At 38.7% G+C, this 144,179-nt stretch overlaps 9 protein-coding genes across 9 annotated transcripts in view; 5 read left to right on the top strand and 4 right to left on the bottom strand.

Moving 5' to 3' along the window:
• The window catches only part of phf10 (PHD finger protein 10), a 16,139-nt gene extending 12,356 nt beyond the window's left edge, over window positions 1–3,783 (top strand). The window contains exons 10-12 of the mRNA XM_058386359.1: window positions 2,326–2,434; window positions 2,938–3,126; window positions 3,503–3,783. Coding sequence (XP_058242342.1) covers window positions 2,326–2,434; window positions 2,938–3,126; window positions 3,503–3,588 — 384 coding nt within the window. The 3' untranslated portion in view covers window positions 3,589–3,783. The remainder of the gene's footprint in view (window positions 1–2,325; window positions 2,435–2,937; window positions 3,127–3,502) is intronic.
• A 34,941-nt stretch (window positions 3,784–38,724) lies between these two features.
• Window positions 38,725–43,845, bottom strand: dld (deltaD). The gene is made up of 11 exons (XM_058386355.1): window positions 43,399–43,845; window positions 42,994–43,293; window positions 42,538–42,598; window positions 42,189–42,446; window positions 41,475–41,535; window positions 41,257–41,387; window positions 40,972–41,141; window positions 40,628–40,844; window positions 39,718–40,522; window positions 39,510–39,612; window positions 38,725–39,406 (listed from the first exon to the last, which is right to left on the bottom strand). Exons 1-11 carry the CDS (start codon window positions 43,444–43,446, stop codon window positions 39,401–39,403), a joined length of 2,160 nt encoding a protein of 719 aa, XP_058242338.1. The 5' UTR covers window positions 43,447–43,845; the 3' UTR covers window positions 38,725–39,400.
• A 3,717-nt stretch (window positions 43,846–47,562) lies between these two features.
• fam120b (family with sequence similarity 120 member B) lies at window positions 47,563–65,610 on the top strand. Its single transcript, XM_058386356.1, has 11 exons — window positions 47,563–47,664; window positions 48,496–49,517; window positions 49,615–49,783; window positions 50,224–50,325; window positions 51,054–51,226; window positions 51,477–51,569; window positions 54,164–54,370; window positions 55,888–55,990; window positions 57,355–57,462; window positions 57,574–57,637; window positions 57,739–65,610. The coding sequence occupies exons 2-11, from the start codon at window positions 48,525–48,527 to the stop codon at window positions 57,749–57,751; spliced, it is 2,025 nt and encodes a 674-aa protein (XP_058242339.1). The 5' UTR covers window positions 47,563–47,664; window positions 48,496–48,524; the 3' UTR covers window positions 57,752–65,610.
• A 26,595-nt stretch (window positions 65,611–92,205) lies between these two features.
• On the top strand, window positions 92,206–95,508 carry LOC131351126 (uncharacterized). The gene is made up of 3 exons (XM_058386360.1): window positions 92,206–92,443; window positions 93,142–93,954; window positions 94,285–95,508. Exons 1-3 carry the CDS (start codon window positions 92,347–92,349, stop codon window positions 94,458–94,460), a joined length of 1,086 nt encoding a protein of 361 aa, XP_058242343.1. The 5' UTR covers window positions 92,206–92,346; the 3' UTR covers window positions 94,461–95,508.
• Window positions 95,509–100,413: 4,905 nt separating this feature from the next.
• Window positions 100,414–103,651, bottom strand: LOC131351127 (uncharacterized). The gene is made up of 3 exons (XM_058386361.1): window positions 103,414–103,651; window positions 101,924–102,715; window positions 100,414–101,593 (listed from the first exon to the last, which is right to left on the bottom strand). Exons 1-3 carry the CDS (start codon window positions 103,508–103,510, stop codon window positions 101,418–101,420), a joined length of 1,065 nt encoding a protein of 354 aa, XP_058242344.1. The 5' UTR covers window positions 103,511–103,651; the 3' UTR covers window positions 100,414–101,417.
• A 9,387-nt stretch (window positions 103,652–113,038) lies between these two features.
• Window positions 113,039–119,257, top strand: ppm1g (protein phosphatase, Mg2+/Mn2+ dependent, 1G). Its single transcript, XM_058386358.1, has 10 exons — window positions 113,039–113,630; window positions 113,930–113,999; window positions 114,119–114,204; window positions 114,975–115,104; window positions 115,196–115,656; window positions 115,865–116,002; window positions 116,817–117,051; window positions 117,151–117,280; window positions 117,748–117,844; window positions 118,163–119,257. Exons 1-10 carry the CDS (start codon window positions 113,520–113,522, stop codon window positions 118,349–118,351), a joined length of 1,647 nt encoding a protein of 548 aa, XP_058242341.1. The 5' UTR covers window positions 113,039–113,519; the 3' UTR covers window positions 118,352–119,257.
• Window positions 119,100–122,076, bottom strand: si:zfos-1056e6.1 (uncharacterized protein LOC107988029 homolog). Its single transcript, XM_058386362.1, has 9 exons — window positions 121,937–122,076; window positions 121,429–121,496; window positions 121,282–121,329; window positions 121,075–121,139; window positions 120,829–120,866; window positions 120,643–120,722; window positions 120,436–120,498; window positions 120,282–120,332; window positions 119,100–120,188 (listed from the first exon to the last, which is right to left on the bottom strand). The coding sequence occupies exons 1-9, from the start codon at window positions 122,013–122,015 to the stop codon at window positions 120,135–120,137; spliced, it is 546 nt and encodes a 181-aa protein (XP_058242345.1). The 5' UTR covers window positions 122,016–122,076; the 3' UTR covers window positions 119,100–120,134.
• Window positions 122,077–122,749: 673 nt separating this feature from the next.
• Window positions 122,750–133,318, top strand: apmap (adipocyte plasma membrane associated protein). Its single transcript, XM_058385924.1, has 9 exons — window positions 122,750–122,981; window positions 123,564–123,680; window positions 124,550–124,665; window positions 124,931–125,023; window positions 127,300–127,416; window positions 127,901–128,075; window positions 128,237–128,371; window positions 130,247–130,439; window positions 132,101–133,318. The coding sequence occupies exons 1-9, from the start codon at window positions 122,890–122,892 to the stop codon at window positions 132,308–132,310; spliced, it is 1,248 nt and encodes a 415-aa protein (XP_058241907.1). The 5' UTR covers window positions 122,750–122,889; the 3' UTR covers window positions 132,311–133,318.
• A 1,039-nt stretch (window positions 133,319–134,357) lies between these two features.
• LOC131350917 (cystatin-F) lies at window positions 134,358–137,718 on the bottom strand. The gene is made up of 4 exons (XM_058385925.1): window positions 137,351–137,718; window positions 134,938–135,113; window positions 134,712–134,831; window positions 134,358–134,494 (listed from the first exon to the last, which is right to left on the bottom strand). Exons 1-4 carry the CDS (start codon window positions 137,406–137,408, stop codon window positions 134,399–134,401), a joined length of 450 nt encoding a protein of 149 aa, XP_058241908.1. The 5' UTR covers window positions 137,409–137,718; the 3' UTR covers window positions 134,358–134,398.
• Between the last annotated feature and the right edge of the window lie 6,461 nt (window positions 137,719–144,179).

The following is a 144,179-nucleotide window of genomic DNA, read 5'->3' as shown; positions in this document are numbered from 1 at the left end:
AAGAAAGGAAACTTAAAACACCAAGCACATCTTGGCTGATCAGCATTTTTTTTTTTTTTATTGTTAAAGCACTTTGGATCAACAAAAGGTATACCTTCACAAGTAGAACTAAACTAGGACGAGCACTGTTAAAAAGAAAACAATATGTTTTCTGCTAGGAATTTATTGTATAAAAAAAGGTCATACTTTGCACGTCTCAGTAATAATAATCAGTATTTAGTAGCTCTTCTAATCCTCTCAACCTCTGTTGTTCTGTTGTTAACACTACATGTAAATCCAAATAATTCCTCTTATATTTTTTCAAGAAGAAACATTATCCATTACTTTTAATCGAACACATCTACCTCGCCCAGCAGACCCTATTACACAAACCTGAAGCAGGAAGAGCTGCATGATTCTGAATGAAATAAACAGAATACGCTTTTTGGACTGGATCACAATTTGACCAGTTATGTAAGGAGCAATGTGTACACGAGCAATGTGTACACATGCAATGTGTTTGTGAATGACCTGTGAATGATGTAATGACACAATTATACTGCAATCACTCAAATAACAAAAATACCTGTCATTTAGCATAAAATTGCAGTCATGTTAGGGTGCCAAGAGCACAGCATGCCCTTTCAAAATGAAAAAGAAACCAGCCTGATTACCAGCTGGTTACGTCATTAGTTGTCAGTGATTTAGTTCTTCTGTAAACAGTAACTCACAAGACACTATAATATGCACTACAGAATATCAAACACTTGTTCCTTCTCACTACAAGCTTGTGTTAAGTAAATAAATAAAATAAAATAAAAATCACTTACAGTTAGGGTCACAGTGGTGTTTCTAAACCAATACCCTAAAAAAAAACAAAAAAAACAATAAACGTATCGGAAGATACTGTACATCTTGTGGATCATGTTTTCCCCCTCCAAATTTTATTGATAAACTTCAGTTCGTTTTTATTCATTTACATGCGTAGAGAATAAACTGCAGTTATTATAAATTATAATTATTCTAATAATTATAAGTCATTTTGTGTAAGTGATACTAGGTACAGCTTCTGTTGATCCATTTCCTGTACAGGATGATGACCTTTTCATCTCTTCTACAAGTTCTTGTGTCCTGTTGAGTGTTCTAGTGTAACTGCTATGTCTTTTACAGTGATGTTTCCCCTCTTTTGTAATGCATTAAATTGCATTTGATCGTCTCTTACTGTGACAGAATGAAGGCTTCTATCCACATGTTGACTTAAATGTGAGCTTTATTATCAGCGAAAGTTTGTCTGCCCTGCAATTTGCCCACCTACTTTGCATTTGCTGATGTCCTGAGACTGCTGTTTCTAGCAGTTTTTATAGTGTGGGCTTTGACCTGTTAGACCTGCATATTAGTTAAGCATTTGAATAAAAACATTTTAAAGAAAGTAGATTGCAGAGATTTTTTAATGGTGTGAGCACTAAAAGGAAAATATTCAGCCTATTTTCCGATCAAGTGTTTCATGTGTGCTCTTAAAGCGTAAAATATGAAATGCTTTTTTTTTTCATGTTAGTTATGTCTTCTTCTTTTTATCCCAAAGGTATTGCTTTAGTAAAAGGAAGCTCATGAGCCCTAACTGACACTGAGCAAATAAACCATTTGTCTACATGGGTAAAAACTATCCATTGTGTTTGCACATATTAGGCTATTATTGTTTTTTTTGTTTGTTTGTTTTTTTTTTTTTTTTTAGATTTACTGAAATAAAAAATGTTGGTTTGAGAAAAAAAATGCAAACAAAACAGAATAGCTGTGGTTTATGAGATGTGTTTTAATAAAAGTACAAACACAACAGGCACTACTAAGGAACACTGATGATATTGCTATAGTATTAGAAAAGTGCTGTATGTCATTTTATTTTGATGTTGATATCATCTTGCCAAACCCTGCTAGCTCTGCTGCTCCTTTGCTTTACTGAGAATGTTACACCAGTGCTGTCCTATCATATCTGCTAAGAGCCAGTGTGGGTGAAGGTTTTCATTCCAAGCAAGCAGAAGCCATATCTGAGTCTACTGAAAATCAAATCAGCTGAGTAAACAGGTGGAATCAGGTATAACTCCTGCTTGACTGGAATGAAACCCTGCACCCATACCAGTCATTTGCAGATAAGTCTGGAAACCCCTGCATTTCACATATTCTGCTGTTTAGGTTGCTGTATGTTGTTTAAGACCCATTTGGCCTTAACTAAAGACTTGAAATTAAGTCATGTTGGTATGTAGGGGGTGTAAGACCCATGATCAGAGTTTTATGGGAATTGTAGGACCTTTTGGTTGCCATGGCTTTTATAGCATTGCTCTGCCCTTGCAGCCTAAGGTCATTCCCAATGCTATATGTGGCATATGCCAGAAGGGTAAGGAGTCCAACAAGAAGGGCAAACCAGAGGCACTCATCCACTGCTCTCAATGCCAGAACAGCGGTAAGTAAATACTTCAGATGTACCTTTTCCTTTCTCTCTGTTTATTTTTTTAAATATTAAAAAAACTTTTATTTAAATAATAATAAAAAACCCTAAAGTAGCACTGTACACCAGCTTGTTTACAGATTTACAAAAGAAGGGTTCTAAGAGACATGAACAGTTAAGCCAGGATTAGATTTTTATTTATTTTTTTTTTTTTTTTTTCCAATTTCATGGGCTTGAAATTTTTATTATTACAACAAAATAAAATGTAAAATAACTGTAATTCAGATTTATTTATAGTCTATATTTGAATCACAAAACTTGCCTATATTATTGATTGGTTTCAAAGCTTTGCCTCATTATTCTAATCATTTATTTGAAGACTCTTAAAAAAAAAAAAAAAAAAAAACACAACAGGTGGCTTGACCATCTGTTTACATCATGATCATCTCCATCCCCTGTCATTTATGTTGAGAGTACAGTTTGTGTGTGTGCTGAGGGAGACCTGTTTGTCTATTCAGGTCACCCTTCCTGCTTGGACATGAGTGCAGAGCTAGTAGCGTTAATAAAGACCTACCCATGGCAGTGTATGGAGTGTAAGACTTGCACAGTGTGTGAGCAGCCCCATCACGAAGAGGAAATGATGTTCTGTGATAAGTGTGACCGTGGTTTCCACACCTTCTGCGTGGGAATGGACTCCATTCCCTTGGGTAAGAGTCAGTGACTGAACTAACTGATTTGGTTTGTTGACTGGTTATCAGTGCACTTAGACACCCTGGAAACATACATAAGGTACTCTTACTTACTACACTAACAGATCAATATATTCTAGCAGAGTTTGTGCACACCACACATTTTTACAGATACTTTAAAATAAAAGAATAGTTAGTGAAGAACACAGTACAATGCACCTTAACCAGCGTAAATGCATTTTTTGCCTAACAATTTCTTAGCCAAAAGTGCTACCATCTAGCTGATTTAAATTAAATCATTGTACAATATCCTGTGAACTTCAGCTGCAGTATAGATTAATTGTAACTACATTACCTGTTGTCTAAAGTTAATTGTGCTGTGTTTTTATTCTAGGATGCTGGGTTTGTGATTGCTGCCACAAGGATAATTCAACACCTAAGAAAAAAGTCACTGGCAAAACACCAAAAAAATCAAAATAAGATTTAAGTGAAAAATATCAACTTGGTGCTAGTGTGTGTGTGAGTAAGAGTGTGTGAGTGACTGCAAGTAAATGTGTGTCTGTGTGTGTTTGTGTATTAGGCAGCTTTGGTATTTCTGTTTTTGTAATTGAAAGACTAAACATTCAGTCATTTGTGTGTGTTTCTTTTGCTTATTTGGTACAGTTGTTAACTTGTAGCTGTTTGTGTTGTTTTGTTTTTTTTTTACTCTTTGTAAAATAAAATGCAAAATGCCACTGTGGTGTGGATCTCCCTTTCCTCTGTAGTTAAGATTTACTGATCTGTTTACCGAATATTATTGATAATCACGAGTGAAAGATACTGAATATATGAATACAGGAAGCACTGAAAGATGATGGTTACCAACTTATCTGTGCTTTCAGAAAGTTGAACTTAGTAGCCTCTAGTGTAAAGGTCATGAAGCAGTAATGTAGCACATGACTGACTTTCTTTAACTAAAGGTATTTATGTATGATTTTCAGGTTTGGCTCTGTGAAATACCTACGAATGTGAATAAGAAGAAATGGAAGCCAGTGATTTTTTTTTTTTTTTGTCTTTCTAAACGGTGTGATTCTGGTTAACATGCACTAGATGGAGGCAGAGCACCAATCTAAACCTGGCTCTCCGGGGATGGTTTTTTATTTTTTAAAACAGGATTTATCTCCTGTTGCTTGACAATACTCTAATAATCATTTTGTCTAGAATTGTAAACTCTATATATACATTCCCTGTTCCATTTAATGCAAATTCACTTTTAAATTTCAAGGATCAACTGTTTGGATGGCTTTATATTTAATTGTAATAAGCAGAAATAAGATACAACATGCTATCAAGATGCCACAGTGACTGGTGTACAGAAATTTCATCATAATAGTTCATTCCTTAAAGAGCAACAGAATTACAGAACACAGCTGTGTGTAACTGTGCCATTTACCCCTTACTATTTATTTATTTATTTTTGCATTTTTCAAAAATAGAGTGCCTTTTCTTAATGGCAATCAGTAATATTTTGGGTTGGTTACTGTAAGTATTAGTTCCAGTTCTTTCCAGATATGCTTGTGTTTTTCAAGACATGATAAATGTCCAAAAGCTGTACAGCTGCATAGTAGATAAATTATTCCCCCTCCGGCCTCACAGAATTGAAATCCCCTTACAAGCATGAAATGAAAGCTTTTCTTTGTCTGAGTAGAGGATTTGTGTAACAGCAGTATTTCCCCATCCCTTTTTCTGATGTTTGATAAACTAAGTGGCAGTTAGGCTGTAATGATAGTCCTCATGTATAGTTAAACAGTATAGACTTTGAGCTCCAGCACCTGCCTCACACCTGTCACTGCTGCACAATGTGAATTCCTCTGCCTCTTTATAAGTGAACTAAGATCAAACACTCAAAATGTGGTATTGCTGTGCAAGAACAGCTTTAGGTTATCAAAAATTCTGAGAGCAGCTCGCTGTGGCCAATGTGAAGAACTGGCTAAAATGCTAGGAGGAAAAAAACGTTTGCCTTGTCTTCAGAGATTTCCCTTTGCAAGGCCATGGCTAAATACACCATGGTCATGTTCATACTCCATGACCCATTTGTACTAGTGAGAGGTGATGTTTTTATTGTGTAGGTCTCCCTTAAGCATCTGAAGCACCTCTGGCCCATTGAGGAAAGTTGTTAGCAACAGTTGTGAGAACTATTCTTGGAGCAGAGGAGCAGACTTGCATGTCCAGCACAACCCACAGATGCTTGTTTCGATTGAGCTCTGGGGAATTGGGAGGCCAAGTCAGCATTTTAAACTCTTGATCATGTTTGTCAAATAATGCCTGAACAGTGTGGCAGGATGCATTACCCTGCTGAAAGTACACCCCATGAAGGTGTGTACCTGGTCTGCAACAATATTTAAGTAGGTGGTACATGTTAAAATAACATCCATATGAAATCTAGGACACATAGTTTCCCAGCAGAACATTGCCCAGAGCATCACACTGACATCTGCTTACTTGCCTTCTTTCCATAGTGCATCCTGGTGCCATCTCTTCTCCAGGTAGGTGACACATACACAAGGCACCTTCTTTCATTGCTTCATGGTCTTATTTTGATGCTCACATGCCCAGTGTAGGCACTTTCAGCTGCGAACAGGGGTCAGCATGGGCACTGACCAGCCTGTGTCTATGCAAGCTGCAATGCACTGTGTGTTCTGAAACGTTTCTATCATTAACCTTTTCAGCAATTTGTGCTACAATAACTTTGCTGTGGGATGCCTAGGACTGTCACTATTCACTGGTTGTCTTTCCTTAGACCACTTTTGGTAGGTATCAGTCATCTAGCCATGACAATTTTTTAACCACAACTTAAAAACACAAATATAGAATATATAAAACCACAACCGACTCTTAAACCTTAGTAAACACAAATCCAATAAAAGTTACAATCCTTAGACCACTTTTTCTGGGTATTAACCATTGCATACTGGTAACATCCCACAAGACCTGCTGTTTTGGAGATGTCCTGACAAAGTAGTCTAGCCATCACAATTTGGTCCTTGGCAAAGGCACTCAGATCCTTGCACTTGCCCATTTTCCTGCTTCCAGCACACCAACTTTGAGAACTGACTGTTCACTTGCTTGCCATCTAATATATCCCTCACCCTGACAGGTGCCCTTGTAACAAGATAAGCTATAGCAGTGTTATTCATGTCACCTTTCAGTGGTGTTAATGTAATGGCTGATTGGTTTATACAATACTGTAAATATTGGTTGTTTATCATTAATTTTAAGCTTAGGATTTAACATTTTCACACCATTAACCTCTCAACTATATTAAAAAACACTATCACTAACAGGAAGCTTCAGTGACCCTGAAAGATGGACCTGATCTAGGTATGTGCTGGTCCACATTCACTCCCAAAGATGAGCAGTTGTTGCATGGCTCTATGCAGGTTTAATAAAGTGTTGATGTCAGACATCAAGCATTCAACTACTGCTTTTTTTTGCAGGTTTCTGGTGGCTTTCCTAGTGAAACCATCATAAAATCACCACACTCTTTTGAGTGATGACAACATATGGACAATGCCCTGGCTTCCTGTTTAAATGCAGTGTTGTTCAGGCTGGGTGGACTCCTGGGAAGAGGAGCACTACCTTTGACCTCTGGGAGAACTCATTTACTCTGGCCCACAGTGAGAAGATGATGGGATCTGCAGGAAGGGATGTAGCCAGCCAGCTGTCTTTGGAAACACACTGCAATGCTGTAGGATCCCAATGAAGTGAAAGCCACCCTTTAACACAGGGCAACAGAGCCTGCCAGTGTCATCCATTAGTCCACTAAGGTCACATTTATCTGAAGATTTTAAGCTTAAGGATTTCTTTAGGAAGCTCATTATTTGGATCATTAATTTTTTTATCCCCATAGGTCACAGGTGACAAACTCCTCAGCAGGTGGTAAATCATTTATCTTCTGCTTTCTAAATCGTTTTCTGATATGGAGTATTGTTTGTGGTTGGGTATGCATCACTTGTAACTACGTTTTTACAAAGAAGCATTTGATTTTACCAGGCTTGCCCCCTACTACCTCCATTCCTAATGCAGGACAGCTGTGGAACCTCATTCCTGGTCCTTTATGTGGCGCCGTGGACGTAATTCAAGCAGTCATTATTTACACACTCAGACACATCCTTCTTCAAAAAAGGAAGAGAGCCTGACAAAAATTGTCAGAAGCAATAAAATATCCCAGAATCCACCTGTTGATGTTCCATTCTGTGTCTAAGTGTGATGTAATGTGACAAACTATCGTCACGTTCAACCTGAGCTCAAGTGCAACCTATCATAAGTGAACACTGCCAAGAGCAAAATGTGTGAATACTACTATCAAATATCAGATAAATCCATAAATCCAAAGATGTGTGAAAGCTTCTTCTTTTAAGGAAATTAGAAATAGTCATAATAATCAGATTTATGTCAGAAATATTCATGTAATTATATATATATATATATATATATATATATATATATATACACACATTGTGCTATGTAGATGCTGTGCTTCTCTGAAAACAATTAAATTCAATATCCCTTCATTTAAATACGTTAAGATTAAAAGTAGTATAACAAAAGAAAAAACATGAAGAGCATGGGTATTCAGAGCCTTTTATTCGGGTAAACCTTAATTTATTCAAATGAATTCAATTAGCATTTAATTTATTGCATTAACAAGTTGATTGAGTAGTTTTTGCTTGTGTGCAGGATTAAATCAAGTGCCTGTGAGAATCCTCAGTAAAACAGTGAATAGATTCAAAGAAATATCATTAAAAAAGTAATACAATTATTGGAATCTGTTTTAGTCTGTATTTCAGCAAGGCAATGAACTAAATCCCATAGAAATATATCCTGCAGTGTCTTTAGAAAAAGAAAGGCAGTGTTTTCGTGGGGTTCGAAACCGTGAATATTAAATCACATTCATGTTTGTTCATATTAGATGGCTCAGGACCTGTAAGATATTATATTGTATTTTATAAATATACATTTATAATGAAGTCAAAATTTGAAATATTAAAAAATATAAAAGAATGATGGAAGTTCTTGACTATTGGTTCTTACATCTATATTGATCTTACTGTGGAGTTGTCATCATTAATCAAACCCTGCTGCCTGTTTTATTGATTACACTTACTAAGGACCCCACTTACTAAGTCACAATTTGGGTAGTGTTGCTGCCTCACAGCTCCAGATCCTTTAAGTTGAGGTGGGGTCCATGCAGATTTGTTTGTCCAGTGCTTCCCACACATGCTCGATTGGTTTGAGATCTAGGGAATGCATGCACTCAGTAATCCAACAACATATTTTATCAGACCAGGTCATCTTCTTCCATTGCTCCATGGTCCGCTTCTGATGCTCATGTGCCCATTGTAGGTGCTTTTGGCAGTGGACAGCATGGGCACTCTCACTAGTCTGTAGCTATGTGGCCACCATACACACCAAGCTACAATGCACTGTTTGTTCTGACACCTTTATATCATAGCCAGCATGAACTTTTTCAGCAATCTGTGCTACAGTAGCTCTTCTGTGGGATCAGACCAGATGGGATAGCCTTTGCTCCCCACACGCATCAGTGAGCCTTGGCCACCTGTGATCTTGTCACTGGTTCATTGGTTGTTGTTTCTTGGACCACTTTTGTTTAGTACAAACCACTGCATGCTATAAAAACCCCACAAGACCTAAAAGCTTTCAAGATGCTCAGACACAGTCACCTAGCCATCACAATTTGCCTTTGTTGAAGTCAATCAGATCCTTATGATTGGCCATTTTTCCAACATATCAAATTTGAGAACTGACTTTTTACTCACTGTCTAACAATATCACATTCCTTGATATGTGCCCTTGACAGGAACAAAATTTATTTCACCAAAATGATGTGTAAAAATGTGTATTTACTTGTTGAACTTGCCTTGACTATCTTCCTGCAGAGCTCATGTTAGGTTTGTAGCCAGTTTATCAGTCAGTCTGCTATAACTGCTAAATACTGTCAGTCAAAATGACTGTTGTGCTTCTGTGTTTCGGTCAGAAAGAAATCTTCTCCTTTTTCATTTTTGGGGGTAACCGCACTAAAAGAATATGCATATACAATAAAACCACATAACTCATAAGCCTTGGTAAACACAAGTCCAATACTTTTTCCTATTTTTGGACAAGCTACTTTTAAAAAAAAAAGTATAATTATTGATCATTTTTTATTTTATGTTGGTTACTTAAAGAAAACTCTTAAACATTGTTGTCAAACATTCATGTGCTTACATGTCCAGGGGTCTTGAAAATAATAATTATAATAAATTTTACAGTACCTGGCTTAATCTAAACTAGCTAACTAACTGACTAAAATTTCAAGTATGAATGTAAAGTATAAGTTCTGAAAACAAACAAGGATAACATTTTGACATGAAAACATTTAGATGACGTTTTATTCAGCAAATGAAAATATGTTCATGTAATGAAGAACCATAACTAACATGAAAGAAATTTCTATTTGACAATAAGCTTACATGGACATTTTAACAAGGACCATTAACCTGGCAGTAACCTAGTGTATGGCCTTATTAATGCTATACAGCCTGAACTGGAAAACTGAAAGCAGATGATTTTAACAGGTGTGTTAAGTAAGGGAGAAAGCTAAGCTCTGCAGTGCTGTGGCTCTTCAGGACTAGAGTCTGATCTAAGCCTAATAATAAGCTGATTAATTTGTCCAGCACTTGTGTCTCTCAACATAGCTGTTTCTTTAAAATATGCAGTTCTCTTTGACACTTTGTAAAATCTTGCTTTATTCAACTAAGCTTCCCCCAAACCCAAAACTCAGGGCTCAGCACTTGGCAAAGCAGTGACTTTAAAACCTCCAATTATCCAATTTTCTAAGAAAAGAGTAATCCATCTTCTTCAATCACAGCTGGCAGACATAGCTTTTACATGTCAGACACAGTCTTGATAAATTATGGCATGGCTTTAAGACCATACCAGACTTATAAGAGTAATTTTTTAATAACATTTTGAAAACCACAAAAAACTCTTTGGAATAGCTGTCATATATGGGATATAGTCATCAAATCACACATTTTAATATGTTGGCTATGAGAAAAACAAAATGTTGTCGCCTCTATTCTGTTACAGTCACTTAGTCCCTTCCTGTGTCAGAGGTCCTGTTCTAGGGGCTACAGCATTGTCTTTTTTTGCTCTGATTATTAGCTATGATTCAGCTTATTATTGAATTATAAGGCTCTTGAAGTGCGTTGCACAGATGAAAGAATGTCAATTCTTATTAATGTCTTTCAGCTTTCTAGTAATGGATCTCTGCATTCTCATAACCTCTACCTACATTTTGTCATATATAGAACTATGTAAATGATAGCTTCTAACCAATAATATTTAAGCAATATTGCACAGTCAAGATGACTTGTAATAAATATCAACACGGCTGTGATTTGGCTATAGGCACAAGGCCACAGGTAACCACAGGCATGCTGATATTGAAGGTTTATTGTTAAGGACACACGATTGTGAGTGTGATATTGCTATTGTTCTCATCATCTGAGATTTAAGACACAAGCTGGATAGAGTGTTGCTTGTTGCCATCAGTTTCAGTGTAACAAACTATTGGAAATTTATGTAGCGACCACACATGAATGAAATGATACACACTGTGAAATTTACCAGTGCTCTTTAATATGAAATATCAGCACTCTTGGACAGCTTTTTGTCCAATCAAATTAATGGGCTGGGATTAACTATTTTATTATTATTATTTCATTATTAAGATCAGATAAGGTACCAATATTTTTATAAATGTTACGAAAATTTATAATGAAAAAGCCAAATGATTCTTCCCATCTGAAAAGCTACACTGTGAGACACTGGAAGGGCAAGGTATTGTAAACAGCAGTCTTTTATTGTATCTGTGGTATAGCTCTGTTTGAGGAATTTTGAGTGTGTAACTATTTTATACCTTTAACCTGTGTATTTTACACACTCCATAACAACAATCAGAGTTTTACCTGCAAAAGTTTTCTCCTTCACATTCCAATTGTTTTAGCAATAATAATTTCATTTACTGAGCATAAATATTTACAGAACATAAACACATGCTTATGGAGCAGAATGTGACTCCCAGTATCTATGCAACAAAAATGTGCAATATTGTATAGCATATAAAACATGTAATATGTAACTGAGCTATGAACAATAAATAAACAATAAATCCTGTGTATTATTTTCATCTGAACCGGCTTAAGCAAGTTCATGGTGAACACAGGGACCCTGGCCATCTAATCTCCAGCAGAATTAGACAGCTTGACCAAAAGTGGCAGAGTCCCAGATCACTGCAGAGATTGTAAGGGACCACAGACAAGAGTTAGAGACCCACTGGGAAGAGAGAAAACATTCGCTGGCCCCGTCTGACACAGAGGGTCAAGAGGTCAACCCCAGCCACTGTAGGCAGCTTAGAAGAGAGGGTGTCCCTGCTCCCCCCAGCGCCATCATTCTGAAGGCCGGGCAGCTGGCAGGTGTCAGGAGTTACAAAGGGCCATCTGTGCGCAGAGAACTGTCCCCAGTGTTCCCTCGCTTCACTACTTCATTAAACTTTTCACTTTATAAACCCACTGAGCTGACCAGGGTGTGGGACACACTCCAAAGACTCCTATCCCAGAATGCCTCACTTAGCCAACTCGACTCATCTGTTTTTGTATGTTACTGTGTTTGTGCCAGTATTTGGAACGAGAAGATTGGGAAAGAAAATCACAGTAATAACAGTACAGTTTTGTTTAGTATGGCTCTTTGTCTCTCCTGAAGTCTTGAAGTATTCTTTCTTTCTGAAACCTGCACAAAGTCTGGGATGAAAACATAAATGCAGCTTTTAAATCCTGGCCAAATTTGCACTGGTGGAGAATAACTAGAGAAGCATTAAATTAATATATGATATTTAGTGCAAATTCATTGGAATTTCTTTTAGGTTCAACAACATTGCAGAAAGCTGAAATGAAAGATTTCTAGCTTAAATACCATGAGTTTTGTGCTATACACATTACACAAACAGCATCATGTTATATGCTTAGTTCTACATGTAACTCCTTTATATGTCCTTACATAGCTTACAATAACAGAACCTGGCATCCTAAAATCCCTGGGTAGCTATTAATTGTCTGAAAAGTTTCAAAAGCGATGACTAGACAGAATAGAGAAGTAGACAGAGACCACTGGGCCCCTAGGACTAGGCTGCTGTTTCCTTGTAACTTCCTTTTGGGTGTTTAAACAGTTAAGTTGGTAACAAACTTGTGTGGAAAGGGTGGACTCAGGATATGGGAGGGAAATGGCCAGAGTAAGGAAAGACTCATTCTTTGCACTGTCAAATAGGAAATGGGCACAGATTCCAAGGAAACTGTCTTGTTCCTGACTAATAATCTGGTCAGGACCTCCAACTGTGCTATGTATCTGTCCAATATATGTCTAGCTTAGAAGGCCAAGTGTGCATGCTTGGGTCATGCAAAAGAGAGCATTTGAGAAAGGCCACTTCTTGAAATCTGAATAGGACGGTACATAACCCCCAACATTCTACAGGAAGCCCCGCACTTTGATAAGAAGAGACAATCTCCTTGTTAGTGAAAGCATAAAAGTATTAAAGCCAGGCCTGTCGGATTCTTACACCACATAGATATACAATACTGCTGTCTCAACAGCAGTCCTGATTGGCTTTTGACTAATGTTGAATGAAATGAAAGAAATAACAGACACATGATTCGGATTTCTGTAAGAGCAGCCAAGCATCATAACTAACCTGCCTACTAATTTGATTTGAAATAATTTATAGGGAAAAGGACATATGGGCATATCTGTAAAAGACTCTTTATTCTGTGAAGGTATGGGTGAGTTGACAAGGTGGCCATCAAGTGAACAGATACTCGTGTGTATATATATGTATATAATTTTACATTTTATATTTTTGTGTGTGTTGTATCTTGTAACTGTCTGAGCTGCTGTAACACAAGAATTTTGTGTTGTCTTTGAGAGCTTTGTGACTAGAAAATTAGTCATTGAGGTAATGACTAGCTACCTGGAAGCAGCAGCAATTTGTAGCTAGCTATATTGTTCAAAATCATTTCAGTATACCCTTTCATGCATAAATTTTTTATAATCATATACAACTTCTTAAAATTACATGACTTCAATTCTGATCACATATTAAAAAGTAAATAGATTATGCATATGCAAAAATATTTAATTACTTATTTTTTTGGCATTTTTATTAGAATTTTGATTTCATGTAGAAAGTTGGATACAACAAGATCTGATGGATACCTTCACCGATAAAGACATAGTCTAGAGAGCAACAGAAATCAGAGCATTTGTTCAATTAAAGTAATTTTGGGTGAACATGTATTTTCCTAAAAAAACATTGACTGACCATAAGAGTGGACACTACGCATGAGAGAGAAATGATGAAATTTGCTGAAATGTGATGTTTCTATCATGGGATTCCTTCACTGCTCTGTGTTTGTTTCTGAAAATTATGCTATGCTAAAATTTTAAAATTTTGCACCAACAGCAACCAAGCCTGTATCTATGGATGTCTTGTGCTCCTAGTGAAGGTAAGTGACATTGTTTAGTTGACTTTTAGGGTAACTTAACTCACTTTTGTCAAGGTGCCAGTTGCACTGCTGTTGTAGCCCTGATAAAAGCCATGTAAAAAATTAACTAGTCACCCAGCTGTCATACACACCATGAGTTTTTTTTATGTATGTTATTGTTTTACTAAATCTATTTCATGTCCTTACTCTAATATAAGAAATAATTCATTTTGCACTATGAACTCATGATATCACCTAGGGTTTCTCAAACCCACAGATCAACCACAGTGGTTAGGATCACTGTATTTTAAATTACTATTTTCTTTAAAATGATAACTGTGTGAGCTGGTGGGATTAGTCAAGAGTGTCTGTGGGAGTGGGAAGGTTTGGTCAACATTTTGCAGGAGTCAATGGGAAAGAAATAAAAAAAAAGTCCATACACACCCCAGGTAAGCAAAGCAGTGCATCTGGCCATCCACATGATTTAAATGAAAACATAATTCCTCACCATGCCACCTTCTTTCATTACTTCATGGTCCAGTTCTGATTGTACATATGCCCCTTGTAGACACTTTTGTTGGTGGACAGGGGTCAGCATGGGCCTTGTCTTTCCTTGGAATTCTTTTGGTAGGTACTAATATGCCAGCAAGACCTGCTGTTTTGGAGATGCTCTGACCCAGTCGTTTAGCCATCACAATTTGGTCCTTGTCAAAAACACTCAGATCCTTACACTAGCCCATTGTCCTGCTTCCAACACATCAACTTTTAGAACTGACTATTCCCTGTCCTCTCACAAAAACTGGACATACTAGATTAGAAAAAAAAATCACCCCGTCTTTTTCCAGTCTTCACCTGTCCACCAACAGCAAAGCCATGGGTAAAGTCACAGAAATAACATTTTTGTCATTCTGATATTCAATGCGAACAGTAAATAAAATTCTTGACCAGTATTTGCATGATTTTTTTGCATTGTGCTAATAAAGTGAACAGTGAGTGTATAAATCATCATATTAGTATTAATTAAGTTTTAATTTTCAAGTTGTCTGTTGCTTTTGAATCACGTTATATTAGATTTAACAGTAAAGTAAAAAGCTACTTTCTTTTTGTTACACATTTCCTATCGATTGATTTTCAGGCTTAAAGGCAAGTATTTGTGGTCAAAGGTTGTGTTCTGGATACCTTTGAAAAACGCTGTTTTTAAAACACAAGGAAATGAGCTTTAGCATGCCCTTAAAACTGTACAGACACAGAATCTCAGCCAGATACTTTAAGCCAAGACCTTGATGTTATTTCAATATGATTAGATGATATATTGTTAGAACTAAAACACTAAGCAAAGGTGAGTAATGTTGTAGAAACGTGTAGAAACACAGTCCTGGCCTCAGCACTAACATTCAAATGTAAGAGATAGAACTGATACCCTGGTTATGAGCTAATGGGTGTTACTAGAGTTCTATCAATATGTATCAAATGATTCAACATACCAAAAACAGTCCTTTTAGAACCAATTTACAAAACATCTGTTATAGCTGTGTTGAGCTTAAGAAAGCTGAGCTCATCCATTTTTTGATATTTGACTCAGATTGTTAAAGATGGGAGTATGGCAGCTGAAGTGGAACTAACTTTAACAGAGCTGCAGATGAAACCTCATTCAGGTTTCACTATTCATTTCTTCCACTGTTAGGCTGTTTTATTTGTCCTGCATAGAGCCTTTTTGGTCATTCTTTTAGATAAGCTTGTTTAAGTTTAGCTTCTTTTAGGTAACAGCTATACACAGGCATATATGCTGCTTTAGGATACACTGTTAAAAGCAAAGTATAAATGTGTTAGTCATTTTATCTATTCAACCCAACACAGAAAGCAAAAAGTAGCTTACATAGTAGAATGTTCTTGTATAATTGCAGTTAATGCTCCATTGTCATATGGCAGCATGCTAGCACTTCAAGTCATGTTGATCCGTCACAGATCCAGGGTCTGGTATTTAATAATGTGCTCAGTTTACAGTGTCTTAGAGCTTTACATGTTTTTCATGTTTTTTTTACATGATCAATATATATATATATATATATATATATATATATATATATATATATATATATATATATATATATATATATATATATATATATATACGCTTGTAGCTACTCTGAGTCATGCTGTAATGGTAAATGAATTATTAACTTTTGATCTATCAGAATAAAGCACTCAACAATTTTTGATCTATCAGAATAAAGCACTCAACAGTACTGTGGTTTAAGCCCCGATATCTAGCAAGGGTAACAGTTATAGCTTGACAGTTGTAATGGTGAACACCTGAGTGTCACAGCAGATTAGAAACACACTAAAACATTTTTCTTATCTACACCAATCAGCCATAACATTATGAGCAGTGACAAGTGAAGTGAATAACACTGATTATCTCTTCATCATGACATTTGTTAGTGGGTAGGATATATTAGGCAGCAAGTGAATATTTTGTCCTCAAAGTTGATGTGTTAGAAGCAGGAAAAATGGACAAGCGTAAGGATTTGAGCAAGTTAGAGTCTGGGACTGGATCAGAGCATCTCCAAAACTGCAGCTCTTGTGGGGTATTCCTGGTCTGCAGTGGTCAGTATCTATCAAAAGTGGTCCAAGGAAGAAACAGTGGTGAACCGGTGACAGGGTCATGGGCAGCCAAGGCTCACTGATGCATGTGGGGAGTAAATGCTGGTCTGTGTGATCCGATCCAACAGACGAGCTACTGTTGCTCAGATTGCTGAAGAAGTTAATGCTGGTTCTGATAGAAAGGTGTCAGAATACACAGTGCATGACGGGTCAGGGCTGTTTTAGCAGCAAAATAGGGACCAACGCAATATTAGGCAGGTGGTCATAATGCTATGTATTTTCTTTCAATATTCATTTGATTATTCCCAGAAATCTTCAGTGGTGTGACTCATGGAAGCTCACATGCAATCTGAGAAAAGGGAAGTTCCTCTGGTATGTAAATAATGTAACATGCTACTGAATATGAGCTGCACAGAATAGTTGCTATCTTTACCCTAAACCATACAATTTTTTAAGACTTAAATTAAGTTCTGATCAAAGCTGGAAAACCTCTCACTGCATTCAGCAACAGTTGTTAACATGTTGACATGAACAGTCATTTTATAGTCAAGCTTATTGTCATATTGCATAAAGAGTGATTTAAGCATCTGTAAACATTGAAATTCTTGTGCTAACGTTGTACACTACTAAACATGATGATAAGTTAAATGATAAGTGAAATCTTATGGAGTGCAAAAAGTAGCAAACTATAATGCAGATAATAGACCATGCAAAATTATTTAATAATAATGTGCTCTTAGCAAGAAAAAAATAATAGTAAACTGTAAACAATGTATGCAGTCAAAAGTGACATAGTGGGAGATGTTGCACATACATTCGCATGGGAAACATATGAAAAAAATATGACATTAAATATATACAAAAATCGGATTTTTTGGTGTTACAAAATATGCTGTTTTAACCATGTGGATTCTTTTTCGTGTGTACTTGTTACCCTTTTATTTTTTTGTGTCCAGCAATTCTCATAAAATTGAGAGGAAAGAAATGTGCCAGACAAAAAACGTTTTTTTTTCTGCTAACACTCTTCTCACATGGCTGGAGCCCACCCTGCTGTGATGTGAGCTGGATTGCACAGTTCCAACAAAAAGAGGCAAAATGGCCAAATCATTTTATCTAGATCACATAATTATTCCTTTTTTTTTTACATTTCTATCACACTTTGAGAGTTAAGCAGACAATACAATACGATGTCTTCAGAGAAAATAACAATCCATCAGCGTACAGGGGCATAAATCCTCTACATTGTGTCAGCTTAAATCACTGGCTTTATGGCTGAGACTCTGTTTACTTTAGTGTTTCTTTTTCCCCTTCCCTTTGCAGTAGATAGAGGGCGGATACTGGCGACGGCTTCCTCTAGGTCCTGATACACTTCCTCACTAAAATGTTTGCCCAGAGCTCATCAGCACTTAGTAATATCAGAAGCAATCCCTGGAATGAGTGAGTACCCATGGTGACAGCTGAATTTTATATTAATTATTTTACATTGCTACTATGTTTGAATTCAATCATAGTCTGTTTATTTAACATATCTCACTTTCTAAATTCCATGTGCCAATGAATGTTCTCCCTCACCCTCAGTAATGGGCTGCTGAACAAATCATGGCCTCCTAGTTGTGAAACTACATGTGAAACTCTATTCAAACCCTGGTGGTGACAATGCAGCAGGCCGAGTGAAACGATCCACAAAATCAATGGTGCCTGCTGCAGTGTGAGAAAGAAAGTAGAGAGTGTGCAACGTGCGCTGATAAAGCATTTGTGTGATGTTTAGTGAATAGAGACCTCTGCCAGGCTGGCGCTGACCATTAGAGGAAATGTGAGTCCGAATGACCGGTGTTATTGATTCCAGTCAACAAAATGAGTCCATGTAATCCGTCTGCCTTTGTTCTGTCCACTTGGCCGAGCGCTCTCATTAGCCCCCTGTGAATGGTCAACCTGTCAGCAGGTCAGCTCTCCAACCGACTGACCTCTGACTCTCGCTTATTCTTGGACAAATTAAAGCTCATAAATGATAAATCCAGGCATGCTGTACCCCCTCCACAGCATGCTCGACCCAGATCTGGTGCCCATTATGCAGCCAGGCAGGCAGAAAGACCTTTCAGTGGCGCTTGTTAGACCTGCAACTGCTTTAACATTCATCCTTCTTGACAGCAGCCAGAGTAAAATTCTTGTATTAGGGAACACGGTTGCCTGATCTGCTCTGACACTTATATTTTGTATCAGGATGTATTCACTGAATTCACTGCAGAGAGGTTCACAGCATTCACAGCTATCTGTATGAGGGTTTTTTAAAGCCCAAACATTAATATGAAGGAACATATATATAATCTCTTCTATTTTACCTATTATGCTGCACTTTATTAGATTAACATGTGTTAATCCAAATCTATCTATCTTTTGTTTATATGTCTTTTTGGGACACAGGGGAGGAAGCGGCTCAGTTTCCTGCTGCAGTATTATTGGTTGTCTGCCGTCTCCTCAGCATAGTTATCTTAATCAGCAACTGTCTGTTATTCTACCACAAGAGGAAGCATTCTTGTTTGCTGTAAAAGTTGTTCCATCACCCACCAGGCTTCGGAATGCTTTGGTCCAAGCCAATTATGTGGTTTTAAAGGAGGTAGACTGGAAGGGTTTTTGCTATCCTGTTTTGCTATTTGAATCTGGATCATTTTAACAATTCAGATTCATTCAGATTCTCTCAGGAAAATATGAAAAGATCTATAAACAAATGCCATCCATAAAGTCAAAGTTGTTCTCAGACTTTTGTAAGATGGGGAAAAAATCAAGTAAAGTACAAATACATAACTAATAAAATAAAAGTCCACCTCTGATGCCCATAAATTCCATTACTTTTACCCATCCTTTCACTCTTACACATGCATAGTGTCTTAAAAGTCTTTTAAGATAAATATTTTAAAATCATTTGAAAGGGACGTTCATTCCACCACCTGATTCATGCTTTCCTTGGACTATCAGAAGGAGTGTGGTGCAGTGTGAGGAGTGATAAGTGCTTTAGGTAAACAGGTGCTGGTCCATTTTTGGCTTTGCAGGCAAGTATGTATTAAATCTGTTGCAGGAAGCTAGAGGAAGCCAATGGAAGGAGTGTAGCAATAGTATGGTGTGCAGATCACAAGATAATAAGCTCTCCAGCTCTCCAACTGACTGACCTCTGACTCTCGCTTATTCTTGGACAAATTAAAGCTCATAAATGACAAAGGTGACATGGTGATAAATGGGGATATCTCTGGGGATAAATAGCATTTTACTGGGAATTAAGTTTCAGCTGCCCTCAATGATTAGATGTCTTGTAGATATGCTGAGATCTGTGCAAAAACATGAGTGCCTTAAGGAAGAAAGGGGGGATAAGTAAAGTGTCATCTGCATAGTAGTGTTATGAAAACTCATACGAGGACATAACTTCACCAAGAGAGCAGGTATAGAGGGAGAAAAGAAGAGGATGAAGCACTGACCCTTATGGGACACCAGTGTAGAGTCTGCAGGGAGCAGATGTGGATTCCCTTCATGTCAAGTTGAGAAATTCATTACTATGCCATGTCATAACTTCCAACATTCATGAAGATGGAGATGAGTGTCATGTGGTTGACAAAATGGAGGCTGCTGAAAGGTCAGGGAGGATGAGGGATGAATACAGTTTGGCATCTTCTGTGGAGTGTGCTGTTTTGAAGCCAGACTAGTTAGGATCTCAAAAGATTTTCTGAGTGAAATAGAGAGTCATTTGACTGTAGGTGGTGTGTTTGAGAAAAGAGAAAAGATAGAAGTGATAAAGTTGATAGTTACTGATGTCTAAGGTATCCAGAGTGTTCTTTTTTTCCAAGTCAGAATAACCTTTGAATGCAGATGATACATAATCAGATGTTATAGTGATTGTTGTAGAGATGAAGAGGAGATGGTCTTGTGAGATTGTAGAAGGGATGGGATCCAATGGGCAGGTGGTGGGATTGCAGGACAAGTCTTCTGTTGATAGAGGATAAAAATGTATCAAATAGAAGAATCCTGAATGTTTAGTGCAGTCATTGAAGGAGTGATGGTCTGATAGATCTTCCCATCAAAAAAGGGGGTAAAATCTTTAGCAGACACAGAGGAGCACATAGATGGGCTCAGATGAGTACATAGACAGGCAAGAGTTGTAAGAGACGAGATCAGTTTTGAGTCATGATTTCCCCTACTTTCCCACTGTTGCTTTTAACCTCTTCTTGATTGCTTTGCATCATATTTAACAGCCAAGGAACAGGGAGAGAAATCTTCCTGGATTTAGAAGATAGAGGGCAGAGAAGGTCCATGCATGAGGAATATGAAGAGAGGAATGTGTTACTGGCTAACGCAAATGGATGATGGTCTGGAAGGGATGAAAAGGTACAGGAAGGTATGGAGGAAGGGCTGATAGAGTGGAGGTTTCTGTGAGTAGGAGAAAGGTATCAATAGTTTATGTTAGGTGGGACAGGATACTAGCTTCTCACGTGAGTTCCTTTTCTAGCTCTTCTCCTAATCTATAAAAACAGTAAAACACTCTATGAAACAATGCTTATCTTATCAGTACAATACTCTCTATCCTTTAAACTTTTTTCACTTAAAGTATATCTATTTATTTTATTACCAATGCTAAATGGTTGTTCAAATAAATAAACATTTTTTAAAAAATGTTAATGGTGAAATGTCTTTTATCCTACCATAATTATTTACAGTTTTATCAGTATTATTTATTTGTACACCAATCCATCAGAAGGCACCATGCACACACATAATCACACATCATTCACACACTGTGGCAATAGGATCATGGAACTGTGTATTAATGTTACCTGCTTTGCCACCATCCGCTGCATTATTTTCATAGACATCTAGCAGTCCCTGTCACAGAGAGAGAACCATGGCTTGTGGGTCAATTTATTAGTGGCAGAAGCATAAATATTAGCATTTTTCCAACATACTTAAAAAAGGTTGCATTTGTTTTTCATCATTTAAAAAAAAACATATAAGTATATAAGTATATAAGTATTTAAATGTGGCAGTAGAAACTCAGTAGCATTAGGCAGCAATCTGGATTAACCTCGGAAAAAAGTGCTTAAAACTCTCCCAAGTAGCAATTTATTTAAATTCCATCTAGCCATAATTTCCTTGTGGGAAATAATAATAATATAGTACAATAGAAACAGAGTACAGAACAGAGTAATATAATTCAATAATTTTGGGGGTTCTCAAATAAATATTAGGTAATCCTTTGGGAGTTGTTAGCTCTGTCTGCACTGCTTTGCAGAAAACACAAAGAGACACTAGCATGGTACAGACAATTTCTTCTATTATTTTAGTCATATCATCATTTTAATTCACAATGCCATTCCTTTGGATTGACAGGTGCAGGGTCCCCAGCCTCAGGAAAGAGTGAAAGCTTGATGCCTCATGTCTTTGTAGCATGTGACATCATCTCTCCTTAATGGTGCTTATCTTATTAATTGTTGCATGCTGCAGATCAGTAACCAAGGGATAAAATTGTGTCTCTTAGTTTTGTGTAAAGCTTCATTCATAAGCTTTGGATAAATATACTAATATTATAACGCTGAAGAAATTGTACTAATAATATGTTTAAACCTTACCCAAAAGAATCTGGGAATAGATGTGATAAATAATAAAATGTATTATGCTTGTAGTAAACACCGTTGTATTCATTAAAAAGTTGGCATGGGTGATGCTTGCTCATTCTATTCATATTCAGATGAAAGCAAGCCCTCTCTATCTGGTTATTTAAATACTGAAGAGGTGCTGGGTATGAGATGGCCATGTCTACTGAGGGATGAGAATGAGGATGCCAAAACAAACCAGCAGTTACCAAGACAAGGATGGAGCAATGCTAGTCACTGTGTTAATAGGTGGTGGTCACCATCTGTCCATTCATGTAGTGAAGCAGTCTGTAGACCGGCGGCTTCCACTGCAAAGCCTGCAGTCTTTAGTCAGGGCCAGGACCAGAGAGGTCCCCATCATTACATTCACTGCAGCGGGGGAAGGGGACAGAAGTTTGAAGACGAAGATGAGGCACCATCGCTCTATTCACTTATATTCAGTAGAACATGTATTATGAACTGTCTAAATATTTATTAAATATTGCATTCTGTTTTAGGGTTTGGAAACAGCTTCTAATTCATGCTATGAACAGTTATATAACTCATACATAGTTCAGCTGTTAGTTCTTCCAGAACTTAGTTTATATTACATTAACTATAATGAGATTACACTGTAAAACATGATAACCTGATTACATTTCTTATTTCTTCTCTTTAACTCTAATTGTTATGACAAGTTATGGATATTGAACTCAAGTTTATAAGTTTTGAAATATGAAACCTAAAGTTTTTTTTTATTGTCTTGACTACCTGTGAGATGAATCCAAGCTTACCTTCCTGTAGAGTTTACTCACGATTTTGAAATTAAAGTGGTAGAAATAGAGCTGCCCTTCTGTAAATATGAAACAATGATGGAGTTTTAGTCCCCGTTATATTCTCTCCGTCTATTATTAAAGTCCACACCTATTCCCATAGACATCCGCATCTTTTAAAATGTTGTGCATTTGATTTTATTTGAATGATTCAGCTAGAGGTGTTTTTAACATATTTTAATAGCTGTTATAACTGCTTTGGTATAAAATAAAAAAAGATAGCAAAGTAGGACACTACCTGCTAAAATGAGCTAAATTAAATTAATTAAGTTAATGGAGCAAGAGTAAGTGTAAGATAAGATTGAAGGAGTATTCATTCTTTCATCATTTGTTTCTTATTCCAACCATTCGTATTTATTCCATAACACAAATGAATTCAAACAAAGAAAATATAGAAATACATTTTGCAGTATTTGAGGAAAGAGGTTTAAAGCATTATGCTGAATTTCTATGAACATAAAATACTATAGCCTACAAATGCTTGCAGGAGGACATAAGCTTCTGTCTTTTGTCCTCAACACTGAAGGATTGCCACTCATTGTAGGAAAAGCAACGAAGGTCCAACTTTTCCCGTCTGCTATTGAAAATGATTATCATGTGAAGAGAATGGCGCATTCAGTGTTTGTGGTCATTAATCAGCCGTCAGTCCACTTGTCCATTCCCACACATCACACTTGATAATGTCTTAAAGGCACACACTCCTCTCTCTTCTCTACAGCCAGTTACAAGTCATGTGGCTTTCTCCTGTTTTTTCTGGATCAAATCAGTGGGCTCCAACTTTAGATATGTTCACATAAGCAAGCCATTTATAGAAAGTGTTGGTTCTTTTTGAGCAGTGTTTATTTGAGATTCAGCATGTTCTGTGCTGTGACCTTCACAGGTCACCAATGGTCCTTCATATTCAGCATATGACCTGCAACGACCACTAGCATTATGGCCAGCAGCTGCATTCAGTGCCCTGGGTGAGCTCAGTTCACACAGGCCACCAGAATACAAACACATAAAGAATAAGATGCATTTATCACTGCGTGACAGCTTCATTTTCTTACAGTGTTTTTTTGAAGTGTGTTCTCTTCTCATAGACTTTTGAGGGTGGATTAAGCCCATTGAATACACTGAAAACGAATGTTATGTCCACATATTGACATTTGGTGCACTGGTGGACTGATTGATGTAGTCCTCATTAACGTCATTGTTGCGTGGATTCCCCTGTATCTTTTTCTTAATCCGAGACAAATTATTTGTACAGAAATGTCACAGAGGCCAATTGAAACTGACCCAGGATTAGACAGTGTCACAAGCTGTGCATTTGTCTCTGTGTGAACTGATGAATCTTCATTTTTCACATTGTTTTTTAGTAAGTGGAACCAAAAGAAATGTACAAAAAAAAAAACCCCAGAGGCAATAGCATACAACTAATTCATTTAAGGACTAACATATTTAGAACTAACACTATAAACATATCTGCAGAAATGCTGTTCCAGTTTCCTATAGTGTAAAAATGTGTCAGTAGATTTCAGTTTTTGAAAGTTCCAACCATAAAGGACATTACCTCTGTGCCAACAGGAAATGTTTTAGAAAGTTCATCATCATGATATGTTCACAGAGAGACTACACAATAAGGCACAGTTGTAAGTACATAAACCTCAGTTTCCACACTATTTACTGCTTGCTTTCCTTTAAGTAGCAAGCCTTCAACTATTATTTGGGTGTGCTTTCATTCCTCCTCCACATTCGGTTTCTCTTTTATGCTGGACTTGGAGATGTGTGCTTGGCTCATACTGAATACTTGCTTTGGGGGCATCTGTTGCCTTATAGTCCTCCTAACATCTGCTGCTATTGCTCCCCATTCCCAGCATGCTGTGGGATATGGTTTCTCCCAAAGGTGGCCTTTGTATGCACCATTGTGAATTCGATCATTGTTTTCTACAGGCAGTTCCCACGATGCAGAGGAAGTTACTGCCATGCCTAGAGACACATAGCCACACTCCCCTAACTGTCTAAAGTGACCAACCTTCATAAAGAGTGACTCAGCTTTTGAAAAAGTCACATGCATAAGAGAGATCATAGGATTCCATAATCCATAGAATAGTAACAGAGAAGCAAAAAAAAAGGATACCAGTCCAGTTACAGGGTTTTTATTTTTGTGAGGCGGTGAACTTATATGGTCTAAATGGAACATGGTATCATGAGCAATGCAATGTAAGAAGTTATGAGGCTTGTGGAATTAAGAAATTCTGTAATTAGTTTGCATATCATAGGTATATTATATCTGATGAGCACAATATTCCAATGGTGGTTACTTATTTATTTGCTCGTGTAATTTCTGGGCTTCCCTATGAGAGATAGGAGAACTGGACCAAGAGTCACTTTTAAAGTCAAAATAGAACAGCAGACCACAGTCAAATGTTCATAATAATGTTTATAAACTGTTCTCTGCATTGCCACTAACTCTGGACCATAAAGAGCAACACAATATTATAATACTGCACCTAAAAGTAGGCTGCATTTGTGTTGCTGTTAGATTATGCTGTTCTAGAAAATGTAATAGCAATGAATAGACAGAAATCTAAGGAACTATCGAACATGTCTGCTGCTTAAAACTATTTGTTCAAAGGGAACTGTTGTACGATTTTGTTTATCTAGTGAAATGCTTTTCTGAATGATTGTTTATCTAGTGAAATGCTTTTCTTCGCATATTGCACCTTGTTAGGAAGTTGGGGTCTGAGCACAAGGTCAGCCATGGTACAGCACCCTGGAGCAGAGAGGATTAAGGGCCTGCTTAGGGGCCCAGAAGTGATAGCTTGGTGGTCTTGGGCCTTGAACCCTTAACCTTCTGATGAGTAACCCAGAGCCTTAACCATTGAGTCTCCACTGCCCTATGTTGAAAATAAAAGCATTAGAAAAATGTATTTCAATATATAAAAAGATTTGGTATTACAAAAGATGTATTACACTGTGTATCAAATTTTAAAATTATATATATTTATACATTTATATTTACTCATGATTGTGTGACTAATGTGTACCGAGCTCAATTAAATGCTGAAAATATATATCTATATCTATATATATATATATATATATATTTTTTTTTACATATTTTACCTATGATTTCCCAGTATCTGTACTGAATATGTAAACATAATAAAAGGTGAAAAAGCTTTTTAAAAATCCTAACAGCTAGCTATAATACATGAATGCTAAGGTTTTCTGATATGAAGATTTAGAAAGTGTTTTCACTCAGTTTTCAACACTAGACAATTTGGAAAGACAACTGGAGAGGCGTTTGACTTGAATTGTCTCACTGAATGGTTGTTACCTTTTTTATGAGTGGCAAGTGTCAGCCCTTACAAGTGTTTAGAAAACAAAGAGGAAACTGCCACTCTCACGGGTTTGAGGGTTTATTTTTGGAGAAGGACTTCCTTTAGTCCAGAGGTCTTTAGGTCACCCTTCAAGACTAAGAGAGTGATTGATGATCTCCAGGTCCTGAGGTGCACTGTCACCTTCTGTCTGGGTGGTCTGTCCTGAGTGGTGTCAAGGGACACAAAGTGAAAAGTCCTGTAACATCGTCTATACATGGCTTTTGCTTATTATTGAACATTCAACTGACACATGATATTGACATGTTCAGCTTAGCAAGTAGACCTTTTAACAGTTTTAACAGTTGCATTGCTACTGACTTGTCCAACACTAATAACAATCTGTGACCATTTGGCTGAGTAATGTGTAAGACATATGCTGTGGCCAGGAGTCTCACTGTGTGGTGAATTAGAGAGCCACATGTTTGGGATGGCGACATTCCTTTGTACATAAAAAGTAATTGTTTAGGTAGTGAAAAATGCAGTGCCTTTGTGATTTTCATGATTTCAACAAATATTAATGCAAAGTCAAGCAAATGCAGCAATATTCAGAGGGACCTAAAATGTTTCAAAATCACAGTAGATTTTCCACAGATTTGGGGTCAATTTGTGCCATCATCACAATACACAAAACCAAAGATCTATTCATGTGTGTCAAACATGAATACACTTATCATAGAAAATAATTACATATGTGTCTTCTCTGGTACTGTTATAGAAGAAGAATCCTTTGCTATTTTGCCAATTCAAAGCACACAGCACAACAAAGCACAAAAAAACACATTTTGAAAAAAGCCACAGCAAAATCAAGCATTTGGCCACAAAAATCACCCAAAAAATTTCAAATCCAGGAATTACTAAATCATGGCTTCCAATTCTGTAACAAAGCTTGCTGTAATTTCCCTAGGTATTTGTATCTGTTTGTATTTGTTTTTTGTTGAAAAAAAAAGTAAATGGTTATTCAAATATAATACCTTCAGTATTTAACGTGAGGCAGTTAGGTAATAAAATGATGAAATTAATACAATTTTGAGAATTATACATTGTTTTAAAAATAAAGCAAGCAAAAAATATATTTGATTATTTTACTGGTGCAAAAAAACATTTTTATTCGATTTTATCAGAACAGGTAACAATTTATGACAGAATGAAAATAGATTGCCCTCACAAATAAATAAGCTGTGAGGGAAGTCAGAGTGCTGTATATCTATTATATATACTGTAAATGGTAAACATACAACTACTGTTACAATGTACAGTATTTTTTGGCAAAATTTTGGTCTAATGCATTTTCCTTCATTGGGTGGTACTAGGGAGAATTCTTGGTTTTTGGAACCCAATGTGACAAACAGAGACTAGCCTGTTGTAAGGAGAGAGTGATGTATGCATGTATTTGTATGTAGACAACAGAATCTGCCAGTTGATTAAACTTGCAAATTAACTGTCAGTCAGCTGTATAGTTTGCTGTCTAAAATGATTTTATTATTTATTCTTAGAAACAAACACTTAACATTTGCTAATTAACTGCAGAAAGCACAAGCTATGAACTGCCACCAAATCAGTAAAATTACCCCCCCCTCTCTCTCACACACACACACACACTGCAGAATATTTTATTACTACAGTCTGATAATCCAACAACATTTAATGGAGTTATGAGTCAACATATTTGACCAATAATCTTTTGAGGCTATTTTATTGTTCTGTTATTGCTGTAGTCTATTTTAGGTTGTATTTTTCTTGTGTAATTGTGTGACTGTGTTTAGTCTACACAATTCTATACAAATATGATAACCTGTCAGTTTATAATAACAAAACTTTTTTGTTATTTTTAAATCCAGTATTTTGCTTAGCTCATAAATCAAAGGTATCTAATCATATTGACTTTCTAGGACAGAAATGCTAGTTGCACGTATAACTGTAGTTCTATATACATTGGGTCATAAGCAGGGACAATGTTTTAATACCTTAATAGGGTATATTTCTATTGTATATATCCAGTAATAATAAGTATAAGTATAGACTGGACCTGACTGGAGGTTGCTCTGATATTAAATTCAATTTATTTGTATAGCACTTTTAACAATGCACATTGTCTAAAAGCAGCTTTACAGAAGTTAAGAAACGTAGAGAAAAATATAAAGTTTAAAGTTAAGTTACTATTAATTGCTAACATTTATCCCTATATGATAAGACAGTCTCAATGATGGGAGGGCCATGATAATCTTCTAGAATCTAGAAAAGGTGCACAGTGATGGCAATGTTGCAGTGACTTCTTTGAGCAACATGGTTCTGTTAGGTAGTGGTCTTTGGCTTGCACTTCCACACAATTAGACACGCTTCTATCTAGACAACAATTTGTACTCTTCCAAACAGGAGTCAGCTCCCTATTTGGGATCACTTGATTTCAAATGGTGTCAAAAGAGAAACTCAATCTTTTTAACAATCTTTTGTGCTATTAATTTATTTTACAAATACTTGAATAGTGAATGTGTTTTCATTTTCAAGTCAAATTCAAACAGCCCACATTTAAAGGAGGCATGCACTGTATATGCTATTTCATTTCCAATATCCTGACACACTGCACTAAGTGTAGGAATGTAGCAATAGAAAAGGACAAAATTTCCCTTTTTATCTACAGAACTCTCGCCAAACAAAATAGAGTTGAGTCTCAAATTGCATACTTATGTACTATTCTAGAAAATTATTGAATACTCTACTACATGTAGTGTTTGAATATTTAAACCTCTCATGTAACCTTTAAACCTACTGAAAGGTCTGTTTTGTTTACCAGTCTATTACCAGACATTTTGTTCTATTAGAAAACCAGACAGACAGAGATTTTTGGCTCTGACGTGAGAAGCAGAGAAGCAATGCAAGCATAAGGGCATGCAGCCCAGGCCAGCCTGCGCACCATCAGTCATGTTGGCTAGGGTGCACAGATCCCAGGCACAGTGCTTCAGATAATGTAGAAACAAACTGCTTATTCTAGTCTTTTCATTGTGGCAGAATAAAAATACTCATTGGAGGGAAAACAGAGTATTTGTTCTGTGGACAATATGTTAGTATCCAATCGAATAAATGGAGCTGACATTTGGACATTGCCAAAGCTGATGATGACAACTGTCGTTCAGCCAGCTGTTTCCTGATAGACAGGAAGTGTCTCTCAGATGCTCTGTTCATATGAGGAGCAGGAAGAAGAATCTTCTTTCTCTCTACACTAAAGACTCAGCAGAATGGTACAAGGTTCAGTGAGTGTGGCTTTAGCTTGATCTAACATCACTGATTTCACATTAAAACCAAATCTGAATTTTAAACTCTTCCTCTGCTTTTTATTCTGCTGATCTTTCATCATAATCCATGAATGTTATCAAACTATGTTATCAAACTCTCAAGCTATCAAACTGTTTAGGCCATGGCACTTGAAATCCTGCTCAAAATGGAAGTTTAAGCCTGATAATTGAACATGCTGTGACAGTATCAGCATCACTGATCATTATACATATTAAACAGCTGGTCCAACAATTGCTTCTCTGAGCTTATAAATGATAAGGCATCATGAATGGATGCCACAGATTGATTCCTGGACCTGATGAGCTTGAATCCCATATTATAGCTTGTTAGTCAGTTGAGATTATTTATATGTTGTATTCTAGTTGTTTGATAGATTGCATAGGACATGGAACTTAAATGCATTGCAGATAAAAAAAAAACAAATACAAAAAAGGCTATGTGAAGGAAAAAAATATGAAGTGGAAAAAACCCTGTTTCAAGGAGTGAAACTGAACCTTGAAATTTGATTTGTGGTGCACAGTAATCTTATAATAAATCTTATAATCTTATAATAAATGTCAACTGAATAAAGATGGCCGTGGCAATGAAAGTGGCTACAGATGGATGTAGCAGGCATTGGGTTCTCACCTGTCTGTGTTTATGGCCAGTGTACTTATATGTGCATGGTTTGTCCTTGCAGTGAATGTTGAATAAGTTAGAGAGACATGTCATGAAACTTGAATGCAACAAGGCCACAAACTAGTTTGGACATTTAAGTTTATGAGCCATGTTTTCTAGGCCAATGTGTTTTCTGGGAGTTGAGAGGTCTCAGACAGAGTTGAAAATGCAGAATTACCCCCAAAGGGGTCAGCCTGGGAGCCCTATTCCTTATGGGCCTTTCCCTAGATCATGGACCTGGGTGTTCCATGGAATGGAACTCCTGGAACGGGTTAGAATCAAGGTATAGATTTTGAAAGGATGAATGTACCTGGGGCTTAAGCTTGTGGTTGACACAAGTCCTTAGTGGATAACCAGATCAGAGGTTGGTAGAACGGTTTCTGTCCTTTGTTTCAATCAGTGGTTTCTTTCTGGATTGGGCCACCCATTCCAAGCATTGAGGTACTTTCCCACACTTACTTTTTTGGATCAAGTCTGCTGGTTAATCAATTGAGTTTCCAATCCAGGGAAATAGTGGGTGTTGGTATCCAAGCACTCACTGAAAGGGTGTGAGCTGCATAGCAGAATGTGTTCTGTGTACATTCAGCCCAAGGCAGAAACTGGTGCCAATCCTCCCAGTTGTTGGCATAGAATGTTCTTAAGAAACAACCAATCTCTTGGTTGGCCCTCTCCACCTGTCCATTGGTGTGTTGGAGGTATCCAGAGGTTGACCTGATAGCTAACTCCAACTGTCAATGAAAATCATGAAGATGGACATGAACGGTGGATAGAGTGCCTCTGTCACTGACAATAATCTCTGGAATCCCAAAATTCCTGAATACATGATTAAAGAGTAGTCCTTTAGTAAAGGCAGTGGGTAAGCCAGGCCATGTGGGGAGGGAGGGTGACTTGAAAAACTGGTTGACAATAAGGATGGTGTCTCCGTGGCATTTCAAGATCAATAATAAAGTCTACAGCAATGTGTCACCAGGGACTTGTGGTACACACTTTGATCGGAGTAGGCGTGGTGGATCATAAATAGCAAAAGATCGCTCAGGTACTGTGGCGCAGGACCATTTAGTGCTTTATAGGTCAGTAATAGTATTTTACAATCAATGCGAAATTTGACTGGGAGCCAATGCAGTGTGGCTAAGATAGGAGTGATGTGTTAATATCTTCTGGATCTAATTAGGACTCTGCTGCTGCTTCTTGACTAACTGGAGCTTGTTTATGCTCCTACTGGAACATCCAGACAGTAAGGCATCACAATAATCCAACCTAGAGGTAACAAAAGCATGACGCATATGACATCATATTTCTTATTTTAGCAATATTTAAGAGATAAAAGAAGGCTACCCTAGTGATATTAACTATATGAGCCTCAAACGAAAGACCAGAGTCAATAATCACACCAAGATCTTTCACTGCTGGATAGGATGAAACAGAAAGACCATCCACAGCTACTCTGTAATCAGAAAGCTTACTTCTAGCTGCATATGGTCCTAGTACAAGCACCTCTGTTTTGTCAGAGTTAAGTAGGAGGAAGTAAGTGAACATCCACTGTCTAATGTCCTTTACACGTTCTTCAATCTTAATAAGTTGGTGTCTCTCATCTGACTTAACTGAAACATATAGCTGTGTGTCATCAGCATAACAGTGCAAGCTAATACCATGTTTACGAATAATTGCACCAAGGGGTAGCATACATAGGGAGAAAAGCAGTGGGCCTAAGACAAAACCTTGTGGAACACAGAACGTAACCTTCGTATGCATAGAGAAGTCACCATCTAGATCTACAAACTGATAACAATCAGTCAAATAAGACCTGAGCCAGGAGAGGGCTGTTCCTTAAACACCAACAACATGTTCTAGCCTATCAAGTAGAACAGTGTGGTCAATGGTGTCAAAAGCTGCACTAAGATTGATTAACACCAGTAAGGCAACACAACCCTGATCAGAAGTCAGTAACAGGTCATTTACCACTTTAACCTGTGCTGACTCTGTGCTATGATGAGGCCTAAATCCTGACTGATACATTTCATGAATGTTATTCCTATGTAGGTATGAATGTAACTGCTGTGCTACAGCCTTTTCTAGGATCTTGGAGATAAAGGACAGGTTTGATATTGGCCTATAGTTGGACATCTGACCGGGGTCGAGGTCCGGTTCTTTAATCAGGCATTTGATAACTGCTAGCTTAAAAGATTTAGGCACATGTGCTAAGTGAAGATGAAATTAGTGAAATTAGATCAGGCTCTTGAAGTGGAGTAAAGCATTCTAAGCTCTGATCAGACAGAGTTATATTATCTAAAGGATTGTCTATCAAATAGTTTGGTTTTAAATTCATAGTCTGAATTTTCTGCCTGATATTATCAATTTTTCCTTTGAAAAAATTCCTTACTCCTTTACCCTATTCCTTTACTCCTAGTTAGTTTTGCTACAGTACTAAATAAAAAATTAGGACTGTTTTTGTTATCTTTGATTAGGGCAGAGAGATACGCTGATCTAACAGTACTAAGAGAACTTTTGTAGCACAGAAGGCTTTTCTTCCATGCTAACTGAAATATTGCCAATTTAGTTTGACACCGTTTATGTTCTAGTTTCCTAGCTGATTCTTTTAAAGCTTGTGTGTGGTCATTGTACCAGGGTGCTAGTTTCTTCTATTTAATTGTTTTCCTTTTAAGTGGAGCTACATTGCATCGGACATCATGTTCACTAATTTACACAGCTCTACAGTATTACCCTTGGTAACCTCAGACTGACAAAGGCATATACCATAAGATCCTACATGGAAGACTATCTTCGAGAACCTGTGCTTGCCTAGGACCATACGATTACCTGCTATGTCCGGCACCCTGGCTCCCAGAATACACCTAACCTGTGCTTCTGGAGCTCCTAAAGGCCTAGGTAATTTCACATGCATTAAGAGTCTCCTATAACCAGAGCTCTTTCAGGTTTCTCAGCGGGTGCGTCACTGAGGAGAGCAAACCTGTTGGACAAGTGAAGCAGAGAGGAGTGGTGCTCCTGTGGTTGAGCCTTAGCATTAGCTTTGGCTTTGCGACTATGCAACAGAGTCATCACCCATTAGCCCAGCTGTGAGGGCTCTAATACCGGAGTTGGGGATTTACTGACTCCACCTAAGGCATCCAGACTTCCCCCTACATACACTACACTACTCTCGCTATCATTAACCCTCTCTAGTGTCTGGATGTGCACCTCTAAAGCTAATATCTTCTCCATCAGAGAACTAACTAGCATACACTTATCACAAGTAAAATTAACATTAATGACGGAGGAAGAATTACTAAACATCTTGCTGCTCACAAACTGTACAAGCTGAAAGTTTGCCATACTTTATGATTACATACCTTTAAGTGAATTTAGCTTGGATATTGAAGAGCTCCGAAGTGGGTTTCCTCTGACTGATTTATGAAGCTTCTCCTGAAACAAAAAAACAATTAACTGCGATATACGAGTAAAAATTTTGAAAACGAAAGGTGACAGCGTAAAATATTTAGGCAAAAGAGAAAATTAGATGGTATAAACTTGCTGTCTTACTTAAACAAATAAATTAAAATGCAGACACAGGCAAAAAACTTATGTCATAATTTTGTTCAGCTTGGGTAAGTTTCTTGGAGAAATAGGATACTGGGTGGGCTTTTTTCTGAATCATTGAGACAAGACAGCTCCCACTGCTGTATCTGAAGCATCCACTTCTACAATGAAATGTTTTGATGGGTCAGAGGGTTTTAAGATGGGAGCAATTTGTTCCTATTTGTTCCTGTTTTTTGTTGAGTTAGGTCAGGGGTTGCTCTTTGGTGCTAAAACTCCAACTGGGGTGCCTGTAGAAATTAGCAAAACCTGGGAAAACCTTCAAGTCTTTGAGGTTCTTGTGACGGCAGAGACCTTTGCTTGGTCCATGGTAACTATATATGGGCTAATGATGTAGCCCAAGAATAAAATTGTGCATTTGTGAAATTCATACTTCTTCCCTTTAACAAACAACTGATGCTGTGCAAGACACTGAAGAACCTGGCAAACATGGAACACATGAATTTCATAAGATGGGGAGTGGATAAGAATATCATCAATTTAACAGATGACATAGCAGCCCAAAATGGCAATAAAGAGAGCCCATATGGCATGAGGCAGTACTCGTAGTGACCACAGATGGCACTAAAGCCAGTCTTCAATTCATCTCCTTTCTGGATGTGTACTATATGATATGCACTGTGCAAGTCCAGCTTTGTGAATATCTGATTTCCTTAAGTATCTCTGGGTTAAATCCACGGCAAAATGTGTTAATGCAGCATCATTCTACAAACTGGCTGCTTCTGTTTTACAAATACATGTGTGAATTTTGGCCACCTGATGAAAAGCTTGATTGAAGGTTTTGAAGTTGTCCCCCTATTTCCTTACCCTCAGGGGAATGAGAGAGGCTAGACAGTTGGCCTTTCCTAGATTAAAAAACCCTCCAAGTCTGGCTAAATTTTGCCAACCCATGTGGCAAAATCCATTATGGTTTGATGAGACCATGAAAAAACTTTCGGCCTAATTAGGAAGATGCAAACACAAGACTGCTTATACCCCAAAGAACACCATTATGCTATGTGGCTGATGTATAACATTCTGGAATGACTCAGTCAGAGCCCAAATCTAAAAGAAACTGTTTAGCACAAAAACAAGACTGCTTATCACCCAAAGAACATCATACCCACAGTGAGGCATGGTGGTACCAACATCATGCCATGTGGTTGATGAATAAAATTTTTGGAATGACCCAATCAGAGCCCAGATCTAGCCCAGAGTGGAAAACTTGTTTTTTCAGTCGTCTATATTGGTAAAAGATTGAGTGCTGTATTAACAGCAAAGGGATGCACACAGACAGTTTTTTAGAGTGCTACTGGGGCAGTGGCAGCACAACCATAACCCTATTTTAGTGTTAAAGTCATTTGAGACAATAACATTTAATCAGAATTCAAAATAAGTATTGTAGTCACATAAAGGAGATTAAATCTATAACGTAAGATGATGCCAGCCCTGAGATCTATTACAAAACTATAAAAATATTAAAATCAACTACTTAAAAGAGAAAAGACAGTACAGAAAAAGTATGATCCTAATTTGTAAAGTCATGGGTCTATCTGCACCATTCTAAACTAGCTTCAGACAAACCAGGGATGCGTGACATACACAGGTGAACAATTAATTTACAATAATATAGCCTTGAGGAAATAAAGGCATGCACAACTTTTCCAGGTCTACAAAAGTCAGAAAGTCTTTACTTTGTTTATGGATATTGGCTGAAGATAATTCCTTTCAGCTGATTTTATATTCTTGTTGAGCAAAACTCTGTACTAAAATAATGTAATGGAAACAAAGGTTGTAAGAGACAATTTTTTCAAAGTTTCCAAAGTTTTTGGAAAAGTCTGTAATTATGTTTTAGAGAAGGTTGGGATTCATCAAGCAAATGCAATGTTGTGTTATTGATTTATATAAAACAGAAATATAATTATTTAATCTATATCTCTAATGATATTATTTATATTTACATTTATAGTTAAGAGAAATGGACCCACAAATAAAGACCATCATAAATAATGTGACCAACAAAGGAAGAAAGAATGACACTGAAATCCGGGAATAATACCGGAATCACTGCTTTTCCAGCCAACTAGAGCACTGCTGACAAATGATACCCTAATGATTACTGTACTCATTTCAACATTATTAGACTTTTCCTTAGATTACCAATAAATCCTAGACTGCAAACTGTAGAAATAGTGTCTCTCCACTGGAGGACTAACACAATAATCATTGTAGTCAACATTATTCAGCACTTTCAATGCTGTTATTTCCTCAGTGAACTTTATTTTGAAAAATCACAATACATTTTTAGTTATTAAGAACTAAACAGAAGCCTTAAAAAAGACAGGAAAAGTAGTCTAATTACCGTGTTAAACTATAGAGCATCAACACAAAATGTATAACGGTTGCAAGGTCTGGTAATAGAATATAATCAGAGTAAATGTCACTGCATTTCAAGGCAGTATAATACTGTGTAGAGATGATTAAATCATTATATCCCACAAGCCTCGTCTGCACCATGAAGACTATTCTTTATTAGAGATTTACATGTTTAAATCCAGTATAGCAACTTTAACTGGATGAAAAGAAAATTCAGTTTATATGGCTGCTAAAGGAAAATGGAAAGTAAATAATGTGGACCACCAATATACAATGATCCACTGGCCTATTAGTTCGAAAAACCTCTTCTTACAGTATTTAACTGTCTTAGCACAAAATTGTTATAGGGTTGGGACTTTAGAGAAGTTTAATTGTAAAGTAATTAATTTGAATAGCTTTAGCTAAAATGTCATTGATGTTGCTGAGTTAAACAGCTGCCCAATGTGGAATATTTCACATAAATCATTGTTCGGAGTGCATGTAATCTTATTCATATAAGAGTGACGAGTAGAAGATCACTAGGTGTTAGGGTGCATGATATTTAGTTATCCCTTATAGACTTCAAAATAGCCTTTCTGTTTTTCAGGTACTCATCAGCAATTGTTTTCACTGTGGATGAATTCTTCCTCAATTTTCATGAAGTTGTGGATAATCATTTTTATGTAAAGATTAAAGCATGGCTTTTCCCAAATCTTCATCTTCTTTATAAGCTATGTTTGACTTGTAAGTAGTAATTTGCTGGTTGAAATGACATCATCTTCACTGTGGAATATTTGACACCTCCATGTTTGTCTTTTGTTAACAACATGCTAGCCAGATAAGGAATTATCTGTTATCAGTATGTTATCAAGTTGAAGTGGCATTTTCTTTGGATTTTGCTTGATGGAGGTGGGGATTTACAAGTTGTAAGTATCAAGAGCATATGCCATTAGCTCAGTGTGGTAGGGGACCACCCCCATCATCCCTCTTTCTTTACTCCCTAAGGGAGGACCTCACAAAACCTCCCTGGTCTCCGGCTGCCGTGCAGGCATTTAAAACTTTGAAGGAATGCTTTACATCTGCCCATCTGCTCTTGATCCACATTTGAATTCAGTGCTAGCTGTTGAGATTGATGGAGTGGGAACAGTATTAAAAGCTAAAGTAGCCCTCCGAATATATATCTTGCTTAATGAATTTCTTTCTACTAACAGTCTAGCTAATGTTTTTTTCAAATTCAGGGTCATTGTAGACAGAGGTCAGGCACAGTTAATGGCAACATATAACATAGCCTCAAACTAAATTAAGTTGAGAGGCTTTCACAGTTGTGCTATAGGCTATCTTGTGAATTTTAGGTAGTAATTTTCAGTTGAGAGCCAAATAGACTTGAATGAACTTGAACAAATGATGTAGAGTAATTTTAATGAGAGAACAGAAAGATATTGTCTTTTGTTTTGTTATTGCTTTCAGTCATTTCTTTATAAGAGATAATATCATTAACGGTGTTGTCACCTGCCACGTATAAACAAAACATTCATATAGGAAAGACAGAGTGACAGGAGCAGAGTGATTTCTGACACAGTCGGCCTCTGTTAGGTGCAATTTTAGATGCAGTTGAGATTTTTAGATCTCTAGATGCAATAGTATCTATATAGAGCTAAACTGGGCACTAAACATGCTGCCCCACAATTGCACAACATCTTGACAAGTGACCAAATTAAAACTTTAAAGCAGATAAGTGAAGACATAGCTAGTATTGATATGTTTTTAAAGGTTATGGAATTAACCACAAAGATGGTGCAGATGACACTGGCAGGACAAAGCACAAATATAAATAAATGGCTGTACTGTCCACTTTAATAATATGTTATTTCTAATGTTACTGAGTTACATATTAATTTGGTAGGTTTGCACCAACAGATGAAACTAAGTTCTGTGGAAAAATTATCTAGCTATTACTTGACTTTTTTAACAGACTGCTTTGTAACAGTCATTTTGCTGGTGTGTAAGTCCTCTAACGAATAATATATTCTAAAGACATATAATTGTCTATTTGAGAATTTAACTTGAGTTTGTATGGATGAACATCAGACTGGTTTCAACATTAAACTATATGGTATATTCATACACTATATGGTCCAAAGTTTGTGAACACTAAATTATCACATTCGTGTAAACTTTTTTAACATCCTTTTCCGGATTTAGTCTCATTTTCTATTATTATAAGCTTTACTATTCTGTCTCTACTTTTACTTTCCACTAGATTTTGGAGTGGGGCTGTGGGGATTTGTGCTCATTCAGCCACAAGAGCATTTGTGAGGTCAGGCACTGATGTAGAGTGAGTCCTGAGGTCAGTGATCCAATTCATCACACAGGTGTTCAGTGGGTTTGAGGCCAGGGATCACTGAAGTTCTTTTGCAAATCATATGTTTATGGACGTTCCTTTGTACACAGGGGAGCGAATTTGAAGCTAACTTTCAGTCATGAACATAATATGTAAGTTAAAAGAATCAACTAAGTCGATTATAATAACAGTTTAGTTGGAAAGTGATATTATTTTAACCTCAGCCATTTTGAGCAAACTGAGCAGCCAGTAATGAATAAGGACTGAGACTATTTATTAATTTATTTATTACTATTTATTTACTAAATATTAGGGAAAAAATCCTAATTACCTCATTTGTTATGTACCCTGAATAATTCCTCACACCAGACTCAGTCATTTAGAAATATTTAATACAGGATTTATTTGGAAAAATATTAAGGTGATTTTCTTCATGAACAACACTTATAAAACAATTCCCGTAAGTTTTAACAACACAATTAAATACATCACTGTTGGAAAACAGTCACTATGACCCGAAGTGCCTTATATACAATATACAAATTTGCAAAATGTGAAAAAGATTAAATTATATCTGGGTTAACTTCACAAAAAAACCCAAAACAAATGAACCACAAATAGCATTTAAATAAAAAAAAATATTACAACTTACAAAAAATCATATCAGAAACTGAACAGTTTTGATGGCGGTGTTTTTCCCTCCTGACCTGTGTAACGGGTCAGAGATAGACACTGCAGTCAGTGCATACTTATATGCAGTAATTATGTTTGAATGTTAAATACATTTTTTTAAAAGCAACCCTCCATAGTGCAATGAGGTAAAAAATAATCCCTACAGGAAGTGCAACAAGTCCATCTGCCACATTCCTGGGAATAAACTTTGAGAGTGCGAGCCAGTATGGCTCAACATCCTTTTTCTGCAGTCACTGTGCTTACTTCAGTTGAGAACCAGCTCATTCTGAACTTCACCATGAACATAAGACCCACAGCAGCAGTCATAAGAAGGAAACCTTCCCTCTGGTTTGAGCAGCAAATACTGGAGTAAAACCTCCTGTAGAGCAAGACGAGCTACAGCTCTGGTGTGGCATTATACCTGCAAAATAGAAAAGACAATTTCAGTTTTCTTGAAGTTGCAAGAAGCAATGAAAACGTACATGTTTGTATGTGCCTTGTGGGTTTGTTAGAGATAAACTCACCTCAGTTGCAATAATACATTCATCCTTTTCATCTGATATTACAAAGACAGACTGGTACTTTGTGTCTTTGCATTCAGCTTCTGGACTCTTCTCTGATGTCTCACTAAAATTAAAAGATAATAAAAAGTTAGGTATTTAAAAATCCAATTGACAGAAAGACTCCAATTAAGTGCAACTGGCATCTCTGATAATGTTTAGGATTATTCACCTTTTTAAATGTTTTCTGTGTTTTTCTTCTGAGTCAGAGTCAAGACCCTCACATTTTACATCATTTTTCTCCAAGTCCTCTTTTCCAAAGTCCTCCTGCTTCAGCTCATGAACAAGATTGTAATCCACTAATGAATAGCGAGACCTGTAACCTTTCTTTTCTCCACCTGTGGCGTCACTCTGAAAGTCCACCTTCTTGTTGGTATTCTTCACCTGCGTAGTGCCAATAATGCTGACGGTCAGGTCCTTCTCTCGACTGCAGTTGTTGGTCAGGTTGTTCATGGTCTCACTTTCAATGTGATTATCAGCTTGCTGGCTTCTTTGCTGTAGTTTTATGCGGATATACACGACCAGAACAGCACACCCAAGCAGGAGCAGAAGAACCAAAATAATCCCAGCACAGACTGCCGTCCATGGAAATTCGTTATCCTCCTCATCGTCAGAGTACCTTTTGTCCGGTCCCTCTACAACAGGCTGTCCTTGAGGGTTTTCAGGGAGCAAGAACTGGCAGTTACGTCCTCCGTACCCAGGAATGCAGGCACACACATAGCGATTATCCCTTTCATGACATGTAGCTCCATTGTGGCAAGGGTTATGTGCACACTTATTGACAGGTAGGCTGCAGTTCTTGCCAGTGTATCCAGGTGGGCAGGTACAGGTGTAGTCGTTGACTCCGTCTTGGCATGTTCCTCCATTCTGACAGGGGTAGGCAGCACACTCATCAATATTGTCGTCACATTGTGTGCCCGTAAAACCCTCTGGACATTGGCAGAGATAGGAGTCCACAAGGTCTAGACACTGGGCACCTGAGAAAGATTTAAATAGTCAAGTATTAGATAAACTGATCACCAAATGTCTAAAACTGAAATCAATTCTTGAATAATTTCAAATCAAATGTAATATTAGTTTACCATTTGAGCATGGATTTGAACTACAATGATCAATCTTCTTTTCACAGTTAAAGCCGGCATAGCCCGTGGGGCACTGACAGAAGTATCCTCCATCAGGATTGTCAGCACACCGTCCACCATTAAAGCATGGGCCATCAGCACAAGTCATGGCACTCAGCTCACAGTTTCTTCCATAGAAGCCAGGAGGACAGGTGCAGCTATATGTATTCTCAAGATCCTGTGTAACAAAAAGAATTATAAGGAAAAGGTGTTTAGAGAAATAGGGTTCCAGGTTTGAAAAGCTTAGTGGCTTAGTGTTAAATTGTCTTTTTGTTCAATATCACTTTGAGTACAATAATACTTACAGTGCAGCTTCCTCCATTTCTGCAGGGGCTCCCAGAGCACTCATTAACCTCAATCTCACAGCTTGCCCCAGTGAAACCAGGCTTGCAGGTGCATGTGTAGCTGCCTTGACCAGTGTTAGTGCAAGTAGCCCCATTCTGGCACGGTTTGTGGTGTGTGCAGTAATTAAGATCTGAAACACAATGCCAAGTATTACTCCTCCAGTTCCATATTCAACAATAGTACCAGGTACCTTGTGTTGCTGATGCTTAAACGCAATGTTGAAAACATTTTTAAACAAGATTAACCTTGGTTGCAGAAGAGGCCACCCCAGCCCTCTTGACAGTTGCACTGCCATGGCTGCTGGCAGGTACCATGTAAGCAGCCAGGATAGCGGATACAGTCATCACAGTATTTTCCACTGAAGCCCACCCTGCATCTAAAACAACACAGAATATTAGGATTCATTGTCTTTTTTAAGAAAACAAATTCTTTTTTTCTTCTTCTATAAAACACTTATACTTACTTGCATTCACCAGGTTTGTCACAGAATCCATGCTCCTCATCACACCCTGGGAGACAGATTGCTATAGAGAGAAGACATTGGTAAATTAATTGTGGCAACAAGTAACATATTTGAAACAAACTATTATTCAGGCACATTTAGTGACCATTTTCCAAACAAATTCAGTAATTGTTTCTGATCTGGGATAGTTGCCTAATGTGTAGGTGTCTAGAAAAACATGCTCCTGTCATCACCCTGGGAAAAAGACCCTGCTTAACACACTCACACTCATACAAAAGATTTACAAACAAAAGCCTCCTTTTCTTCTACCGGTGGGTCAGAAGTTCCTTTTTTCACTTTGTTCATGCAGCCCCCTCCCCATAATGTCGCAGAGATAAGGGTGGACAGCTGGTGGACACGCTGCTACTGCAGGACAGCTGCTGTATTGTCTTCTCTCACTCAGCAGCTGCCTGCTTCTAACAATACATAGACACGCTGAGCCAATCAGCAGTGAGCGCTCTGCCAAACAGCCAATCAGGTGAAGACTTTAGTCTACGGGCACGCGTGCCATTATTTAGCTAACGGCTCTGTTTTGAATGATTTGAATGCGTGATGCGAGGAGCACTTCCGCACAGAGGTAAATCATTTTATGCAAGATTTTTATCATGCATTACCTTCAGAGGAATGCTCACGTAATTAATAGGTGCTCGAAGTTATAGTTCCCGAGATACTTACGCTCTGTGCAGTATTGGCCTTTCCATCCGGAATTACAGATGATCTCTCCGCGCTCTCCGCACGTGAAGTGACCGAAAGTGTCGTCTCGCGGACGGCAAAACACCGAGCATCCTTCTCCATAGTAATGCTCATCACACACAAATCTGTACGAGTACTTCAGCTCTGTTCTCCCGGCCACTTGTAGATCTTGAGACCATTCTTCACCGACTGTCAAGTGCCTCTGGGTGGTCACACGACTGATCAAACGTTCTGGGTTTTCTTTAACAGAAAAAGTTGTCATTAATTCTTCCATCCAGTTAGGAGAAGATGAACACTGTTATTGTTTTGAAACTTTTTCAGCTGGCCTTACCGGTTGATAAATCCTCAGCAGAGTCTGTATGCAGTGCCTCAATAATGAGTGAAAACGTCCCCTGTAAGGTGAGAAAGGAAAATGTAAGTCAGCTTCAATTAAAATCATGGTGTTTATGCTTAGGTTCTGGCTATGAACACATTCCTACAATAGGAATCCTGATATCTATAACGGAAGCGGAGGATAAATGGAGGTGTGATAACTCTGGGGTTCACGCTCTGCTTCCCCAGGTTCACACTTCCTTAACTGCAGTAAAATGAAAGCTTTCGGAATTTCACGCTGAGCTGGCTGTAACACGCCATCCCTAGGGATGTAAAAATTTCCATGCCTTTAGCACTTGTCCCCGTATTAAATTTACCTTGCATTAACAGACTAATGATGCTTAGGTGACCTTTGTGCTATTAAGCATCCAAAGCAGAATCCAAAGCAAATACTTAAAAATCCGAATCTACTCACCGGCCAGGTAAATCCAAAAGGGAAGCGAACTGGGTTGGTGAAGGTGCTGTCTGAAACAGTTTCAGGAACTTGAAATGAATTTGATCCGAGAACAGGAGTAGTAATTCCTCCATATGTGCACGGAGGCTCCGGGGACACATTAGCCTGATAATGCTTGAGGCAAATCCTAAAAAAGGTTTTGCATTCGCACTGTTGAATCCCTGGCGAGGATCCTCCTTTACAGCAATTAGTGTTGGCCGTTATTCCTTTCTTATTAAGAAACTCTTGTAACTTCAACTCAAAAACCCCAGAGCATAAAATCTGAAAAAGAAAAAAATGCAATTAATAATTAAAAGATATAAGGCTGTACTTTGGTCTCTTTAAGCCTGCGCGTGACCAAACGACATACACACAGTTTTTATTTACCTGGGTTAGCATGGCACAGAGGATGGCAGCTATCATAAGTCGCCCCATGGTGGTAAAGATCTTCAACGAGATGTTACACGTCCACGGGTCGGCTCGCTCAAGAAGTCATGTAAACTACAACTAACACCAGCGGAAAGGGGGAATTCTTCAGCCAAAGCGTTGATGCACTTTTTTTCTTTTTAAATCACTTTATCTTCTTTTGCAGGTCATGTCTTTCAAAAACAGACAAGTAAATCCCAAATGTCACAGAAACAAAATGAGCGATAACTCCAAATTGTCAGTGCGTCCTGTTCACTTGCACTTTCCACATAAAGATGCAGCGGAGACAGTAGGTTGCAACTGTGCTGTTTACTTTGCGCTGATTTGATTTGTACGGGTCCAATCGCTTTTACTCCGACGCTCTTGATTCCATTGGAGAGAGAGTGAGTGTGTGAATATCTGATGTCCCAGTCCGCCTGCTGCCCGTTATATACAGAGTGCGCCTTCTAGGGTAATGAGATGCAAATGAGAGCTACTCCCCAATCTGGCTCGAGTTGTCACAAAGGGACACTTTTCCACCCCATCCACCCCTTAACCACCCCCCACCCCCCCCACACACACACCCAAAGATCGCCAAATGGTCACTGAGCTGTAAAATGTGCAACCTTTCCCCACTGCAAAAGGGAGTGGGGGAAAAGTCTCATTTACATATAGGAAAAAATTCAACCCCAAGAATCCTACACATCCGGGCACAAACTTTCAAATGACATCACATGTCCATGTGGACATTGCTCAGCCTTTCAGACTTGAAAGATTTAAAATAAAAACAGGTATTAAATTGTATCCCTAATAGTACTATATTCTCTGAATATGAAATTTTACCATTGATCAGTGTATTAATCACATGTAATTCATTACTTTTCCTGACATAACATTAAGTAGATTTGGATTTGGTCAGTAGATTCTGAACCCACGATTCGTCTTGATTATTATATCATTGGTCATTTTAAGAGGATAGAGGATCATGCTCCTGTTTGCAAATCCCAATTTAGAACTTTTTTTAGAAAGTAGAAATTTTTAAGTATTTTTTCAAGTGTGGTTGTTTGTTTATTTATTTGTTTGTTTATTAATTCGTTCATTTGTGATGAAAAGTAATGGATCTGAACTAAATTCAAACTGAGCCAACAGATATTTAACCTAGGCTACAGAGGAAACTTTTTTTATACAATTTTATTTGTCTCAGGTGTTCACATAGTGAGCACGGGGTTGCTCTAAAGTTTATATTTTAACTTCTTGTATATCTAAGCTGGGCAGTAAAGCATAGCGGGTGTGTGTCGCTCGCGTGGCTGTCATTAAAGCACTTTGTTATTGTGTGAGGGAAGAATAAGTTTGTTCTTTGTGCTCTCAGCTGTATGGTAATGCGGCCAGCACCTGCTCCCATCACAATGTAGTGGAGAGAGAGAGAGAGAGAGAGCGAGCGTACGATTTTGCCCAAAAACATCGTCTAAATAACTGCCGCCTTTTATGTGAGTGTATTCTCAAAACAACAACAACAACAACAGCTAAAGAGAACACGTTAATTTCTCCGTGATTAGAAACTCAAATTACACCGTCGTCCTTGTGGTCTGTCGCAGTGCGCATGCCGAAGCGTGTATATGTGTGTGTGTGTGTGTGCGTGTGAGGGTGGTCTTCATTAGGGCGTTAATTGAAACGACTAGCCGTTTTTATACTGCAGGAATGCAGCTGCATTTGAATATTTTTTTTAATCGACCCGTCAGTGATGTAGCAGCTCAGAGGCTGTGTTTTCAAAGCAAACAGTTAGGTGTAGATACAGAAACCTCTTTGTAGAAAGTAGATTACTATGAAAGTGCTGGAACAGACAGTTTGCAGTTTATTATGAATGCAAATTCGTTCTTTTGAGGTTGACAAAATAGCATGGTTGTTAGAAACAATATAGCCTAATTAAGATTTAAGAGTTGAGAGTACGAGTTAGTATAAGAGTTTGGATTGATAAAATCTGATCTGATCTTTCTCATCAAACTGATATAGCCCACAGATGTCAAACCAAACGTCCTCAACCATGCTTTTAAAAATGACGATGCTTTTTATTCAGAATATATCCATCTATACACCTTCCAGCTGACCAGTGAAAACATCCCCAACCATCTCTCATCACATCACAGTGGACAATTCTTTATCCGGACGTAGCACACATTTCGCGATTACCACAGCAAAGCGTAACTGAAAGGCAAAGTGAAACCTCTTGGATTTATGCCCACTTCGTTTATTCTTTTCAAGAATAATTTATGCCACGCGATTCTGTCTTGGTTAAATCAAGCAGAAAGCCCCTCTTCTTTCTCCCCTTCTCCCTCCTTTCTGGAGCTGGACTATGGAGAGACTGTTTAACTTAAGTGTTTCTATAGGGGGCTGTTGTACTTTAACTCCTGCCCACCAGTAGCTGTGCTGAACAAAGCCCGGGACTCGAGGTTCGACTATTCATCTTTTCTCTGCGCTTTAATTTTCATTGATTTTGAATACAAGGGGAGCCCTTTGGGGATTCTCTCTGAAGGCCACGACACGCCTTTAGACGCGCTCAGCACCTCCCCCCCCCCCCCCCCCCCCCAAAGCCAACCATCTGCTCCCAACCAAATGGCGTGTTTTTTTCCCCTTCTTTTTTCCCCACATTTCAACTGCATGTCTCCACTGTTCCTGTGCACAGCACAGTCTTCCTCTAAACTGGACTGGAAGCATGGCAAAGAACCCGCAAGTGAATGGCAGGCCACTGGCCATATGGTAAGGGAAGCTGAAAGCGAGTAAAAATGGCCCGTGGGAAATCCAATGTACTATATCAAATAGGGATATGACTTCAAGGGTAAACATTATGCGTATAGAACAGTCCGGTTAAACAGGATGGAAAACGCAAAAATCATATTCATATTATCAATCACGTCCAAGATAATACTGTCGCCGAATGTTATTTATTACATTAATTGACGCATAGCGCACAATTCCTTTATCTAGGCCAAACACAGGATAAATGAGTTGTGTGGCCTATGGATGTTTTATTTGAGAGAAGAAACAAGCTGCAGCAACGTGACGCAGCAGAAGTCGCGCGCCGATTACAATGACAAAGGAGCAGTCGCGTGGCCCAAGCCTGCGCATATGATTGATAAGAAGCAACACCGAGGATGAAAACATCCAGTATCCAGGTCTAGCTAATGGCAAACGACCATCTGTGGGCTCTGCGTGTTTTCTCTTTGTAAACTAACAGTCCAGCGACGAGATTAACAGATTAGTACTGATTCCAGGCAGGTCTTTGTATTTTAAGTCCGATTAATTTTGCCAGCTGCTGCAAACTAGCAGGTAGTCCTCGCAGTGTGTGTGCGCGTGCGTGCGGCTTGAATTCTTCGGCTGAGGAGAGTCGCGTGCCGATGCCCCTTAGAGAACATCTGCCCCTTTTCCCCAGGGTGGTTTTGTTCATATGAGAATTTTAGAATGAAAGAGAAAAAAAATCAATAACTTACAGAGAAACAACCTGCTCGTTATATGTGGTTATAGACAGCCTATATAGACATGTACATTAGTTCATTCAGCTCACTTTATCAAAATAGGCTACTGTAAAGCTTTGGAAAGTTAATAGTGGTTAAAACAATCATATGTAGTCAGGTTTTTTTTACGTTAAGCAAAATGCAGTGGTTGCACTGATGGTGAAATAACAAGCCGAAGATTAAAGCCAAAAAAAGCAAACAGGCAAACACAACCAGCAAAGTTGATGATTACAGCGTTTCTTTTGGGATACTTTTTTGTTTGTTGTAGCTAGGCTTATGTTGTCACTTAGTCTGATTTGTGTGGATACGCTGTTACAACTAGGTTATTTTTAAAAGTATCCAAGTGACAGGTTTTAAAATTAGTAGAATTACACATTTCACAGATAAAATGGTCAGAAGTGACACTAGCACTTTCTCCATGTAGCTCTCATTGATTTATTCTGAACTAAAATCTTTTAGCATAAAATACTTTCACCTCGATTTTACTTGTGAAAACAGTTTATATTAATATTTTTTTCAACAAGACAGCACAACTGCTGTGTGTGTTTCAGAGAGAGAGAGAGAGAGAGAGAGAGAGAGAGAGAGAATCTTGCATGATGGTATGTACTGCGCCTTTAAGGCGTTGTGGACTGTGTGCGGTTTTCCGGAAGCGGAAGTATATGTAGATATTCACTGTAAACATTGTGCAAATCACTGCGTAGTATCTGACTGGCAGTTCATTGCCTCATCAAGTTTAATGGTATGCATTCTGAGCTTGTTTTGCAATCTTTCATGTTATCAGTTTGATATATTAATGCTGTAATTTTTTGATTGCATGAGAACTTTAGCATTAAATAGGACTCAAACCTCTACTGTCTTCTTATATACTGCTACGACTTTTTGTCCAGTGGAGTCTGTTTAGAAAGCGTTGCATGTAATTATTTAGGGGGGAATTAAATATCTAGCTGTGAAGACACTGTATAAATTCTTCCACGTTCTGTTGACTCATATTTATTTGCAGTGAAACTGTTGACCACATGACAGATAACCTGAATATCAGTTAAACAGTCTTAACGTGACACTTTTATAGTGCAGATTTAGTATAATCTGTGGGATTACTTAAACTATACTGCAACCTTGACAATATTTTGCCAAAATGACTTACATTAACTTAAAGCAGGGATTCACAAACAGCCAGGGATGCCCTTACTTGTAAAAGCAAACAAACAAGCAAAGTAATTAATTACTTAACTACTACTACTACTACTTATAATAATAACATAATTCACATAGGCTAATAACTATAAGAACTTAATTATAATAACTGTGATAATGGTGGGTTGTGATAACCGCCACTGAAACAAACGATCATATTCACAGTGCCACACTAAATACCACTTTAAAAGTAATGAAAGCTTTGCTATGCAAAAGTAAATAAAAACATCTCTAAATCAAACTGCACATATCAGTAAATAAAACGAATTTAGGAAATAACAAATTGATATGCACACATAGATATATTCTTAGAATATATTCATATTGTTCAATAATGTTAATCTAAATCATGCGTTGCTTTGTTTCTTTTCTTAAGTTCTGAACCTGCAAAAAAAGTGTGCAAATATGGGAGTAAAAGGCTTACAGTACTTTATGGAGACTTGTTATCCTGACACTTGTCTACATGTGGACTTGAGACAGTTGGCTGCAGCTCATGCCAAAGCTCATCCTGACATGATGCCTACCATGGTGGTGGATGGAATGGCCTGTTTGAGGTACTGGTATCGGTGTGAAGCCTGGGTCCATGGTGGTCAGTGGCAAGAGTACATGCATTTTCTACACAAATTCGTGGATGCATTTAAAGTGTCCGGCTTAAGGTTGGTCTTCTACTTTGATAGCACTATAGAGGAACAGAAGAGAGCAGAATGGGTGAAGAGACGCCTGAGAGTCAACCAGGATATAGCCAGGATATTTAACCACCTTAAGAATCGTCACCAACAACCAGATAGAAAAATGTTCTGCCTACCTTCAGGACTGGCCAGCTTCTCCACATTTGCATGCAAATCTCTTGGTCAAGAAACATACTGCTCTGTTCGTGAAGGAGACTACGAGATCGCTGAATATGCACTCTGTAACAACTGCATCGGTATTCTTAGTCAGGATACAGACTTTATCATTTATGACACAGTTCCTTATATGTCCATTGCTAAACTCAGATTAGAAGATATGACGACAGTCCAGTACTCAAGAGAAAAGCTGTGCCACATTCTGAAGCTTCAAAAATCTGATCTTCCTTTTCTGGCTTGCATCCTGGGTAATGATATTGTCCCAGAGCATCAACTGCAGAATCTCCGTAAAAGTGTTTTGAGCTTGTATGGGAAAAAGCACCCAGGTGATAAGGTCCAGGCTGCAGCAGAGTTCATAAACAGCCATTGTCCAAATAGTGATGAAACACGGATCTCCACTCTACATTTATCCAAAGTTGATATGGAGGTTGTTGAAAAGGGAATCCAGTCATATCTTCTCCCAGGACAAACATCACCTTGGTTAGATCGAAGCTTACCTTTGCCAAAGCAGGTGTGTGTGATGGAAAAGTACCTGAACAAAGATATATTGCAGGTATTGTATAACTGAATCTCTGCAATATTTTAAAAATCAGTGTAAAAAAACATTTGATTAATTTTCTAAAAAAAAAAGAAAATTTTCTGTCCTGCAGGCAGCAAAAGAGAGGCACATCCAAGCAGAGGGCTTTATGATCTATAATGTCCTGCAGTATGGGGTGGTGGAATGCAGCAATACACTGGAAGATGAAGAACTTGGTCTGCCACCACAGGCGATTTTATACCAACCACTTAGAGAACATATCTACAGTATTCTCCTGCCTAGTAAGTTTCTTTTCTAACTGTTTAATATATATAACTTGTCATGCTTTCAGAATGAATCATCTGTTGCAACTTCATACTCAACAAGTAGAGGCAATTCTCTTTTTACAGACATACTGCATAATTACATAATTAATCATGAAAGCACAAGAATTAAGAAAAACGACTTCTCTTAGTATCCTGCATGAGGAATTGAACAAAATTTCCAGGAACACTGTGTGTGATGTGGATATACACACTGGATGTGTCACCAGTCTATTGCAGGCCATGAAAAACACACACACACACAGTTTTTCATGTTTTTTGGAAGTAGGAGAAAACCACAGATCCTGGTTTAAACCCAAACAGACATACCATGTGAAATGCCACACAAACAGTAACCCGAGGTCAAAGAATTTCATACTAACTAACAGATTTATCTCACTTCTCCATCTCCTCTGTAGGTTCTTATGGTGAAACAGTGTCTGTGCAGGAATGGTTTGTTTTTCCTGGGAATCCACTTAAAGAACCCCAAAAGGTGTATCCAAAGCCTCTAAACCTTCCAGGTGCTATATATTTTATTAACCTAAAGTCTAAAAACAAGCATGTCTGACTGATACCACCACCACCACCACCAATTTGATAAAAAATTCCAGGACAGTGGTAGCTTACAGGTTAAGGAATTAGACTACTGCTAAGCTGTAAGTCACTTTAAAAAGTGGCAGTTAAAGTAATAGAGATATATGTAAAGTTCCATAAAAGCAAAAAAAAAAAAAAAAAATAGTAAACATTTTATGCTAAAGTGCTGCTCCCTCCACACTCTTCTGCTCTGTTTGTTTTTAAGAGGTTGCTTTGTGTTTGTGGTTATTGACATATCAACACTGAAAGGTTAACAGTGTTTCCAGTGACAGATTTCTAGTAGAGGATAAACAAAGCAGTGTATACAACAATGTCTAATGTCCTCAGTAAAGCTGCTTTATATTTTATCATGTTTTTTAAGCAGTTGACTAAACATTTAGATTTGTGGCCAGAAAAGCGTGTGCAGTTTTGTTTATTACAACAGTCTAAAATATCTGGTCTGGTAGATTATTTTTCTGATGGGATCATTTTTAGACAATGTGATAAATAGCTAATAAGAATCAGATATCATAGTGTAGTTTGGGTCAATAAGAGCTCATTAGATTATTAGGAGGAAGCCCACAATGCAAAAATAGCATACCATACATTTTTTCTGCTTGCCATGTTCTCCCTGCTGCCATTCTAATAATTGCTTACTGTATTGGTCAATTCACAGAAGGAACTCCTGACCTTACGACTCTGTGGTTCGGAAATGCTACAGAGGTGAAAAGCATCCGAGTGTCCGCTTTCCTGGCTGTTTTTGACCTACAGGACTTTACTGAAGATCTTAAATCTTTTGACACTACTTTGGTAGCTGTGATTTGTCTTGTAGCATACATAGCTACTCAGGTGCGTTTAACGTGCATGTCGCTGTATTCTGCTTGAATGTACTACATAATGTAATGTACTACATAATTGCAACCTAATCACACACTGACCTATTTATTTACTCTAGCTTGTTGATTTACATTACACTTCCCTAGTTACTTCAACTGAAAAGGCCTTTCTTTATATTCGATCCTCTAATTGTTTGTTTTGTACACTGGATTATAACTTTCACTGCTTGCAAACTAAAGAGAAATATTTGTTCTTATTTTAGGCTAAACACTTTTCCGTAGAAGACATAGATGCATATCTAAGCCAAGCCGTCTGTATCAGATATAAGTCTCACACAGAGCTGCAGCACATGAGGGTAAGCAGTTTGTGTATTTCTCCTCCTTTGGAACTTACAGGCAGCTTCATGAAGGGAGAGGAGTTTGCTTTCACTTGGTCTGAGCCATGAAAGTGTTAAAATGGGTCTAGATTTAGGTCTTTCCTTCATTATTAGCTTAAATATGTAATCTTTTCCAAAGGTGCCCTCCAGCTATGTGCAGTTTGTGTTTTTAACTCCACATAAGTCTCCACATAAACAGAAACAGTGCAGTGTTTTGGGTGCTGGTGAATGATTAAAGCACATTTGTATCCTGCATTCTCAAGGAGACTGCAGGCTGATTTCCTCAGTGCTGCAACTCCGGGTAAATACTTCTCTCTCTTGCCAAACCAGCACTTCATGAAACCATCGTTTTCTCCCAAAACAGCAAGTCGTCTTGAACGATGTGTTGGATTCTATCACTCTTCGGGAATAAAGAGAAAAGAAAGACTGGGGGGATCATTTTTGGTCGCTTTGTGACATTCCTCCCTGAAACTGCTCTAATTGTGGTCTGAACCTGAGAGCAACGCTCTGGTGACAGGCTCCGAGACGTCCCTGCTGTTGACCACAGGCCTATTTCAGCTCCCTCCCTAATTTAAACCTACTACACACACTATTTAAGACATTGCCTCCACGGGCGCCCATGGTTTTGGGGTGGCCATATTGAATGTTCTCTGTGCAGTGGAGTAATGTTTGACTAATAAGATCCTCACAGAAGATATCCAGGATGCCTCTGCATGAGTTACATGTTTTTCTGCTTTGTGCATGAACCGATTCCCCTCAGCTCCCAATGCGCACACAGTCTCTGTTTGCATGTTAAAAAAAGAAATCATGCATTTAACCCAAAAAGCTTAGGTAACTATAATCTCTTATGTCTAATCTTTGATAGATATCAGCTTACTCTGATATATCAAGTTGTTTAAGCATATTGATCTTTTTATTCATATCTCTTCAAATGTTTGAGGGATAACTTGAGGGAAATTCTACAGTAAGCAGATAGTTTACCTTTTTGAGCTTTGATGGTTGTTTGTTGTCAACATGTCTGCATTGTTTCTGTGTGTACATTTCAGTAAAGCTGAGGTGAGATAGGGGCGTTTATATTTCCAGTAATATGCAGGGTGGTGAATGATTGTGTTCAGGGTCTATGTGTTTTGGGGGCACCAAGCAGCAGGTGTTGAGCTGCTGAGCGACTCAGGCAAGCGTGTGTGTGTGTCAGTGTCTGTGTGTGTTTAAGTCACAGTGGCGACAGCTTGCCGCTGGCCAGATGAAAGTGTGTGAAGCTCTCCTGCCTCCCATGTGCCGGAGGGAGGCAGGAGCACCTGTTGCACACACTATTGTTGTGTCCCATCAGGAGCAACACTGTCACATCTGCCTGAAATGTGAAAGGGGGATCACAGGGGAGGAGGCGGGGGGAGAGACGAGGCAAGCTTTAAGAGCCAGACAGATGGCAGGAGAGTCTCCTGGGGCTGCTTGATACCCCCCTCAATCTCTCTCTCCTCCTTTGCTGCTTTGTGACAGTGAGGGAATGTGAATACACACACGGATGCCTCTGTGTGCCGAAAGCAACAACCACTACACACTCTTAACTGCTAACTACTAGCATTTTATGTTTTGGAGAAACTTTATGAAATTAAAAATTTTAACCCAGTAGTGAACCAATACTCACTGCTTCTTGTGCAATATCTATACATTTTGTTTCCCCTGTGTATACTGGACTCTATTGTTTAGTATTCTTCTCCATACATGAATGTTTCAGGACATGTAATGGCACAGATGCACCCTCACACAGGTGAATGATCTGCTCAGAAGGTTAAGAGTTACCATTAATGTTAATCTGTGCCCTGAGGCCCTGCCTTAGTTTCACAGACATCTGGCTGGAGCAGCTTTCATTGTTTCTGTGGTCAAATGCTGGAAGAACAGCTGCTGCTCTTGCTTTTAGAATAAAGCTCGGCACTCTATCTCTGCGCCTAACAGCAAGCTACCATTGCTAATCATTGTCTAAATGTTTGCTGGCAGGTCTTCAAGCATGAAATTTTTTTGAATCTGTTTTTAATCAGTACAACCCAAATAATGTCCAGCTTTCAATAGGTACAATAATGACTTAGCTAGGAAATGAATTGAGTTGCAGTCCATAAATAGAAATGACCTGAATTGCAGTCTTAGAAGAAAACCCAGCCCCTAATCATTGTAATGTTATAATTGATGATATAAAGGCTTGGGCCGTTAGCCACCGCTGAAGCTTTTGACATCATGTGCTTTTGTTTACTTTAGTGTAAGCTGTGTTTGAGACCAGAGCAGGTGGTTGGCAAGTCTTTCATTTTGGTGTCGCAGGCGCTAATCAGTCAGTCCTTCTCTTATCTCTCTCTGCTGGGGGGGGTGGCCAGGTGAGCAGTGGACAGTTGAGGGGGAATCTGCCTCCACCCCCACACACATCCCGTTATCTCTACTCTTTCTTCAGTTTACATTCCAAGTGCTGTAGCCTTAGTGTAGTCAAATATATAATGGACTTTAATTACTCACCTTTGTCTATCTGATTTGAGGTTTTAAACCTCAGTCTTGCAATATTAAATTTATCCTTTGTGTAACTGATTTTGCAGGTTCCTCAGGTGGACCCAAGGGCTGTTCATCTTGGTTCCCTCTTTGTACGGGGCCTAACCTATCTGATTGCTGCCAATAGTGCCTGTGGAGTTCCTTTTCCAATGAATGAGCTCATGCCTTGGAAAATGTTTGATGGCTTGCTGTTCCATTCTAAGTACCTACAGGCACATTCTGGTTGTGCTAAAGAGGAGCTGCTAGAGGGCAATGTAAGTAGAGTATGCTTGTTGAAGATGTTAAATGTGTTATAAGGTGTAAGGAAAAGATGTAATATATTACAGTGGACTATTGTTATCCATTTTTTATTTGGAAACACAAAAAAGGTTTTAGAAATTTGAAATATTTAAAACAAAAAAGTAAATGTTTAATATCCTGAGTATTTACTATTTAGGATTCTATTTCTAGCTCCCTATTTAAATGTAAGCAAGTGTTGCCCATGTTAACTGCTTTGTACAAAAAGGTCAGATTTTGTCTAATCTCTTCTGCTGAAGCATGTGTTCAGACGACATGCTGATGGATTTGATCTAAAATGGATCATAAGCTTTTGTACATGCCAGCTTGAGTGTACGTTTAAAGCAAACAGGGCATGTACCAAATAATAAGAAACTCTGAAATACATGTAAACAAGTTGTGCATAATTAGAATTTGTAATTAAATAGTTATATTGAATTAGAAAAGAATCAGAAGTAGAAGATTTTCACTAGTACTCTCAGACTTTTGGACCCCATTTTATGTATTCATCAATAACTGGCAAAAGGCTGTGGATGAGTAACATTGTTTATCCAGTGCCCACAGTATCTCCTTTGATGAGTCAGGCCAGTCCCAGCCAGTGGTCCATATGTCTGACACATGCTGCTCTAGCTTTGAACCAGACTAGCAACAGTTTTTCCGGCAAGCATCGGGTGCAGATCATATACTCTATATGCACACATGGAATCTGGCTTGATTTGCAGACAAAACATAAGTAGGCACAAGTACTTTATCTCTTGTATCTCTTTTCTATTTAATTCTATTATTGGTTTGTTAATTAGCTACCATTACACAATATTTTGCCTTAATATGAATCAATATATAGTCAAATAAGAGCTGGTCTCATGGGTTTCTACTGCAGCTGGCTTGACTGTGGTATAGATTGGCTAATGAAAAATAGCTGTGTAGTCACTAATATCCTGTACAGACAGCTCATTAAACAAGTAGTACTGCCTCTTCATTTTGTATATCAAGATAAGAAACTTAAAACTGGGAAATATCATTGTGGTACTCCTTCACCTGCCATTATGCATTAACTCTAAATAAGAACTTAATAGCTCATTGGATTAAGAGGCTGGCTTGTCTGCTCTTTCTCAGGAGTCCAATTTTTTTCTTAATTACTCAACCCAAAATTTTCACTCCTGTAATTTTTTTCTATCTGAATTTCCCACAGTTTGAAATTTTGTGTGATTTTTTTTTTTTACTTGTTTTTTTATGTGTAAATGTTTTTTTGTTTTTTTTTCAAAAACATCTACAAGCATTACAAATTTAAGTTCATACTGAGCATATCCACACAGGCTATAAATGTAGTTTGTGTAATAACAAGCACATTATGTCTGTGAAGAGTGACAATAAGAAACTGCACACAAGCCATCACACGTAGCTGAAAATAAAACACAAACAGTGATGTTGTCAAAGTAATCATATTACGTCTTTCTTTTTTTGAGTAATATGGAGTGTGTTGTTTACCTTGCAGCCTACATGGGTATCACTGTTTCTCACACTTCGCGATCTGGTGCTTAGAGTCTGCAGAAGACATGGCTCTACTGTCCGTAGTTTTCCATGCCGACTTCAGCATGGTGAGAGAGCAGCTTTTTTTTTTGTACAAGTTAATCCACATGGTAAATCTGAATTTCCAACCACAAAGAACTACAAAAAATGTTGCTTTAAAAGGTAAATTATTTGTGTGGTAAACACTTTTCTCTGAAGTGACTTCAGAAGTAGCTGAGCAGCAGACCTGAGACATGGCATTCACAAGCACAGAAGCTTAACCACTGACCTTACCCAGCCTCATGGAAAAAATAACTGAATACTGGGATGCTTATTATTATTATTATTATTATTATTCTCCTCATCCACTCTACCGCTGAGCTGCAAAGCAAAACTGGAGACATTGCTGTCTTTCGACTATGCAGGTTTGATCATGCTGTGATTATTTCCTTTTTCGAGAGCCTGATCATCAGTGCATGAAGAATACATGAACATAAGAATGGACTGATAGAGCAGAGCACACACTGTACTGCAGAGAATAATCCAGTGGTCCCTCTTGCAGACAAACAATATCCTTTCCCCTGCATAATACACACCATCTGCTCTGTTGCAATGACACACTCTGCAGCCAACTTTAGATACGGCCACTGCTTTGTCATAACAAGAATAGTTTTTTTTTTAAAAGGATGTGAGCTATATTAAGTAACATAACAAGACAACAAAATTATAACGTGGGGGCTGTTAAAAACTCCTGGAGCCCTGCTTCTTTTCACTGATATCCAGCATACTGTGGCTCCTTAGCATGATTAAAAGAGACCTTGTGGTGAAATCATCTCCATCTGTTTTTTCTATTGATGTTGAACAGTGTAAGAAACGCATGTTGTGTCTTGGTGGCAAGCTTTGTTTATGTTTACACTAACACTATATCATGTTTGCTGCATGTCTTCGTTTATTTGTAGTGTCATCTAGAGTCTACCACTAGATGCAATATTTATCTGGCTGTATTTATTATGTTTTTTTAATGAAGAAGCATTACAAATGTCACTGGAGTAATATTTCTTTTCTGGGTGAAAATACCACATTGACATGCATAATAATACAATTGCCTACATAACTGCAAGACAAAAGAGAACATTCACTGGTGTTTCTGGTTTGGTTTCATTTTTCTTGTTTTTCTTAGAAGGGGATTATTTTGCCCTTCAGATTGTGTATTCTGTCAGTAGAAATATGATATTCAAGTATATGTATAAAAAAGAGTCTGTCTCTAATTTATGTCTGCATTTGAGCTGGTAATCACTGCCTCAGGCTTGTGGGGAGGTGGTGGTGGAGTTCAGGCTTTGGAGAATTATATGGTTTATGTTTCCAGTGATTCGCAATTTCTCTATCCCTTAGTAAATTAGGGACCGAGCCCCATAATTAAAATCACGTTTCAATGATACTGTCATTTCCTCAGGGAGGCCTATGGATGGAGAGTTTCACAGAGAATGGGAACCCCAATTCTTTAGCACCCTAGATGGCTCCCATAGACAGCAGCCGAGAGGTCCAGATTTCCACATGCAAGGTAAACTGCACACAGCTTAGAAACACTCCAGTTCATTGGTGGTGTTGGCTGTTTGTCTGTAGGTAGACTCTAACGTTAGAAAGCATACACTATTTTTTTTTTAACCCATAGGACGTCATTATAGACCAAGATCAAGTACAAGACATCCTAACAGAAGGTATCACCTTGCCCCAAGGTACATCTGCTAACTGAAATTCTTTAGTCTGAATGGTCTTATTGTGAAATTTTATTGTCATAAATCATGTTTGTTGAACTCCATTACATACTCTGTTACAGATGGCCTCAGTAGCAAAGCTAAAGACCAGATTTCACTTGACCCAGAAATGTGCAAGAAAAGAGAACATGGAGCTATTTGACGGATCATTCATTCCAGTGAAATGACAGCATCATTGATCTTCATGGATTCTCGGGTTCTTTTGTGTCCCCTTACCATCCTTTAATGCAGCTGGTGGTATACAATGCATTGTCTTGTCTGCTGTGGGTTTTACTGTCTGGCTTTGATGACTGAATAGGCCTGTGGTAGCTTTATAGCACACTTTTCCACACACTGTTTTGCTATCAGTGAGGGGATGCTGCTGCCATAATGAAAACCAGTAACAATATTTTCCATAGCTACTTATGAAAACAAAACTGAGTAATAATAAAGCTTAGAGCACCTGCCCTTGCTATTGGCACATATGTCATTTGTTTGCACAGTATACATATCGTCAACAAAAGATGAATTAAGATGTATTCAGAGTCTGTTAGTGAAGACGGCTTCCAAAGAAGAGAGTGATACCAACATCATGCCGCTGTGCATTTTCTCTGTTTATGTCCTAAACTGCTTTAAGCATTAGTTATGGGCTTTTTCTTCTTCAGAATCAGAAAAAGTTTTATTGCCATGTACAGCAACAGGTCAGCAAAGAGCACTTTACAGTACTAGGAATTTGTCTTAGTGTCAGGTGCGAACATATACACAGGTATGAAATGTCTGTACAAATGTACACAATTTTAGAAAAGAGCTAGAATAAGTTAAATAAACACTGTATAAAGTGACTTGCATGAGAAGTAGTGCAATTTAGAATGTAAAAAATGAGTGACTGTCCAAACATATATACAGATGTCAATCTGGAATGAAATAAATATTGTGTACAAAAGTGTGAGTTTGAATGAACAGTAGTGCAATTTAGAATGTGGAAATGACTGTCCATATGTTTTTTAGGGGTTGGGAGGGGGTCATCTGGGGGTAAGTGAGGCACTGTTCAGCAGGCTGACTGCAGTGGGGAAGAAACTGTTCTTGTGGCATGAGGTCCTGGTCCTGATGGACTGGAGCCTCTTGCCAGAGGGGAGGGACTGAAAAAGTTTGTTTCTGGGATGAGAGGGGTTGGCTGCGATCTTGGCTGCACGTCTCCGGGTCCTGGAGATGTACAGGTCCAGGAGGGATGGGAGACTGCAGCCGGTTACCTTCTCAGCAGAGTGGATGACACGCTGCTACTTGGCCTTGTCCCTGGCTGTAGCTACAGCAAACCAGACCGTGATGGAGGATGTGAGAATAGGTTCGATGATTGCAGTGTAGAAGCTCACCAGCATCTTCTCAGGGAGGAGAAACTTTTTCAGCTGCCACAGGAAATACATCCTCTACTGAGCCTTCTTGGTGAGGGAGCTGATGTTCTGCTCCCACTTGAGCTCCTGGTTGATGGTGGTGCCCAGGAAGCGGAAGTACTTGACAGATGTCACTGAAGAGTCACAAAGGATGATGGGGGAGGGGGGCTGGGTCCTTCCTGAAATCCACTATCATCTCCTCTGTCTTGAGAGAGTTGAGCTCCAGGTTGTTCATGCTGCACCATGACACCAGATGGTCCATCTCACTCCTGTAGGCAGACTCATCCCCGTCACAGATGAGGCCGATGAGGGTGGTGTCATCAGCAAACTTCAGGAGTTTGACAGACTGGTGACCAGATGTGCAGCCATTGGTATATAGGGAGAATAGCAGAGGAGAAAGGACACAGCCTTGGGGGGATCCAGTGCTGATGTTCCGGGAGTCAGAGACATGCTTACCTAGCCTCACAAGCTGCCGTCTCTCTGTCAGGAAGTCTGTGATCCAACTGCACATGGAGTCAGGCACATTCAGCTAGGAGAGCTTGTCTCTAAGTAGAGCTGAGACAATCGTGTTAAACATATTGGGTAAAGACATATTTCTTCATCCTAATCCTGAAATAGGACTACCCAGCATATTTTGGAGTTTTCCTGGCTCTTATCTCTGAACCCTGGTTCAAATAATTAGAAGAAATTGTGCAGAAAAATGGTACTTAGGGCCCAAGATACAGAAACACTTTTGGTGTATCCCGAATTGCATACTTGTGTACTATTCTATGCCATTTTGTAGTATAAATAGTGTGAGTAGCATGTTTACACTGAAATAAAAAGAAGTACCTGGATGTGCTGTGGAATGTTGGACAATTCAGGACCTGAATGGTTGCAGCTTTGCTTATGTGTTGTGATTTATTTTTCAACAGTAAAAAAACTTCACTCTATTCTGTTAAAGCTAGCAATGTTGCCTTATATGCGTTTGACGTCTTTTGCAATCATTTGTGTTCCATTACAGATGATACTACCCTACTAAAATCCATACACTAGACTGTAGAGTAAATAGTGTACAAATAGAAATACTTCATTTGGGACACAGCTTTTGTAAATGATATGCATCACTAACAAACTGTCAAATATTTGCCAAGAAACCTACAATGATAAATATTCAGCTGTAGCACTAATTAGCCTAAGGTGATTTATTACTTTAAGTATATCTTATTCTAGGGGAAATTTTAATCAAACAGATGTTTGATAAGTGAGTGCAAGTCTTCCTTCTTGAATAGAGAAGAAAGAGAAGAGTGGAAGTTGTTTCTATATACCCACCCAACCATTACAAGTAATTTTTAGAGTTTTTATATAAAATAATTTAGTTACATTTAGGAAGAAACAAAAACACATTTACACACTAACATCTCATTTAAATAAAGAAGGATTCTTTAAAAAAAAAAAACCTTATAATCGTTGTTGAGGCCAATTTTAAAATCATTTTAAGATATAGCCAAAAATACAGTAAAATATTTTTTTCTCATTAATCTGCAAAATATTGGCACATCACATTAACAAGTATTTACCCTTTACCCAGTACCAACCTCCGTGTGAAATTACAACATATACAATTTAAGTGAACAACAATTAGTAACATTTTGTAGGAAAACGGGGAATATAAAAAAGTGTCTACAACCTGGTTGCATAAGTGCACACCCTTTTAAATTTGGGGATGTGACTGTGTTCAGAATGAACCAATCACATTCAATCACATGTTCCAAAGTATTTGTAATACAGCTATCATCAATTAAATTGTGATGAGCCCCAAATAAATATCTTCTGTGAAGTCATGGTTTACAAAGGCTTGCAAAGCATTCAGACTATCTTGACTTGTTGAAAGTCATTAATCAGGAGAAATTAAAAAAAAAAAAAAAAAAAAAGTTTTCAAAACATTGGATGTACCATGGAACACGGTAAAGGCCATCATCAACAAATAGAAAAAATGGAGCAGCACAGTGGCATCACTCAGAACAGGATGTCTCTCTAAAATATATACAAGGACAGGACTAAAATATACCAGGGAGGCTGCCAAGAGACTTACAGCAACTTTAAAGGAGCTGCAGGAATATCTAAGAAGTATCTCTGCATTTGACAGCAATGTCTGGGATATGGAGTAGACTAAAATTGTCTAAGCTCAACTAAATCCTTTCAAACCATGTGCCAAAATGTGTTATGGTCTGATTGGAACAATTCCAAAAGGTATGATTCCATAATTTCAAAAGGAATTTTGGTGCAAAGAAAAGCACATCAGCTAAAGATCACCATACACATGGTGCAGCATAGTGGTGGCAACATCATGCTTTAGGGCTTCTTCTTGGTCACCTCCCTGTGAGACCTGGTGCTTTCTCACATATTCCATTAAATAAAGAATGATGGAGCCTACCGGATCTTGCATGGTCTTTAAAACTGCAGGAATCTTTTGGTCCCATTCCCCACCTGTGCAGTAACACAAGCTATGGACATTTCCTTTGACCTTATGGCTCGCTCTGACATGCACTGTTAGCTATGGGGTTTTTAGAAACAGATGTGTCTATTTCATATCCATTCAACTGAATCAGGTGAACTTTGATTGGTAGAAAATGTCAATAGAAATAAGGTGCACCTCAACTCTGTGTTATAATGATAGAGTGTTTTCAGAGTTTCACAAAACTGTTCATATTTTTATGGGATTTTTTAAGTAATACAAAACAAAGTTATTTTTAACTACTTATTTACATGTATAAATCCATCCTGGCTTGTACATGTCCCATTTCTGTTATATTTTTTAAAGCTTTTTTCTTTCAGAAGATAGATGATAAACTGGTGGTGATGGATGTGTTAAATAATAATACACATTATAGAATTTTGAAAATAGATCACCTTTATGGTGGTTGTCATGCTTTGTGCTTTGTGTTTTGTTTTCAGTGCATCTGTCCTTTGACCAGGATACACAGAGTCAAACACTGCATGTAATACAATTAATTAGTAATGATGATCAAAGATTGTTCAACATAAGCAGACTATTTGCAGTCTATTGGCCAAAATATCATTACTAGAATGCAGTTTATTACTCAGTATATGAACATGTCTGGGCTGCTCTTCCCTCTGCCCATGAGGCCATGAAACAGTGGCACTGCTGGGATTTCTTAAACAGTCCAGAGAGGAAATAGGATATGGAGAAAGTTCCACAGTTCTTCCTCTCATCTACAGAAAATGAAGCCCCTGCTGGAATGAAAAACAGAGCTATACAAACACACTCCTTGACCTTGGCATGTGTGAAGCATGTAGAAATAGCAGGAAGTGGAATCAATGACAAAAAACTATCCATGACAAAAGAGTGGATTTTTGGATCTACTTTGAAAAGCTTAATAAAAATGTAGAAACTTAATAGAGAACAGAAAGTGATGCAGTTTGAGCTAATTTATGAAGAAACAACACTGGAATTGAGGTCTTTTGTTAATAAAGATGATAATGATGTGTATATAATAAAAATGATGTGATCCTCCTATTAGGGTCATGTATTTGTAGAACTAATCTAAGAGATCATTCTCTTGCAGTAGTGCGAGTTTTACATTTCACTACCAGGGCCAGTACTGTTCTATTTTCCAAACAAATCCTGATCATTTACTGTTTTGTTCTATTTAATCATTTCCTGGTGGCCTTGCATGCAGCTTAGGTCTTTTTTTGAGGCATAAGGCAAAATTAGCAATACAACAATGGAATGTCAGCTTAATTATAGTTTGTATGGGTCAAAATTAGCAACCCAGAACCATAATCTTCTTTTTATCGGTTCACTTTTAGCATGTGTATATGTGTGTGCACGCGTGTGTGCGTGTGTGTGTGCTCGTACGGTAAATATAGACTCTGTGCCCATGGCGCTGTGGTCATAGCCTAGTGGGTTGTGGCTGGAGTGGGCGTGAGTGGGGGATCTGGTGCAGGGGATCAGTGGTGAGAGGTAGTCATCACTATAGCTGTAGTGGGGATCTGAGCGTTTGTTGTGCAGCAGACTCTGTGCACTTGGGGTGGGGTGGGCTCTGCCACAGGAACCCAGACTTTGGCACATACTCATCTCTGTTTCCTTTATAAAGGGATAGAATTGTTGGCTCAAAGAAGCCACAAATGCAAGCTAGGCCTTTTTCTTTTATTTATCTATTTATTTTTTAATCAAGCTAAGTACCCTACATTGGTCAGTTGGCTGGTGCATCTCAGTAATGCAGTAGAGGGTGAATGGAAAAGATATTTGCCAACAACATAAGGATATAGAAGAGTTTACTTGATGTAATGAGGGTAATTATAGATAGTCTGATCTGTTTCTGTAATAATAACCTCCTTCCAAAGACTTGGTCTTATGAGCAAAACACAAAGTCATTCCATAGTTTAAAATTACACTCTGGTACTGTCTTGAAAGAACTGTAATCATTTCCTCATGCCAAGAAGAGCTTGTTTAAAATTAGTATCAGGTAGGGATGCAGCAGAATCCATTGTTCAGATTTTGAAGCAGTTTTGCATATTATCAGGGATATTTTTGTCACTTTACAAAACCTCTAAAAATACAGGACTGTTGTGACTACACAGAGCCCCTGATATTTATGGTTGCAGCTATAAATAGAGGACTGTTAAACCCAGGAACCGGGCCCATTTCTGCGTCTGCCATAATTGTATGTGGATTCTCAAAATTACACAAAACACAACCGAGGAAAACAGACAACTGAGGGCAAAAATAACTTCACTGTTGACTGTTTCAGTAGTGCCTGGTGCTCTAGCTGGCCAAAAACGCTTTATGTCTTTATGTAAGAATCACATTACTTAAACATTGCCACTTCATGTTTTCCTCTCAGCAGTTCAGTGATCATAAGCAGGGCCGGGCTTCAGCTCAGCCATTCCTCTGTTACTCTCTGCAGTTCTGTGAGTAATGGGGTTTGGTCAATATTACTTTACAGAGAATATACACTATTTTACACTGGTTATATTGAGATTTAAAAAGAAAAGAGATGAGGAAGCCCTACTTTATTAACAGATGCAAACATCTGGGAACGTACTAAAATGTATTAAAATATCTTCTGATATCATCTGAAGATATGGTGCAGTTTTTTTTTTTTTTGGTTGTTTTTTTTTGCACAAATTTGTTAGATGTGTTTTATTTATGACTTGTGCATTATTGAGTCTGTACATTTCCAAACATTACATTTCTTATAAAAAATAAATGTTACAGAAAAAGATGTTTGTATGTCTGTCAAGAAAGCAACATATCACCGCTTTTCAGACAAAAATATAAAGCAAGTGTGACAGGCAAAGTCTCCAGGAAAAGAAGATATGTCTCAAGGTGCTCAGTAAAACTTATTTTCCAGTTTCCTTATAGCTCCACAAATGGTACCTGGTACCTTTTTTGTTTGTTTGTTTGTTTGTTTGTTATTACTGTTCACTGCTCTTTATGCAATATTTTTCTTTATGCTCTTTATACTATACTTTAATGAATGCAGAAATATTTAATTTCATTGTTTTGAAGGTATCTATGAATTAGCATTTCTTTTGTATGATCTTAAGACTTTTGTACAATGCATCATACAGCAAAGCCTTTAAATGATCCTGTTGTTATAATGATCAAATGTTAAACCACCAGCCACTATTGGTTTGAGTATTTCAGAAAATGCTGATCTCCTGGGGTTTTTACATATGGCAATCTCTAGATTTCGTGAAAAAAAAAAGCAGTGTGCAGTGGCTCTGTGGCCAGAAAAGCTTGTGATGAGAGAGGGCAGAGGAGAATGGCCAGACTGGTTAAAGCTGACAGGAGGTCTACTGAAACTCAAATTAACCACACTTTAAAACCATGGTAAGCAGTAAAGCATCTCAAAATGCACATTGTGTTCTATTCCTGTCAGAAATCTCAGAACATGAATATGAAGTTGAAGATGAAAAACATCACCTGTTTTTTGTCCAGTTTCAGCTTCACATTCCTGACAGGAGTGATTTTCTGCTGTTGTAACCCCACTGTTCGGGGTGTTATCGGAATCAGAATCAGAAAAAGTTTTATTGCCAGGTCCAGCAAAGGGTCAGCAAAGAGCACTTTACAGTACTAGGAATTTGTCTTGGTGTCAGGTGCGAACATATACACAGATATGAAATGTGTATACAGTTTTAGAATAAAACTAGAATAAATTAAATAAATACTGTATACAGAAAGTGACTTTGCATGAGAAGTAGTACAGTTTAGAATGTAAAAGTGAAAGCGACTGTCCAAACATATATATACAGATATAAAGTATGTACACAATCTAGAATGAATATAATATTGTATACAGAAGTGTGAGTTTGCATGAACAGTAATGCAATAGTGCAATTATGTGTACTGATATGCGTTATTGTTAATATTATTAATATTATTGTATGTATTATTTAATACATTGTATGTTCTTGTTGTTGTTATTAACAGTGGTAGTCTCAATGGTTAAGGTTCTGGGTTACTGACCAGCACCTCCAAGCTGCCACTAACCCTCTCTGCTCCAGGACATCATGGCTGACACTGTGCTTTGATACCAGCTTCATGAGATATGTATAGAAAAGCATTTCACTGTGCTGTAATGTATATGTAACAAATAAACATTTTTTATATATCATTGTTGTTATTATTGTTGTTATAGTGTTTCATGCTATAGTCCTTTATGACTTTCCCCTAAAATTAGTTACTGCTTAACAATAACAAAAAAAAAAGTCTATAATTGAAATAAACTGACTTTAAATGCCATCTCCAGTGACCTTTTGCTGTGTGTGCAGCTATGTAACATTCAAAAATTGAGCCCCACCTCCTCAAGGATGTCATGGAACTATTCCTTCGGGAGCAAGACATATATCAGTCGGAGCAAGCAATCCACCTCTTTCCCAGCCTGTGGGATAAAATACAGCTTGCTCACACAGCCTGGCTGAGGCTAGTGGAAAAATTGCTAGGGGTTGTTAGTAATTTACCTTTAAAGAGATTTTTGCACAGCCATTCACTGATGCAGGATAATCTCTCTTTGTGATTCGTAACAATATAACTCCAAATGAGGAGGAAATGTCAGGTTATGTTTCAGAGGTGACCTCCTCCCCACCCTCCATCTGTAGGAATGGCCTGTGCTCATTGCAACATATGCTGCCTGTTGCACAGCCACCATCTGTTCCCTCCTAACTGATGAAGTGATCCTGTTGCCATGGAGATCAGACCATTCAGTGAACTGGCCTTGGAAACGTTTCCCGCAGGAGCTTCCCCCTTTTTTCTTTTTTTTCTTTTTCTTCCTTTTTTAACGTCTTTCTTTGTGTTGTACAGAAACTCTTCATACAATTCTGACCAACAGAGGAAGCTAAAAGAGGGCCACAACAATTTGCTGTTGACTCGTGTTATCGCCTTGATCCCAGTTAACCCTTTTTCAATTTCAAGTGATTCCGTACTGATATCTATTTCTTTAATTTAAAGTGTGCTTTGCATTGTATGAATGAATGCGTGAATGAAAGGCATGTGAGTTAAATAGAATTAAATAATAATATAAGCATAAAAAAAATAAAAGAACAAATAATCAAAAAATAGAACACAGCTACAAGATTTTTTGTATATGTTTAATTATAACTTTTATCTACTTCTAACAATCTAATATTAACAAATAAGCAGCAAATTGTTGCACATTTCTAGAGTTTATTCAGAAGTTTATAACATCATTGTTTACATCTGAACAATTCCCAGGAGTATCGACCAACGGCAGACCTCCCTGAGGACAGAGGCCTCAGCAGCCGGCTCTTTGTGTGGCTACTGTACATGGCTCTGAGGGTGATGGTGTCTGATGTCTTTGCTCATAACTGCCACTTTTCTGTTAAATCCAGGCCACAAATGAGGGGAAACAGCAGTGCCAAACAAAAGAACCAAGAGAGAAGCCAACGTCTGTGGAAATTCAATCCCAAAGACCATGCTTGCAACCTGTCTGCTTCTTTTCAACTCAACTCTATCTAACCAACTCTCGTTTGACAGACGAAAGATAATGATTGAAGGAGCCATACTTCTTTATTGGACCTGTTAGCCATATGTCAGTCTTTAAAGTGACATTGAAAAATGGCCTCATAAACTTGCTGACAGTGCTACAACACAATAGAATGTAAAACCTGTAAAGTTTTGACACTAGGTCTTGAGTAGGTCTAGTTTTAAATATGTACACTAACATCAGTACTTCTAACTGACATCAAAATGTGAAGACCGGTAAATACATGAATAATTTAAAACAGAAATGGGTGATGTGGTAAAATTGCAGGCTGCTCTGCAGTAGCTTTACTGTAATGATATGGGGGAAAGCAGTTATGATTTGCTAACATAATGTGCAAATCGTCCACATCAGGAAGGCACCCAGAGGACAAAAGGGGGACAGGGGGAGTGTGTGGAAGTGGAAGTCAGACGTGAAAGGATGTAGAGGGAAGGGAGTGCACTTCCTGCCTGCTCCACTCAGGCAGATAGAATGCTTGTTGGACATTTCTGGTTGGAATTTACTTCACTGATCCTTGCTTCTCAGCCCTGCCCAATGACTACAATATGTGTTATCAGTTTCAAAGCCATGTAGTAACGTAACTTTATAAGCACTGTAACAGTATTATGTCATAGGGCAGTCTTAGAGCTTTGTTTTACGTCATCACCATAAATATAAACTGTTTCAGCTTCTGACTTTTACATTTGGTGATATTAGATAACTAGTTAAAAGACTGAAGGTTCATGCTCCAATTTGTGTTGAAAAGAATAAGTCTTATAACATTGATATATTTCAAATAGCTGAGCAGACAAAGGTTAAGGGTCCACTGGGGCAATGCTGGGATTTAAACTCAGGACCTTCTGAAAATCATGAGACCAGCATTTAACTGTGCTACCACTGCCTGTTTCTACTGCTAGCTAATTTTGTTTGTTTTTGTTCTTTTAAATCTTTACATTTATTTGTACGTTTTCACTTAGATCTCCCATAAAATTCTACACAAGCCTGGTGTAATGTGATATTTCTTTGGATTATTTAGTTTGTGTAAACTGTGGTTGAAGCTGTCATAGTCTAAGTGTATGTGCACGTGGGCTAAGTGAAGCAGGAATTCCAGCTTGTTAATGCTAAAGACTGGTTGGTGGAATTTGATGCTTCCACTGCACTGAGGAATTTACACCACTCTTCTTCATTGTGGACCATAATGAGTGTTATTGTAAAACTGACAGAATACTGGACTGGATGCTCACAGCTCCAGGCTGTCTCCTAGTTCCCAATGTAGATTGTCCTGAACTTTGGGTGACTGAAACAAAAGCTGTGATTGACATCCACTGCCACAAGTGCATGTGGTCGACAACAATTTCCTCTAAAATGGGAAATTTTATGTGTATATATATATATATATGGCACAAGTACGCTCAAAGCATTGTGCTATGGATCTCTAATAATCTCAAATAACCGGTTAACAGTCCGCAGAATGATGATCCTCTGGGCTCTTTTTTACTTAATATCTAGCATTCACAGCAAAACTCACTGTGAACTATTTAAATGACACAAATCCTGTACAAAAATGTGCATATTTACTGAAAACAAACTTTTTTCCCCAGTTTATTCCTTTCAAAAATATTTAATCATTTTATGACTATATTTCCACTGACACACACACACACACACACATCTGTATATATTTAACTGACACAAGTAATCTAGACATGCTCAGTAGCTTCACTTTTATACTTTAATAATTCAGGGTTGTCTCGTGGGTGTCTTTTTCTAGTAGGAAAAATCCCACTCCCCTCTTCTAGAAATGATTTAAACACTGCCAAAATAGCAAACATGAATCCCCACACAAGCTTAGAATTAAATTTAGCTGAGTTGTGATTTACTGGAGCCTGTGAGTCCAGTCACAGCTGAAAAAGTGGTGTCTCAGAAAACAAAAGGAGAGAGAGAGAAACCTCACATATTGCATGCAGTGGCCAAACCACCCCCCCAAAACCCCCCCAACCCACCACCGCTACCACCACCGTCTACAACGCCCTACTAGAGCAGCAAATCAAAACCAGTTTTATTTTTTCCCACATTTGAGAGAGGCTGTTGCTGATGATCCAAATATATTTTAATGTGAGCCTCTAAAGGCAACCAACAGGACAATAAAAGACAATAAAAAAAGGACCAAGAAGGGAAAAATGGTGTTGAAACCTCGACAGCCTCTTATTATCGTCTCATTTCGGCACGCCCCTCTCGCATCAGTGCACTGACATTTGGGTTGCGTTATTCCTGACAACTCAGGCACAGTCTCAATTCCTGTTTTTAAAAATAAAGCATTACTATTTAAAGATTGACCTCTTGTAGAAAATTTGTTTTGGTATCCACTCTGAAATTGTAGCAGATGGCAAGAATTCATGTTGTTTTTCACTTGACATGCCACTGGTTGTCTTCAAGAGGCCTTAGACATGCTTGTTAGATTTCTTCAGTGTTAGTTTATCTGAAAATATATATTTTATTGATTTGGTGTTCTTAATCAAACATGTGTTCATTCATTTTTAACTGACAAACATTTGTTTGGTTATGTTTTCTAAGACTGAACTGCTACCCTGAACATACTTCTGAATTATCCTCAGCAAAGTAACTGTTAAAGTTTTTTGCTCTATAATGGCCTGACATAAAGTAGATCTCAACTATACAAACCTATTCTGTTTTATGGAAATCTTAGCAAAGATTTAGAATGTGACCTCTTTTACCTTTTTGAATCCCCAATTACCCGTGATAACATATGGCGACAGATAAAATTCAGGGGCTTTTATCTGTGAAAGATTTATGCTACTCTGAACTGGACTTGCTGAACCATTAGCTCTTGTTATGTTCTTTTTTCAGTATGATTTGGGAACTGACTTATTGCATGGACCTCAGTGGACATCTGGAACCTGCTGAAACTGTGGCGGGTCCAGCAGATCCTGTGATCATTTAGCACATTTTAAGCAGCTATGTAGAAGAGCTGTGAGACAGCATATGGCTTTGTAGTTAGCACAGGAGTCACCCCCTCCTGGACCAAGGAACAACCATCTCAGCAGTGTCCAATTACCACAAATTACATGTACATTTTAAAGACCAAGCCAGTGTGTAGGTCTTCTTCTGTACTCTGTATGGCTTTCCCACCCTCTGCAGGTGTCCCATGAGCCTCCTTTGGAAAGTTCAATTCCCTCCATGCTTGACTTGGCAGAAGTTTGCAGCAACGCACTAATGTCCCACAGATGGTACCTGGAAAAGCCATGCATTTCCTCTGATCTGATGTCAATCACATGCATGTTAAGGCTGGAGAGTGGGAGGGTAACGTTTCTGTTCTGCCTCTCCATGAGTTGCCTGGGCCTCACTCAGGTAACCCATTCCTGGGTCTTTTCACAATAAATCTTAAGGAAGCTGCTTTTTCAAAGCCCAACTCTTTGATCCTGTGCTCAGAAGCAGTAAATAGCTTTGATGCCACATTAGCGCTGTCCATGTTTCACAAAGCCAGGCTCTATGGGTCTGGACTGAATAGAGGTGTTACCTTGATCTTACAGCGACGCTGGAGAGAATGGTGAGAGGTGAGAATGGGAAGTGTGAGTGCAGGGATCAGCAAAAGCTGCTTAACTTTTTCTCTACTGTGATGCAAATTTTAGTAACAATTTTTTTGGACCAAGAACATCGTCTTTGCAAAAAGACAAAGGCAAACACCTCTTGTACTACAGCTGCAGAAAGCAGACAGACGTCTGTGTCGGCATCACTTCAAAAGAAATAACACTCCCATGCTTACACTACACAGTGTGTGCTGTATGGGATGAATACTTTTGATTATTTTAATTCCTTTCTGGCTTCATTGAATGAAAATAAATCACGTCATTTAGTTGCCATATGTCAAAGATGTATTGTTGCATTTTCCTTTCTGTAGAGAGAGTGTTATTCAGTTGCATCATAGTGAACCAGAATCATGGTGAAATATGGAAAATTTTGTGCTCGCTTGATTCAGGTTTTAACAGTAATTCTCAGTCTTGCCACTCAGAATGTCTACACAGGTATGAAATATTAGGCCCAGCTTACCTCCCGTTAACCAAAGCACAATTTTATGGAGAGCTCCTGTAATACAAGCACAAGGTGTATCCTGCTGATGAACCAGTTAACTGAGCAGTAAAATGGACTCCCTGCTCCGCAGGCAGGTAAGTGTCACATCACAGTTCTCTTTGATAAGTCCCAGGGCTTCCCTTTCACAGAACCGTGTCAAACAGCGGCCTGCCACTCTTCACTCTCCCCAAAGAGGAGCCGCCAGATTGCATGTTGTCCTGCAAGTTGCTCTAATAAAGACTCTAATTAAGCAGAAAGGTGATAATAGACCCACTGTAGCCAGAGCGGTGTGAGGGCAGCCACTTTATGTGGGTGATGGGGTTCTTTTATTTTGATCAAAAGTCCTTTTTCTGCTAATATTATGCAGATAAAGTAGGAATGGCAAAGAGGTACAAAGTGTTACTGGGTTTCAGCATTGTTGGGTTGTCATACCAGAGGCTGTGTCCTAACAGCAGTGTAAAGTCCCCTAAGCCCCTACTGCCAGCAAGGTGTGAATAACCTCTATTCTCACCATACTCAGTTCCTATGTGCAAATGGTCCTTTCACATTGGCTTGGGAAAGAGTTAGACGTAACAGAGACAAGGGACTTCATTTCATGTGCAATTATTACTGCTGTATCTGGGAATCAAACTATTTTGAGAGATTTTGAAATTGATATGACTTTTCGACATAATTAAATGCACAGTGACAAAAAAACATGAAATGAACCATTTCAAAAATAACAATATCTTGGGAAGAACTTCGATTTGGACTATTTGGCTACTCCAATACACAAGCCCGTGGATGAGGCTGTTAGTGGAAGTCTGGCAGACAGCAGCAGCCTGTGACAGTGTCAGAGAGGAAGCATTAGTAGGCTCTGGTATCTCCAGTCAGCTGATTAAAGGCTGCTTTTAGAAACTCCCCATCCTGCTTCTAGTCCCCCACCTATTTCAGTGCTGATAACTCGTTTGCTCTGCTCACTGTAAGATGCAGCGCCTAAGATGTTAAGCTAATAATGAGCAGTGTATGAAGCTTGGTGATGGCCTTGCGTATTTCACAGCTCCACCACACCCTATCTTGTCTCACTTATCTCTGTCTGTAACTGATTTACACACACTTAAATTCACATACAGCAATACTGGAGATGCCACACATAGCATTAGCTAAACTACATTGTCTCCATATATGAGAGAGAATACTTTAAACATTATAATGAATTTATGATATTTTTCTATTATTTTTTAAGCCATCAGAAAACAGCTAGAAGGCTTCACTCTTATCACTGATCTGTATTGTGTTCTTTCTTTCTGAACGTATCAGCTACTTTGAATTCCATGCAGCACCCCATGAGCGAACAAAACCAGCCTTGTCTATTTTGTAATGTGATTGAATTATATCTCTTTCCCACAAGCTGGTGTCTGCTTTCTCCCTGTGACACCCCTCCTCACGCCACTCTGTGGGAAAAGAAAGACATCCTGATTTCAGTGTATAGCATGCTTTGTAACAGGTAATTTAATTTTACACCGTGGATGTATGTTGTACAATAGAGAGTTCATGGGCATGTAAAGACATAGAAAGGGGTCCACTAAGCAGCCTTTCATGGCTCATGTGCCTTTTGGCATGTATATATATATAAAAAAAAAAAAAAGTTCAGCGAGTTGAGTGCATGAATGGGGTCAATTTGATGGAAAGGGGTTTGGTGGCGTTAAGCACAAGTGCGGCAGACAACAATACGCCACCTGATAATGAAAAAGATCATGGCCTCATCCAGATAGCAGTTCACATCCTAGGGCAAACAGCTTTGTCATTCAAAATGAGCTAAAAGAAATTTGTGTCAGCAAGTGCAATCCTTTACTTTTACATTCAAAGAGTCTGCCTAATAGGCAGAAATCTGCAAAAACAACAGAAAAAGTGATCACAAATATCCTATTGTTCTTTCTCTCATGTTTGCTTTGTGTGATATATATGGATTGGCACAGTGTGAACACAGTGTGAATGGCTTTCAGCTCACACACAGCACAAAGAAGTTCACTGAGTGAATTCGCCATAGCAGAGAAGACAACAAGCAGTTGTTGTGTGAAATGTTGTGAGAGCTTGTAAAGGTCTTCCCCACTCCCTAGAGTTCAGTGTGAGAACTCAGGCCTGTCATGGTGCAGAATCATAGTGATCAATCAATCTTTTGGAGTAATGTTTCTGCATTTGCACAGACCTTTGCGTATGTCTGCAGCTTGGAGCCCCATATGCTAATGGACAATGTCACCATGTGTCAATTACAAGGAATAGAGATGTGGGAGATGTAGGGCAGGACACCTAACAACCAGCACACTGCTGAGACATACCATGAGACATCATAGACTGGAACTGAACTGCAGTCTCACACCTCAATGGCAATGCTGCTTCACATGCCTCTTTCCATGTGTGTGTCTGTGTGTGTATCTACCCCCTTCTCTGCTACATCCTGTGTCTTTAATGGGGTTTGGTGTGAAAACTAGGATGAAAATTAAGATGTGACTCCGAAGCAGAGGAAATGTGTGTGTGTGTGTGTGTTTCATGCACAATTATTGTAGATCAAAGAGCACTCTTCAGGGGTTTGATTAGAATTAGCACCTACCCGTTAGTCTAGCTGAGGAGACGCTAAGGCCGGGGTTGCCTGAATGGATTATTCACAATGGCAAGGCCTTCATTATACTGAAAAGCTAAAACAAATATCAATTATTAGTTTCAGTAGCTTACAAAGATTGTTATCTTTATTTTCTGGTTTGTCTCACATAGGATGAAATGGTTGTTAATTGTTTATGAAGCTTTAGAAAATGTAGCACATTTTTAGATTCAGATTAACTTCTCTAGACCAGCTTACTGAATGTAGTGAACATTTCTGTTTAAACATTTCCTTTACAAATGACCTTTTTACACTGTGGTAAAAAACCTTGCATTGTTCTTAAATGAACAGTTTAAGTTAGACACACAACACATGTTCATCAGTTAGTCATTCATTATTGCTAAAAGTTTTCGAAAGATCCAAGTATATTTGTGCAGCATGACATCTTCAAGGACCGCTAAGGTCTTAAATGTAATTAACTTTACAAGTGAGGGTTAATGAAAAAGAAAAGTGCATTGAAGACAACAAGATTAATCAGAATTATATTTGTTTGTTCAACTCATGTTCCAAATATCAATCACTCTGTCCCATTGCTGTTATAAGAGCATTAATCCTTGTCACTCCCAAACCTTACCTTTGTAAATATTTGCTCTTCACTTGTGCACTAGCTTTAAAAGGGTGAAATCTGACAAATTTACCTCTGTGGTGAAACACAGTGCATTAAAACTTATAACCTTCAAAGCTTTTGTACACACAAATAAAACTAAGAATTATGCTAATTGCTAATCTGAAATCTCTGTTCTATTGAAAATGTAGTTATTTACATTTAAACAGAACTTTTAATAATGATGTTTAGAGTTTAATAATGTTTAAAGTTTAATAATGAATAAATTGGGGACCTCAAATGCACTATGTGACTTTATAAGATTGTAATTAATATAATGTCACTAGAAGGTTCACGTTTGAGTTTGTTTGTTTGTTTTCTCCTGAAGCGTCTCTCTCATCATGTTATCTCAGGGAGTTTTTCTTATCCACAGTCACCTTTTTTATTTCTTAGGGATATAAATCTACACCCTGATTTCTGTAAAGCTGCTTTTGTGGAAATAACTAAAACTTAAAAGTATTATACATATTAAATTGAACTACAGGTATACTGGGAATCCAGGTGCATATGATATACACATATGAAGCCATTTATTTTTTATCACATATACATTACAGCACAGTGAAAATCTTTATTCACATACATTTTGGATAAAAGTGCATGGTCAGCTACGAGGCAGAGCAGAGAGTTAAGAGCCTTGCTCAGGTGCCCAACAGTGGCAGCTTGGCATTGATGGGGGTTGAACACCAACCTTCTACCTTAAAAATATACAGTGCTTCACTGTGTGCATGTCAGGTTATAAAAATTAAAATCAAATGTTCAATGTTTTTATTTTTGTAGTATTTGGAAATCTTTACACGTTTTATATTTGTAAATGTCTAATTGTTGCTGTTTACTTTTTGGAGTAATAACCAAGAAAGAGAAAAAAAAACATCTAAACAAAATCATCAGGGGTGGAAATAAAAATAAATAGTTTTTATGGACGCTCATAAATTCTCTATGTGCATTTTCAGGTCCTTCCCCCTTTGTGCATTCCATGCTAAAGATGCTATACAACTCTTTCAGGATTGTTCTCATAATCATATAAGATTTCATTTGGTGATATTTGTGATGTTGACGGTATACATATTGTATATAGTAATGTAAAGGAAAGTAATGTCATGAATGTGGGAAAAGACTTTAATGCTGAATTTGAAGAAAGGAAAAGTCATGTGGAAATCTGTGGCAAATGGAGGAATTGGGCCACTGTTTGGACTGGAGGAAAACGCCTGACCTGCCACTTTTCACAACCAGCAACAACACCTAGAGGTGAAAAAACAAACTAATGCTTCAGAATCTGTCTCCCAGTCCAGTGATGGAATCTTGGTTCACATAAACTTTCTCCTCATCCCAAATGGTCTCACACCCCTTAGTAAAGTTTTCACAAAGTTAAAGGAATTCTCATTTGTCACGTTAGTCAAACAGCTACACCAGGTGAGAACAGAGCTGTGGACCGAGGAGTAATAGACACTATACTGCCAAACAAACATTATTATTTAGAACTCAGCTTTATGGGTAATAAAAAAAAATAGAAAAGGATGTTTGAAGACGAACTTCAGTTTGTTTTGAAAAAGGCCAATATCTGAGTATCTCTCTGTACTTATTTAATACCTATAGGCAGTCTGAGCAAGAGTTATGCAATTAGGTCCACTGGAATGGGATAACATTATATGGCAATTATGTTCTGATAGTGGACATTAAAATGGACACAGAGAGATCTTTCAAGGTTTTTAATGTTCAACAAATGTATTTATTCACCCTGCACTAATGCACAAAGACTTACACACAGCCTTAAACATAAATGGTTTTATGAATAAAATAATATAAAGCAAATGCAGTATATCTGACTAGATGCAACCACTGTCATCTATAGCTGTCAAAATTTAATCATAGATTTAACGTGATGCATGCTAGCAGAACAATGCATTATAATATTCAATCTGTATGCTATATTACACCCAACAGATCAAATCAAAAACACATCGAATCACATATTGCCAACTTTGCTCACATTATATAAAAGCAAAGGTTTGTTTTTTATATATTTACTCTGAAGAGTATCTTTCTGTCTCTCTCTTTTAGATCTTCAATTTAAGACTTATCTTCACATAGAAATAATTCACATATTAAAATTCCAGGCATACTGTATGCTCTACACATTAAGCATGGGGTCTTCCTACATGAGAACTTAACTAGTTATATATGTGTAAGTGAATGTGACTAACACTGAATACTCAACTTCCAACATATGTTTAAAGAGCAAAACTGAATGTTTCCCAAATGAATAGTTTTTAGCTTTTACCCAGTCAGCATCATGATAAATCTGAGTTTAGACCTAATTGTTGTGTAATGCCAACTACAGTGATCCCCGTGTATTTAGATTTATACTTAGAACTCATTATAATTAAACTCATTAGTCATAATCCAGACTTTGGGTAAAAAATTAGCTCATGTGAACAATATTATTGTGATTTTCCATCTTTGTATGTTTACTTTTATCTCTTTGATTCAATATGTTGATAAGACATTCTGTTGCTTAATGATCTGTTTAGCCATATGTGAGAAATGCCTTAATTAACCTTTCAGCATCCTTCCTGTATTGGATGATATTTGGATGTATGATTTGATATGGTGCTATAATGGCACTCTCCTGACTGCCCAGCTCCTGCCATGGTTACCACAGATCATCCACATCCACAGCACTGTTAGCATTGTACCAAATAAGCCCCCAAATAACCCCCCACCCCCCTCAGAATCCCAGTGCAGCCCCTCCGCCCATAGCTACACTGCCATATTGTGAAGTGGGAAGATCCATCATCGGCTTGGAAATGGGGATGCCTTAACATACGCCTCATTCTTCTGCATGGCCTGCTCCTTCACAGACAGTATTGCTTTAAAGGTGGCGCTGCTGGGGTCATACTGTCCTGGGAAAGTTAAGTTCTCCATTTAAATCAACAAACGATGCAGCCTTCTGCCGAGGATATGAATGTGCCCAGTGGCAGATGGCAGTGTCCCATACCCATAGACTCACGCACGCCTTAATCCCCGGGGGATCTTGCATTCCTGGGTCATCAGTTGTTCACATCAAGTACAAAAAAAGGGGAGAGAGTAGGACACAGAGAAGAGGCTGCATCCCTCCACCCATAATCCCCCTCCCTAAATTAAGCAAATACGTTTCATTTCAGTGCTGGAGAAAGAAGGCACACATACGCCTGGAAAAAGCCTAATTAAACATCTATCCCATCAGCATAAGGGCTTCTGGGAGGTGCCAATAATATTACCTACATTAATCAAGTTCTACTATAGAGATTATATTAGATTCCTAATTAATAAAAATAAAGATATATTTTTGTGCAGCCTGTATCATTCAGCATCATACAAGAGATAAGCTGTTCAAAGAGTGTTTCTCTTCAGGTAACTTTATTGCTCATGAGTAGCTTGTGCTTAGAAGTGCCATTATCTTTAATTTCATACATGACCGCTCATTTTGCTCATTGTTTGTTTAGGTGGGCGAGTGCCACAGTGATCCCACGCTCTTGCTGTGTGTGTGTTTGTACATATCAGCTGCTCCAGTCCAAACAAAGGGGACTCATGTGACTCAGCAGCTTCCCCCAATGCCCCCTTAGGCTCTATTGCTGAGAGAGACTTTCTCACACCTCTCCATCTGGATGGGCTCCTTTCGAAACGTCAATCACAGCAGGGACTCCCATTTTTCTGCCCGCACTGGGGGATGACCCTCTCTGGGCGATCTGGTGGAAAGTCAGTGATGGTTGATTTCTGCTCAGAGTCTTTCAGTGGATCACACTGCAGTCTGTTCTGCCATGTGCTTTCTGGAGGCTTGATGAAAGATTTAGAATCAGGCCTGGCCTGTCTGTGCTACTACATACATGCCACTACATTTCTTAATCTGTCACACTGCATTACAAGAGCTGGGGGGAAAAGAATAATTAAAAGCATCAGAATGCGGGCGATAATCTAGATATCCGTTCAGAATGAACACAAACTATTCCAGTAACATAAGTGCACATGTATTATGAAATTTGATTTGTAATTCAGAATAGAAAAACATTTATGATGAACTTATTAGCTTAAAGGTTTTTTTTTTTTCAGTCTGAAAATGCAGTCTGGTGACTATAGTTCATTTAATAAAAATACACGTCTAAATCTGTTGGTACTATTATTTGCGCGCCCCCTAGCGATTGCCACAGATATTTCTCATCCACCGACACAGTCAAGCAAGGAGAGTGTTATGGTTTAGTGCCCACTGCTGGATATATGAAGAAATGATAGAGCTTTTAAAATATTATGGTGGCCAGCAGGGGCTGTAAATACAGATAATTGATGCATAAAATCTAAAATGTTTTGAAGGGAAATATTATGAAACAATAATGATGCACATTCAAAAAGGTAAGCAAAACACAAAAGTTTACTTAAACTTTAACAGTAAAGTTACATTTTTCAAGTTTTATCTAAATGTGAACAGATATCTTGATCTTAGTGTATTCATATAGTGTTTGTGTGATTAAATTGTGTTACTTTTAAGGAGGCTAAAGTAAACACTTTGGTCAGACAAATGACTTAGTTAATGTGATTCAAACTTTTGTTTTCCTGTTGTGGTTTTAGCTTATTACAGTCTTTCTGATTTTGTGTTTCCTCCATTTGTAGCATGTTTCTACATGCAGCCTGTGAGTTCTCCAATTGTTGAATATGTCTACACATATTGTAGCTGTTTCTGAACTAGTCTGTGTGTGTTGCGGGTCTGATGCATCTGTTTTCTGTATTTGCAGCATGCTGTAAATAAAAAAAAAGTTCTGTGATGTCTTATATAGCTCTGTGTTTTTATGTGGCACCAGGGTCCTAGAGGAACCATAGTTTTATTTTACTGTCTACTGCATCAGTTATATATCATCAAAGTGACAACAAAAGCTTCTTGCTTGCCTTGTAATTCTCAGTGAAAGCACTTCCACAGTGTTTTAACACATCTGTATTCAGCAGTATGAGCAGCTCTTTTGTCATTCAATCAGTCACTGAATGATGACACTTTAGTATTTAATCATTTCTGAGGTATACATCACCTACATTGTGTCATCATTGGGAGTCTGTTAGAAGAAAGAGGGGAAAAAAAGAAGTTTGTGACAAATTTGGAAGCAAGTTTTAAATGTCTTTGTATGCTTGACCTTCACTGGATGTTTTAGCATGACAGTGAAGACATGGCTTGCCAAGGATGGTGTGGATGAACTTGAGTGACCTGCACAGAACCCTGACCTCAACCCCACTGAACACCTTTGGGATGAACTGGAACGCTGTTTGCCTGCCAGGGCTCATCATCCAACATTAGTGCCTGACCTCACTAATTGCTCTTGTAGGTGAATGAGAAAATCCCCACAGCCCTGCTCCAATATCTAGTGGATAGCTTTCCCCAAAGAGTGGAGGATGTAATGACAAAAAGGGAGAGTAAATTTGGAATTGGATGTTCAATAAGCACATAGGTGTTATGCTCATGTGTCCACAAACATTTTGGCCATGCAGTGTGTTTATATTATGATTGTAATTTTCCAGAAATATATCCACTAAACAACATTGTGATTATATCACTGTGTGTACAGCAAACATGAAACACAGGGGAAAAAACTCACTTAATTTATACTAGCCATTAAGCAAGAGGAAAATCTTTTAATTAAAGACATTTGTCTGAGAAACTGACAAAGAGGAATGTTTAAACCAAGATTTTTACAGCACTGTTTTTGTCACAAGCTGTTTTGAGGGTTTTAATGGGCTACACATTCACAAAGCAGTTTGAGAGCACAAGCACATTTATAAATGGCTGGATGCAGAGGGGAAAATGTGTGCACTTTATTGTTTAGCATGTTGTTGTTAACACTTGAAATTTGCTTTCAAGAGTATTATTGTGATTTAAACAAGATTAATGCAGACATAAACCAGACCTTAACTCTGAGCCCCTTGCTGAAATTGTGTATTAAAAACAAGGTTCATAAGTAAGTGTCCTTTTTACACAATGCATTATGTTTGTCTTCCAATTCAGTTGTGCTTCTCTGCACGTATTGTATATAAATACATGTTTAATTATGTAAATCACAACAACAGCCATATGGCCCTTGTGGACCTTGTCTCAGGGTTATTTCTGACTTCATTACTGTAACTTACTGTACAAGCTTCAGTTACTTCAGCTCTGAGGTGGCTTGAGACATGCAGAATATATTGTGCACTGGTGCATTAATTATAGCTAGAAACAACCCAATATACAGATTTACAGGGTTTTTATAAAAAAAAATGTCTCCTGCAGGTGTCAATTTGTAACATATGCATTATATGCCTATATAGAAAACTATTCTTTAGATGCAGAAGTTTAAGTAATGGAAAATTTATGTAGACTTTAATATAGATTGTTACATTTTGTAGTCAAAACGAAAGGCTAGATGTACAATGCCTGTACTATTTCTAGCTTTAGAAATGACAATCTAAGCATTGTCAAAATTTGTCAAACCATCTTTAGTCTTCTATGGAAGTACATCCATACTTGGCCGCTATAGAAGGATGACAGACAGAATCATGTAGCTAATGCTGAGGAAAGCCCTTACCTGCAGGCATACAGAACCTGGCCATACACCCCATTCTCAGAAAATATCTGCTTCTTGCATCCTTAATGTTACACTTGTCTTTCAGCTGTAATATTGTCCATTTGCATTGTCTCCATCATGTCAGCTTGTTCTAGAAATACAGTCAGTTTAGCAATAACTGAGCCTGCTAGTTACCCGTGTTTGCTGACTTAGATTGTAGCTTCAGACTACCTGACAAGCTTGCCATATTATTCAAAACTATTTTAACATGCCCCTGTCTCTAGGACCGAGCTAATTTGAGCCTGCATGCTGCGTCCTTCTCACAGTGAGTCGTTCACTGCTCTTCTGCGTTGCTTGTATGGAGCTAAAACTACATCCTCAAAGTTGCAGCCTCTCAGAAGTTCAACCCTGATCAGCACAACTCTGACAGAGAAACAACTACTATAGATGCTCCCTGAAGCTTATTTTGACTTATCCAGTTGACTCAGACATGTCTGTATCGACCCCTCTTCTCTTGACAATGAGTTTCTCTGCTCCAGAGGATAAGGAAAGACAAATGAATAGGGGTTCCTTATCCACCACACTGTGGAAAGATATAGTCACTCACAATGACTTCATCTTCTGTAATACACAAAAGACTGTCCAGGCCAATGGGCATTCAATGAGTCTGTTGTAGCCGAGTGTGAGAAGGTACAGGTACGCCTTTAGAGACAAGCCAGACTTTACACCGTCTATTACCTTTATACAGGAGCAATGTGATGACAGCATGATGTATGACAATGCATTTACCTTCTGTCTACTCAGAAAGGTTGCATGACATCCACTAGGTCCTCCACTACTATTGGTCAATGTGCCTCAAGCTCTGGCAGGCCCAAACGCCCTAACAAGCGCAATCCAAAAAAGGAGTCTGGCCCATTGTCCAAGCCTTAAAGTAATCTTGAAAGTGATAAATCTGAGAAACCTAATTAGGTCCAAAGTGAGATGTCTTATCTCCACTGTACCATAAAAATCCCTCAACTACACTTGCAATGACCCCAAAGGAAGGAGAAGGAGGTCTAATGTTCATCCCATGGAACATGTTTGAGGTTTACTTCCCCTACAAAAATAGTAAACTCTCAATCTCTAGGGCAGGGGTCTCCAACACGTCGCTTGCGACCCACTTCTGAGTAGCTCATCTGAAGCTTCCTAGAATATGTACAAAATTAATAAAATAAAATTAACTCAATAAACCTGTTTAAATTTCATCCCAATCAAACTCACAGACGTTCCCAGCCCTTCCCGGCGTTGTACCAAAATCTGACTCCGCAAGAAAAGCACACTCCTCCACACATCACGCAGTTTAATCATCAATCGATTTTACACACAGCTAGTACCAAGATCATACATGGAAGCATTATATAAACTACAATCTATAAGCAAAAATGGAAGTAGTTTGGATAAAGGATAAAGAAAACACAGCAGCTCTTCCTGCTGCTGACCAGCTGCTCACTCCAGGCTCTGAACCAATCAAAGAAAGGAAACAGTGGCAATGTGTTACTGATGCTGGCTCAGAAGTTTGACTGCATGTGTTTTTTATTTTGCTAAATCTTGATAAAAGATTTTTAAAATGACCATTTTGTATCAGGAACATTTCCATTTAGTGTGTTTTGACATACTTGATATTATAACATTATGTGGGGGCAGCAGCAACCCCACAATGATGACGATTATGATGATGATTTGTAGCATTTTTATAAAAAAAAAAAAAAGTAAAAAATAATTCCAAATAAAAAAAAAAAACAATGTTTTGTCTTGTCTGTAGTCTTCAAAACAAAACTTAAATACGAAGAGCTTTCAGAATGCTTATTTTTCATCATGTTAAGCATGTCCTAATGTGTCTCCTATAGGAGAAGGTGGAGAACAGCCGCTCAAAAGGATTTTTTAGGAATTTGTGTGCTTTGCATCTTCTGTGGATGCCATGAAGGCCAAACAGGAGATGGACGGCAGGATATGGGCCAGGAAACTGGGTCATATTGAAGTGGTTTAACGCAAGGAGAAACATCAGGCTTACCTTCCCCTTCAGACAAAAAGGAACCACTGCACCATCAACCCGTCAGGTGCAAGTTGCCGTTCCAGTGGTGGACAGTGTCCCTGCTACTGACACAGTACCATCGGTAAAAAGTGTCCTATTTGAACTTCCAGCTGCAGTTGAAGTTCCAGCTCCAACACCAGCTCCAGCTGCAGATGAAGCTCCTTCTACATCTGTGGCATCTTTGAGTCAAGTGCAGCACGAAAAGGAGACGATAGTAAGAACAAACAATATTTTGTATGATTAATATTACAAAAACATTGTCAACAACAACAAATAATAATAACAACAACAACAACAACAACAATAATAATATTATTAATGATGTTTTCTGTTCCCAGGATGTACCCACAAATGCACCAGCTGGGAAACATCTAACGATCTACATGCTGGAATCGTCTCCAGTAGATGTCCAGATAACACGTGAGTTTCACAATCATAAACACACAAACACACACATTAGCAAGGCTCAGGACAGGACTCAGAAGGCAGAGAGAGAATCCAAACGTGCTTTAATGAACTCAGTCAGGAGCAGGAAAAGCGTAACTAAAAAAGGCAAACGGGCAGGTAGGTAAAACGTAACTCAGATAAATCAGAAAAGGCAGGTTGGCTGACAAACGGCGCGTGCACTTACGGCACATGCACCTAAACAGTCTTAATACTCGCCGCTGACGTTAGCGAGAGGGGGCTTTAAATAGGCGCCGAGATGATTGCGTGCAGGTGACGTGATTAGTATTCCGGTGATTGAGAGCGGAAACGTGTAGCTGGGGCCGGCGTGCCCGTTACAGTACCCCCCGGACCTGGTAAACGGTGTCAAGCGCATCGATCTCAGGTGGCGGCGACACCTCGGGCTCTGTGGAAGGAGGGAGAACAGGATTAGCAAATGGTTTCAACAGAGAGACATGGAAGGATGGTGAGATCCGGTAGTGCTCCGGCAGGTTGAGCTCATAGGTCATTTCATTAATGGGCCGCCGGATGGTGAAGGGACCTATGTAGCGGGGACTGAGATTTTTGCTAGGGAGCTTAAGCCGGATGTCCCGTGTGGAGAGCCAGACTCGGTCGCCCGGATGGTATTGAGGTGTTTCTTTCCGGCGCGAGTCAGCCTGGCTCTTCTGCCGGCACAGTGCGCGGCGCAGGTGTACATGTGCCGATTCCCAGACCCTCTCACTCTCTCTGAACCAGTGGTTGACCGACGGTATTTCTGATGGTTCACCCGACCATGGGAACAGAGGTGGCTGGTAGCCGAGTACGCACTGAAATGGAGCGAGTCCGGTGGTTTCTTGGCGGAGAGAGTTCTGGGCATACTCAGCCCAAGGGAGGTATTGGCTCCAGTCGTGCTGGCGATTGTGGCAGTAAGCTCGGAGGTAACGTGCCACTTCTTGGACCTTCCGCTCGGTCTGACCATTAGTCTGAGGATGGTAGCCAGACGACAGACTTACGAACACTCCCAGCTGTTTAAAGAAGCTCCTCCATAATCTGGAGACAAATTGCGGTCCCCTGTCGGACACAATGTCTTCAGGGAGGCCAAAGTGCCGGAAGATGTGATGGAACAGAGCCTCCGCTGTCTCCCAAGCAGTGGGTAGGCCCTTGAGAGGTAGTAACTTGCACAACTTTGGAGAATCGATCCACCACAACGAGGACGGTGGTGAGGCCGTTGGACGGGGGTAAGTCTGTGGCGAAATCGATTCCCAGATGAGACCAGGGACGATGAGGAACAGGAAGGGGCACGAGCTTACCCTCCCGCAGATGGCATGGTGTAGATGTTATGGCACACACTGGGCATCCTCCCATGAAACGAACTACATCGTGAGCCATATGCGGCCACCAATACCTTCCCTTTAGGAGTGAGAGGGTTCGTCGTCTGCCTGGATGTCCAGAGCCCGGAGAGGAGTGTACTGAATCCAGAAGAGAGATACGAAGAGATGTTGGCACGTACGTCTTCCCTTCCGGAGCAGGTTCATTGGCGGTGGTGGCACGGATCTCCTCGTCGATGGCCCATATGAGAGGGCAGACAAAGAGATCAGGAGGGAGTATGGGCGTGTCTTCGTCCTGCTGCGGCTCGGGGGAGTGAATACGGGAGAGCGCATCGGCCTTTGTGTTACGGTTCCCTGGGCGATATGTGACTGTGAAATGAAACCTGGTGAAGAATAACTCCCAACGAGCTTGCCGTGGATTCAAGCGTTTCGCTTCTTTGAGGTACTGAAGGTTCTTGTGATCCGTGACAACCTCGAACGGGTGGTTAGCTCCCTCCAGCCAATGCCGCCACTCTTCTAGGGCCAGCTTAATGGTGAGTAGTTCCCTATTGCCGATGTCGTAATTTTGCTCTGCCGGGGATAACTTCTTGGAGAAGTACGCGCACGGGTGGAGCGCAGGCGGTTCATCTCCTCTTTGTAATAGCACCGCCCCTATGCCCGAGGCTGACACGTCCATCTCTTCTAACTTCTTGAAGGCCTCAACCGCTGGAGCCATCCAGCATAGTGACTTGGGGTTGCCGCGTAAGAGGCGCGGTGTGCATGCTGAAGTTGGCGATAAACCGACGGTAAAAGTTCGCAAACCCCAGGAAGCGCTGAAGTTCCTTGATTGACTGAGGTTGCGGCCAGTTCTTCACCGCTTCCACCTTGCATTGATCCATTTGAACACCTTCTGCAGAGATGATATAACCTAGGAACTGGATGCTGGGACGGTGGAACTCGCACTTTTCAACCATTAGATAGAGGCGGTGATGGCGGAGACGGTCGAGCACCTGCCGAACATGAACGATGTGCTCCGACCGGTTGGATGAATAAATAAGGATGTCATTGATATAAACAATCACAAACCAGTGGAGCATGTCCCGGGATATCTCGTTCATGAAACTTTGAAATAGCACGGGGGGCGTTGGTGAGACCATACGGCATGACTAGGTATTCATAGTGCCCGGATGGAGTGATGAATGCTGTCTTCCACTCATCGCCGCGCCGTATGCGGATCAAGTTGTAAGCACTTCTCAGATCAAGCTTGGTGAAATGGCGAGCTCCCCGTAGTTCCTCGAGCGCCGCAGGAACTAAAGGCAGGGGGTAGGTGAATTTTACCATCTGGGAATTGAGACTCCTGTAATCTATGCACGGCCGAAGCCCACCGTCTTTTTTGGCTACAAAAAAGAAGCTAGAAGCCGCTGGGGAGGTGGACGGGCGTATAAAGCCTTGGTGTAGTGCCTCCTGAATGTACTCCATGGCTTGTTGCTCCGGGATAGACAATGGATAGATGCGCCCTTTAGGCATCTTAGCTTTGGGCAGAAGGGTTATGGCACAGTCCCAAGGTCGGTGTGGTGGCAGTTTTGTCACAGCGGCCTTACTAAAGACATCCTGGTGGCTCGTATACTCAGCAGGAACATCCACATTGCTGTTTTGTTGGGGACTCTCTATGGTTGTTGCCCCCACAATGGCTGTCTCAGGGACCGGAATCGGGAGAGCTCGGAGGCAGGACTGTAAGCAGAAATCGCTCCACTGTTCGATATTCCTGGTGCTCCACCTGATGTAGGGTTGGTGGAGCGCTAACCAGGGGCGTCCCAGGATGATGTCTACCCGAGCTTCCTCCAACACCAGAAGGGAGTGTGTCTCTTCATGGAGACAGCCAATTCGGAGGGTCAACTCTGGGGAGATCCACTGCACCAGCCCACGACCCAGTGGTTTTCCCTGGATAGTTGTTATTTGATAACGTGTCGAGCTTCGGTGTCTGGGGAGGTGACAGGTGGACAGGGCACGCGAGGAGATGAAATTCCCAGACGCACCAGAGTCGAAGAGCACGGTAACTGGATAAGATCGAGAGTCATAAATTAAAATGGCTTCATGGTAACGTGGGTTGGTGATAATAGAACTTAGATGGAGGGTACTCACCGCTGGGCGTGGAGGACGGACTGGGCATGTATGGAGAAAGTGACCGAACTCACCGCAGTACCCACAGAGTCCCAGCTGGAGACGACGCTGATGTTCGACCGGAGATAAGGTGTATTCAGCCTTCCGCATGGCCGCGGGCGCGGGAGGATCAGCATGGGGTGAGGTATCGGATTTATGGTTCTCCTCAGCAGCGATCGCGGCGAGATGTTGAGATACTTCTTGCGCTTTTTGCATGAATGACTCCAGATCGGCCGGGTCAGTGTAGATTGTCATCTGCCGTCTGAGCTCGGGCTGTCAACCCCGCCGATAGACCGCGAGTAGTGCCGCCTCGTTCCAGCCACTAAAGGCCGCTAGCGTGCGGAAACGGAGCGTGTACTCGCGAATGGTGTTCCCGGCTTGCCGTAGGGTGAGCAGCTCGTCATGCACCGCGAGAGTGGAAGCGCTTCTGCCGAAGACCGCCTTGAAGTGGGCCAAGAAACTGTCCAGGGAGGCGAGTACTGGGCTCTTGGATGTCCACAACGCCTCAGCCCAGCGTCGAGCCTCACCAGACAGTAGCCACAACAGGAAGGCGATCTTAGCGCGATCGTTGGGAAACTGCTGGGGAACAACATCAAAGTGGAGTTGGCATTGCATAATAAAGCTCATACATTCCGATACCTCACCGGAGTATACAGCTGGTTTAGCCAAGGGACAGGTCGGTGAGGCCACCGCGGACAGTACTGCTTCCCGTAGCGAGGCTGCCAGGGCCGTGATCGGATCTGGTGCAGGAGGTGGTCCGGCGAGGATTTGCTGCGAGTCCAGCATGGGAGGCGCGTCGGAATGCAGGGCTTGCATGTTCAGGTGAGTCTTTTCTTTTTATAGCGGGGCGAGTATTTCTGTAAGGACAGGACTCAGAAGGCAGAGAGAGAATCCAAACGTGCTTTAATGAACTCAGTCAGGAGCAGGAAAAGCGTAACTAAAAAAGGCAAACGGGCAGGTAGGTAAAACGTAACTCAGATAAATCAGAAAAGGCAGGTTGGCTGATAAACGGCGCATGCACTTACGGCACATGCACCTAAACAGTCTTAATACTCGCCGCTGACGTTAGCGAGAGGGGGCTTTAAATAGGCGCCGAGATGATTGCGTGCAGGTGACGTGATTAGTATTCCGGGGATTGAGAGCGGAAACGTGTGTAGCTGGGGCCGGCGTGCCCGTTACACATATAGACTTCAGCTGTGCGGCTCAGGATTTTGATTCATTTATTTTAATTCTCCATTATGATTTGTCCAAATGTTTTATTGTGTAGACTGAAACCATCTACAAGCACCTGCTTTGAACTCCTCTTGCCTCAGTAATGGTGCATAGAAATAATCTGGCATCTGAGTCTCACTCATATTACTTGACTGAATGACCAGGACGATTCACTCCATTTCTATTCTCTGTCTGTCTGTCTGCAGATGATTACATGCTGCCACTCGTCGAGAAAATCCACCCAACACAGGCGAATAAGATCACCTGGAAGTTACAACATCATAAACATGATCAGTGATCCAGAGCTTCTGTGTGCCAGGGTGAGCAAAAATGAACAATATCCCACTCACCAATCCCTCATTTACACATATTCACAATTACAAGCAAGTATTAAAAATGACAATTAAATTATTTATAATAGGGGCTTAGAGGATTCATTATAAGTGTGATTGCCTAGCACCTACCGGTCGATTCACGCTTCCTCCCTTTTTGTGCTGAGTCTGCACGTTCTTGTTGTGTTTTGGAGGTTTCCTCTGGGTTATCTGGTTTCCTCCTTTGTCCGAATACATGCCTTGCAGGCTAATTGGCATCTCTAAATTGTCCTTAGTGTGAACATGTGTGTGTGTGTGTCATTGTGCCCTATTTTTGTTTGGTACCCCATCTATGGTGTTCCCCTCCTTGTGCCCTAGATTCCCTGGAATAGGCTCCAGGTTTCCCCACAACAATACTAGGTAAAGACAGAGCACAGAGAATATAAACAAGCTGATAAACATCTTACAGGGATTACCAGTCTTTAGTCCAGCATCTGAGTCCACTTTTACAATGTTGCAGAGTGTCTTTAGAGGTTTAGAAGTGTTGTGGAGGAACCTCTGATTGTCCTGACTGAGAGAGACAGCTGTCCCTGGTATTTTGAAACAATTTTAAAGACACATGAGTGAAGACAAGAGCATTCATTTCTTGTATTGTACTGACTTTAACAGTTCAACAAATGTGTTTAGGCCTGTACTGGCTCTAGAGCTCTACATGATTTAACTGAAATTCAGGTGCTGTATTTGCTGTTTGATACATGCTATGGATACATGTATGATCCTTTCAGTATTTATTCTGAAACCCTAACTCACTCATTCAGCTGCTGCAATCTCAATAGTAAATAAACAACTGCTATCTCAGAAAGTACTTGAAAGATTGTGACCTACCCAGAACCAGAGACATGTACATAGGGAACCCAGAGGCATAGGCAATAGAATAGAATCAATAGAGGCAATAGAATAGAGGAATAGAATAGAGGCAATAGAATCTTCAATCAGATTTACCAAATTGCACCAAACAACTCACAACCACAAGAGGGAGGCAAATATACCAAACCTTGTTAATTTTTTTTTTATGTTTTCCCACCTCACACCCAGTGTTCCCAGCATAGGCTCCAGATCCACCACAGCCCTGTCCAGAATAAATCATTTAATGAAGATGAGTTCCTCTAGTTTGCACATTTTCTGTTTGCACATTTTTTGGCACTATGTGTCCTGGACTGTTTCGAGTTGTTTTTTTGTATTCTCTGTTTCTGCACTTCTGTCTTGCACTGTTTGCACCTGGTTGCACATGTTGCACTTTATGTAGCTAGGACAATTACTTTCTCTCCTTAGTTGTGTGCTGTTTTTGTTTTGTAGCTATATGTTGTTATGTTGTCTTATGTAGCACCAGGGTCCTGAGAAATGTTGTCTCATTTCACTATGTACTGTGTCAGCTCTATGTGTTTGAAATGACAAATAAATGCTTCTTGACTTGATTTGACTTGAATTAATGCTGGTACAAATATGTTGTCTTATTTCATTAATGAAACATAAACTGTTTTATTACAATTTACATAGAAAGAGGAGAAGAGATGTTAGATCCTACACCACAGGTGGGTCATGTTATAAGATGTGAAGGGAATATTGTAACATAACATTATGACAGCTTAAACCCCCCTGTATCAATTTAATGTGATTTAATTAAAAATCCTACACAATATGTCAGTAGAACATTTATTAACTTACAAATCAAACAAATGGCATTGCAGATGCTGTTTAAGTAATCTTTAGGATAACCTGATCTTCTCTGATGACTGGAGTAACCAACAGTGGGGTTCTCCATCTTTTCTGCTCTTCACTTCAGTGTGATAAATCTATGGAGTGTCACATGACATCTATGCTACATCTATCTTATTGACTTACCCATCTTATTTAGCCCACCTGGTCCCACAGGTGAAACCTGCACTGGACCCACTCCAGTTTGCCTACCAGCCTCATATCAGTGTTGACGATGCTGTCATTTATCTGCTGCAGCATGCTCACTCCTACCTGGATGGCAGCGGTGGTACTGTGAGGTTAATGTTTTTTACATTTTTCTAGTGCCTTCAACACCATTCAACCATTCCTGTTAAGTGAGAAGCTGCTTATTTTATTTTAAATATTTGATGTGAAATAAAATAAAACTAAAATAAATTTAAAAAAAAAAAACCCAGAGTCTCTAGTACACTCTGAGAACCTCTATAATTCCTAATACTCAAAAGATTTGGTGTGAATACATGAAACTGCAGTGATGATTTAAAGCTACATGAACTAGGCATGATTCTTTATATCTGGGTGAAATGTATAAGAGTAACAGATATCTCAGTGATCTGGAGTAGTAGGGGAGGTGTAGGTTATTTCATGGATCACAGTTTGCAGGACCTTATGCCTAATAACACCTACTAAGAGAAAAACCTCACCACCATCAATAGTTCTGATTCTTCTTATTTGCAAAACATTTCAACAGCCTCTTTAAAAGATCTCCCACTGTGGGCTTTTTTGGAGACTTAGTATAGTTATCTTTTTTCTTTAGTCTTCAGTTTTCAGGTATTTTCTGTAGCTCCTTCCTTCCATCCAAGTGGTTGGAAAAGATGTGAATGAAGCAGTGTGGAGACGAACAAAATAACAACGTAACAACGACAACAACAATAATAATACAAATAATAATAATAATAATAATAATAATAATAATAAATAGAAGAAGAAGAAGAAGAAAGATGGGACTTTGGAGACAATTATGTATAACAGTATAACAGGAGACAGTATAGTTATCTTTTTTTCTTTAGTCTTCAGTTGTCAGGTATTTTCTGTAGCTACTTCCTGTAGACGGAGTGAGCAGGGAACCCACAGATGTCCAAGTTGTTGGATGACTCCATGAGTCACAGTAAGCCCCACCCATCTCATTAGAAAGGGAAGGTTTTCCACAAGGTTTAGGAGTGTCCTCTAGAAGTGCATCTGTGAGGTCAAGCACTGATGTTGAAGAAGAAGGCATGACTCGCAGTCTACGCTCTATTTCATCCCAAAGGTGTTCTATCGGGTTGAAATCAAGACTCTGTGCAGGCCAATCAAGTTTCTCCACTCCAGACCATCTCCAGATTTGAACCCTATTGAAAACCTCTGGAATGTCATCAAGAGGAAGATGGATGGTCACAAACCATCAAGTAAAGCTGAGCTGTTTGCTTTTTTGCAAAAAGGGTGGTATAAAGTTACCCAACAGCAATGTGAAAAACTGGTGGAGAGCATGGAGCCAAAACCCATGCAAATCGGGGTTATTCCACCAAATACCGATTTCTTAATGTTATTTAGCCAAAGCATTAACACAATTTGTTTACAAATTATTTGCATTTTGTTTTATTAGAGTTATTAAAGCTCTGCAAATACTGCATGATCTTGGGTCATTTCTTTAAATATACACTCTAAATAACAATAGTTATATTTTGAATTTAGGAGAAATATTGTCAGCAGTTTACAAAAAATGAAACAAAACTGTTCATCTCACCAATACATGCATCTGTAAGAAAAAAACATAAGAAACTGATTATTTTGCAGTGGTCTCTAATTTTTTTTCCAGAGCTGTATATATACAGTTTTGAAATATAAATGATATAAGAATATATGTAAAATAAAATAATAAATGAATAACGCAGATATAGACGTCCATCATTTTTTATTTTAATAATATAAGCATTGATGATAATGTATGTGAGGGTGAGAGAAGATTAGAGCGCATGCGCACTGACTGCAGCGTCACGTGACTTTGTTCTTTTTTGGAACGTTTACTTTCAAATTCGAAAGTGTTTTGAGTTGAAGGTCGCAAGATTTGGACTCTACTTTGCGATTACTGCTACACCTCTCCATCACTTTTATTCCTACAACACTTCTGGGATTGGACTCCTACACCGACTCTGCACCACCAGCGAGGATGAACTTCGGAGGAGAAGACGCGCTACAGCGGCAGGACGCGGACCTTCAGCCCGGATCGAGCGGACTACCTGACTACTACTACGACCCCTGGACCGGTGAGTTACTGAGTTTTTACCTTTTTATTAAAGTAACAAGTGCTTCAGTGAGTAAAACTGTGTTAAAAACAGCACTAAACAGGCGGAAACGCGATTAGGGATATCGTTTTGTATGGTTAGACAGTTTTGGGGAAAAGCGATCTGTTCGTTGTTATTTGGCTAATCGTTTTATTTACATGATCATTATCCTAAAGTTTGTGGGCATAAAGTGGTGTAAAATGGATAAGGTTGGACCTTTAAGCCAAAATAACTGGCAAAATTAGCACATTTACTAAAAGTTTACTAAAGTCAATCGGAGGAGGAGAAATATTAGCGAAGATCAGCTAGGCGGCTAGTTAGCATAGCTAATGTGGCTAAATAATTGTTTTTCCGTGTTCAGAGTTCATAAAAGCGATGAGAAACATCGGAGTAAACACTGATGAAGTAAAAACTAACCCTTAATAGACATTATCTGAAAGTTTTTTTCGGGACTGAGTTAGCAGTGAGATAAGTTGGTCATGTGACTGTCTACATTTGCAGCTAAAACGTAAATAGAGAGAATGTATGTAGAGTTATAGGAGGATTACTGTAATATAACTTGTACATACTGAGTGATGTTTTTCTGCTGTACAAAACAGATGCTGTACTATTAAACTAAAGGTTTCTGCTTCCTATTGTGAGTTGTGCAGATGTTTCTCACTGTTTGTCTTTTGACACAGGGAGACGACAGGAACAAACGCCTTTTGGTCGTTTTCCTCAAGACGGAGGTGATGAGAATGAGGTGGCTGTGAGGAGCTCATCCCCCTTTAGGAGCCCATCCCCACCCTTTAGGAGCCCATCCCCACCCTTTAGGAGCCCATCCCCACCCTTTAGGAACCCATCCCCACCTGCATGGAGCCCATCCCCACCCATGAGGAACCCATCCCCGCCCATGAGGATCCCATCCCCACCCTTTAGGAACCCATCCCCTCCCATGAGTATCCCATCCCCACCTGCATGGAGCCCATCCCCACCCATGAGGGTCCTTTTACGTATATGGGACCAGTCACCTGTAAGGAGCCCATTCCCACCCATGAGAAACCCATCCCCACCTGCATGGAGCCCATCCCCACCCATGGGGGTCCTTTTACCTATATGGGACCAGTCACCTGTAAGGAGCCCATCCCCACCTGTAAGGAGCCCATCCCCACCCATCAGAAACCTATCCCCACCTGTAAGGAGGCCATCCCCACCCATCAGAAACCTATCCCCACCTGTAAGGAGGCCATCCCCACCCATCAGAAACCTATCCCCACCTGTAAGGAGGCCATCCCCACCCATAAGGAACCCATTCCCATCAAGGATACCATCCCCTATAGGAAGTCCTTCCAGGATCCCACGCCAGGATCCCACGTTAGGATCCCATTCCATCGTTGTGTTGCGCGACATAGAGTCTGGTCAGCCTTACGTTCCAGCATCTGTTACCTTTAATGTTTGGCGCCAGCGAATAAGTAGGAGGGATGAAGAGGAAGACAATCAAGTAGTCCCTTCTGGTGAGAGCCATTAGAGTAAGAAATGATGAAGTAAAAATTAACCCTTAATAGACATGAATATAGTTTTCTTTGAAAGTTTTTTTCAGGGGGTGAGTTTGCAGTGATATAAGTGGGTTATGTGACCATCTACATTTGCAGCTAAAACGTAAATACAGAGAATGTATGTACTGTTGTAGGAAGATTACTGTAATATAACTTGTGTACATACTTTAGAGTGATGTTTTTCTGCTGTATGAAACAGATACTGTACTATTAAACTGAAGGTTTCTGCTTCCTTTTATGAGTTGTGCAGATGTTTCTCATTGTTTATATCTTTTTGATGCATTCCAGCTTATCCTGTTCTAGACCAGCAGAAAAGGTCGAGGGATGAAGAAGAAGAGGAAGACGATGAATTCTTTTCTGCTAGTAGACGACAGCGTGTGGATCCTGAATGGGAGATGCAGGTAGTCACAAGGTCCCTCCAATTACCCGTTGAAGCCATTCCTGAACTAAGCAGACATCTTTAAGCTATCCCCAAATATATCGCCTCATTTTCATCACCCCATATTCATCATGTGGTAAGTATCAGTGGTAGGTATCTCTGGTAGGTATTTGGCCTCTAGTCTACAGCTTTAGTCTGTTTTTAAATTTGTAGTGAATATTTCACCTCCAGACTCCAGCAGTAGTCCTTTATTTATGTAAATTATTAAGCTTTTAAACATGTGAGGTGGTAAGAATCAGCTTGATACCTTCTTTTCTGTTCTGTTGTCACGAGGTCATCGTTCAACCTTCTTCCTCTCGCCTTGTAGATGTCTGAGCCCAAGCACACTTTGTACAAACTAAAAACTAAATTTACACAAATGAAATGTTTACATACCCTTGATTCTTAATATTTTGTGTTATTACCTGGATGAATAACGACTGTTTTTATGTTGATCATCCAAGTAACGACACACAGTAGTAAGAATCAAGTGTATGTAAACTTTTGAACTGGTTCATTTGTGTAAATTCAGTTAAAATTTTGTCTTGTGGATAAATGTAAACATGTGTCATGTGAAATAAATTGTTCAGGGCAAAACGTAATAAAAAAACAATCTGCAATTTATAAGATCCTGCTCATTTCTCTAATTGATTAACATTTTGCAGATGTAGCAAGGGGTTGTAAACTCATAACTTCAACTATACATGTAACCTGCCCTCCAAAATTAGAGATAGACTCAAGAGTCCAGCGTGAGAGTTCACACCTGTTCTGTTGTTTTTTTTTTAGAGAACCCGCCTTATGAGCCGTTCCGATGATTTTATTACTTTAGGTCACTTTATGACTTTAAATTCTCTGCGTTTTTGAGCAGGTATCCAGGGGATTCTTACTACCATCACTGTGACTTTAACATAATTTTGGTAAAATAATAATAAAAGAAAAATAGGGTAAAGTAGTTCTAGCAATTATGTTAGTTTATATATGTCTGGTTAGTGTTAAATGTATAGGCTTGTTACTATAGTATGTCGTATATTTAGGACATATGAATTAGTGTTTATTATAGAATTGATAAGAAACCAGTTTTCTGTTTATAAATATGTAGGTTATATATATTACTGTAAATATTTATATTGTTGTAAATATGTATATATGAAGTATTTAAGATTAAGATTTTAAGATTATAAAATATTAGTAATGTACAGATTATAAGTCATGTTTGCTGTAAAATAGTTAATAAATTTTATTTTTCTTCAACACTTATGCATCAAGTGTCTTTTTTATAACACTTTAAGCATTTATTGTATATTAACCAGTCATACAGTAAAATACAGTACAGTAAAATAATAATAAAATAATAGTACTGAAACATATTAAAATAATGCATGTCTTCATCTAGATTCCAGCATTGTCATAAAAATATATCTTAAAAATAAAAATATATAAATGTACAGTTTGTAATAAGTTCATGTTTGCTCTTTAAATAATCAATAAAAGTTCTTTATTTTTCTTCAACACTCATGTGTCAAGTGTCTTTCTTATAACACACTATAAGCATTCCTCATTTCACATATAATTACAATGTAGAAATAAACTTTTCTCCCATAAGCAAATACATTCCTGCCAACAGTCTGAACATGTTAAATCTGTATAATTAATAATCTGCTGTTGCCATAATGCCTCATAAATTGATAACAGGTTCATCTTAAGGTGAAATTTTACTATTACATGTTTAAATTCAATCTCACAAGCGACTTTACTGTGTTTACTGATGAGACCCATAAACTAATGCAGTGTGAGGAAGAAACATCCACTCTGAATATGGAGGAAAAGATATCAGAGAGATAGACAGGAGGGTTTAATTCCTTTCTGTTTATACATTGTAAGAAAGTTTCCTTCATTTCTGGTATAAAAACTTGTACTGTTAAAAAGAACAATATTGCTTAATTCTATATCAGCATTTTTCTAGAACTACAGACACTTCACTGTGAAATACTGACAAAACCTGTAAAAGTATTTTCTTCTCATTAACAATCATTTAAAATAGCAACTTACTAAAGTGGCATTAAATATAGTTGTTGAGGCAGGGGTGTGCTAAACGCAGAGAGTGGAGAGAGAGAGAGAGAGAGAGAGAGAGACAGAGAGAGTAGCCTGTGGTCTGTGTGTGTGTGTGTGTGTGTGTAAGAGTGTCACCATAATAGTGTCACAATAAACAATAATCAAATAACCAATAATCAACTTATTTTAACTCATATACAAAAGGTAAGCCTGGAGAAGAATAATGCTCTTGGCAGTGGACAACTTTCTTTAGAAAAATGCCACTGAGTGGAAATTTTCTCCAAAATCCATAGAGGATGACCCCTGCTCCTGTTGCTGAGGTGACCATCATGAAGAGTATCAGAGTGTTTTAGGATGGGGCCAAGGTGAGGAGTTTAAATGCTATTTTTTTAGCTTTATAAACCTGATAATACAAAATGATCTCCAAACTAAGCTTAAATAAAGTTCCTCTGACATTTCTAAAGATCCCTCAAATTAAATAAAATAACAACTCGCACATGATTCCTAGTCATTCAACTGCTTCCAGACTCAAAAGCTGCTGTTGTCCAGACGGATGCTGAAAAGCTATATGAGAACATGAGTTACAAGAAGGTCAGAGAGTTTGTCATGCCAGAGTTGCTTGCCAAGATCACCAACTTCACTTTATTTGAGTACAGGCTTCCTCCTGCTTAACTCTGACAAGACAGAGGTGCTAATACTAGGACCACATGCAGCTAGAAGTAAGCTTTCTGATTACAGAGTAAATGTGGATGGTCTGTTTCATCTTGTCCAGCAGTAAAAGATCTTGGTGTGATTATTGACTCTGGTCTTTCATTTGAAGCTTATATAGATAATATCTCTAGGGTAGCCTTCTTTCATCTCAGAAATATTGCTAAGATAAATATGATGTCACTTCCTGATGCAGAAAAATTAGTTCATGCTTTTGTTACCTCTAGGTTGGATTATTGTAATGCCTTACTGTCTGGATGTTCCAGTAGGAGCATAAACAAGCTCCAGAACGCAGCAGCTAGAGTCCTAACTAGAATCAGAAGATATGAACACATCACTCCTATTTTAGCCACACTGCATTGGCTCCCAGTCAAATTTCGCATTGATTATAAAATCCTATTACTGACCTATAAATCACTAAATGGTCCTGTGCCACAGTACCTGAGCGATCTTTTGGTTATTTATGATCCGCCACGCCTACTCCGATCAAAGGGTGCAGGTTATTTGGTAGTGCCTCAAGTATACAGCAGGGGGCAGAGCTTTCTCTTTCAAAGCCCCACAGTTATGGAACAGGCTTCTAATTAGTGTTCAGGGTTCAGACACAGTCTCAGTGTTTTACAATGCTTTACAAAAGAAGATAATCAGAGAAAGGAGAGAAAAATAAATAAATTATCAAATTAAGTTATTAAACTATTTTATCCCTAATGAGCAAGCCTGCAGTGTCTGTCCATGGCTGTCTCCTGGTCACAGTCTGTCCCCATAGATCCATCCACAGCATCAGTGAGCACAACCAAGCAATGAGACTCCGACCAGGGGTAGAGGCAGTGGTCACACTGGAAACTCAGTACACTGGAAGCTCGGGAGTGGGACGTATAGCTCAACGGAGGAAGACAGAGAGAGAGTGAAAGATATTAAGTATGCGTGTGATCATGTTAAAAAACAGTGTAAGTTATGTGTAAAGTGCAAGCAGGTACTCCAGCAAGACTAGCTATGACAGCATAACTAAAAGGGAGAGCCAGAAGGTGACATGAAGGCTTCCCAGGACATAAAGCGTCCAACCACTTCACAGTCAGCAAACCTGAGCAACTTGTGAGGGTGGTAAGGCGACAGCATCCAAACATCCCAGTACACCAAACACTCTATGCCCATGAACCTTGACCCTTCACCTCTGACCTCTGCTCCTTTACCTAAGAAAAACTATACATTGAAAGCTTGACTAAACAAATGTGTCTTCAGCCTACTTAAACATTGAGACTGTGTCTGAACCCCGAACACTAATTAGAAGCCTGTTCCATAACTGTGGGGCTTTGAAAGAGAAAGCTCTGCCCCCTGCTGTATACTTGAGGCACTACCATATAACCTGCACCCTTTGATCGGAGTAGGCGTGGCGGATCATAAATAACCAAAAGATCGTTCATGTACTGTGGCGCGAGACCATTTAGTGCTTTATAGGTCAGTAATAGTATTTTATAATCAATGCACAATTTGACTGGGAGCCAATGCAGTGTGGCTAAGATAGGACTGATGTGTTCATATCTTCTGGTTCTAATTAAGACTCTAGCTGCTGCGTTCTGGACTAACTGTCCTTTACACATTCTTCAATCTTAATACATGAACAAATACATGAACAGAAGAAGTGAATGGCTCTTTTTTTTTTTCAGGTCACTGTAGGTCAAGCCTGTACTCAAATAAAGTGAAGTTGGTGATCTTGGCAAGCAACTCTGTCATGACAAACTCTCGGACCTTCTTGTAACTCATGTTCTCATATAGCTTTTCAGCATCTGTCTGGACAACAGCAGCTTTTGAGTCTGGAAGCAGTTGAATGACTAGGAATCATGTGCGAGTTGTTATTTTATTTAATTTGAGGGATCTTTAGAAATGTCAGAGGAACTTTATTTAAGCTTAGTTTGGAGATCATTTTGTATTATCAGGTTTATAAAGCTAAAAAATAGCATTTAAACTCCTCGCCTTGGCCCCATCCTAAAACACTCTGATACTCTTCATGATGGTCACCTCAGCAACAGGAGCAGGGGTCATCCTCTATGGATTTTGGAGAAAATTTCCACTCAGTGGCATTTTTCTAAAGAAAGTTGTCCACTGCCAAGAGCATTATTCTTCTCCAGGCTTACCTTTTGTATATGAGTTAAAATAAGTTGATTATTGGTTATTTGATTATTGTTTATTGTGACACTATTATGGTGACACTCTTACACACACACACACACACACACACACAGACCACAGGCTACTCTCTCTGTCAACAACTATATTTAATGCCACTTTAGTAAGTTGCTATTTTAAATGATTGTTAATGAGAAGAAAATACTTTTACAGGTTTTGTCAGTATTTCACAGTGAAGTGTCTGTAGTTCTAGAAAAATGCTGATATAGAATTAAGCAATATTGTTCTTTTTAACAGTACAAGTTTTTATACCAGAAATGAAGGAAACTTTCTTACAATGTATAAACAGAAAGGAATTAAACCCTCCTGTCTATCTCTCTGATATCTTTTCCTCCATATTCAGAGTGGATGTTTCTTCCTCACACTGCATTAGTTTATGGGTCTCATCAGTAAACACAGTAAAGTCGCTTGTGAGATTGAATTTAAACATGTAATAGTAAAATTTCACCTTAAGATGAACCTGTTATCAATTTATGAGGCATTATGGCAACAGCAGATTATTAATTATACAGATTTAACATGTTCAGACTGTTGGCAGGAATGTATTTGCTTATGGGAGAAAAGTTTATTTCTACATTGTAATTATATGTGAAATGAGGAATGCTTATAGTGTGTTATAAGAAAGACACTTGACACATGAGTGTTGAAGAAAAATAAAGAACTTTTATTGATTATTTAAAGAGCAAACATGAACTTATTACAAACTGTACATTTATATATTTTTATTTTTAAGATATATTTTTATGACAATGCTGGAATCTAGATGAAGACATGCATTATTTTAATATGTTTCAGTACTATTATTTTATTATTATTTTACTGTACTGTATTTTACTGTATGACTGGTTAATATACAATAAATGCTTAAAGTGTTATAAAAAAGACACTTGATGCATAAGTGTTGAAGAAAAATAAAATTTATTAACTATTTTACAGCAAACATGACTTATAATCTGTACATTACTAATATTTTATAATCTTAAAATCTTAATCTTAAATACTTCATATATACATATTTACAACAATATAAATATTTACAGTAATATATATAACCTACATATTTATAAACAGAAAACTGGTTTCTTATCAATTCTATAATAAACACTAATTCATATGTCCTAAATATACGACATACTATAGTAACAAGCCTATACATTTAACACTAACCAGACATATATAAACTAACATAATTGCTAGAACTACTTTACCCTATTTTTCTTTTATTATTATTTTACCAAAATTATGTTAAAGTCACAGTGATGGTAGTAAGAATCCCCTGGATACCTGCTCAAAAACGCAGAGAATTTAAAGTCATAAAGTGACCTAAAGTAATAAAATGGAATAAAATCATCGGAACGGCTCATAAGGCGGGTTCTCTAAAAAAAAAAAAGGTACAGGTTACATGTATAGTTGAAGTTATGAGTTTACAACCCCTTGCTACATCTGCAAAATGTTAATCAATTAGAGAAATGAGCAGGATCTTATAAATTGCAGATTGTTTTTTTATTACGTTTTGCCCTGAACAATTTATTTCACATGACACATGTTTACATTTATCCACAAGACAAAATTTTAACTGAATTTACACAAATGAACCAGTTCAAAAGTTTACATACACTTGATTCTTACTACTGTGTGTCGTTACTTGGATGATCAACATAAAAACAGTCGTTATTCATCCAGGTAATAACACAAAATATTAAGAATCAAGGGTATGTAAACATTTCATTTGTGTAAATTTAGTTTTTAGTTTGTACAAAGTGTGCTTGGGCTCAGACATCTACAAGGCGAGAGGAAGAAGGTTGAACGATGACCTCGTGACAACAGAACAGAAAAGAAGGTATCAAGCTGATTCTTACCACCTCACATGTTTAAAAGCTTAATAATTTACATAAATAAAGGACTACTGCTGGAGTCTGGAGGTGAAATATTCACTACAAATTTAAAAACAGACTAAAGCTGTAGACTAGAGGCCAAATACCTACCAGAGATACCTACCACTGATACTTACCACATGATGAATATGGGGTGATGAAAATGAGGCGATATATTTGGGGATAGCTTAAAGATGTCTGCTTAGTTCAGGAATGGCTTCAACGGGTAATTGGAGGGACCTTGTGACTACCTGCATCTCCCATTCAGGATCCACACGCTGTCGTCTACTAGCAGAAAAGAATTCATCGTCTTCCTCTTCTTCTTCATCCCTCGACCTTTTCTGCTGGTCTAGAACAGGATAAGCTGGAATGCATCAAAAAGATATAAACAATGAGAAACATCTGCACAACTCATAAAAGGAAGCAGAAACCTTCAGTTTAATAGTACAGTATCTGTTTCATACAGCAGAAAAACATCACTCTAAAGTATGTACACAAGTTATATTACAGTAATCTTCCTACAACAGTACATACATTCTCTGTATTTACGTTTTAGCTGCAAATGTAGATGGTCACATAACCTACTTATATCACTGCAAACTCACCCCCTGAAAAAAACTTTCAAAGAAAACTATATTCATGTCTATTAAGGGTTAATTTTTACTTCATCATTTCTTACTCTAATGGCTCTCACCAGAAGGGACTACTTGATTGTCTTCCTCTTCATCCCTCCTACTTATTCGCTGGCGCCAAACATTAAAGGTAACAGATGCTGGAACGTAAGGCTGACCAGACTCTATGTCGCGCAACACAACGATGGAATGGGATCCTAACGTGGGATCCTGGCGTGGGATCCTGGAAGGACTTCCTATAGGGGATGGTATCCTTGATGGGAATGGGTTCCTTATGGGTGGGGATGGCCTCCTTACAGGTGGGGATAGGTTTCTGATGGGTGGGGATGGCCTCCTTACAGGTGGGGATAGGTTTCTGATGGGTGGGGATGGCCTCCTTACAGGTGGGGATAGGTTTCTGATGGGTGGGGATGGGCTCCTTACAGGTGGGGATGGGCTCCTTACAGGTGACTGGTCCCATATAGGTAAAAGGACCCCCATGGGTGGGGATGGGCTCCATGCAGGTGGGGATGGGTTTCTCATGGGTGGGAATGGGCTCCTTACAGGTGACTGGTCCCATATACGTAAAAGGACCCTCATGGGTGGGGATGGGCTCCATGCAGGTGGGGATGGGATACTCATGGGAGGGGATGGGTTCCTAAAGGGTGGGGATGGGATCCTCATGGGCGGGGATGGGTTCCTCATGGGTGGGGATGGGCTCCATGCAGGTGGGGATGGGTTCCTAAAGGGTGGGGATGGGCTCCTAAAGGGTGGGGATGGGCTCCTAAAGGGGGATGAGCTCCTCACAGCCACCTCATTCTCATCACCTCCGTCTTGAGGAAAACGACCAAAAGGCGTTTGTTCCTGTCGTCTCCCTGTGTCAAAAGACAAACAGTGAGAAACATCTGCACAACTCACAATAGGAAGCAGAAACCTTTAGTTTAATAGTACAGCATCTGTTTTGTACAGCAGAAAAACATCACTCAGTATGTACAAGTTATATTACAGTAATCCTCCTATAACTCTACATACATTCTCTCTATTTACGTTTTAGCTGCAAATGTAGACAGTCACATGACCAACTTATCTCACTGCTAACTCAGTCCCGAAAAAAACTTTCAGATAATGTCTATTAAGGGTTAGTTTTTACTTCATCAGTGTTTACTCCGATGTTTCTCATCGCTTTTATGAACTCTGAACACGGAAAAACAATTATTTAGCCACATTAGCTATGCTAACTAGCCGCCAAGCTGATCTTCGCTAATATTTCTCCTCCTCCGATTGACTTTAGTAAACTTTTAGTAAATGTGCTAATTTTGCCAGTTATTTTGGCTTAAAGGTCCAACCTTATCCATTTTACACCACTTTATGCCCACAAACTTTAGGATAATGATCATGTAAATAAAACGATTAGCCAAATAACAACGAACAGATCGCTTTTCCCCAAAACTGTCTAACCATACAAAACGATATCCCTAATCGCGTTTCCGCCTGTTTAGTGCTGTTTTTAACACAGTTTTACTCACTAAAGCACTTGTTACTTTAATAAAAAGGTAAAAACTCAGTAACTCACCGGTCCAGGGGTCGTAGTAGTAGTCAGGTAGTCCGCTCGATCCGGGCTGAAGGTCCGCGTCCTGCCGCTGTAGCGCGTCTTCTCCTCCGAAGTTCATCCTCGCTGGTGGTGCAGAGTCGGTGTAGGAGTCCAATCCCAGAAGTGTTGTAGGAATAAAAGTGATGGAGAGGTGTAGCAGTAATCGCAAAGTAGAGTCCAAATCTTGCGACCTTCAACTCAAAACACTTTCGAATTTGAAAGTAAACGTTCCAAAAAAGAACAAAGTCACGTGACGCTGCAGTCAGTGCGCATGCGCTCTAATCTTCTCTCACCCTCACATACATTATCATCAATGCTTATATTATTAAAATAAAAAATGATGGACGTCTATATCTGCGTTATTCATTTATTATTTTATTTTACATATATTCTTATATCATTTATATTTCAAAACTGTATATATACAGCTCTGGAAAAAAAATTAGAGACCACTGCAAAATAATCAGTTTCTTATGTTTTTTTCTTACAGATGCATGTATTGGTGAGATGAACAGTTTTGTTTCATTTTTTGTAAACTGCTGACAATATTTCTCCTAAATTCAAAATATAACTATTGTTATTTAGAGTGTATATTTAAAGAAATGACCCAAGATCATGCAGTATTTGCAGAGCTTTAATAACTCTAATAAAACAAAATGCAAATAATTTGTAAACAAATTGTGTTAATGCTTTGGCTAAATAACATTAAGAAATCGGTATTTGGTGGAATAACCCCGATTTGCATGGGTTTTGGCTCCATGCTCTCCACCAGTTTTTCACATTGCTGTTGGGTAACTTTATACCACCCTTTTAGCAAAAAAGCAAACAGCTCAGCTTTACTTGATGGTTTGTGACCATCCATCTTCCTCTTGATGACATTCCAGAGGTTTTTAATAGGGTTCAAATCTGGAGCTTGGCCAGTGGTCTTATTTTTTTCCAGAGCTATATATATATATATATATATATATATATATATATATTACTTTATTTAATTTCATTTAATTTTCATTTCATTAGATATGTTATTTTTCTTCGCTATGTGTCCTGTTTTTGTGTTGTTTTTTGTACTTATTGTTTCTGCACTGTCGTGTCTTTGCTCTGTTTGCACCTTGTTGCACACTTTGCACTTCATGTGGCTTGGACAAACTTCTACTACTAGCTCTGTGTTGGTGTTTTTTTGTGTTTGAACATTATGTTGCATGTTTATGTAGCACCAGGGTCCTGTAGAAACGTTGTTTCATTTCACTATGCACTGCGTCAGCTATATGTGGTTGAAATGACAATAAAAGCTTCTTGAATCTTGAATCTTGTATTTGTGCGGCAGTCACAGGTAAACACATTACAAAAACTATGCACCTTTTATTCTATCCTTTTTTCCTTACCTTCTATCCTTTTATTCTAATGTAGATCCAGTTGGTAGAGGATGGAGCAGATACAACATCGCCTGATACTCCTGAATCTGCCATGACTAAATTGCCTAAGCGAGGTGAGCTTCTCATCCTGGCCATTTATATGTATACACATACACTATATTGCCAAAAGTTTTAGGATACCTCTCCAAATCATTGAATCCAGGTGTTCCAATCATGTCCATGACCACAGATGTATAAAATCAAGCACCTAGGCATACAGAAAGCTTCTACAAACATTTGTGAAAGAATGGGTCACTCTCAGGAGCTCACTGATTTCAAGCGTGGTACTGTGATTGGTTGCCACCTGTGCAATAACGCATCCATTCATGAAATTTCCTCACTACTAAATATTACACGGTCAACTGTTAGTGGTATTATAACAAAATGGAAGCAGTTAGGAACAACAGAAACTCATCTATGAAGTGGTATGTAAAATGGCCATGTAAAATGACAGAGTGTGGTCAGCGGATGCTGAGCATATGCTGTGCAGAAGCGACCACATTTCTGCAGAGTCAATACCTACAGACCTTCAAACTTTGTATGGCCTTGAAATTAGCTCAAGAGCAATACGTAGAGAGCTTCATGGAATGGGTTTTCATGGCTGAGCAGCTGCATCCAAGCCTTACATCATCAAGTGGTGTAAAACATGCCACCACTGGACTCTAGAGCAGTGGAGACGTGTTCTCTGGAGTGACCAATCACGCTTCTCTAACAAACAAGACCTGCAGTACAAGTCTGGAAAAGCCTCACAAGCTCATTTTGATGTGTTTTTGCAACAGCAGATAAAACTAAATATTAAGTGTTAGGAGTATAGCAAAAAACAAACAATTGGCTTTTGAAGGAGACTTTTGAAGGAGACTGTATGTGTGCTGTGACCCAGTGCTTCCTGATCATCCTTTTTGGTTTCAATTTAATGGGCTAAAGTGTCTATGGGCTACACAGAAAGTGGACATTGTTACCTTTTGTATCCACCAGAAGGGGTTATTGTTACAGACTGTGTTGGAAATATTCCTCATCTCTCAGACAGCTGTCATCCAATTATCAATTATTTAGTCAGGGGTGTAATTTCCACTGGGGACAGGGGGACATGTCCCCCACTTTTCAAAATCCCGTTTGAGTCCCCCAGCTTTAAAATTTGTTTGTTATGATTTTTAACCACACGCAGTCATCGCCACAGAGAAGCAGGACCGAGCAGGATACAGAGAGTCTGCCTGTGTCAATGCCCATGTCCGCGTCCAGGAACGTCGTGTGCACACTCTAAAAATAGCTCACTGACAGGTGTAATGAACAGGTATCGCGGTTGAGATGAAACACTAGAAGCAGCAACAGTTGACTTTGTCATCATGGATAAATAGAAAGAAAGGAGATGTGAGTTGGTTGACTTTCTGCCAGCATTGTATGACAAGCAGACTCTGGATGCTAGTTTACTGTTTTATATTTATTATAAGAATATGATCATAACTCAGTCGTTTTCATATCAGAGGACAGATGAGGTGGAGCTGCTTCAGAACAGAGAGGGTGAGACAGGGAGAAGCAGTAGCAGCACATTACAGGTAGGTTGTATGTGCTGTTTGAAAGCCCATGATTTTTATCTTGATTTTATTTTTATCTTGGTGATAAAAGGGAAGAAGTGTACATGATAAGTAGTGAATACAGTTTGAATATTATCAAATTTAATGCTCTTCTTGTAGGAGCCAAAGTGTGTGTTTAGATGTTTAGAATATTTTAACATGGTCACATCATCACATGGGTGTGGTTTCATATTATTTACCTGCTCACTTGTGTGGTGGGAGCGAAACAAAGAGTCGGGCCTTGATAGTTTTTTGCTGACCGTTTCCATATAGTTTCAATAAACTTTTGTTTATTTTTATTTGTGTCATGCTTTCATATCAGAGGACAGATGAGGTGGAGAGGCTTCAAGACAGGGAGGGTGAGACAGGGAAGTAGCTCAGAGGTGCAGGTATGTGCTGTGTAAAGAGTCATGTAATTTATTTTAATTATGTCTCATCTCAGGAACAGGCTAGCACATTTTCATATTTCATAGGAGAGATCTGAGAGGACAGATGCAAGCGAAGATGTGCAGGCAGACAAGCAGGAAGCTGAACCCAACCATGATAACCTAAAGCTCATTGCAGGGCAGCAGCTGACCAACAAAACACTACGGTTCCAAGAAAAGTGGTACCGTAAAGTTCCTTGGCTACAATCCAGGAATCAATGGAATCCTATGTTTTTTTCTGTGCTTAAGCTTTTTCTCTATTCTAAACCCCTGCGGTTTGGTGGATGTGTCTCTGACAAATGTCCTCTGCAACAAGTGATTTATTTTACATTATCAGGTGCAGCAGTTAGTTTGAAATAAATGTTTGTTTAACAGTGGAAATTGAGTGTCACATTATTTAAATTTTATTCACACATAAAACATTAATGGTAATTTAATGTGATTAATTAATTTTTGAATTTATAAAAATGATTTTCTCAAGTCTTGGCGATCGGCCCCGAGTAAACAATAAAAGAAAGTAGAACATCTTTTTATATACATAGTTTAGTAGCCTGCTATTCTTTTTGGCAGAAGTTATCATTATAATTAATTATTAATTATTTCCTGGATTTTGTATCACCATAATCCCTAAATGTATGTAAATGCAAAAACATTTTCCCTCATTTCCCCCCATTTTGTGCCCCCCTCCCCCCTTCAAAATGTTGTAATGGTTACATTAAACATGAGGTAATGAAGTCTATGGGAATAACTCACATCAACAGCTTATTTTCTGTTTAATAACAACCATGGCCTGTTTAGAATTAAAGCCATTCTTAGAATAAATATTAAAATAAAATGTACATGATGAAGATCTGATATGCAACAGAAATTTGTCTCATGCATTACATCATGTACGTATCTTTGATGGAGAACTGGGCATGTTTAGGCTTACATACTGCTTCTTGTTAGGGTTTAAAATAAATAGCCATGTTGAGAACCATGGCCAAATTGAGTTATAGAGATTTGTGTTGTTTAACAGGAGGCAGTTTGTGTGCCGCTGGCCTATGAGGCTCTCATCCGATTCTTGAGAACGCCATCCAACCAGTAATCCAATGCAGTCAAGCTTTTTGGGGCCAATATAAGCTTACAGATGCCTCTGTAAAATTACATGTTTAAATGTAGAAGATTTTAATTACATAGTAATTATAATACAATATGTAAACATACACATAATGTAAATTTCTTTTTAAATCTCTTTTGTGCAGCTCCACCATTACAACTTTGTGTTTTATGAGCTGCTCATCTTCGGATTCTTTACCAGCGGCTCAGCACCTGAGACAGTAAGTGTCTCATCCTGAGATTTATTGATTTAAGTTATGCTTGAATGTTGAATGCTTTCCAATATTGTTCACCCTGATAAGACGTGGCATTAATGGGGCTTGTTGTCTTTCTTTTGTGAAAGTTTGAGGGAGGATTTTTGGATGTGGGACGTAGACATGTGGGAGCCTGCAGTGGCGCTTTATTTCACAGAGCTTATCGTAAGTGTTGAATATCTTCTATAGTTTTATCTTTTAATGTAAGGGCTTATAGAGTTCATTTTTTAACTTCATTTAGTTCAATAAATTTTTTCATTTTCATCTATTGAAGCCTCATTCTGATCATTTCTGTTCATCAGTATATAATATATTCTGAATTTATCTTGGTTGTGGCCCTTGGCTCACAGTGTGATACTATTTGTTTATGACCTCATCTTATGATTGTGAAATACTTTGTTTTGTCCTAGAAATGCTTTCTGTTCTGTTGATGAACATGTGCCAAACACAGAAACTCACTGGCAGCTTCTTCTTCTGTAATTCAATCACCATTTTTATAATAAACTTGCCAAACCGCCAATGAACACGTCAACCACCACATCAGATAACATTGAATATTACACATTACTTCTGTATAAAAATTACTGTGCATCTCAGTAAATTCGAAGAGATGATGGTGATATCTATTGTATATTTAACATTATTTTCAAGAGATACGCATGAGCATGTCTGAATACAGTTTAACGATGGATGTTCCCTTATGTTCAAATCAGAATTTGTTTTTTGCTGATAATGAAAATGTTAGAGAAGTTCTTTATTACTTTCATGAATGAATTCACTCATCTTCATTAAATGATTTATCCTGGACATGACTGTGGTGGATCTGGAGCCTACGCTGGGAACACTGGGTGTGAGGTGGGAATACATTAGTTACATTATATCATTGGTAACAAGGTTTGGTATATTTGCCTCCCTCTTGTGGTTGTGAGTTGTTTGGTGCAATTTGGTAAATCTGACTGAAGATAGCCTATGCCTCTGGGTTCCCTATGTACAAATCAGAGGTTCCTCCACAACACTTCTAAACCTCTAAAGACACTCTGCAACATTGTAAAAGTGGACTCAGATGCTGGACTAAAGACTGGTAATCCCTGTAAGATGTTTATCAGCTTGTTTATATTCTCTGTGCTCTGTCTTTACTTAGTATTGTTGTGGGGAAACCTGGAGCATATTCCAGGGGAACTAAGGCCATGTCCACACGTAGCTGGGTATTTTTAAAAATGGAGATTTTTCTACTTGTTTTTTTTTTGTTTTTTGTTTTTTAATTCTGTCCACACGCCCTACATGTTAAAAAATATCTTTGTCCACATGAAAACGCAAAACGCCCTGTTAGGTGCTGTCAGGAGCCTGTCTAGCCAATCAGAAGCCTAGATAAAACGTCATTACAGGTTCCGGTAGTTTAACAACAATGGGGTGTCGCAGGAAAGCGATGTCCTTGACATGCGAAAATTTTATTGTAGAATGTAGAAGTCCGACCGGGTCTCGTCTAAAACTGCCATCGCCAGCAGCAGTGAGCTTCGTATTACATTTCGGCACCTCTGTTCATTAACGTAATGTCGTAATGTCCGAGTAACTGCGCGTGTATGTGCACGCATGTAAAAAGTCCAGTAAGCAACGTTAACACATTCACTAGTTTACGTAAGTCTGCTATTGCACAAAATATCTTCATAAACAAAGCTCATAAAATCAAGCTCATAAAATCAAGGAGACCAGCACAGACAATGACATGCCTACAAGACATGTCTCTGGACTGGGGAGGAAACCAGAGAACCCAGAGGAAACCTCCAAAACATGATGAGAACATGCAGACTCAGCACAAAAAGGGAGGAAGCGTGAATCGACCTGTAGGTTCTAGGCAATCACACTTATAATGAATCCTCTAAGCCCCTATTATAAATAATTTAATTGTCATTTTAATACTTGCTTGTATATCCACTTTAGTTAAGGATCCTCTTTCAAGGTTTTTATGCTCAGCTCTTTTGAAATCTCCTCTTCTCCCTTCCTGCTTTTCCTCTCTATCCATGACTACATATTATTCTGTAAGTTAATTAGCATTTCTAGTCAGAGAGAAAATGCTCTTGAATTTTAGCTGTGTTGAAGCAGTCTGCTGCCATCATCAGGTGGAAGAAGATATTGCAATGTGTTTCTCACCAAGAAACCACAAGCTCATTGACGTCTGTCCAGTCAGACTGGCTTAGAAAGAAAAAAACATTCGTCCAGGTAAACAATAATGGACTATTTAAATTAAAATTCATGTAAACATTTAAAACACTTTTGGTTTTCAGGTACAAATTCCTCACAGACATTCAGTCTACTATATAATTTTTTTTTCTCAGGTAATACCATTTAAACTCGGACCAAAGCCATTCGCTCCAGGAGCATAAACATAAACACGTGTGAGACACAATCGAAGGCCTTCTTTTGGTCCAGACTCAGCAGCGCCAACGGTACCTGACATTGATCAGCCCACGCCATTGCGTCTCTAATCAGCGCCAGGTTCATGCCACAAATCCGTTCGGGAACCCCACAGGTCTGATTGGGGTGAACAATCTGAGCCATCATTTCTCTCAGACCCAAAATCATGTTTGGCCAAGATCTTGTATTCAACCATCAACAACGTGATCGGTCTCCAATTTGCCAACTCGGTCCTGTCGCCCTTCTTGTGCAGGATACCATTCTGCTGGCAGGCTGTCCCCACCATGAGCAACATCCGTCTTCAGGGAGAGCATGGCCCTCCTCTAGGGAGATCTCTCTCTCCAGATCTGGTACGCTCTCACTCGGCACCCTACCAGACACGGCGTCCAGTAAAGCTGCCGTGCAGTTGTCCTTCTTTTGTCTTACCCCAAAGAGATCACGATAGAAGAAGCTATCCACTTTTAACATGTCTCCGGGTGAAGTTACCAAACAAGGGCCCCTCCTCCGATGTTCCGGAAAAGTAACTTGTCAGGCGCTCATCCTGTTCGAGTGCCTCTTTTCTGGCCTGGACAAAGTAGCTCTGAGCCTCAGCCTCGTAGTGGGCTCGTAAAGCCTCACTGGTGTCCCTGAGCCACCCATGATCGCAGTCTTTCCAGGCCTCATACAGCCTCCTAGACCACACCTCGGGCCTTTCCCCCCCTTCTCGTCGTCCTTTCCTGCCCCCACCAATGGCACAGGATGGTGATCCATCTCTTGAGGTCCTCCCACCACTCTACCTGAGTAATGTAGAGACCTCTCATATGCTGCCACCTGGCATAAAGGTGGCAAAACACACAAGAGGGGTCCTGAAGCACGTTCATGTTTAACCGCCTCCTCTCTGTCCCACCTCCACCTCAATGTGCCCAACCACCATGCAGTGATCGGAGCTCTAAATTTTGAGCACCTGAAAGAGCTGTCCACGCACAGGACTCTCTCTGGCACTACCGTAACTGCGACCTCAACAGCCCATCAAAAAAACAGTTCAGACACTGCAGGACATCTCAGTGCTCAGCTGAACGACATGGTAAGAACAGTATTCCCGAGAAGAAACCTGTTTGGAGTCTCCAAAATTTTGATCATCAAAGGTTCCTAATTATTTACATTCTACATAACCACTGTGTGACACCATGGAGGCTCCACTGAATTCAAAGACTCAGAAAAAAGACTAGAAGCTTCTTATGGTTTTTGTGACAAAAACAACATTGCACTCTTTTATTTTACGTTGTATTTCTCAGGCCATGCAAGCATTTTATTTGTCATAAAACATACAAGCACAAAGCAGCACAAATGAACAGGAAAATGTTACTATTTGATCATATTTAGTTTAATTCAAGTTCTCAAATTTTGTAGAAATCTTTTTTGGGGCTATGATTATTTAGTGGTTACGGCATTGGACTACTGATTGTACTGTATGAGTCTGAATCCCAGCTCCACCACAGCTGGGCCCCTGAGCAAGGCCCTTAACCCTCAGTTGCTCAGTTGTATAAAATGAGATAAATTGTAAGTCACTCTTGATAAGGGCGTCTGCCCAAATGCCAGAAATGTCAATTTTTGAAACAGATTTATTTGGCTTTGGGAGTTATAGGGTTTTTTAAAATTCATTTTGTATAATCGAGTTCCTGTAAGCTACTATAGGGTACGGAGATGCTATCAAACATATTCAGTGTTAATTGTCCACTTAAGGGTTGTGGGAGAAATGGGGTGTTGAATTAAGGACAGAATAGGAATAGAATTTGTATTTGGGAATGATTTTACTTTAGGATTTGAATGTGTTTGTACTCATATGATATAATACAACCACTATACTCAACTGAACCGGACACCGACTCAATACTTTTCTCTACCCAGTGTTGTGTTGTTTTTGTTTTGTTTAGCATACAAGTAGGTATCCTGTCGGTTCTCACAGTCTGCTCGCTTCTCGCTTCCTGCGCAAATGTGACGCAGCCAGTGTTCTCACGAATGCGAGTCACCCCTGAGCATATTGCTGCATCCCAATTCGCCTACTTATTCTGAGCGCGTGTGTAAATAAAAAGTACATACTTTTGAGTGTGCACACTTGTGTAAGTACAGGGCCATATTAACACGTCGTGTCATGGAAGAAAACGTAATGCGCACATTGCCATTGAAAACTATAAACACTGTAAACGTCTCGTTGCGTTTCTTTGCTTCATTCATTCAAAACTCCTCCGCAACACAAGGAGCAGTGTGAAGTAAAAAAAATACAGTATACAATAAAGTGTGCACGGATCCACACGAAAATCTCCCGGATATAACAGACCATCCGGGTACCTTTCGACAGTCATTTGAACATACTACGATTTGGGACACGCTAAATTCTGATCTCGGATACTATTTAGGAAAAGGAATTAGCATGCAGAGCATGTGTCATGCGCGAAAGCTCGTACTTCCGCTTCCGGGTAGAGTCTCAGTCAGCCCTCTCTAAAATGGATCTGATGGGCTGTTGATTATGTTAGCTCTCACACGTGTTAGATTACTTGCGTATTTTTGCGAGAGAGCTCATTTGCATCGGCGTTTGAACTGAAGCGCGGTTTGAGTTCTGCTCGGTTTTGGAGGGCTAATTTCTGACTGGTTACGGGTCAGGGAACGCATGCCTTAAAGTCCCGCAGCATCTCTTGTGTTAGCAATCGGTCAGCTAGCCGGCTAAAAGTACCGGGTAGCCAAATAGCGCGGCTTTAGCCAGGTTTGGTCGCTTTCACTTTGCTAGCAGTAGAGATCAGAGGGAAATGTGTGAAAGATCCGTTCTACACGGACACACAACACGCCTTTGAGACTTTTTAATACTCTCTTTCGTCACCCTCTAAAGGGTTCTCTTATTATTATTTTTAACATTATCCCGATTGGCGGCTACAGGACAGCATGGGGGCGTACCTATCGAAGCCCAACACGGAAAAAAACACAGCCGACGGAGGGAACCAGAAACTGAGCTACGGACTGGCGGCCATGCAGGGATGGCGTGTTTCAATGGAGGTAAAAATGTAGCTTAGCCATCTGCTATTGGCTCTCCAGAAAGGGTTACTGAAGGCTGGGTAACTTCAGCACACAGACCTTTATTTGCCACGTGTGTGTGTGGAGCGATTCATTATGTGCTTAAGATGGAAAAGTGCTTTAGTTTTAATCCCCCAGCAGTTTCTATGGTCTCGCGCAGGCTGCGGCGCCAGTGTGCAGGTTTTCGCGCCATTAGCGCCGTGCTTCGCGTCAGGGTTCATATGGCGCTGTTCTGTGGCCTTTAACTGGACACCACCTCATTTTCTTCTTTATGTTTTCAGGACGCTCACAATTGTATCCCAGAGCTGGATGAAGAGACGGCAATGTTCGCCGTTTATGACGGACATGGAGGTAAACACCACAGTTAAGCAGAGCTAGCGAACCGTTTGTACGAGTGAAGATTTTCCTCCATGTAAATACAGAGAAGTGTCCACTGAAACAACGGAGTGTGAATTTCTCTTTTCTGCCAGGTGAAGAAGTTGCTTTGTACTGCTCCAAATATTTACCAGACATCATAAAACAGCAGAAAGCATATAAAGATGGCAAACTGCAAAAGGTAAGATGGATTAAGATAAGCACGGGTATGCAGTTAAGCAAAAGATAATAAACACACTTTCTGTTTGCTAATAATCCTGACCAGGGATACAGCTGGCAATTCTGTACCACCTAAGATGTCTTTGGACCCCAAAACTCTTCAATGTCATAAGCTTTAGAGATATTCATTATAGAATGACCCAGGGTTAACATGAAAAGATTCCATGTATTTAAACAATGCTGCTTTCTCTCTTGTTCTGTTTGCTAGGCAGAAAACTGTAGTTGCTTGGCTATTGCTGTAGGTTGAACCTCAGGTCATCTGACATCTCAATGTAATTTGTAAAATTCAATTATTCGTCAGTCATTTCATGTACCGTGGTTATTGGTGAATGTAGTATGAGCTCTTGTGGCATTGTATCATTCTGGTCATTAGGAGCATGATGCTTGTGTGGAAAAATTTCACTTCTGTTCAAACATGCTTCTTTTACACAAGACAGGTGCAGTGCAGTTGGGCAATTTATCTTTGTTTGGGGGTACTTACAACCATTATTGCAGAGTATAGACTATATCACTAACCCCCCCATAACCTCTGGAGTATGCTTTCTTTTACAGCCCTGGTAGCATTACATAAGTAGACTGCACTGCTCGATTAAGGAACAGATCGTTCTGCACACAGATTTGTGATTGTCTGATGCGAAAGTGCTATGAGAGAGAAGACCACATCCGGGAGATCATCAGATTAAAAATACTTTACCTGTCTAATTTCTGTACTCCTGGATTGCATGTTTGCAGGCTCTGGAAGATGCTTTCCTGGCTATAGACAGCCAAATCACCTCAGAGGAGGTTATCAAAGAGCTTATTCAGATAGCTGGCCGCCCACAAGAGGAGGCAGCACCAGAAAAAGTTGCAGATGAAGATGATGGTGAGAATAATGTTTTAGAAATCACTTTAGTGAATGCAACATTAGAGCTTGAGCTATAACTCCTTGCTCTTTGTATCGTGTCTCCCCTTAGTGGATAATGAGGAAACAGCTCTTCTGCATGAAGAGGCCACAATGACAATTGAGGAGCTGCTTGTCCGCTATGGACAGAACCTGAATAAATCAGGCAAAAAGCTTGGACAGGATGCCACCAAAGAGCCGGAAGACCGAGATAACGTCCATACAGATAATAAAGGGATCAACGGTGAGACAGAATGTGGGGCATCTGAAACGGACAGCAATGGAAAAGCAAAGCTGGAAGAGACAGCTGGAGGCTCCAAAATGAGGGCATGCAGGAGAGCTACAGCCTCCTGTGGGGGGAGCTCTGCAGCTGGAGGCTCCTCTGATGGGGAGAAAGCTGGAGCCACAGCAGACGCAGGACCTTCTTGTTCCTCCTCCGCAGCACCCACACCAGGAAGTGCCAAATCCAAGTTCTTTGAGGACAGTGACGAGTCAGACGAAGGGGAGGATGAAGAAGAGGGCAGTGATGAAGAGGTAAGGAGGAGAGTATGTTTGACTGGATGCATAAACAAAACTAGATTTAATCTGAGTGTGATTTTGCTGGACCAAATGCAATTTTGTCTGCCTGTTTTGTTTTTAAATGGGGGGAGTACTTACTATATGCCAAAACAGAGCAAAAAAGGCATGGACATGTTATCAGTAAAAACTTTTATTTTGTGTTTCTCTTTGGTTGATTTCTTAGGATGGCAGTGAGCAGGAGGCTGGGGACAGCAGTGAAAATGAAGAGGATGACACAGAAGAGGAAGAAGAGGAGGAGGAAGAGGACACTGATGAAGAAGAAGAAGAAATGTGTTTGCCAGGGATGGATGGGAAAGAAGAGGCAAGTGTAGCAGTGTTAGGGTGGAGCTAATAAATGTTGATTTATAGATGGAAATAAAAAAAATTTCGTGAATTTAAGAAGTTATTTTTCTGTCTGCACGTGTGAAGCTACATTCAAATGTTTTACTTTCAACCTTGGTATAGGGACATAAAGACATGGGGTAACTTGACATTTTTGATTGTTTTTTGGTCATATCTATTGGTCTCAATTCAACAATTCTAATTTGTAGAAGGCAGTGCTGTCATTTTTAATCTGATTAAACTCAACTGCTAATCAAAGCATGTAGGAGTTAATGGACTAACTTTATTTAACCAGCACAACTATCATTTTATAACCCATTATGAGAAGTCCATTACTATCAGTGAAAAAATAACACTAATGTAGCATTATCCTAATGTGGGAGGATATGTTGCTAGCAAGCTACAAAAGTGTTGGCAGTAATATATGCTAACTTGTACAGATTTTGTGAACTTGATGCCTGTTCCCTGGAAGTTGGAATGCAAATCTGATAGAATGTTGGCAAATGGTGTAGTCATGATTTGCATGATGTAGAGACTGAAGTATTTGCAGAAATTGGCAAAATCAATCTTCAGCAGATCATGGCTATTTTAGGAATGAAACAGAATGATTTGATTTATTGATGCAGTTGTTTATATTGATGTATAATTGTAACAGGGATGCACCAGATGAATGAGGATTAGGTTTCCTAATCTGATTCACTGACCTTTAATGGTGTGTGTGTGTGTGTATGTTGTACATAGAGTATATGGACAGGCTCATTAAGTTTTTAAATTTTCTTGTGGTTGTTTTTCAGCCTGGCTCAGACAGTGGGACTACAGCTGTAGTGGCTCTCATTCGCGGTAAACAGCTAATAGTAGCCAATGCTGGAGACTCTCGCTGTGTCATCTCGGAGAGAGGCAAAGCAGTGGACATGTCCTATGATCACAAACCAGAAGATGAACTGGAGCTGGCCAGAATAAAGAACGCAGGAGGCAAAGTAACCATGGACGGCCGTGTCAATGGAGGACTAAACCTTTCCAGGGCTATTGGTGTGTACAAATTCTACTGCTTCTCTCCCTCTCTCTCTCTCTCCTTTTCTTTTAAACATTTTGTATGTTTGTATAAAATAAATGTTTTCTTGGGTTTAGGGGACCACTTTTACAAGAGGAATAAGAACCTTCCACCTGAAGAGCAGATGATTTCTGCTTTACCAGATGTCAAAGTACTGACTCTCAATGAAGAGCATGAATTCATGGTGGTTGCTTGTGATGGAATCTGGTGAGGATAACACATTAAACTTTATAGACCTTAAAATGGTCACATTCTGCAAAAAAGTCTTTCCTTGGTTGAAATGTTTTTGATATTGGGTTCTCATGGGAGTAAGTAATGTACCCTGGTATGTAAGTGATCTTAAAGTGAGTTACAGCAGCCATGGTAACTTTTCAGGATTCTGGAATTTGATTGAATGCCTGTTATTATTGCAACCTGATTAAACTGCTCCAAGACCTTTCAAATCCTGTAAATGGTCAACGGCTTCCATTTCATTCTTTCCCTTATTAAAACAAGCCTTTTTACTATTATTACGCATGGGGTTAAATTCAAGGTCAGCACTTGTTGGCATCCACAGGGAATGTCAGGTGTCCTGGCAGTGATGTTAGATTAATGGGCCATTATGCAAGCAAGGTAAATCCTCTTGTAAATAATCAACATGGTGTTTGTACTAATAATATATCTCTTGATCACAGGAATGTGATGAGCAGCCAGGAGGTTGTGGACTTTGTAAATGAGAGAATGAAAGCAGAAGGAAGTGAGACAAAGCCACTGTCTGCTGTTATTCAAGAGGTGGGTATGATTGAGACTGATTTTACTCAGTCAGTTTATATTGGTTATATTAAGTATTATTTTATTTTTTATTTTTTTTAGTTCACTCATTTGCAACTTTACCTTTTTATCACTTGAGTGATAGAATTATCCAGCCTTACTCCTACTCTTCAGCTCTTACCATTAAAAATAAATACATAAATTATTTGATTTCCTGACTCTTTTTTTCATTAATACAACCTGGAAACTTTGTGTTCAGGCAGCCATAATTGGTTGAAACAGTTTGAAAAGTTTTTCCACTGCAACTTATTAACTGATGGAACTGTGTGTGTATTCCAGCTGCTTGACCACTGCTTGGCACCAGACACATCTGGGGATGGCACAGGCTGTGACAACATGACTTGTATGATTGTCAGTTTCAGACCCTTCACTGGTAAAAGCGAGGATGAGAACACAAAGAAACGCAAGGCCGAGGAGCAGGTGTCTGAGGAGAATGGCAACGACAGCAAAAAATCCAAAACGGAATAGAGCCACCATCAGTGGTCCCTATATTCTCTTACTGCTCTTCTGATGAAGTCCAATCAGACACTGTTTTTCTCGCAACACAACTCTACTAGACTTTTTTTTATGGATGACACCCCAAGAAAATGTTTTAGTTTGAAATAATTTGAAGGTGCAAGAAAATTGAACTGTACACCAGCCATCTGTCCTCATTTTTTGTAAAGAATTTGTTTAGAGGCCCTCAGCAACCTGACCACACGAATGAGTGCAGCTGTCCCTCAAAAGACCGTACTCGCATCAAGTAAAATTTGTGAACTTTTATGTGCTGATATCCTTGTACATAATTTTTCCAGGAACTTGCCATAATTTTGTTTTGCATTGTATCTGTGTCGCTCTGAACACCCATGTAACTGTATTCAAATACATTTTTTTGTAAATTGTGATTGATGCAATTGTTTTAAATTTTTGGAGGTAAAAACAGATTTTCAAGCCATTTAACTTTCCTGATAAGAAGGGATATCATCAAAGAAATCTAAATTTGAAATGTTACTATCATTCCTTTATTTTCAGTATGTTAACAAGTAATGACTATTTTGTCTGTCCTCTTGAGGCTCCAATTGTATTGAGTGTTTTGTTTTTTTGTTTTTGTTTTTTTAAGTTGCTGAGCAGAAGTGCAACCAACATGAAATGAACGAGTGTCTTGATGTCTGCAGAGGTTCAGTAGTGCAACTGTAAAGTTGGAGCCCTCAGTGAGAGCTAGTCATCTGTACATATGTACTCTGTATCCGTCATGCAGCTCAAATAAGGTTTCTATACAAGGTATTTTGGAAAATATATTTTGGTACTTTTTAGCATCTTTGGGAATTCTCTGAGACAGCGAACATTGCTTAGGATGACATTTTCCTGAAACAATAAACAAGTGGAGGCAAACTAGTCACATGCATTTCTTTACTCTATAAGAAAGCCCGAGCAGATATACTGTACTCAACACTGTGTGAGACTAGTGATCTGTGTTTTGTCTGAAACCTGAGCAAAACTCGGGGGACTCACAAAATTCTTCCCTGTAAAATAACAAATGAAAAATGAATGACTGGGTTAAAAGTCACTGTGTGTGTTTGGACATGATACAAAATTCTTCCTCTAGAAAGCCTGCTTCGACTCCACTATCATAATATATAAATAATTTGCAAAGTGAAACTTGTGGCTTGTTGTGAAGGTCATTTTGCTGACATGGTTTGGGTTCACATTTGACCCTTAGCTGGACGGGTCACTACAAAGTGATTGGGCCTATAATTAAAATTCCTATATGTGGGAATTGTCTCTTCTAAGGGCACATTAACTCACTCACTGGTTTGGTGGGTATTCCATGGTGTAAATCCAATGTGGTCTGGAGGCCCACCACCTAGGATGCTGTTGTTTTTTTTAACTTTAATATTAGTATCTGTCTTAAGAAATAGTAATGCATTTCTGAAAAGTGCACACAGAGTGCCCAGTGTTGAAAAGCCTTAAACAGTGAACCATTTTTACTACAGCTGAAAGAAAATCCTTATTACTTCATTTTATCAGCGTCATTATTAATACTTGTCAACTTGAATGGCTTATTTTTGAAAGTATAGAGAGGTTGTATTATATGCAATAACACAATGAATAAATGTGTGGAACTGATAAATGGTCAGTGGTACAATGCTTTGGTAAGTGTGTATTAAGCTTTACTATTTGTACTATGGTAAACAAAATGAGCACATAGTTAAAATATTTAAATTCCCTGCTGTTTACAGAGGAGACTGGTGTGGAGTAGATTATAAAATGATCACCAGAGTGGTGCTCGCTTAAACATCCCCTCCCAGCAATATGACTCTGCCATCTGTTGAAACATGTAAGCATACAAGACATGCTAATTCAAACGTGAAATGCTAAAATTAAGTATGGTATGTCGGTACAGGAAACTATTAGTCACCTGCATTCTTTTGTGTAGGAAAATCAGTTTCTGATTCAACAGTTCAATATCCTGCAAAGAAAAGTATTAGACTGGTATTAGAGTTATTGAACTCGAGAAGTTCAGGTTAATTTAGACATATCCCGTGGTGAGCTTCTTTAAATTTATCTTTTACCTTGACCATCTTCTCATTCTGCTTTTGCTTGATTTGAGGAAGGAGTTCTTCCAGCCTTTCAATCTAAAATGAAAGCAAACTTGATATAACCAGGCTGCAAAATATCTGTACTGCACCATTTGCACTTCTATAGACTGAATGGAGATGATAAAGTTGATGTAATTTCTTTCATTATGTATTAAGTAAATTTGAAAACAGCAGTTTTACCCTTCTTGCAATACTCTGTAGTCTTGACTTCAAGCTTCTGTTTATCACCGTCATGGCAATGTTTCTGGGTTTTGCATTAACTTTATTTAGACACAGACAAACAAAACAGGTTTTAGAAGAAACAATAAATATATAGGAATTAACTTATCATAACTGGCATGCAACAAAATCTTTGAGAAATCATACCATGCTGAAAATATCTGGCCACCTCCAAGACATAAGGCCTAAGAAACAAAATCTTCATAAATAAAAATGATGAATGACCATGTACATTACTGGTCATATAATACAGCAGTTTAAAAAGTCATTGTCTTTATCTTGCACTGTTAGTGCAGTGGTGTGTACCTGAATGACAAATTCTACATTCTTGAAGACTACAATGTTAAATCCTAATAGATGCAATGCAAATAAAAATACAATGCATTGACTTACATTTGTTTGGTGTTCACTGGTATGCAGCCATTCAAAGGGATTAAAAAGCCTTGACTGTTTCGTATCTGTGATGAGATTTAATTCTTTTCAGCAGAATTTCTTACACTATGCCTTGATGTGAGCTAATTACAATATAAATAAACATATGATGCTTTTCTTAAAATGTTTATATTAATCAGTGCTCATCAGACACATTTCTGTAAATACCTTGAAGGTGACCTGAGCAATGTCCAGTCTGAAAGAATGAGCTACAATCTGTGAAGAAACGGGAATAACGGACTCAGACACGTAGAAGAAGCAGACACAGACACAGAAGAAGAAGGGGGGGAAAAAAAAGAAGAAGAAGCAGCATACCTGCCTCACTGTTGTCATTTTTGTCCCTCTTGGAATGTGAACTTCTTTCAGAGCTATAACTCTGTCATCTACAAAACAACCAACCATCACTCACTAATGCAGAAAACTCATTATATAACTTAATTGCACTGATTCATGCATAGCATTAGTTCAATGCCATTAACTAAATAATAACCAACTCAAGCTGCACAGCTCACTTGTACTGTTGCCTCTTTGTCAGCTGCACCTGTTAATATTTGAGTGCTCCTTAAGGACTCTTTCAGACACTGCTATAGTTCAACATCGAGGAAAAAAAGTATATAGATTTTATACTTTAACCGCTTATTGATTCGTTACAAGACTGGGATATAAATAAAAGATAGATTTTGAACCTATGTACTATGCGTAGACTGGTGGTTGCTATGGTAACCAAGATGCTCAGGCACAATCATCCTCTCTTATAAATCTGATTAAGATAAATGTTTTTAAAATAACAACAACAACAACAACAACAAGAATAATCACAAACCATCAAGGTCAAGCCTCTTCAACGCAAACCATACTGCTACATGTGCATTTTCGGCATGAGCGACTGGACCACTCTCCATCTCTGCAGCCTGCTCTCAGTGACTGAAACAGCAGTGTGTGAATCCAGCAACCTGCAGCGATTACAGGGTGAGCGGAAGTACACTGTCTCACAAAATACACCGCAAAAAGTACAAACAAACAAACAAACAAACAAAGCAGTGAAAACAGAAAGGGAATTAGTTATAGCGGTCCGAAAATTCTGCAAAAGGGGGTGTGGAAGTCTAAGGCACTCATTTACAGACTGCCAGAAAATATAGAAATTCAGAAAACGTTTTTTTAAAAAAACAAAAAAAAAAACCTAAATTGTCAAAGATAGACTTATAAATAATAAACTTACAGCATCCAGAATCTTACATCATTATATATCACACAATGCTCTTAAATAAATAAATAAATAAATAAATAAATAAATAAAACAAACCCTGCGAAATTTACTTTAAAAAGAAAAACTAAAATAAATTTAGATTATTGGGAAGGTTTTTTTTTTTTTTTAAAAAATGTAGATAGATAGGAAGATTAAACAAACAAACAAATAAATAAATAAATAAATGACAACAATTGACCAGTACGTTACGCTACAGTAATGTTACGCTATATATTTTATTGTAGGTTGTGCAAAAAATATTAATATGTCCAAACTAGAACGTTTAGCAACCAAAACCTCACTCAGAAAATATTTCATAACTGTTTGAGGTTTTGATAAACGACCGAATGCAGTGTTGTTGCTGACTTCACTCTCCTTTACACACACTCGCACACACACACACACATACACACATACACACACACACCGCTGTACACCGCAGTAGTACCGCTAATGTGAAAGGACCTCTCGGCTACACTGCACTTATTGTGATTAATACTAGTAGGAGCTGAAAGGTCAGACGTTTCAGTATGAATGAGCCGGAAGGACTGCGCTTCAGGAAGCTGAATAGACCTCAGATTTTAACAGATGAAACGCATGAACCCCAATACAAAAGCACGAGGTGAGCCGGTTGCTAACTCTACTGTTAAACCAGTTAGATTGTTTTACTTCTCTTTTAAGTTAGACCTAAAAGATGATTGCATATACATCTCTGTATGTTAGATGTGTACATGTACACCTTGGTCATATTTTCATATCATACGTTATACGTCCAAGCTGAGAAAGTTCAACGTCTACCTGTATATGTGTATTATTGCACAAGTGCACACACTGCAGTTACACCCTGCATTTATTTACACAGAGTAGAGAAAGCTTTCACATCATCTAGCGTATTGGCTTCACAGTTGTGTGACTGTTTTTGCACAAAACGTCCTGCTTCTTTTACAACTTTAATAGTTACACTCTTCCTAGAATTTTCTTCAGATGATTTTCTGTAAGAGATTTTATAGCAACACACACACACACGCAAATGAAGGAATACACTGATAAGCTCTGCCAGAGGCACACTGAAGCTGTTCAGGCAGCTCAATATCAGTTCAGAAGTCTTTGCTCAGAAATCTGATTGTGGTTCTTTCAATCTGGGTCATATATCACATTACTTATGATTCTAATTGTTTAAGTGCATTCATCATCTGAATTTCAGCACGTACAGCGGGAAGGTGTTCCGGGTCACTCTGATGTCTCTGGCTGCGTTCCTGATTCTCCCAGTCCTGGTGGTCATTTTTCTCCTGGAGTCCCCCATTCAGCCAGAAGCATTCAGGTATGCTATGGATCTCTCTGTCTGTGTAACTTCACATGGTTTAGCTGTCATATGCTAGATGGGAGATTATAGTCAAATGAGCAAATTGAGGAGGGTTTGGGTTTAAATTAAAGTAGGGAAATCATTCAATTGTACTGTACATTTAGGGCCCTGTTTATAATATTGTCCTTAGATTCTGTTATATGATTCAACCTGACAGTCTTATTCTGAAATATCACATAAGCAGCAACTTAACATTTTTTCCTTGATTTTCTTTTTGGTTCTTTGTGGGTGTTTAGCAAAGGGATTCGGAGCTTTTCTCATTTTCAGTAGACTGAGTCAATCATTTGAAGTCTTCATGAGAGCATTGACACATCATAGATGTTTCCAAATGTTAATCGGTGTATTTTCATACTACTTCCTCCATTTAATTTTCCGGCACTGCTAAACTTGTCAGACTGGATTTCTATTTGATTACTGTAGTACTTGCTTGCATTTAAGAGCTTCTGTAATGTATAGTTCTGTTTTTTTTAATGGACGAAGTTATGTAATAAAAGAGTCTGTTTCTTTTTTCTGCAATAGTGTAGAGCTCCCTGCATTCCCTGCCTCATCTGGCTTTTTTTTTTCTGGGTAACTCCAGAAGCACTGCTGCATATTTAAGTACCCTTGGCACTAATGTCAAACTGATCTGCAAACAAGTCTCATTTATATTCATCTCTCAGTTCTGTGTCGATGCTTAATGATTGATCTTGTTGCTGCTCCTGTTGGACACTGCAGTATGCCTCCACCAATGTTATTGCCTGGGCTGGGAATTGTTTTCCCCAAGAACTCAAGCATGAATTGATGTTATCACCTTTTTATGCATTTTAAGTTTTGTTGTTGTTTTATAGTCTCAATGAACCACCGCTCATGACTGGTTGCTTTGAGCCCAACCAAAAGCTTAGACAGGCAGAAAGACTGTTTGAGGACCACCTCACTGGGCCTGAATCTATCGCTAATATTGGAGGTCAGTATGTGCAGCCAGTGTGATCTCTGACATTCATTGTCTTTCTTTGTTTTTTTTCTCTTGTGTAAGGAGCAGCACAGCATTAGTAGTAACAGTAAGTGGGGCAAAGGTCACCTGTCTGTGATGACCGTCTGGTTAAACTATAATGTCTTTTGTCTTTATTTTTACTGCCATTATATTACATTACATTACAATTATATTATGTTATATTTCTTCCTGATAAGACCTTTTTAGTCTTTTATTTTACTCTCTTTTCCCCTTGCAGATATTCTTTACACTGGTACTGCAGATGGAAAGATTGTGAAAATTGACGGTAGAAAAATCAATGTTGTGGCAACTCTGGGAAAGCCTCCATGTGGTAAGTGAAAAGGACAAACTGTTTCCTCACTGGCTGTGTTGCAACATTTTACAATGGTGTAAGACTTTGTCAATAGATCCGAGGACATTAAATGAACAATATACAAATGATAAAGCACTGAGAAATGAGTTGTCATTCTCTGTCATAATTAGGTTTCTCTCACGACTCTCCTTAAATGGATCACTGAATAGCTGTTGAGTGAATAGATTCTGTAAGTTCAACTGTTGGTTGTTAGGTTTCTCCTGAAAGTTGGAAACCTGATGATGCATGACTGTTTTCTCATATACTTATATTAAGTCATGTCTGTCATGTCGTGGCATGAGAGCTATTATAAAATATTATAAATATTGTAAACTATTGTGATCACTGTGATTCTTACCACTACACAACAACCAAACGTAAATATTTAGATACAGATAATGTCTTTTTTAGACAGAAACAAATGCTGATATGAATAGGGTCCGTGTACTTTTTGGTATTTTAAGTTTCTTTTTATAAACAGAAACAAAAAAACGAAAATGAAATCGTTTTTTAATTATGTGATGAAAATGTCACACACCTTTTTAAAATTAGACTTGATTTTCTTTCCTCATTTATACTTTAAATAAAGAAAGTTGTATAGCATAGAAACGGAAAAACAGCTGCATTTTCTGTCTTAAAACGGGTGTATCTCCTTTTCTGTCATTTGTGGCAACGTGCAGTCTTCTACCGTGCTTTCTTTCTTTCTTTCTTTCTTTCTTTCTTTCTTTCTTTCTTTCTTTCTTTCTTTCTTTCTTTCTTTCGCCTTTTCTTTCTTTCTTTCTTTCTTTCTTTCTTTCTTTCTTTCTTTCTTTCTTTCTTTCTTTCTTTCTTTCTTTCTTTCTTTCGCCTATTCTTTCTTTCTTTCTTTCTTTCTTTCTTTCTTTCTTTCTTTCTTTCTTTCTTTCTTTTTTCTTTTTTTCTTCCTTTCTTTCTTTCTTTCTTTCTTTCTTTCTTTCTTTCTTTCTTTCTTTCGCCTATTCTTTCTTTCTTTCTTTCGCCTATTCTTTCTTTCTTTCTTTCGCCTATTCTTTCTTTCTTTCTTTCTTCCTTCCTTCCTTCCTTCCTTCCTTCCTTCCTTCCTTCCTCCCTCCCTCTCTCTCTCTCTCTCTCCCTTCCTTCCTTCCTTCCTTCCTCTCTGTATTATTGCACAAGTGCACACACTGCAGTTACACCTTGCATTTATTTACACAGAGTAGAGAAAGCTTTTACATCATCTAGCGTATTGGCTTCACAGTTGTGTGACTGTTTTTGCACAAAACGTCCTGCTTCTTTTACAACTTTAATAGTTACACTCTTCCTAGAATTTTCTTCAGATGATTTTCTGTAAGAGATTTTATAGCAACACACACACACACACACACACACGCAAATGAAGGAATACACTGATAAGCTCTGCCAGAGGCACACTGAAGCTGTTCAGGCAGCTCAATATCAGTTCAGAAGTCTTTGCTCAGAAATCTGATTGTGGTTCTTTCAATCTGGGTCATATATCACATTACTTATGATTCTAATTGTTTAAGTGCATTCATCATCTGAATTTCAGCACGTACAGCGGGAAGGTGTTCCGGGTCACTCTGATGTCTCTGGCTGCGTTCCTCTTTCTTTCTTTCTCATTTTCTTTTTTTTCCCTCACTTTCAGTTTTTCTTTGAAAAACAGAACACATGGGGTCAAACAATCACCATAACATCATCATACCATGTTCAGTGGGGTTGAGGTCAGAGCTCTGTACAGGTCACTCGATTTCTTACATGCCTTTATGGACCTTGCCTGAAACACAGGAACAGGTTTAGAGACAGGAAAGTGTAATGGGTGTTATGGTATAAATTCATTTGAGCTGTTTGCATGAGGCTCAGATTAAAACTTTGCAGTCCATGCTATCTGCCAGGTCAGGGTTATATTGAGCTACTAGCATGTTTATGTTTTGGGAAATAGAAATCTATTAAAAAACATTGTGGGCAGATACAAACAAAATATTAACTATAACAAGGGTATCCAGTCTTATCGGGAAAGGGCATTATGAAACACCTCTGAACTATAATAATAACGATTCCACACACCTCTAATTATGAACTCAAGTGATGAAGTGAGGAGAGCCAAGTGAGGAGAATTCACAGTCCATGCTGTCAGTGCTGCCATTACACCCCTAACGTCATCTTCAGTAATGCAGCTTGTTTAATGACCCGTTGTTTTTAGAATGTGATATACTGTAAACATGGAGCCAACAGTTGTTTCACTCTTTTTTATTTCTGTAAAGGGTATCCCGAGCAAGAACACGTTTGTGGCCGGCCGCTTGGAATCAGAGTGGGTCCGAATGGCACCTTGTTTGTGGCTGATGCCTACCTGGGCCTGTTTGAGGTTAATCCTGTCACAGGTTAGATAAAGAAAAACATTTCTCCATGTAGTTTTTCTCTTGTTCTTTCCCTTTTCTCTAGAGCTTTAATCAAGCTTAATATTGTACTTTATCCTGACCACTGCCAACTAGGCCAAAAAAAGACATTTCTATTGATGTTTTTCATGGGAAAATAATAGCCATGGTCTGATCCGCATTAACATTTGCCAAACCCATCTAAATAGACATCCAACATTCTGATTATATTCCATACTTACAGTACTATATTATATATTTATATATATATTTATTAAGCAGTACCTTGATTTAGTCTAGTAACCTAGACTTAATAGCCAATCACAAACTAGAAACACATTATTTTAATATGAGCTCATCCACATTCTTATGTTATCTGAGCCTCACTTTATTCTGAAGAATATAGAGTATCTACTCTCCTGTCAAAGTGCCATACTGTTGCCCATGCATTAGTGTCTCAGTGACCCACTCCTCTGACTTTGGCCTTCAGGTGAGACAACACAACTAGTGAGCACCAAGAAGCTGATCGGGGGTCGACGGCTCTCATTTGTCAATGACCTGGATGTGACACAGGATGGGAAGAAGGTGTATTTCACTGATTCCAGCAGCAGGTGGCAGCGTAGGGACTTCATGAAACTTATCATGGAGGCCACAGCAGATGGCAGGTAATTGACTCTTTAGTCAATGGCTTTCTTTGTGGCTTTGTTTTTACTGTAGTTTCGGGTAATATTGTTTTTAATGTAGGTTACTGCTACAATTAATAATGTATATGTATTAAGGCAGTTTGTTTAACACCATTGCTGCTGATACTGATTTGGTATTTTAGGGTTCTGGAGTATGATACTGAGACTAAAGAGGTTGCAGTCATGATGGAGAACTTGCGCTTCCCTAACGGCATCCAACTCCTTCCCGACGAAGAGTCTGTTCTTGTTGCTGAAACTACGATGGCAAGAATACGGAGGTAAGTTTCCTTCTTCCTGTTTGCTGGGTATCTGGGCTATATTGTAAAAATGGACTTTACTCTCTTTTTTGGTGTGTTTTTAAGATTAGATGTTGCAGTAAGACTGAGAAAATATGAACACTACTTAAAACCATTTTTTCATTTCAACAATGATCGATACCATGTCATGGTAATGACAATACCATGTTAGTTAAATCACTGACTTTTATCTAGATCACATGAGGGATTCATTTCAATAACCATGATTAGCATATAGTTTAAATTAACGAACAAGCAAATATTTCACATGATGCTTGTGAATAATTCACTGTAATTGATCCCTGTCCAACATGCAGCGCAACCAACGAACAAATAGATTGAACTCAATAGTAAATAGGTAGCTTAGCTACTACCAGGTAATACATATACAAATATATATTTTAATATGTATGAAATATTTAGTATGCTAGCATGTGATTTGGGAAAATACACCCAGCTCTATGTTTAGTGTGTGCAATAACACTCCAAATGACGAGTGAAACGAGCCTGAAGAAAGGCACCAAGCAGCATGGTTATCTTCCCAAATGTAAACTTTGGTAAAAATTACCAATGGATTAAATCAATTTTTAGTTAATTTCCAAATGCTCTTCCAACTCCTTACATTCACAACACGGTTCAATTCACTCAGGACAGCTTACAGGTCAGTATGAGTACACACAGCTGAATTAGCCTAAGGTTTATTGACCTTGAAACAGGTTCTGCTTTATGAACATTAATGATTAATGGGGAGTGTTGTCTTTCAACTGAAATTGTACAAAAAAGACAGTGATGTCACTTAAGCCACTTATGTGTTTCATGATTTTAATACACTACCCTGAAGCGCTGATAAACTAGAGGGAATTCTCACATTCTTACTGAATTTGACAGATTAAATTAGCTTTGCCTTTCGCTTTCCCCTTCCCACATCTCCACACACTTGCATGTTATTCACACACTAATTTCAGAGGCTCCCTTTTTGGACCGCAGTCGATTTAATGTCATGTCTAAAATTCGACCCTGTTGACCTTCCTACTTTATCACTTCTCACAGACGAGTTCTGTACGGAAATGTGCTCCACCCCCTTGCTGTTCTCATACTGCTCACGTCTGCTGGAGCTAGTGCAAGTCTCCACACACACACACACACACACACACACACACACACACGCTTTACCTGGATGAATGATGCAAGCTTGCTGTTGCCTAGGTAACAGAATTCTTCATTAAGCTTCCAGCGTTGAGAGACAAATGCCACATTCATTCTATTAGTGAAGCTCGTGTGGGCACAACAAGGGGGAGTGTAGAAAATGTTCTTGTGTAGGCTCGTTGTTTCTAAGCTTTGTTACATGGGGAACTAGAACGATTCATGTTATTCAGCATTTAATTCAAATAACGATGAAGAAACCCAGTCACACACTACATTATGGAAGGATACCAAAAATCGCCCAGTTGCAGTTAATACACACCAGTAGGAACTTGCTAATGAGTCACCCATGGCTTTTTATTGATTGTTAACCACATTACTGGGGAAATGTTTCACATTCTTTGTGAATTAAGCATACTGAATTAGATCCCTGTAAATGTCCCCAGGGAGATCATACAGAGATTCAGGATTCTGGTCAGCTACACAGGATTAATTAAGGGACATGAGTGAAACAGGTACTGCTTAAGTGAAAATAGACTGCCATTTCAAACCATGTAATATCAAGGTTACATTAAACAGCACTTTCCTTTTTTATTGATAAAGAATAACATGCCCCAGACCTGACTATAGCGGTTTTATTAATCTCATTCATTACTTTCTAAGGTTATTGGTGATAATGTGATTTCGTTTTCTGTATTGTTTAATTGCCCAAAGGATTCACGTAGCTGGTCTCAATAAGGGAGGCATGGACACCTTTATAGAAAACCTGCCTGGCTTTCCTGACAACCTCCGCCGCAGCTCCTCTGGTGGGTACTGGGTGGCCATGTCTGCCATCCGGCCAAACCCTGGCTTCTCCATGCTCGACTTCTTGTCACAAAGACCCTGGATTAAGAATCTCATATTTAAGGTTTGTATTTCTAAAGCTCGTTTGTCTGTCTAAGGATCATTTTGTTTGTGTTTTTGAAACTGTAACTGATTGTTGTCCTACAGGAAGAGCTAACTATGACCCAGCTTTAGTGTCCTGGCAGAGACTGAGATTTTAATTTAAAATCTTCTGGGGCGTCATTTCAATAAATTTGCCAGGGTAAGATTTAGGTCCCCTGAAAAGTGTCACTATTAATAATTATTTATAAGTAGAAATATACTGTTGAAGTATTTTTGTAACTGTTTATACAAAAGCTGGTCAAATCAAAGTCTCATTTCAGAACATGAATAATGTAATGCATCAGTGTTAAATAAAATATATTGACCCAGGCAATTAAGCAATTAGGTTTATACAAACTATTCACTCATCAGATCAAGTGAATGTTTGTGGAACTATGGTAGCTTCTCTTAACTTTCTCTAGTAACGCTGGCATTTATTAAACATGGGTATATTCAGTTATGCTTCAAAATCAGAAACTGCTGCCAGTTGCATTTTGATGTTAGCCTGTTTGATGCATGTGGGTGAGAAACTATTTATGCCATGCTATGTGGCTGGCAAGACATGGTTCAGAGATGAGTCATCAGCAATGCCAGACCTCATCAGCCCTTGCTGAAAAGTACCAGCTGCAAATATCGCAAAATTGTCAATGCCGTGTAAGATAGGTCCACAGGGATTACATGATTGTAGTATAATGGTCTCTCCAGCGCTGTTTGCAATTCTGAACAGTATTCCAAGCGGGACATCCCTCAGGATTTAAAGGTGGTCCGTAATCCAGTCATTATTTTAAGCCAAAAAAAAAATCAGTTAAAAAAAAAAAAGTTTTTCTCATTAGTCTCCTGTTCTGAAAAACCTCCAGCATGTCCATTGTCAGTTGTCCTGCAACACAAATTCACAACTTTTAATAGCCCAAAGGGCACTCATTACTTTTTTTTGGATGGGGCTGTGTGCATAAATGTGACAAGGGATGCCAGTTAAATCATTGTAGGGTATGTAACACTCTACTTGAGTCCTCAAAGCTTCAGTCATTAATTGCCCTTTTAGTGGAAATAGTTATATAAGGTATGAAGCTATTGTTATAGAAATGGGCTCATTTAATTCTCATTTTGAGAATTTTCAGATTTTTGCCAAGTTGAAGGATAACAAAAAATGTCTCGCCTTTTTGTCATCTCATATTTATACTCTGATGAAATAAGATGTCCGGAAGACAAAAGTGTTTCTTATGGTTCAGTTTAGCTTCAAATATTTAAATATGACTTGTTTAATTTTTGTGTATCAAAACAATTTTCAATAAACTGAAATATTTTACGTCGTTGAAAAGATTTATTGCTCTCATATTTTCAGTTTATAAACAACAATGGCTTTTTTTTTTTTTTTTTATTTGCCCTGACATCCTGTTTTGAGCATCTCTACCAAGGGTGCTAATAATCCTTTTGGGAACTGCAGCAGATTTATTAAATCAGTGATTCTTGGTTCTCTTGTTCTAGCATTCAAGTTGCTGACGGTCAAATTATTCTAAATCTGAAAGTCATATATGAGGCACTGTACTCAACTCGTTTTATATAATGTGGTGGGATCTTTGTAAGACAGTAACAGAGTTCTCTGTGCCAGATTGCTCATTTTTAGTTTGTCTGTGTGTTTTTTAGCTCTTCAGCCAGGAAACATTAATGAAGTTTGTGCCACGCTACAGTCTGGTGGTGGAGCTGCAGGATGGAGGTACTTGTGTACGCAGTTTCCACGACCCACACGGCACTGTGGCAGCCTACATCAGTGAGGCCCATGAGCACAATGGTTACCTTTACTTGGGCTCCTTCCGCTCTCCTTATCTGTGTAAACTGGACTTGAGCAAAGTGTAAAACAGTCCTACATGAACATGGGACTGTAAGTCACTGGGGCTTGATTATCAGTCATGTAACATTTCCTCAAGATGCAACAAACCGTTTTTTTTTACCTTCTCCCATAATCCACTGCTGAACTGAGAAAACAGAATCCTTCACATTCATTCCTGCATTGAATAGAGATGCTGTCATTCAGCTTTGACTTGCACTCACTGAGCACTTTATTAGGAAAACAGCCCCAATTCTTCGTGGCATGGATTTCACACAATGTGGGAAACTTTGAGATTCTGGTCCATGTTGACATGATTGTATCACACAATTTCTACAGATTTTTCAGGTGAACGTCCATGCTGAATCTCCTGTTCTACCACATCCCAGAGGTGTTCTATAGGATTCCAATCTGGTGACTGGGAAGACCAGTGAAGAACACTGAACTCACTGCCATGTTCATGAATCCAGTTTGACTTTTTGTGACAGGGTGCGTTATCAGACTGGTAGTAGCCATTAGTTGCGTAAATTGTGACCGCGAAGCAATGCACACAGTTGTCAACGAATAGGCTGTAGCATTCAAACAATAACTTATCCTGACCCTACCTTCAGTGTGAATCAGACCAGTCTACGTTTTTCCAGTCTTTTACCTGTCCAGTTGTGGTGAGCAGTTGTCCATTGCAGCCACAGCTTTCTTTTCTAAGGCTGACAGAAGTGGAACCTGACATGGTTCCTGACATTCTGGACATGGAACCTGACATTCTGCTGTTATAATCCATCCATCTCAAGGTCTGAAGTATTGTGCATTCTGAGATGCTTTTCTGCTCACCACAACAGTGTAGAGTGGTTATCTGAGTTACTGTAGCCCTTTCTGTCAGCTCAAACCAGTCAGGCGATTCTCTGATGACCTTTCTCAGTAAGAAGGTGTTTCTGTCTGCAGAACGGCTGCTCACTGGATATTTTTTCACAATTGAACCATTTTGAGTAAACTCTAGACACTGTTGTCTATGAAAATCTCAGGAGATCAGCGATTATAGAAATACTCAAACCAGCTCATCTGGCAACAACAGTCATTAACAATCTGATAGTTAATGTGAACACTGCCTGAAGCTGCTGGCCTGTATCTGCATGATTTTTTATACTGCAATGCTGCCACACTTGGCTGATTAGATAATTGCACGAGTGATTAGTTCTATAGGTGTTCCTAATAAAGTGCTCAGTGAATGTATGTTAAGTTTTTTGTTTTGTTTTTTTTGTTCTGAGCCATGTGACTCAGTATTTTAATTCTCCTTTTCTCGTGTTGAATGGTGTATATATAGGCATGCCTGCAGATGTCAGCTTGCTTTATTTAAATAGATGACATTTCTATATTTGTTTTGCTCCTATGACAGGAGGTGCACAGTGTTTGCAATGTGATTCGTTTTATTTGCACTGAACCATCATCTGGCCCTTAAAATAGAGCTGCTGATTTACTCGAAAACAACAGAAATATCAGTACAGATGACAACTTGTGAAATGTATAACTTCTAGTTGCAGGACTGAAATGTAACACTGGAATGCCAAAGCAGTATTTTACAAATCAATTGCTTTACCTGAAAACGCTGACATTAGTTATGTTTCTAAGTTTCCATTTGCAAAGATCATTTTAGCTATAAAGAGGGAACTGGCTATTAGCAATAATTTCCTGTTGATTAATTTTGGCCAATTTGTGAAATTAACTCATGACATTTTGTGAGCATTCATAGCAGCTACTGCAAAGTGTATACAATAAATAAATAAACAAAATAAAGGAACCTGTTTGTACAGCATGTCCGTATCTTGCATTGAACAGTACTGTGAGGCTAAAGCTAAAGACTACACAATATCAGGCTTCATATAAAAGATACAATACAGCTTTAAAAACAGCTACTCTACTGAACCTTAAAGAAACCTCTGTACTACCCAACATATCAGTCATAGTGCTAATGTATTTTTTTTACTGTATGATCAAGATAAACAGTATCTAAGTATTCTGTATGATCCCTGAAGGCACATTTCAATTGTGCATGCCAACTGAGTATTTTATTCTTAAACATATAACTCAAATTCAATGCACATGCTGTTTCAGATGCATAGTTATTAATAATACTTTTCTGAAGGAAGGCAAAAGAAATGTGTGGTCTTCATTATCTTCAGCCATGGTGTAGCCCATACCTCAAAGTTACAGAGAAAAGTCTGAAAAATAAAGACACATGACATTTGACTAAGTATGTTTCTAAAGGCAGTATTTGATACTAATGATAAAAGATTGACTATTGAATAAAAATTAATGAAATGACTATCCAAAGATGATCTACGGATCTCATGGCAGTTAAAATTTTCACCCTCTTTCATTCTCGATTTCCACACACTCTTCAAAGTAAAAAAAACAAAACAAAAACAAACATTTCACCTGTTGTAAGTCAGGTTTTAGCTGGAAGCCACAGGTTGCAAGGTCAGCATTAATCTCTCTCTTCATACACACAGTCCGAGACATCTCGATTTTGAGAAAGTACTTTATACCTTTAACTATCTGTGATTTAAAAGAAAAGAGAGAACAAAAGGAATAGGGTAGTATGGACGGTATGTTTTTAATTTTAGTACATTTCACACATTAAGAGGTAGACTTCAGATCTTACTTGTCTTTGTGCTTCATCAATAGCCGAAGCCTTAAAAAAGAAGGCATCATTGGACATGTTGTTGAAGGTGTAGGTTGCAGTTAGGACAGCCTGTTTAACATCTGTATCATTTTTACTGACATTTTGTGGTTTGCCCGGAGCAGGCCCTTTGACAAAGATACGAACTGGAGATTTCCCTGGAAGAATAAAAAAAAAAGAAAAAAGATATGATTACAATTATGTACACAATATTGGCAAACGTTTTGGGACACCCATCCAAATCATTGAATTCAGGGGTTGGGATTGGCCCCTTTGTTCCAGTGAAAGGAACTCTTAATGTTTCAGCATACCAAGACATTTTGGACAATTTCATGCCCAACTTTGTGGGAACAGTTTGGGGATGGCCACTTCCTGTTTCCACATGACTGCACACCAGTGCACAAACCCAGGTCCACCTTTGGGATGAATTCCATTGAGATGAGCCATTCCAAAACTGGGACATCTACCTTTACATGCACATGAATTTGATATGGAATTGGCCCGCCCTTTGCAGCTATAACAGCTTTAACTCTCCTGGGAAGGCTTTCCACAAGGTTTAGGAGTGTGTTAATGAAGTTTTTTGACCATTCCACTAGAAGCACATTTGTGAGGTTAGGCACTGATGTTGGACAAGAAAACTTGGGTTGCAGTCTTCACTCTAATTCATCCCAAAGGTGTTCTATTGGGTTGAGGTGCAGGCCTCCTCCACACCAAACTCGTTCATCCATGTCTTTATGGACCTTGCTTTGTTAACTGGTGTGTAGTCATGTTGGAACAGGAAGGGGTCATCACCAAACTGTTCCCACAAAGTTGGGAGCATGAAATTGTCCAAAATGTCTTGGTATGCTGAAACATTAAGAGTTCCTTTCACTGGAACTAAGGGGCCAAGCCTAACCACTGAAAAACAACACCTGAATTCAATGATTTGGAGGGTTGTCCTAAAACCTTTGGTAATATAGTGTGGGTAATTGGTTTTAGTAACCATGTGACCTTTGTAGATAACTATTTCAGGCTGTATCACATGAGTGAACACTGTTCTGGAAACAGACCGAGCAACAAAAGAAGGCGTAAATCTAACATTTCAGTGCAAAATGAGAAAAAGAATATGCTTTTACAATGGTGACAGAAAAGGTGAGGACAATTCACCAGGTTTAAACATTTTTGAAAAGGGGGGCTCCATCACCGCAATTTCTGAAATTCAAGGATTCATACCGAAGAGCGAAAAACAAGAGGAAATATTTCAAGGCTTAAAATTGGTTTTAAAAGAGCCCAACAATCACTCTTCACAAAACTCATCGAGACAGCTACAGCTGCTACGAGGCTCCAGTCCATCTTAGCTATCTCCCGTCCAAGCACAACGAGCCTCCTCACTGATTAAAGAAGTGATGTCTCTCACCTCTGACACGTTATTCACATACTTTAAAAACAAAAATAAGTAACGGTGTGCTGCTTCATTCAGCAACCCAAGTGAGAAGAGTAGAGTTGCTATTTGAGGACATTTCTGATCTAATTCTAAAGGATTTAAACATTGTTTTTCTAGCACATGTGTATACACGTGCTATGTGTACACATCTGACACCTGAGCAACCGCATTAGACTGAGAGTCTGAAGCTATACTCCACATTACAGAGCAATGACTTCGAGAGAGTGCAGGTAACACAACACTGTTAAAATATTAACCGTGTGGCCTGTATAATTTAAACTGTTAATATTGTGTTAAGAAAACGGATTGTAAGCACTCTTTCACCACTTTTCAGTTCCTTCACTCATTCATTCTCTCTCTCTCTCTGTCCACATGATTTTTAAAAGTTCAATAGAATAACAGCAACAGGATGGAAAAGGCCCAATTAAAAAAAATAAATTAATAAAGGACATAGTGGTTTGTTTTATTACCCAAATATTTTACTGTATTCATTTTTACAGTGTTGCTGTTAGTGTGCGGTTGGTGGATGTGTTTCACTGGTTATTCTTTTGTGATCACAGGTTATTTAAACCTGGCTGTCAGCTTTGAAATTGCAGAGGTCTCTCTTTCACACATACACACAAAAAGCACAACCTGCCATTTTACAGGGAAAATGAAAAGTGACTGATGTAGAGTGTCAACCTTTTTACAGTAGATAGTTACTCTTGGTGGGATTTTTTGTTACTTTTGGCAAAATATTGCAAGAAAGCTTCACATTTTGACCCCCAAGGTATGCTCAAAATGGTTGAAGACCGCTGGTGTACAGGATCAACTACACAATCTTTGAAAGTCATAGACAAGTTCTAGATGCTTACTAGTTATACTGAAAAGCAGACACCACAGTTTTCAAGGGCAAAACTTTGCTGTTTTAATATTAAAGGCTCTTAATATTTAAAACTCACAAAGGTAGTGGTATATTTTTGTATTTCTTACCAGATGAACAAAATCCAGCAAGTAGGAAGACTAGAAGTAGATGATAACAAGCGTCCATGGCTGTGCAAGTTCTTTCAGCTTTGCTACTTCCTGTGTAGCAACACTTCAACCAACTCAGCTTAACTGAGACAGTCCCCCCAACTGTACTAACCCACACCACTGCTAGAAAGTTCCACAGACTAAACTAATCTCCAATTGCAACAACAAACCTAGCTGACTTTAATTAAGCAATATCCTGTCAGTGTTTGAGCTCTCACAGGATATTGATTTGTTTCAGTGCTCACTACAGCTCACTACACTACAAAAAACAAAACCAAACAAAAACTCAATGGCGCTATTTATTAATTAATGACACCTTTAATGTGTTTCAATTTCTATACTAATAACTTCCTTTTATTGTCGTTTGTTCAATCTTCACAGAGACCATCAATTAGAGAAGTGACTCATACCAAAGAGTTTCATGTGTAGAGGTGACTCTGAACAGTACCAACGACCCTAGTGGTTTCCCCACACATCCTGTATGCGCACACACACACACACACACACACACACACACACACACACACACACACACACACACACACACACACAGAGCCTAAGCCTTCACTAAACATCTTGTGCAACCAACAAGCAAAATTTTAAATTATTCTTTATTAAATTATACCATTTGCTTCATTCAAAGAGTGAAGTGAAGTGCTAGTGAAGTAACTATGGGGGAAAAAAACAAGTTAGCTCCAGAAAAGCAACTTTCCAAAAAGCTGGCTGCTACAAACTTGTTGTATCAAACCTCTCTTCCTGTTTCTGGATGGAATCATCACCAGTCATACAGTGAAATCAAACAGGTTCGCAGGTTTACGTGCAGATTTTTCCAGCCATTTCTTTTCATTTACTTTTTTAATGAGAATAATTGTAAGATTTGCCTGTCACTGATGTTGCTATTTTATTTAGGTCAACATGGTTTGTTAATTCGCCTACAGCCCTAACCCATGTATGTTGTGGAGTTTATATGTGTGTCCAGCAGGTGGCGCTGTGTGGACGCTGTAATTTTCTGTCTTCTGCCGCATGGGAAATAACGTGTTCCAGCTCTCCTGTATCAATAAGGTGACTATTATTAGTGGCAGATTTTGGATACAAAAAATATTCATTATTTAGCAGTCAGAATGAAGCCTGGGAAAACTATAGATTCAGATTCATAATTTCCATCTATTGGCTTAATGTCATGAAAAATGCTCACACTTTATATTTCTTTACTTACACAATTTAACTTGTTTTGAGCCTACCATATATTTTGTATTATATTATCTTGTTTTAATCTATTTTAATTATGCATTCTTTCCTGAGTGTTTAAATGTAATGAAGGCTCAATAGGATTGTAGTCTGTTGACTGAAAAAAAGAAAAAATCTTTTCTATAATTTCTATTTTACCTTTCAAGATTACTTTTTAATCTCCCAGCATCTTAGTTGTGAAGCTGTTGTACCTGTCAAAGGTGTCTTCATGCTTTCCAGAAGGTTGGAACTGTGTCCAGCCGTGGCCAATTCCTCGTGTGCACACTACTCTTGCATGTTTTTTTGGCATGTGTTGCCTGGTCATAATTGAACCTCTGCCTGTCCACTTCAGCATAAATTGGATTACCGTTGCTGAAGAGCGTGCAGCCTTGTCCTCATACGAGAGAAGACAAAGCTCACTAGAGCATTCGTACTGAACCCCCCGCCACCAAAATCCCTCTCCATCTGTTGTTTCTTAGCTGCTCCATCAGTACCTATTCAGGGCTTTTACTCATTTTTAATGCTGGTCCTGGCACAGTGTTCCAAATCAAAATACTGTCAGCGGCAGATTTTAGGTCATAGGTCATACTGTAGTGTAGCTCTTACCATTATCACTCATTGTTAGTTCAATATTTCACATAGAACAGACATTGCAAATGTGTTTTCATCTTTCAGGAAGACAGAGCTCAATAAATAAATAAATAAATAAATATATATATATATATATATATATATATATATATATATATATAAATAAATAAATATATATATATATATATATATATATATTGTATAGGAAAGATTTTTAGCTTTAATTGTACTATTCTATATTTCTTGACTATAAAGTGTGGATATTATTCTATGTGATTCTATTTTAAAGGTTTTGTAATGCCCTTAATTATTTTGAATGTTTATATGTTTAGATTTTTAGCTATATCTGATCTTTATCTGTTGTGATTTTTAGTTGTTTGTTTGTTCTTGCTTGTGTATTAGCTTTTTAAGTATTTCTAGCTTACCTGCTACAAGTCTGAAAACAAAACAACATACGTTTTACATTTTTCCTCACGGCTATATATTATTAGATCATATATTATTAGATGTTTTATTTAAACCATTGTCTTGCAGCCTGTCACAACACTGGAAAAATTAAGACAATACAAGAGACCTCAGTGACTGTGGAAAAGATAAACATTTATTCAGTACACAGCAGTGCAACTGTTCACGTTGCCAGGAATTCATATTAATCTAATTCTGTGGAGAAATGGATAGATTTAAATGGATTTTTTTTGTATTCATTGCCCAGTAAGTATTTATGAGTATAACAGCCTGAATTTGAGCCTCAGAGAGAACACAGATCTTACCCTTATTTATCAAAGATGTGTGTGATCAAATGTGAGCATCAGCCATTAACTTTACAGATACACTGCTGTATTTTTTTTTCTGTTTTAATGGCAGTGTTTAATAATGAATTCATTTTAATACTCTCTGAATAAAGTCATAATATTTAAAGATAGTAAGCCAGTAAGTCGTTACATTATTACAAGAATAAATTTGTAGTATGAGGGTATCAGCACAGGATATGCAGAGGGAGAGAAAAAAGTATCTAAATTCCCAAAAATGTAGTTTTAAAAACATGTATATACACCGATCAGCCATATCATTATGAGCACTGACAGGTGAAGTAAATAAGACTGATTATCTCCTCATCATGGCACCTGTTAGTGGGTGGGATATATTAGGCAGCAGGTGAACATTTTGTCCTCAAAGTTGATGTGTTAGAAGCAGGAAAAATGGGCAAGCGTAAGGATTTGAGTGAGTTTGACAAGTGATGGCTAGGCGACTGGATCAGAGCATCTCCAAAACTGCAGCTCTTGTGGGGTGTTCCCCGTCTGCAGTGGTCAGTATCTGTAAAAAGTGGTCCAAGGAAGGAACAGTGGTGAACCAGCGACAGGGTCATGGACCGCCAGGGCTCATTGATGCACAAGGGGAGTGAAGGCTGGCCTGCGTGATCCGATCCAACAGACGCGCTACTGTTGCTCAAACTGCTGAAGGAAGTTAATGCTGGTTCTGATAGAAAGGGGTCAGAATACACAGTGCATCACAGTTTGTTGCGTATGGGGCTGCATAGCTGCAGACCAGTCAGGGTGCCCATGCTGACCCAAGTGCACTGCTTTAAACGGCACCAATGGGCATGTGTGCATCAGAACTGGACCACGGAGCAATAGAAGACGGTGACCTGGTCTGATGAATCACGTTTTCTTTTACATCACGTGGATGGCCGGATTCATGTGCATCACTTACCAGGAGCACACATGGCACCTGGATGCACTAAGGGAAGAATGCAGCCAGCGGAGGCAGTGTCATGCTTTGGGTAATGTTCTGCTGGGAAACCTTGGGTCCTGCCATCCACCTCGGAAATTAGATGCTAACATCTTGGTGCCAGATACCAGAGCACACCTTCAGGGATCTAGTGGAGTCCATGCCTTGACAGGTCAGGGCTGCTTTGGCAGCAAAAGGGGGACCAACACAATATTAGGCAGGTGGTCATAATGTTATGCCTGATCAGTGTAACTATAATTCCCTTTCTTCATAATATTATAACCTTCTTTCTTGAAGTATTGCTACATCATTCTTGAAATGGCAGTATTAAATATTTTAAATCTATTTATTTTGGCATGTATTTTAAATGATATGTGTATTTCAGACATGGGAATGTTTTTCAGTCATTTATAAGGGTACATTTCGAAGCAATACTCATAAATGTAACAGTCAAGATTTTCCATCAATACTGGCAGTAGTAGCAGCAGCAAAAATATAAATGTGTCTTGGTGAATGTCCTCTATATGTGCTAGAAATCACTGTTAATTTGTGAGCTTTGATGATACAAAGTAGTTGATAGTGTGTAATATAGTACACTCATGTGTATTGGATGCTTTTGGATATGCACTGCATTCACACTCTGTGATAAGTGTCAGACAGGGATGGTTTTAGACTGGGTTAAAAGCGTGTGTCTGTCAGTAATCATCACATGGCACATGCTGGCTAAACACTTCACTGAGCTGTATGGTGGCAATGCACATGAGCATGTGACAGAGAGAAGAGTAAAGGCCAGTAAGTTCAATGACTCTGATCCCTCTGAAGGTGGTGTGTGCATCTGGGTCACTTTAGAGGGGTCTGAGTTCATTTGTTATATTTGTTTGTGGTTCATTTTGTGATACACTTGATGGGTGTATGTGAAAACTAAATTGTCTCAGTCTGCTTCAAATTTTGCTTTGAACTTGCTGCATATACAGTGGATCCAAAAGTCTGCAAGCACAAGTTAAAATGATTCTGTTTGGCATTCTAAATCAGTTCAACAAAAAGGTTTTTATTACAAATAATAGCAATAACAACCTGAGTGAAAAATAGTATCAGACACATTTCCATGAGTTTCCGAGAATCTTTGTATTCTGTATGTCCGCTTTTTGTTGTAATGACTCCACAACAAAACACAAATTCACCTACATGCCACAGTAAACCAAAGGAGTCAACAGGATCAATATCAACAATATCACAAATTTGCATACATTTGAAAATCCTAATAAAATAAATCAATAAAACTTGCAACATCTTCATATTAAATCTTCAAGATGTTGCACAATTTATAGGTCAATTTCTTTTTAATTTATAATTAAATCAAGGTCAATTTATAGGCACAATTTATAGGTCAATTTCAGTGTTACTGAAAGTATGTGTCAGTGACACATACAGCATATGCACTATTGAACTATGGTAAAGGAGTTGTAGTGTGTGAGGTCTCATTAATGCTAAACTTTATAGAAAGACAACTGAGACCCCTTTGAGTCCACTTGCATTATGAACAGGTGTCATTTGCATCTTGTTCCCTTTCTGGTGAACTTTAACACATGTGAGTACAGTTCATTTCAATGTAACTACATATAAAAACACCCAAGGTATTGCAATATTATGTCTGTGAATATAGAACAGAAGAACTTGATTATATTGCTTGTTAGTTATAATAAAATAAATGCAAAATGAAAATTCTTGTAATTATTTGTAGTCACTTTCTTCTTGATTCACTGCCTGCAAATGACATTGAAAACCCCCCTTTAAAACATAAATTGAGGACACAAATTGTTAATTACATTTTTATTTATTTTATTTTATTTATTTTAGGACTAAAACCCATAACCCACAATCCCACACCAACAATTATTAGACTCTAAGAGCTCTGTATGAGCATCTGTTCCACAGTTGTCTGTTATGCTTATATGGTAATATGAACCAAAAGCCTGGCATTTTCATAAGCAATCCGTTGGGGGCTTGAGAGCCAAACATTCTCTCTGATTAAAACGTCAAATACTGTATTTTAGACAGAAACAAATTTGAAAATTTGAAATCATATACCATAGACCTTTTTTCCTACACTTCTATAAAGCTGCTTTGAGACAATGTCCACTGTTAAAAGTGCTATACAAATAAATTTAATTGAAATTGAAATATACCTATCTATTCAGTGTTTCTGAGTATAATCTAATAGTTTCATCATATTATCTGTTGTATCAGTTTCTCAGCTGACATGCAAACTCATCTTTGTGCTAAGGCTTGTTTTCTTTTAGCCCTCTGCATAATAAAGAAAAAATAATTCAAGTGGAAAGGATTGAATTTGTTAGGTTTACAATGATTCTGCTACTGGTTTGTCATTAAGGACCTGGATGAGGGTTTCAGTAGTGTTTTAACAAGTTCTGGGAATGGTTAGTGTTTTCTCTAGTGGAACCTTTTAAGGGTAGGTCTGGTTTGCATTTTCTACAAAGAACCTTTAAGGGTTCCCCTTTGGGACTAATTAAATCAAGCAGAAGGCAATTAATGGCCTTTTTTGTTTTTACAAAAGGTAATTAATGGTCATGGACAGTGTCACATCCAACCAAAGAAGCCTCTCCTGTCCTTTATCCCAGTTGACCTTGAGACTTCACTGAAACTGCACAGGTCTATTAATTTACTGTTCTCAATACATATAATGGCTTGTTTGGGTAAAAAGTATTGAATGGGAGTTACACTATATTGCCAAAAGTATTCGCTCACCTGCCTTGACTCGCATATGAACTTAAGTGACATCCCATTCCTAATCCATAGGGTTCAATATGACGTCGGTCCACCCTTTGCAGCTATAACAGCTTCAACTCTTCTGGGAAGGCTGTCCACAAGGTTTAGGAGTGTGTTTATGGGAATTTTTGACCATTCTTCCAGAAGCGCATTTGTGAGGTCACACACTGATGTTGGACGAGAAGGCCTGTCTCTCAGTCTCCGCTCTAATTCATCCCAAAGGTGTTCTATCGGGTTGAGGTCAGTACTCTGTGCAGGCCAGTCAAGTTCATCCACACCAGACTCTGTCATCCATGTCTTTATGGACCTTGCTTTGTGCACTGGTGCACAGTCATGTTGGAAGAGGAAGGGGCCAGCTCCAAACTGTTCCCACAAAGTTGGGAGCATGGAATTGTCCAAAATGTCTTGGTATGCTGAAGCATTCAGAGTTCCTTTCACTGGAACTAAGGGGCCAAGCCCA

Source organism: Hemibagrus wyckioides, linkage group LG03 (genome assembly GCF_019097595.1).
Source record: "Hemibagrus wyckioides isolate EC202008001 linkage group LG03, SWU_Hwy_1.0, whole genome shotgun sequence".
In the NCBI taxonomy this organism is placed as follows: Eukaryota; Metazoa; Chordata; class Actinopteri; order Siluriformes; family Bagridae; genus Hemibagrus; species Hemibagrus wyckioides.
Note: the sequence above shows the minus strand (reverse complement) of the source record. Positions and strands in the feature narration are given on the sequence as shown.

What these genes read in the sequence shown, in the direction of transcription:
- dld (XM_058386355.1), bottom strand. Translation starts at nt 43,446, where the DNA reads ATGGGGCGACTTATGATAGCTGCCATCCTCTGTGCCATGCTAACCCAG. An exon ending in TGGCCTCTTCTGCAACCAAG is followed by an intron (nt 41,142 to 41,256) that starts GTTAATCTTGTT and finishes ATTGTGTTTCAG; the next exon opens with ATCTTAATTACTGCACACAC. An exon ending in TTCAAATCCATGCTCAAATG is followed by an intron (nt 40,523 to 40,627) that starts GTAAACTAATAT and finishes AATCTTTCTCAG; the next exon opens with GTGCCCAGTGTCTAGACCTT.
- fam120b (XM_058386356.1), top strand. Translation starts at nt 48,525, where the DNA reads ATGGGAGTAAAAGGCTTACAGTACTTTATGGAGACTTGTTATCCTGAC. An exon ending in TAGCATACATAGCTACTCAG is followed by an intron (nt 51,227 to 51,476) that starts GTGCGTTTAACG and finishes TTCTTATTTTAG; the next exon opens with GCTAAACACTTTTCCGTAGA. An exon ending in TCCATGCCGACTTCAGCATG is followed by an intron (nt 55,991 to 57,354) that starts GTGAGAGAGCAG and finishes TCATTTCCTCAG; the next exon opens with GGAGGCCTATGGATGGAGAG.
- LOC131351126 (XM_058386360.1), top strand. Translation starts at nt 92,347, where the DNA reads ATGAACTTCGGAGGAGAAGACGCGCTACAGCGGCAGGACGCGGACCTT. An exon ending in CTACTACGACCCCTGGACCG is followed by an intron (nt 92,444 to 93,141) that starts GTGAGTTACTGA and finishes CTTTTGACACAG; the next exon opens with GGAGACGACAGGAACAAACG. An exon ending in CAATCAAGTAGTCCCTTCTG is followed by an intron (nt 93,955 to 94,284) that starts GTGAGAGCCATT and finishes GATGCATTCCAG; the next exon opens with CTTATCCTGTTCTAGACCAG.
- LOC131351127 (XM_058386361.1), bottom strand. Translation starts at nt 103,510, where the DNA reads ATGAACTTCGGAGGAGAAGACGCGCTACAGCGGCAGGACGCGGACCTT. An exon ending in CTACTACGACCCCTGGACCG is followed by an intron (nt 102,716 to 103,413) that starts GTGAGTTACTGA and finishes CTTTTGACACAG; the next exon opens with GGAGACGACAGGAACAAACG. An exon ending in CAATCAAGTAGTCCCTTCTG is followed by an intron (nt 101,594 to 101,923) that starts GTGAGAGCCATT and finishes GATGCATTCCAG; the next exon opens with CTTATCCTGTTCTAGACCAG.
- ppm1g (XM_058386358.1), top strand. Translation starts at nt 113,520, where the DNA reads ATGGGGGCGTACCTATCGAAGCCCAACACGGAAAAAAACACAGCCGAC. An exon ending in AAGAGGGCAGTGATGAAGAG is followed by an intron (nt 115,657 to 115,864) that starts GTAAGGAGGAGA and finishes TTGATTTCTTAG; the next exon opens with GATGGCAGTGAGCAGGAGGC. An exon ending in GTTGCTTGTGATGGAATCTG is followed by an intron (nt 117,281 to 117,747) that starts GTGAGGATAACA and finishes TCTTGATCACAG; the next exon opens with GAATGTGATGAGCAGCCAGG.
- si:zfos-1056e6.1 (XM_058386362.1), bottom strand. Translation starts at nt 122,015, where the DNA reads ATGGAGAGTGGTCCAGTCGCTCATGCCGAAAATGCACATGTAGCAGTA. An exon ending in CCAGTGAACACCAAACAAAT is followed by an intron (nt 120,867 to 121,074) that starts GTAAGTCAATGC and finishes TTTGTTTCTTAG; the next exon opens with GCCTTATGTCTTGGAGGTGG. An exon ending in AGAATGAGAAGATGGTCAAG is followed by an intron (nt 120,333 to 120,435) that starts GTAAAAGATAAA and finishes TTTTCTTTGCAG; the next exon opens with GATATTGAACTGTTGAATCA.
- apmap (XM_058385924.1), top strand. Translation starts at nt 122,890, where the DNA reads ATGAATGAGCCGGAAGGACTGCGCTTCAGGAAGCTGAATAGACCTCAG. An exon ending in CCCCAATACAAAAGCACGAG is followed by an intron (nt 122,982 to 123,563) that starts GTGAGCCGGTTG and finishes TCTGAATTTCAG; the next exon opens with CACGTACAGCGGGAAGGTGT. An exon ending in ATTCAGCCAGAAGCATTCAG is followed by an intron (nt 123,681 to 124,549) that starts GTATGCTATGGA and finishes GTTGTTTTATAG; the next exon opens with TCTCAATGAACCACCGCTCA.
- LOC131350917 (XM_058385925.1), bottom strand. Translation starts at nt 137,408, where the DNA reads ATGGACGCTTGTTATCATCTACTTCTAGTCTTCCTACTTGCTGGATTT. An exon ending in TGCTGGATTTTGTTCATCTG is followed by an intron (nt 135,114 to 137,350) that starts GTAAGAAATACA and finishes TTATTCTTCCAG; the next exon opens with GGAAATCTCCAGTTCGTATC. An exon ending in TAAAACCTGACTTACAACAG is followed by an intron (nt 134,495 to 134,711) that starts GTGAAATGTTTG and finishes TTTATTTTTCAG; the next exon opens with ACTTTTCTCTGTAACTTTGA.